Source organism: Ursus americanus, chromosome 14 (assembly GCF_024610735.1).
Source record: "Ursus americanus isolate L20-20 chromosome 14, mUrsAme1.1.p, whole genome shotgun sequence".
NCBI lineage: Eukaryota > Metazoa > Chordata > Mammalia > Carnivora > Ursidae > Ursus > Ursus americanus.
In genome coordinates, this window is record NC_142140.1 from 62,292,021 (window position 1) to 62,424,706 (window position 132,686).

The 132,686-nt window shown below is 57.1% G+C and overlaps 12 protein-coding genes across 34 annotated transcripts in view; 3 read left to right on the plus strand and 9 right to left on the minus strand.

Annotated features, from left to right (window-relative positions):
* Positions 1–356: 356 nt before the first annotated feature.
* On the minus strand, positions 357–11,584 carry ASGR2 (asialoglycoprotein receptor 2). Of its 6 annotated transcripts, none has more exons than XM_087867528.1 (9): positions 11,420–11,584; positions 10,929–11,130; positions 6,550–6,678; positions 6,244–6,339; positions 5,579–5,650; positions 5,370–5,456; positions 5,134–5,279; positions 1,667–1,773; positions 357–1,328 (listed from the first exon to the last, which is right to left on the minus strand). In XM_087867528.1, exons 2-9 carry the CDS (start codon positions 11,050–11,052, stop codon positions 1,304–1,306), a joined length of 786 nt encoding a protein of 261 aa, XP_087723654.1. In that variant the 5' UTR covers positions 11,053–11,130; positions 11,420–11,584; the 3' UTR covers positions 357–1,303. The 6 variants fall into 6 exon arrangements, with proteins under 6 accessions (XP_087723654.1, XP_087723652.1, XP_087723649.1 ...); XM_087867526.1 differs by having other exon boundaries at positions 357–1,440; positions 6,550–6,675; positions 11,420–11,582; XM_087867523.1 differs by having other exon boundaries at positions 357–1,440; positions 11,420–11,582.
* Positions 11,585–43,589: 32,005 nt separating this feature from the next.
* Positions 43,590–46,625, minus strand: LOC123792180 (asialoglycoprotein receptor 1-like). The gene is made up of 9 exons (XM_045797423.2): positions 46,443–46,625; positions 46,147–46,236; positions 45,091–45,207; positions 44,859–44,954; positions 44,710–44,781; positions 44,507–44,593; positions 44,269–44,420; positions 44,082–44,188; positions 43,590–43,998 (listed from the first exon to the last, which is right to left on the minus strand). The coding sequence occupies exons 2-9, from the start codon at positions 46,211–46,213 to the stop codon at positions 43,842–43,844; spliced, it is 855 nt and encodes a 284-aa protein (XP_045653379.1). The 5' UTR covers positions 46,214–46,236; positions 46,443–46,625; the 3' UTR covers positions 43,590–43,841.
* Positions 46,626–53,315: 6,690 nt separating this feature from the next.
* DLG4 (discs large MAGUK scaffold protein 4) lies at positions 53,316–75,564 on the minus strand. 11 transcript variants are annotated; one of them, XM_087867532.1, is made up of 21 exons: positions 75,342–75,563; positions 75,030–75,070; positions 66,146–66,211; positions 62,678–62,731; positions 62,490–62,540; positions 62,159–62,283; positions 61,891–62,060; positions 61,641–61,777; positions 61,350–61,494; positions 58,937–59,232; positions 58,722–58,824; positions 58,468–58,582; positions 57,300–57,476; positions 57,060–57,096; positions 56,946–56,973; positions 56,773–56,820; positions 56,590–56,691; positions 56,082–56,254; positions 55,036–55,145; positions 54,403–54,494; positions 53,316–54,274 (listed from the first exon to the last, which is right to left on the minus strand). In XM_087867532.1, exons 1-21 carry the CDS (start codon positions 75,505–75,507, stop codon positions 54,168–54,170), a joined length of 2,343 nt encoding a protein of 780 aa, XP_087723658.1. In that variant the 5' UTR covers positions 75,508–75,563; the 3' UTR covers positions 53,316–54,167. The 11 variants fall into 11 exon arrangements, 10 of the variants coding, with proteins under 10 accessions (XP_087723658.1, XP_087723657.1, XP_087723656.1 ...); XM_087867531.1 differs by having other exon boundaries at positions 62,490–62,548; positions 62,677–62,731; XM_087867530.1 differs by having other exon boundaries at positions 66,047–66,211.
* A 1,017-nt stretch (positions 75,565–76,581) lies between these two features.
* Positions 76,582–81,909, plus strand: ACADVL (acyl-CoA dehydrogenase very long chain). Of its 2 annotated transcripts, XM_045797413.2 has the most exons (20): positions 76,583–76,755; positions 76,841–76,916; positions 77,191–77,256; positions 77,345–77,417; positions 77,504–77,568; positions 77,663–77,797; positions 78,228–78,372; positions 78,626–78,755; positions 78,863–78,988; positions 79,360–79,558; positions 79,738–79,842; positions 80,273–80,359; positions 80,444–80,506; positions 80,607–80,708; positions 80,780–80,877; positions 80,988–81,060; positions 81,146–81,218; positions 81,320–81,392; positions 81,493–81,568; positions 81,642–81,909. In XM_045797413.2, the coding sequence occupies exons 1-20, from the start codon at positions 76,694–76,696 to the stop codon at positions 81,780–81,782; spliced, it is 1,968 nt and encodes a 655-aa protein (XP_045653369.2). In that variant the 5' UTR covers positions 76,583–76,693; the 3' UTR covers positions 81,783–81,909. The 2 variants fall into 2 exon arrangements, with proteins under 2 accessions (XP_087723663.1, XP_045653369.2); XM_087867537.1 differs by lacking the exon at positions 80,607–80,708 and having other exon boundaries at positions 76,582–76,755.
* A 70-nt stretch (positions 81,910–81,979) lies between these two features.
* DVL2 (dishevelled segment polarity protein 2) lies at positions 81,980–89,217 on the minus strand. Of its 4 annotated transcripts, none has more exons than XM_087867536.1 (15): positions 88,750–89,217; positions 86,664–86,733; positions 86,282–86,427; positions 86,053–86,132; positions 85,782–85,917; positions 85,605–85,695; positions 85,400–85,469; positions 85,174–85,313; positions 85,024–85,100; positions 84,426–84,493; positions 84,152–84,280; positions 83,914–84,045; positions 83,613–83,792; positions 83,072–83,290; positions 81,980–82,934 (listed from the first exon to the last, which is right to left on the minus strand). In XM_087867536.1, the coding sequence occupies exons 1-15, from the start codon at positions 88,941–88,943 to the stop codon at positions 82,489–82,491; spliced, it is 2,178 nt and encodes a 725-aa protein (XP_087723662.1). In that variant the 5' UTR covers positions 88,944–89,217; the 3' UTR covers positions 81,980–82,488. The 4 variants fall into 4 exon arrangements, with proteins under 4 accessions (XP_087723662.1, XP_045653366.2, XP_045653365.2 ...); XM_045797410.2 differs by having other exon boundaries at positions 86,041–86,132; XM_045797409.2 differs by having other exon boundaries at positions 86,053–86,150.
* Positions 89,218–89,718: 501 nt separating this feature from the next.
* PHF23 (PHD finger protein 23) lies at positions 89,719–94,045 on the minus strand. Of its 2 annotated transcripts, none has more exons than XM_045797400.1 (5): positions 93,816–94,045; positions 92,217–92,248; positions 91,979–92,071; positions 90,624–91,461; positions 89,719–90,521 (listed from the first exon to the last, which is right to left on the minus strand). In XM_045797400.1, the coding sequence occupies exons 1-5, from the start codon at positions 93,847–93,849 to the stop codon at positions 90,307–90,309; spliced, it is 1,212 nt and encodes a 403-aa protein (XP_045653356.1). In that variant the 5' UTR covers positions 93,850–94,045; the 3' UTR covers positions 89,719–90,306. The 2 variants fall into 2 exon arrangements, with proteins under 2 accessions (XP_045653356.1, XP_087723664.1); XM_087867538.1 differs by lacking the exon at positions 93,816–94,045 and adding an exon at positions 92,807–92,897.
* Positions 94,046–94,944: 899 nt separating this feature from the next.
* GABARAP (GABA type A receptor-associated protein) lies at positions 94,945–97,003 on the minus strand. Its single transcript, XM_045797399.2, has 4 exons — positions 96,790–97,003; positions 96,144–96,222; positions 95,903–96,021; positions 94,945–95,430 (listed from the first exon to the last, which is right to left on the minus strand). The coding sequence occupies exons 1-4, from the start codon at positions 96,877–96,879 to the stop codon at positions 95,365–95,367; spliced, it is 354 nt and encodes a 117-aa protein (XP_045653355.1). The 5' UTR covers positions 96,880–97,003; the 3' UTR covers positions 94,945–95,364.
* A 1,085-nt stretch (positions 97,004–98,088) lies between these two features.
* On the minus strand, positions 98,089–104,160 carry CTDNEP1 (CTD nuclear envelope phosphatase 1). The gene is made up of 8 exons (XM_045797397.2): positions 103,593–104,160; positions 100,913–100,979; positions 100,697–100,815; positions 100,407–100,478; positions 99,905–100,021; positions 99,569–99,680; positions 99,054–99,138; positions 98,089–98,750 (listed from the first exon to the last, which is right to left on the minus strand). Exons 1-8 carry the CDS (start codon positions 103,692–103,694, stop codon positions 98,690–98,692), a joined length of 735 nt encoding a protein of 244 aa, XP_045653353.1. The 5' UTR covers positions 103,695–104,160; the 3' UTR covers positions 98,089–98,689.
* Positions 104,161–104,566: 406 nt separating this feature from the next.
* On the plus strand, positions 104,567–110,628 carry ELP5 (elongator acetyltransferase complex subunit 5). Its single transcript, XM_045797396.2, has 8 exons — positions 104,567–104,978; positions 105,136–105,196; positions 105,293–105,373; positions 107,368–107,588; positions 108,692–108,873; positions 109,364–109,459; positions 109,552–109,652; positions 110,289–110,628. Exons 1-8 carry the CDS (start codon positions 104,936–104,938, stop codon positions 110,401–110,403), a joined length of 900 nt encoding a protein of 299 aa, XP_045653352.1. The 5' UTR covers positions 104,567–104,935; the 3' UTR covers positions 110,404–110,628.
* CLDN7 (claudin 7) lies at positions 105,372–113,356 on the minus strand. Of its 2 annotated transcripts, XM_087867540.1 has the most exons (4): positions 112,502–113,309; positions 111,555–111,719; positions 111,383–111,467; positions 110,980–111,287 (listed from the first exon to the last, which is right to left on the minus strand). In XM_087867540.1, exons 1-4 carry the CDS (start codon positions 112,722–112,724, stop codon positions 111,125–111,127), a joined length of 636 nt encoding a protein of 211 aa, XP_087723666.1. In that variant the 5' UTR covers positions 112,725–113,309; the 3' UTR covers positions 110,980–111,124. The 2 variants fall into 2 exon arrangements, with proteins under 2 accessions (XP_087723667.1, XP_087723666.1); XM_087867541.1 differs by lacking the exons at positions 110,980–111,287; positions 111,383–111,467 and adding an exon at positions 105,372–106,041 and having other exon boundaries at positions 112,502–113,356.
* A 10,053-nt stretch (positions 113,357–123,409) lies between these two features.
* SLC2A4 (solute carrier family 2 member 4) lies at positions 123,410–129,156 on the plus strand. 2 transcript variants are annotated; one of them, XM_087867539.1, is made up of 11 exons: positions 123,410–123,655; positions 124,970–125,086; positions 125,219–125,391; positions 125,481–125,605; positions 125,721–125,836; positions 125,934–126,096; positions 126,184–126,371; positions 126,531–126,635; positions 126,751–126,852; positions 127,269–127,472; positions 127,929–129,145. In XM_087867539.1, the coding sequence occupies exons 1-11, from the start codon at positions 123,623–123,625 to the stop codon at positions 128,130–128,132; spliced, it is 1,530 nt and encodes a 509-aa protein (XP_087723665.1). In that variant the 5' UTR covers positions 123,410–123,622; the 3' UTR covers positions 128,133–129,145. The 2 variants fall into 2 exon arrangements, with proteins under 2 accessions (XP_087723665.1, XP_045653349.1); XM_045797393.2 differs by lacking the exon at positions 123,410–123,655 and adding an exon at positions 124,343–124,568 and having other exon boundaries at positions 127,929–129,156.
* A 386-nt stretch (positions 129,157–129,542) lies between these two features.
* YBX2 (Y-box binding protein 2) overlaps positions 129,543–132,686 on the minus strand; it is a 5,631-nt gene continuing 2,487 nt past the window's right edge. The window contains 6 exon segments of the mRNA XM_045797395.2: positions 129,543–129,911; positions 130,009–130,093; positions 130,380–130,557; positions 130,792–130,892; positions 131,072–131,356; positions 131,822–131,911. Of these exon segments, the coding sequence (XP_045653351.1) occupies positions 130,043–130,093; positions 130,380–130,557; positions 130,792–130,892; positions 131,072–131,356; positions 131,822–131,911 (705 nt within the window). The 3' untranslated portion in view covers positions 129,543–129,911; positions 130,009–130,042.

Below are 132,686 nucleotides of genomic sequence, written 5' to 3' on the forward strand. Positions count from 1 at the left end.
GGGCGGGGGGTGTTTGGGGATGAGATGAGCTTTGGAACCGGTAGAGCAGGTGGGGTGGGTCGAGTCTGTTGGCTAAAGCTCTGATGGGAACAAGACTGACCCTCCGGGAGTAAGAGAGAGTCCTTCCCGCCTCACCCCTTCACGCTGGGACACGGGCTTCCTTCCTGGCTCAGGCTGCGATGGAAACACCCGCTCTTTCCAGGTCTTGAGCTTGCTGCTTTCACACCATCGGCTCTCCCGGGTCTCAGGCTTTGGACTCAGACTGTAATTGGGGTCACTGGCTCTCTGGGATCTCCAGCTCACCCGCGCACCCGCAGAATCTGGGACTTGCCACCCTCCGTAACCGCATGAGCCAATTCCTTGTAATACATCTCTTTAATAAATCACACATACACAGACATACTCAGCCTACTGGTTCTTTGGAGAGCCCTGACTAACCCAATGGCCACGAAATAGTTAACCGTGGGAGCCGTGGGAGCCGTGAGCAGCATCCCTGTGTATGTGTGTGTGTGTGTGTGTGTGTGTGTGTGTGTGTGTGTGCGAGAGAAGCATTTTTTTCTAATAGTATATATTACTTTCGCAGTAGAAATAACACAACTCTAATTGCTTAAAGGACCTCTTAATATCGGCTTCAGAATGATTTTGGAAGGTGACGCTTAGCCACAGCAGAGGCAGCTGGTGGCACTTGTGCTGGAGAAAGGTCTAGATCTCTTAGGGGTCCAGAGAGGTGGTCCCACTGCAGATACCACACAGCGTCTTACCGACCCCCCTTCCCTTATCGAGCATATTCTGCAGTCCCCGTGGGCCAGGCCACAGCTCCTGGAGTTGGGGGAGCCCCACTGTTCCCTGGAACCTCTTCTGCGGGAGATCCCATGGGGGTGGGGGGAGCCGCTTCCCCAGGCAGCCCCTCCGGCCCCCACCTCCTGCCTCCAGCTGAGCATCTCTAGTCCAAGCTCCCCTCCCCTCCTTGACCCCTGCTCCTTGGGATGGGGTCTCAAGGAGCAGCTGTCTAGGGCTGAGTCTGTCTCCTCTGGACGCCCCCTCTTCTCTGCTCCCCACACCTCCCACTTCCAAACGACCAGTCCACGCAATTTCAAGTACTCGCGTCTTCTTTCCCTACTCCACGGAGCGGCTGAAAATCATAATCATGACAGTGCCTTGCTGAAGAAGGCGGGACCTCAGTGTCTCCGGGGGTCTGTGATGCTTTCAGCACCCCCTCCATTTTTCCTTTCTTCGAAATCCCCCCCTTGCGGAGAGCTGGGGGCGGGGCAGGGGGCGGGCTCCTAAGCCGTGCCGTTCCTCCTCATCTCGCACACCCAGCGCTGCACCTGTTCGCAGAGATTGTCGTTCCAGCGGCCGTTGGCCCGGACTTCCGCACAGTCTTCGCCTCCACCCACCTCGTGCCCCTGCCAGTCATCTGGCTGAGTGGCCGCCCAGTTCCTAGGAAGGCAGGATGGCACTCAAGCTCCGGCCCCTACCCCTGCAAGCCGCACCCGCACCTCAGAAAAGCACAGCCGAGGAGGGTAGGGTTCAGGGAGCGGGCGCAGCAACCGGAGGGAGAGGGCCGGGGCTTTGGTCCCCAAGGGAAGGATGGGAGTGTGTAGGGGCGAAAGACCAGGGGGCTGGCCCCAGGCCAAGCCAACGAGTCAGAGGGGGGGCCACTTACTTGTAGCTCTGATGATAGTCTGTGCCGTCCACCCATTTCCAGGCGCCCTCGCTGTCCGTGAGACCTATCCAGGCATCATACGGGTTTGTGTGCTGGACGATGAACTTCTGGAAAACAGGTGGGAAGGGAGGTTCTAGTCCTTTGAACCTCTGAGCAGACAGGAGCTGCGGCTGCCTCTGTCTTGTCCGGCTCCCTCTGTCCCCAGGCTGAAATGTCAGCTCCCAACACAACTATTCTCGTATTTTCTTCTGGAACTGGAGCTACTGTTGGGAGGAACTTTGCGGGGCTACACCTTGTGCTAAGTGCTTCCCAAAGGTTACCTTATTTGATGCTTCAGAGGCTCTCTAAACCGGGCACCCTGGTGACTCACACGGGAGATTAAGGAACTCGAGGTAGCTGGTAGAGCCCAGGAATTCCAGCTTGTGGCCGCTGCCCCCTGGCCCAACGCCCCACCTCATTCCCAGCTCACAGCTGCTACCCCAACTCTCTTCCTCTGCTGTCTTCTGCCCACGACCTCAAACTCTTAGAATCCTGACTCCAGCCCCTGCTGCCCCCATGGACCCCAACACCCATTACGGATCCATTACAGATCTTGGTTTCATTTGCCTCTCAAGGGCATGTGTCCCTGTTCCTGCCTCTCTGTGTAGTTGTGGTTTCTGGAGTTTTCCAGGCTGGGGCTTCCAAGCTTGGACCCACTGCCCAGAGCCTCATTATAACTTGGCTACATGGGGTCCACAATCTGCTGGAAATGTGTGAGGGCAGGAGCCGGGGAGGAGGTGGTCTCTGAGACAGCTCCCCAGGACTCTTGCACATCCCTGAGACAACAGACCCCCCTGTGGCTTTCTCTTACAGGAGGGACTTAAGCCGCATGGTTTGAGAGGGTAGCAGTGGGAGGATATAGAGGGGATGGACGGATGGCTCCACTGACATCCATGCCTAGCCCTTCCCTTGGACAGCGTGGGGAGGGTCTGCAGCCCCGTTTGGAGGGAAAATTCCCAATTCCGTTCACTTCCTAGAGCCCTGATCACAATTGCAGACAACCTCACCTGGGCACAGGTGGGGGCAGCATCCCTGAATTCTAGAACCCTGCCAACAGGACTGTGTTCCGTGCAAGAGGAGCGACCCTCAGCAGCTGGTGGGCCTGCCCCACAAATTCAGAGGAGTCAACAGAGCTGGGGGGAACGTGCCGGAGACCAGATATTCTGTTTGCTGCCACCTGCTGCCCCTGCCCCCTCTTCCCACCGCCACCGGAAGCTGAACAACGGAACAAAATACAAATCACCGATATCCAGGCCTCTCTGTTGAAAACTGAGGGGAGGAATCAAATAGCATCAGGGGATCGGAGATGGTCCAGGAGAATTCATCTCCCCTATTCCTGGGTAAATAACAGGTGAGAAAGAATTGCGCCCATTCATAAACATGGCGGGGGGGGGGATGGTCATGGAATTTATGCAAAATTAAAGAGGAGACGAATGACATAAAATACCAAAGAAGACATCCAAGAAGAAAGAGAACACAATGATAAGTGAAGAGGAGAAACCCAAGGGAAAGATTTGAGCCATGGGGAAAAGCCCAGGAACTTAGCAGAAAGCCAAGCTTGGGCACGAAGGATGGCCTTGAGGACAGGACCGCAACACAGAGGGAAAGAGAAAGACAGAAGGACAGGGTGGGGACTGTGGACAGCAGACAGCAGAGCGACGTCTGGATGACCAATTCCAGAGAAAGAAGGAGAATGCACAAGAAAAACATATTCAAATATTTCAAGTCATATTTAAGAATTTAGGAAACCTAAGTTTATGAATTCGGAAGATGGTCCTGGCCCTGGGGGAACATTACAGAGAGAAGGGGCAACACCGAGATATACCTGGGCGAGGCTAATGAGATTCAGAGACAGAAAAGACTCCAGCGATTCAGGCAAAACGCTTACGGAATCTCGGAGAGAAAAGGAGGAGGCATTATAAACTTCGAAGTTGCTAAGAGACTAGACCTTCATTGCTCTCCGCGCAAAAAAGTGAGAATTGTGCGACGGGCTGCAGGTGCCAGCTGACGCTACTGGACCGATTCTCGCAACACGTTCATGCATCAAACCAACACATCGTGCGCCTCAAATTCACATCACGTTAAATGTCGATTGTATCTCGGTTTCTGAAAAAGAAGGCGGGGCGCCTGGCTGGCTCCTTCGCTAGAATATGCCACTCTTGACCTACCTCAGCGTCGTGAGTTCCAGCCCCATATTGGGCCTGGAGCCCACTCACAACCAAAAAAGAGGAGGCATGTGAAGAATATAAGTGGACTGGTTTCCTCGTCTTCCACACGGAAAGTTATATGAACTCCTTGATGTTTCTGAAGCCGATAAATTTCAGCCCATCGTTTCAAATGGTCAAACTAATCACGAGGCTAGCCAAAAATAAGCTACGTCGAGTTCAGAGTACCGTAGGGGAGAAAACAAAAAGAATACATCTCACACAGCAAATGTGAGAAAACAAAAGAAGAATATCGGCAGAAAAAAAAGACAGGCTTGAGATTAAGCATGTCTGTTAAAAACAAATGTAAATGACATACACATCTATTAAAAGAAGAGAAGATTCTTACTCGGTTTTTTAAAAATCGAAAACACGTATTCACAATCTGTAGGAGAAATTCTCTATTTATATATGTATAATTTATGTATCAAATATATGTTCCTATGTTTGATATATATATTCAATAAATATATTCTGGCAACATGGACTAGTTGAAAACGCTTGCTAAGGAGGCCAGCAAATCTGAATTCTGGCTCCATCCTGCATTACCGGCAAGTAACTTCACACACACACACACACACCCCGTTTCCTAGTTCCCTCATCTCTCCCTCCCTCGAAGGAGATAAGAGTGCCTGCCCCATGAGGTGGCGAGGACCACAGATGGATCTATGAAAGTGCGTGGCACAGAGCAAGGACTCGGTGACTGTTATGTCACATCCTCCTTTTTGAAAAAATGCCCCAGCTGTCCTCATGGCTTGGCTGTCCCCTGTGAACTCTGGTGTTTGGGGTTGTGGGCAGTGGTGGCAATGGGCAGGGGACACCTGGAACACTTCGGAGGGACCCAGTAATCCACGGGTCACGCGTCCCTGGGAATCCTGCCCACTCTGTCCCTTTCACCCAGTGACCACTCCTCCCATCTCCAGCAAGAAGGGACTGTGCATCCACACTGTGCCCCCCACCCAAGCCCATGGCCCTTTAGCTCCTTCTGTCTGGAATTCTGTCTCCCCACCTGCGGCTCATCCCCTGCCCACCTGGCTCCTGCCGCTTTGCCCCAGCTCCTGGCTGTTATAATGTCCCGCCCCTTAGAATCACTGGCTGCTTCACCACGAACTTCCCCGGGCTCTGCCAGACGTCTGCCTCTGGACTCCTGCTTTGGTTAGAAGCTAATAATACAGCAGCCGGACCCAGGCTCCCACCTGCACCCCGGGAGGGGCGCGGTCTCACCTGCTCCTCTCTGGAGTTGATGACCACCAGGTGCGCGTTCTCCAGCTGGCAGTACCTGTCGGCCTCAGCCCAGGTCTTCCCAGAGCGGGAGAACCAGTAGCAGCTGCCCTCGAACTCCAGCCAGTTGACGGGGCAGCACTGTGTGCCTGCGGGGCCGCAGATGGGGGCGTGGGGAGGTGAGCTCCCGCGGGGACGCGGGCACGCTGGGGCTGCCCCACCCCCACCCCCGTGCCTACCGTTGCTCTGGAAGAAGGCCATCTGACAGGTGAGGATGCGCAGGTCCATGGGGAAGTGCTTCAAATGCAGGAGCAAGGCGGCGTGATCTAGGGAACGGCATGCGGGCGGCATGTGGGCTTTGCGGGTTCCTGCCTGCCGGGACCCCACCCCACGCTGCGGTCACGCAACACGCACACACTCTGGGCGGGGTGGGGGGAGTGTCTCTGACCTGCTTTCAGATCACTCTGCTGTTTCTCCAGCTTGGCTTCCAGAGACGTCAGCTGATGATTGGCACTTCCCCCTGAGAAAGAGGAAGGCTCGACCTTTCTCCGTCCCTTCTGCCTCCTTAAGGTCCCTCCATCCTCGCCCACCCGAGCACCAGTGGAGGCCACTATTCCCTCTGCCCCTAGCCTCCTTGACTCCTCCCCGGTCCACACAGCGCCTTTCTAAGGCACAAACCCTCGCTGGCTTCTCTCCTGCTTCAAGCCCTTCAGCAGGTCCCCATGTTCTCAGCAGAACCTCACTTCATTAGCACGCCTGCCTGCCTGCGGCACCGGCCCCTACCCGCCCCTCTGCCCAGCCCTCACCATTTAGCCCCTGCCATACTGCAAGGGGTCACACTCCCAAAATGGACGGTGGTCTTCCTTACCTCCTGGCTTTGCAGATTCTGTTCCCTCTATCTGGCATGCACCCCCATCGTCTTCACCTGCCTGTTCAACCTTCAGGGTCCCTGGAAGCCTTGACCAGCTTCTCGGGCTGGGTTTCCTACCCCCAGTATGCGAAACATGCCCCTCCTGCAGACCCGGAACCGGGCGTCCAGCATGGAGCCCAGCAAACCCACGCACGCGTGCGCGGATAAGCCGCAGCCCCTGACGCACCGAAGCGCGCACGCACCATGGGAGAGGAGAGTGCCGATCTCCGACAGGACGCCGTCAGAGAAGTGGCTGAAGTTTTCCTTTAGGATCCGCAGCTCCTCTTGCAGCTGTGCTCCTGTCAGGAGACAGAACAGGACAAAATGGGGAGGACTGTGCCCCGCCTGACAGCCCCAGCCTGTCCACGTCCCTGCCCCGTCCCCATCACCACCCCACAGCTGTCCCAGCGCTGCCCCTTACTGCCCCCTCTCTGAGCTCTCCGAGCCCTCATGGCCCCGGCTCGCCCCCTCCAACCGCCCCTCCCCCCGCTGGCCCCTGCGACCCTCACTTTGGGTCCCAATCACGCCGGCGGCCACCAGCAGCAGGACATGGAAGCCCAGGACCAGCAGACTGAGGCGGAACGTGGAGCAGACACGCTGCAGCAGAAGGGGCGGGCGCAGAGGCGTCCCTGTCCCTGCTGAAGAAGGGGTGTCAGAAGGAGGGGCCTGGGCAGCGGGGGACCCAGAGAGTGGATATATGGAAGCATCCAGGGGAACGGACGTCCGAGGAAGCACAGCCCGGGTGGATGGGGGGAACGTAGATGGGAGTCAGTTGCGGAGGGAGTCGCTGGGCTTTGACCCCGGGGGTCAGGCACTACACACGTGCCTTTGCACACTTGCCACCCGTGAACACAGGCAGACACGCACACACGCCGGCACAGGTGCGTGCAGCACAAAGCCCACGGCCCACGATAGTCGCATCGTCTGTGTGCCCCGCTCTCCGACCTGGGGGCCCGGAGGCCAGGCCCTGCGTTCCTCTTGCAGTCCACGCGCGCCCCTTGGAAGAGTCCCAGACCGCAACCGCAACCGCAAGCCCGCCAGTCCTTCCGCGCGTGCCCGTCATTCCCCAGCAGCCGCTCCCCGTCTGCCCTCCCCCCCAACCCGGCCTGCCTCCTCCAGCATTTCCCTCCGCCCGGGGGCCCCCAAGACCACCGAGTCTCCCCTCTAGCCTCAGCCACCTCACAGAAGCCTCTCCGTGCCCTCGGCCACACGGAACCCCGACCCCCACACACAGGTGCACACTTCTCTCATTCCTCTGTCACACTCGGTGCTGTGCACACACTCACTGGGGTGCACATTCACACGTCTTCTCACACGCGGACGCACATGTTCTCACACACACACTCACACACCCGCTTCTGCACCACCCGCCTGCCAACAAGACACTTTCTCTCGGGCTCAGACCCCACCTTGCTCTGTCCTCACTGCCATGACGCCCAGGCACGTCGGAACCCTGGGTGGTCAGTCAGGGGCCCGGAGCCTTCCCCCCAAGTCCACCTCCTGCCGCCATCCAGAAGTGGACACTCCCTGTGAGTGCCCACCCAGAACCCCTGAGACCTTCACACCAATGACTGTCACCTTCCTCCCCTACAGACACACTGAGGACCCCACGTTGACTCAGAGACGCCATTTCTCTGACACCTCCCCTGCCCGCACCCCTCTCTGAGCACAGCCTCCCCTGTGCATGCCATTCCCCTCACGCCCTCCCCATCCCCTAGGCGTCTGTCATCCAGAAGTTCTCCCCGATCACCGTCTTCCCCACCCAGCCTACCCCATGGCTGAGTCCGACTGCTCTCTCCACCTGTGTCCACTGCCTCTGTCCTGCTTCCCAAACTGACCTATGATCCATAAGCCCCGGTTGTGGGCTGGCCCACGATCTGTGCCTGCACCTCCAAGCCGACGTCAGACTGCCTGTGGCTGAGTGCCGCCATGCCACCAGCCAGCTCTGACATCACGGACAAGTCACTACACCCTTGGTGCCTCAAATTTTCTCATATCCACTTCTAGACTCATAGACCTCAAGAGTAGAGGGGTGGTTCTGGGGTCTGGGGAAACGGTAGTTGCTGTTCAATGGGTCTAAAGTTTCAGTTATGCAAGACGAGTAAGTTCCAGGCATCTGCGGGCCATCCTTATGCCCGACTCGTCGCTAGCCACGTGCTCTGGCGCACGGAGACGCTGGTGAAGAGGGCAGAACTCATACTGAGTATTCTTATCACAATTTTTTTTAATGGGTAAGAAGAGTAGCGACCTGATTGGATTGTTCTGAGAACAAAATGAAATAAGATGTAAAAATGCTGCCCACGCAAGTTCGAAGGTAAAAGGGTCTGCCAGACATGGAAAGATGGGAGCTAGATTCACCCTCCCCGCCGGAAACAACCCACACAGAACAGACAACTATGAGAGGCCACCTTTTTCAAGACCCCTGAACCTCGGGCAATAAAGGGCAAGGATCCCTGAGAGACGGGGAACAACAAGATGAGCCCCATGGCCCCCCAGCTGCTGCTAGGGGAAAGTTTCCAGCCAGGCGGCAGGGAGGGAAATCCAAGCAGAGCCCAGCAGACTCCCCAAGATGAGGAAATGGAACTGAGAATCTGGGGTGACCGAGGTGGCAGAGGTCACAGAAACAGGGTGTCAGGAGAGAGCTGCCCACAGAATCCTGGAGGTCTGCAGAGGGCTCCCCCTCGAGCAACCTGCTGAGCCCTGACCAACACGTGCATGTCAGGGAAACTACCCCGGGCCAGGACAAAACCCACCTGGAAGCCCTGGGGAACAGTGCCTGTCACTCATTCAGGTCCGGGAACGGTGCTACAGGGGTGCTCCAGACCCGCCTCATGAATCATAAAAGCAGGGGTGCCTGGCTGGCTCAGTCAGAAGAGCGTGTGACTCTTGATCTCGGGGTCATGAGTTCAAGCCCCAGGTTGGGTGTGTAGATTACTAAAAAAGCTAAGTAAACTTAAAAAAAAAAAAAAGTGGGGCGCCTGGGTGGCACAGCGGTTAAGCGTCTGCCTTCGGCTCAGGGCGTGATCCCGGCGTTATGGGATCGAGCCCCACATCAGGCTCCTCCACTATGAGCCTGCTTCTTCTTCTCCCACTCCCCCTGCTTGTGTTCCCTCTCTCACTGGCTGTCTCTATCTCTTTCAAATAAATAAATAAAATCTTTAAAAAAAAAAAAGTAACAGATTTTCTTTAAAAAATCGTAAAATTAAAACCTGAAAGGATCAAATTGACTCCATATTGCTTATCTGCGCCCAGAGCAAAGCTGAAGGATATTTAGAGGAGTACAAAATACATCCAGCACATGCCATGGTAAAATTCACAATGTCTAGCCCGCAATCAAAGATTACCAGGCATGCGAAGAGACAGGAAAACACAGCTCGTAATGAAGAGGTTAATAAATGTATCAAAACTGACCCAGAACGGACACAGGTGTTAGAATTAGCAGACAGAGGACATTACAACAGATATTGTAACTGTATTCTGTTCAAAAACGTAAGTACACGTCAAGGAAAATACTTAAAAGCCCCAAGTTGAACTCCAAGGCGTGAAAACTACATTGTATGAAATGGAAAATACACTGGGGAGAATTAGTAGAAGATTAGAGGTCAATAAAGATTAGTGAACTTGGAGACACAGTAATAATAACTACATAAAAAGAAACACTGAAAGAGAAAAGAATTTAAAAAATGCAGAGAGCATCAGTGAACTGCGGGGGGGGGGGGGGGCATGAATACATGCATAATTACAGTCGTTGAAGGAGAAGGGAGCAGGGAGGGGGACAGAAAAAGGGGTTTGAGGAAACAGTGGCCGAAACATTTCCAAACTGGCTGAAAACTATAGGCTTCTAGAGCGCTGGGAAGAGGGGAAGCTGGTCCTGGAAAAGCAGGTGCTCGTCATCAGCTCACAGGAAGCAGCAGAAAGCTGCATGCCTCAGTCTCCTCCCTCGCTGTCCGTCAGGTCTTTCGGGGTGAGCTCCCCCCTCTGTGAAACCCAAAACCTCTCGACTCTGTCCAAGCCTCCTGCTTAAACTGTGAATCCTCTCGCCCTCAGAAGATCCGACGATATCCAGAATCATCCCGATTGTTCACTCCATACCGGGCGTCACAGGGACACTGAGGACGCACAGGGAGTGATTCACGTGGCCCTTGACCACGCCCCCCACTCCCCGGGAAGGGAGAAGCCGTGGGTGGGCACGTCTGTCCCTCCTGCTGCCCTTCCCCTGATCGACGCCCACCCTCCCCTGCAACAGCACCAGCCCTCCTGCTGTCTGCCAGCTTCGGGAATGAGGGCCCCCCCAACCCAGCTAACCAGCCCCCTCCCTGAGCTCTGAGCCCCCCAACCCTCCTGTCTCCATGGAGCTTCACCCCATCACCAGACACCCTCCCCAGCTCCTGGCTCCTGCCCTTCGGCTCAGCTCTCTCTTGCCTGAAAACATTTCCCAGACACTTGGGGCTTCCATCAGGAGGTCCTAGAGAAGGATCTTGGCAGGGCGCTTAGGGGAGCAGGGGTCTCCCAGGATGTCTCTGTGTCCATCCCCCATCCCCCCCACGTACACACTCTCCTGGCTGCATGTGCTTCCTCGCACACGCAGACGCGCTCACACACGGCACACACGTGCACACACGCACGTGCACACCTCTCAGGTTGGGAGGAAGGGGGACAAAGCCATCTCCAGTTTCCAGTTATTCCCTCATCCTCAGGGCAAACACCCTTCCCTGAGGTCCCTGGGGGTAGAGAGAAAGGTGAGGTCAGGGGACAAGCAGAGGAGAAGGGCATCCTACACCCTAGAGAAGCCCGGTCCCTGGTCTCAGGTGAATGTGACTGCAGAGAGACAGAGAGCCAGCAGCGGCTAGACGGAGGGGGAGTGAAGCCCCCGAAACTGAACACTCACCTACACAGAACCGGTCTCCTCTCCTGGGGTTGTGCCCACGAGGGCCCGGGCCCTCACCTCCACCCAGCTCGTGGTCATTGTCCTCGGAGTCCAGCTGCTGGATGTCCTGAAAATCCTTGGCCATGCCGGCTCCAGGCCTGGGCTGGGTTGGACTGAGGCTCCTCTTAGGGCTGGGGCTGAGCTCGGGGCTTGGGCTCAAATGCTACCTCGGGCAGAAGCCAATGACCCGGTTGGATGTAGGGTGGGAGCAGGTCAAGGCTGCCGCTTGGGTTGGGTCTAAGGTTGGAGGTGAGTTTGGGACTGAAATACAGCTGGGTCCTGTCCCTTCTCAGGAGATTGCTCGTGCCTTGACGTGGCCAGGAGCCTTCCTTCCACACTCTCATGGACCAAACCACCCCCTCCTCCATCCGGCCCCCACTGTCCCTGAACGAGGGTCTCCTCAGTATCGAATATCCCCAGCCCCACCTACCTCCCCAACCTTGGTTACCTACAAAAGGTATGGAGGGCTGACTCCCAGGTCCTGCGGGCAGCCCCGGCCCCAGGGCGAGGAGCGCCTAGAACCAGAAGTGGAGCGGGTGGTACCAGGAGGGGCTGGTCCAGGCGAGGCCCCTGAGCCCGTGTGTCCCCTCGTCCAAGTGGTTCTAACCTGGCATCTCCCGCTCCCAGGACTTTGGACAGTAAATAGAGATAGAACTGGGGTTGGGACTCGGGCAGAGCTTGGCGGGGGCGGGGGACACAACTGTCCCTGTTCTTCCCAAAGAAAGGGGTCTCCTGGCCTGTCCCCCCTTCACCCCCACACGCCGACCACCTTGCTCTTCACTGCCCCATTAGGAGGGGTCCAGGCCAGGAGGGGCTGGGGTGCAGTTCACAGTTTCCCCTCTGCCCCTCCCCCCTTTCACTCCCTGTCCCTGGATTTCCCAGAATTGCTGGTGTCTCCAAATATCCCCGGCAGGGATCAGAGGGGCCGGTTCTCTGCTCTTGCCCAACGTGTACGCTCAGCAGCCAGGCTCCCCAGCTCTGGGCCGGGTCGCGTCGCTCTCCTGGGAATAAAGTCCCTCAAGGACCAGGAGCACAAGGCGAGGAGGCAGGAGGTGGCAGAAGGCAGCCCTCCCTGGGCACAGGGATCCGACTTCACCAAGCCCCTCCCGTGGCCCTGGGAACACGAGCCTTGGTCCTCATGCCAGCCGCTGCGCTAAGGGATCCACGCGTAACTGTCCGGACGCAGCCCCCGCGGGGAGGGAATGGGCCCTCGCTGGGGAAGATGAAGCGACCTCCCCCGGGGGGCAAGAAGCAAAACAGGGGAAAGGGGGAAAGTCAGACCATTGGAGAGGGGCCTTCACAGTGCTGTGAGGAAGACCAGGTGGCAGGTGCTGGAGACCAGGAGTGGCCACCACGGACACTCGAGCTCACGTAGCTGGAGAGAAAACAAGTCTTGTCCCTGATGTCTGACCCTCGCCCAACAGGCCCCTGGCCAAGGGCCGATTCCCTCCTGTTCAACGAAGCCTTTGTGCTGAAAAGGGAATCAGAGGCCTGTGCGTTCTGGTGGCAGCTTTCTGACACACACACAGCGTGGCCACACGCAATAGTGTCCTGCCATTCCTGCGAAGCCACCAAGGAAGGCCGTGGTGGCTGCTTTGTGTCTTTTTTTATTTTTTTAAGATTTTATCCATTTATTTGACAGAGAGAGAGAAAGAGAGAGAGCCGGGGCAGAGGGAGCGGCAGAGGGAAAGAGAAGCAGACTTCTCGCTGAGCAGGGAGCCCGATGCAGGACTCGATCCCAGGACCCTGGGATCATGACCTGAGCCAAAGGCAGACGCTTAACCCACTGAGCCCCCAGGTGGCCCTGCTTTGTGTCTTTGACCGTATCCCTCTGTAAGGGACACACACAATTTGTGTGTTTTGCTTTCTTCTGAATCGCCGGCACCTGGCACACAGTAGGTGCTCAACAAGCATTTATTGAAGGAGTGAGCGAGTGAAGGAATGGGCTCTCACACACATGATTGACCTGGGAGTTTTGTCAATCAACATAACCTTGCTCCCTGCGCCCTCGTTCATGACCAGCTGAAGAGAGTTTTCCGGTCCACTAACGGGCGCTGCTCAGAGCCTGGAAAACTGCTGGCAGACCCCAGTCTCGGCCGGGATGTGGTTTTATCTCCAAGATTCAGGTAAGAGCTTAGCAAGGGGATTACCTACTGCAGGCCAAGGTTGGCTGACTGCCATCTGGGGGTGGGCGGTTTCTCCTGGCCACGCACCTCAAAGGAACTGATTCCAAGTTTCGGGGTTCAACCCCCATCCCCCACCCTCCTGGGGAGAGAGGGCGGGGACACGAGAGATGTCCACTGCCCCCTTCTCTTTCTCCCTGTTTGAAAGTCAGCATCTTAACTTTACCAAAAGTTGACGTACGCTTGGACTCTTCCTGAAGGTTTCATATGGTCTTGTCACTTTTTGGTTGGGTTTTTCAGAGTTGGGTTATGGAATCCTGTTTTATTTGGTTGGTTTTGGTTTGGGATTTTTTTTCTTTTGTTTTGTTTTGTGCCTCAGGCACAGAAAATTAGGTTAGATGTATTCCTGAGTTCATGATACGCCATCTTCCCCAATTGCCCCTCCTACTTTCCCTCCTCCGTCCGGTTCCCCCAAACCAATTCTACTCTCCACAGGCAGCCAAAATGGTTCGCTTGCCGTGTGCGACGGTCGCCAAAGATGGTGGCCATCAGCTTCTTCCCCGGCTGTATGGGCAAGTCACACCACCCATCCAGACCTAGAGTCTATTTCCCCTCCCCTTGAATCTGAGCGAACTGCGTGACTTGGCATGGCCTAGAGAAAGTGCTAGAAGGGACACTCAGCCAGTTCTGGGCCCAATCTTCAGAGACCTGGAAGGTTCAGTTTTCAGTCTTGGATGCCACCCACCATGCTCTAAGGAAGTCCAGCTACCCTGCTAGAGAGAGAGAGAGAGGCCCGTGTTGGGCTGGGGGTGGGGAAGTAAGACAAGATAGGGAGATTGAGAGACAGAGAGAGACGGCATAGGCAAGCGCGGAGGCTCAAGGACGTGTGAACAAATCCTTCTGGGAGCTTCCAGCCCTGCCCAGGCAACAGCCAAGTGTGTAACCCTAGCCAATACGACATGGGCCACCTGGTCTCGCCCTGCCCATATTTCTGGCCCCAGAGAATCTTAAGAAATTGGGGCACCTGGGTGGCTCGGGCGCCTGGGTGGCTCAGTCGTTAAGTGTCTGCCTTCAGCTCAGGGCGTGATCCCAGCGTTCTGGGTTCGAGCCCCACATCAGGCTCCTCCGCTGGGAGCCTGCATCTTCCTCTCCCACTCCCCCAGCTTGTGTTCCCTCTCTCGCTGGCTGTCTCTCTCTCTGTCAAATAAATAAATAAAATATTTAAAAAAAAAAAAAGAGTGGGCTTGGACACTCCCTCATCTACGTAGGAATCATTTGGGCTTCCCCTTGAGCGAGCTGCTTTCTCACAGCCTTCATCTATTTCCCTCTTGGGTTTCCTGAATCCATGTTGTGGATTAACAGAATTTCCGGTAGATTCTATTCTAGATACTTGTTCAGAAAGCAAGAAAAATCTTTTTGAAAAAAAAATTTTTTAATGATAATAATATTGCTGAAGTCAAAAAATTAATAGGAGCTTCGGAAGATAAATTTTAGGAAGGCTTCCAGGAAAAAGACAGGGAGAGAGCGACCAAAAGGACAAAGAGACAGAAAAATAATGTTAATGAGAAAACAACTCAGTTGGGAGACTTTTTTCCCTGGTCTCATGTTTCCGCAGATATTTCTCATCAGGGGAAGTCTCTGGGCCTCCCCCGCAGCCCCTCACTCCTGCCCAGCAGACAAGCCCGCCTCGCTGAGCTGCCTTCTGCCCCACCTTGTAACCCACCCTCTGCCGGGGAGGCCGCCGGGCCAGCCCTGCCTGCCACAGGCCAGATAGGTCTGCCTAATTCTTGGATGAAATCTTAAGTCCTTTTGATTTAAGGTTTGTTCTCTTTTGCTTTGTTGTTTTGTTGGTTTTGATTTAAGGTTTTAAGTCAAATCCAGCTTTCGCTGCTTGTCAGCAATAAAGCCAAGATCCCCATATCCACATACCTGTCTACTGTGTCCTCGTTCTGAACTGGTTTCAAACTTCAGAGGAGAACAGGCTCTTAATAGCCCCATAGACCCTCCACAGATAACACCAAAGATGAATGTGAAGAACCAACATCCCCCTTGTCGGAGTTCTAGTAGGAAAAGCAGGAAGTCCAAGGGAGAAAAGTTATCAAAGAAATAATGCAAAAAAAAATCATTAGAATTAAAGCGTCGAGGCTGCAAATTCAGATAACCTGCAAATTGCTCAGCTTTCCACTGAAGAATGACCCAGCACGCACCATGGCGAAATTCCAGGATACCGGGGACAGAGAGAAGGTTCTGGAAGCTCCTGGAAAGGTAGAAAAATCACCTACAAAGAAACAAGAATGAGAATGGATCCCAGTCATCAGCTGTTACATTCAACACGAGGGGAGCCCAGGGTGATATAGGTGCTCCGACTTCCAGGGGAAAGTTCCTTCGTCCCAGAACGGTAGCGTCAAATGGTCATCGGGGTAAGAGAGTGGGACAAAAGTCTTCCAGACGTGTCTGTGCTAGAACGTTAATCTGCTACGGCTACCGCGTTAGGCAATGCCATCGCAAGTGAGCGAATCATCCAGAGACATGCAGACTATCTCAGTATGAGCCTTTTTCATTCTGCTCAAGTAAAATCTTACACGACTCTTTCTGACTCTCCGCCTCTGGGGTGGCTTTTCTTCTTACACCACCAACGCGTGGAATTCGAGAGTCTGCCCTTGAAAATGCAGGTCGTCTAGGGGAACCTGGGGTCCGCGGTGGCGGAGTCCGTCAAGCTCCGCACGGGTGCATGGTCGGGCTGGGTCCCGCTCAGGCGGAATGAATGGGAAAGGACAGTCTTCACCCCGCAGTCACGTGAAGGAAGGTCTTCTCAACCCCAGCGTTGTGCATGATTCCATCCACTCAAATCTGACCAAATAAAACGTGGGACGGGTGACATGAAACCAGGGATGGGAGCTGTGACTTTAATCCCATCTCAGCAACTAGAGCAGGGGCTCGCAATTCCTCGCGGGGGCTGCAGGCCCCTTATCCCAGGCTCAGAGCTTGGAGGGTAAGGAGCCTCGACCCCGGGGGCACGGCGTCGCGAGGCTTTTCCTCCACGGGGAACATATTCAAACCCAGGAAGGTTTGCAACTAAGTGCGTAAATGACAGAGTAAGCCAAACACATGGTGGTGACACTTTTGTGTGAAATGGGACAGCAATCTGCATTTGGTATTCTAATGTGTGAGGAAATTTTGTATACTGAAGAATTTGAAGGGAGCCTTGTGATAGCAAAATGAAATATAAAAATCCAGTACTTGAGTTTGGACTTGTGGCTTCAGTTGAAAGGTGTAAAATAATTTGATGGCGCTTCTAACAGTTTGGGAATTGTTTAAGAGACCTGGAGACACATTATGAATATTTAATAGTTTAACTTCTTGGCTTAGGTTATGTTTGCTAGGTCAGGCACTTTTAAACACCTAAAATGAAATACATTGAGTGTGTAATTTAAAATGTTTTCGGGGGACACCTGGGTGGCTCAGTCAGTGAAGTGTCTGCCTTCGGCTCAGGTCATGACCCCGAGGCCCTGGGATCGAGTCCTGCAAGCCCTGGGCTCCCTGCTCAGTGGGGAGTCTGCTTCTCCCTCTCCCTCTGCCACTTCCCCTGCTTGTGGTCTGTCTCTGTCTCTCTCTCTCTCTGATAAACAAACAAATGAATAAATAAATAAAATCTTTTTTAAAAAAATTCACCTTGACATTAGGGTGCACGTGCCAAGGGCCTGGGGTCCAGGGCAAGCTGTCCAGGAGAACACATCAGCCGTGCCAACAACACCCACAGTAGAGCCCACCCTGCCCCCACTCTTGCCAAGCAGACAGGGCAGAAGCCCCCCCCCCACCCCCCTGCCAGGAGGCCTCGGACCTGCTGCTCCCACCCCGGCAGCCTGCCCTGTTCCCACAGCCAGAGGCTCTGTCTCCATCACCACCAACCCTCCCCTCCCCTCTTCCCTGCTCTGTCTTCCATAGCACTGGTCTCCCCGTAATGCATCATGCCTCTGGGGTACTTAGCGTATCACCTTTCTGCAGCACCCCAGTCCCCAGGCCTAGAGTGACGCCTGCATGCGATCTGCCCCCAGTGAGCCCGTGTCGCCTTTGTTTCGGCCTTTGTTTCCCACGATGTCCCACATGCTCTCCCCCTGCCCGCACTCCAGCTCTGGGGGATCAGGAGCTACCGTACTCACCACTCAGTCTCCCTTCCCAGCCCACGTAAAAGGGAGTCCTGCCTACACGCAGCTCGGGCAAGAAGGGCCTCTTGAGTCAAACAAACACCAGGCCGAACCAGCCCCGGCGAACGTGGACGGCCTACTTACCATCTCTGCACTTGGCTTTCTTTGGCCAGAAATGGAGGTTCTAACACCACCTGCCCCGTGCTGTGCTTGTGGAAACTGATGCCGGAAAGACATTAGGGTTCGAAGCCGACAGACGGCCAGGAAAGCCAGCTCTTGTCGGGAAAAGGTCATTCATTACCGTCTAATAAACCCTGAGTCATGAGACCCTGCAGATGTCGATCGGTGGCCAGATGCTGGGGCTGATCGCCAACACACATCTCCGGGGAGTAGAGATAAAGGAAGTTCCCAAAGGAATTTTTATGTTAAAGGAGACGTACAGGGTCCTGGGGGTCGGGCTAGGATTGCCTTTTGCCCTTAGCAAAGTGTCAACATCGAGGCGGCTGAGTCCCTAGAGGAAGGTCACTCTGCCTGTTTCAAGGACTCAGTGGGCGTAGGTAGTAAGGAAATTTAATGATTGTTCTTCTGCCTTTGTTTCCCCCGTCAATTTCACCTTGTGAAATTTCACCTTGCGCCAGGTGGGGGGGAATGGAGAGGGTGGGGGTGGGGGGATGGGGATGGAAGGGCTGGGGGGCGCTCAGTTGGGTAAAGAGCTAGAAGGCTGATGTTTGATAGGAGGAGGCTGGAGGAGCGGAAGGAGAGAGGAAGGCGGGGGCTAGATCCTGGGGGGCCATGGGGGTACGGAAGGGGTTCCTCCATGAGGTGGGACGAGGTTAAACCCGGAAGGGACGTGGTCTGTTTTTCAGTATAAAGGGCACCTTGATGATGGAGCTTCAGGGGCAAGAGTGGAGGCTGGGGTGGCGGGGGGGGGGGGGTTCCAAGTCCCAGGACGTATGTGATGGGGTAGGACTAGGAGGAGGCAGTGACAATGGAGAGAAGTGGACTGAAGGTAGAGCTCAGAGGAAGACCATGACTGAGGGCAGGAACAGGGGGGCTTCGGGTGTGGCCAAAAAATCAGGTAAATTGAGTGAGTCAGGAGACAGAGGGGGCGTGGGTTCACCAGCAGGGTGGAAAAAGGAACGGGAAATAGCCCAATCTGGGACACCGTGAGGTGCCTACTGGGCCCCGAGGTATAGATGTGGGGCAGCGTGACTCACACTCACCCTGGTCCCCGAGAGCTCCCGGGCCAGCGCCTCCCTGGCCACTGGCTCTGCTGGCCGGGGCTGTGTCTCCTTCCCAGGCCCCTGCATTTCTGGGGGTGAGAGGCCCTGGGAAAGGGGAGGGCAAGAATCCCCCTAAAACCTCCAAAACAGCCCCTCCCATGCCAGAGAGCCTCCAGTGGTTTGGGCTGTCCCCCGGGAGTCAGGACACCCCTGCCTGACTCATCACTTCCACCTGAGGGATGGGCGCAGAGGGGCCGGCAGGTTTTTAAACTCCGGGCTTTTTTCTCCCCCTCCACGGTCTGGGCTCCATCAGACCCGCGGACAGAAGCTCCTTCTCACTGCCTGGCTTGCGCAATGCCCTCAGGACCCGGGGGCTAAGCGGTGAGCGATGCTAAGGGGACACAGGGGCTCTCCCAAGGTCACAAGGGCGCCGGGAGCTGGAATGGTTGGAGTTGCCCACTTCCTTAGGGGTATCAAGGACGTCAGATATCAAAGAGGCTGTGAGGATGGCCATCATCGGGAACCTTCCTCGATTCTTCGAGCCACATTGCCTTCTGTCTTCTCGACGTGGCCACAAGATTCTGTGGGGCCAAATGCAATGAGAGGGTCCCAGTGATGACGTCGGATGCCCGCGGCGTGCAGCTCAGGGCTGGTGCTGGGGGTACAGGAACAAACGGGGACACCGCCCATGAGAGGCACACACGGGTGCCTGAGCCACGCACGCTCGCTCGCAATGAAGGAGGGTGCCCAGGGCCGGTTTTCTGGAGAAGCTGGTGGCTCAGCTGCCCTCAGGGACCCCTGTCTGAAACTTCAACCTCCCGACTTTTCCCTAACGTCAGAGGAGAGCAGACTCTAGACCCACTTGCCACACCATCTAGTGTCCGTTTTAATATATTTGTGTTTGTTTTAATATAAAAGTAATTTAAAAGTAAATATTACTGAGTCATACGGAGTCTCCAGGGGGAAAAAAAAGCACCTGATGCATTACCATGTAATAATATACTCGTAGCAGTTTAACATTTATCAGGAGCTTATAATTCTCTAGGCCACGGCTTCAGTTTACCCTAATAATGGCCTGGGAAGAAGGTCCTGCCTTTATCCCCGTTTTCCAGATGGGCAAACTAAGGTTCGGAGAAATCAAAACAACTTCCCTAAAGTCACCCACAAGTCAGGGGCAGAGTCAGGATGCAGGATGCAAGGCTCCCCTGTTACGCACCCCAGGGTGCGTCCCGAGGAGCACAGGAGAAGGAAGTTCGAAACTCCCTGGGGTCCATCTACCAGCTCCCCCGTGCTTTGGATTCTGTATGTATTCTGTAGCTCGCTCCACCCTGCGGGGACTTAGATAGAAATCCTGGGTGGAGAAGGGGAGGCAGAATTCCAGCCGGAGAGGCCCTCAGGAGATCACTCGAGCGGCATCTCCCGGCTCCCTCTTGTCCTGGGCACGCGCCCAACATGCCTTGTGGACCGGACCCCACAGGACCCCTGAGATCCTGGGACACAGACATGTAGAAACATCGATGGTCTAGCTCAGTGCTGTGTTTCCACCACTTTGAAGAGCACCGGGTACATAATAGGCTCTCGAGAAATGTTAATCGATCTAAGGACTTTGGTTACAGGAGGTCGTTTTAAATGACCGTCGTAGGAAGAGCCCCCGGAGTGCTCCCGCGCCGCTGGGGGGCCTGGAACGTGGCAATCTGTTTGGAACCATCTACTAAACCTGGACACGCGAGCCAGGAATGCCAGGCCAAGGGGTAAACCCAACAGAAATGCACCCCCATTCTCACCGAAATACGTGACTAAAAGGGGGACACTGCGGGGCCCTGGGGGGCTGATAATGATCTTTCCAGATCCACTTTCTGGTTGCACGTGTGTTCAATTTGTGCAATCGGACCTATGCACGCATGAGATCGTAGAAAAAAAATTTTTTTTTCTCTGCCCCTGGTTCCTGACACGGGCTCCTGAAACTCCTTGTAAACTCCTGGCCAGAACACGGGGAGCCTCATTGGTCTTGTCGGGGTGACTCCGGGTGGGCTCCCAGCTGGCTCCTGGCTAGGGTCTGATCCGCAGAAGAACGGAGCCAGGACTGGAAGTTGAAGTTTTCAGTCCCGACCCCGTTCCCCAGAGAGGGGAGAGGAGCCAGAAACCATTAATAATCGATCCTGCGCCTCCGTAAACCACAACAGTTGGGGGTTGGGACTCCCGGGCTGGTGAACACATCCGCCCCGGGGAGGGGCAGGTGACGCACCCCAATTCCACGGGGACAGGCGCTCCCCTGCTCCGGACCCTCCCAGACCTCGCCCCACGCTCCTCTTCCTCTGGCCCGCTCACCTGTGTCCTTTATCTCGTCCTTCAATAAACCGGTAACTGTGAGCAAGCTTTTCCCTGAGTCCTGAGAGCCGCAGTCACACCAACCAAACCCCAGTAGGGGGTGGTGGGAACCCCGATCTCGAGCGAGCGGGCAGGTCAGAATCACCCGTGATGACCCAGGCTCGCGTGCGGCTGGAGCTGGAGGAAGGAAGGGGCAGTCTTACGGGTCTGAGCCCCTAACCTGTGGGGTCTGACACCACCTCCAGGCAGACTCCCAGCAGGTGTCCCCGAATGGCTTGCTCCAGGGTGGGGGGAGAGACCTCCACACGCCCGGGGACCAGAAGTGTCAGAACTGGGGTTTCCCCTACACCAGAAGGAAAAAAAAAACAGTTTTTCTATTTTAGCACATTTCTGTAAAACTTCTTCCACCCCTGTGAGAGACATTACAGGTCCCTCGGTGTTTGGGAGCGGGACTCTCCCGGTGAAGAAGCGGGGTCTGTCTTTTCCGGCTCTCAGCTCCCCAGACGCGGGATGACAGCGCCACCGCATGGTCACCCGAGGGAGGCTCCTCCAGTCTTGGGGACCCAGACTCTCCTACTGCCCCCCTAGTTTGCAACACCAGCTTCTCTCCCAATAACTGAGGCGGAAAGGAGGTCATTCTTTTTTTTTTTTTTTCAGATCTTTTTATTTATTTATTTGACAGAGGTAGAGACAGCCAGCGAGAGAGGGAACACAAGCAGGGGGAGTGGGAGAGGAAGAAGCAGGCTCACAGCGGAGGAGCCTGATGTGGGGCTCAATCCCATAATGCCGGGATCACGCCCTGAGCCGAAGGTAGACGCTTAACCTCTGTGCCACCCGGGTGCCCCGGAAAGGAGGTCATTCTTAGCGACGAGGTTTCAAACGTGGGCAGTTTTCTTCCTCGGACCATTTTTTGTGTTTCCTAACATGCACGCATTTGTTCTCGCTGGAACCCTGTACACCTTCCAGTTTCTCTGAGACAGATCATCGATCAGTTAGAAGCTTGCAAAGACCCTGAAGGTGTCAGGTCGGCGTGGTACCAGAAGGTTCTAGCTTTGGGGCACCTGGGTGGCACAGCGGTTAAGCGTCTGCCTTCGGCTCAGGGCGTGATCCCGGCGTTACGGGATCGAGCCCCACATCAGGCTCCTCCACTGTGAGCCTGCTTCTTCCTCTCCCACTCCCCCTGCTTGTGTTCCCTCTCTCGCTGGCTGTCTCTATCTCTGTCGAATAAATAAATAAAATCTTTAAAAAAGAAAAAAAAAAGAAGGTTCTAGCTTCTCTCCCCCGTTCCGTCCGCAGATCTATGGAACTCAGGGTCCGAGGCCAGGACAGTTGAGTTTCTGAGTTCTGAGTTTGTACAAACTTGGCACAAAGAAGTCCCTTGCTCTTTACCTCCCACGAAAGGCCTTAATGGACCCTACAGCTCCTCCCAGACCTTTGCTTCCCTTCTCTGTCTTAGTAAAATTAGGAATGGGGGGTGCAAGGGGGTCCACACGGACCGAGCCACTCCACTGCCTCCCCACGGGGCTCTCCCGGGGCAGGACAGACCCCTTGGCTCCCAGTCTGGGGAGACAGCCCCTCCCACCGGCCAGGACCACCTGCCCCACCTGCTGTCCCTGCAGGCACGCCCCCCAGCACCGCCCTGGGGGGTCCTGGCGGCCGCCTCCTTGACAAACTGCGTCAGTGAAACCTCAGGGCTGTTTCCTTAAGGGTCAGGCGCAGGTGCAAGCCGATCTTCACCGGATCCCAATGTCATGGCCTCGCTCAGCAAGTTTTTCAGGCAAGCGCAAACCGGCTTTGTGGCTTGTAAACCGGCCGGAGCCAGACGCAGGGAAGACCTTGATCTGGGAAGGAAGCCGGACTCCGAGGCTTCAAGCCGCCTCAGGCCTCCTGCCCTTTCCCAGAGTCCATTGGTCGCAGGCAGGCCGAGGAGCGGGGTGCCCTTGTTGTACCCCCTGCCCAGAAGGTGTGCTGAAGGGCCTGGCTGCATGGCCTGTGGCCCGTTCCCTGACCCACGGCCCGCCTCCAGCCTTGGGGACTTCTGACCTCTGGGCAAGCCCCGCCCTGTCCAGACAGGGGCTCAGCCCTGCCGGAGTGCGGGCATCCCTGCCTCAGGGCCCCGGGGCAGGCGCCAGAGCGTCTTCCTCCAGCCCATCCTGAGTATGAGGCACCCCCAGATCCCACTCTGTTTGGTCCGAACTTGGTCCCCCAGGCCCTGGCCTCCACACACCTCTGGTCCCCAGTCCCAGCCTTCCTGCCTCTGGCCCCCTCTGCTGCCTGTGACCCAACCTGCCAGTAGCTTTGCTTCTAATTAACTTTTCATGATGAAATGTGGCCCCCGATTATAAGAGCATGAACTTATTTTGTTGACCCAAGCTGCCACGTAAAGTGTGCTCATAAATTCCTTCTAAGGGTGAGCTTGCAAAAGATTCTCTCTCTGCCAAAGCCCTGCCAGGCCGTGCTCCGCTGTGAAGTCAGAAGCCGCAGCCGTGGCGGGGCGGGGAGGCGGGACGGCCGGGCCAAGGGCCCCTGCACCGCCGGCTGCCGGGGGACAGGGCGCCTTTCACAGGGGCCACAGCACTTCTCGGGAATTGACGAGACCGATTTGTCAACCGTACCCCAATAAAGCCGACACAATTAAAGTTAAAACTGATGGCAACAAATGAGAGAGACCCCAGTCCCTTTCCTTTGCAGGCGTCACATCTTCCCCATCCGTCCCTTCGGGGAAGGTCTGCTGACAAGGCAGGGTGCCACGCAGCCCACGGGGACCCGTCACGAGCAGAAGAGGGGGCAGCACTCGTGACCCTGTGTCTTGGTCAGCTCAGGCTGCTATGACGAAATACACAGAGCGGGCTTCAGCCACACACATCTATCTCCCACAGTTCGGGGGGCTGGGGCGTCCAAGATCAAGGTCGGAGCCCACTTCCCAGTTTGCAGACACCCGCCTTCTCCCGAGTCCTCCCACGGCAGAGAGTGGGGGAGGCGCTGGTCCCCTCCTCTTCTCATAAGGGCCTCCATCTGCATGACCTCATCACCCACAGAGGCCTGGCCTCCCAACACGGTCCCGCTGGGGGTTCGGGTCTCGGTGCAGGAACCGGGGGCGGGGGGCAGGAACATTGAATCCACAGCGCCTCGTATCAGTGCCAGGCCTGGAGTGGATCGCGGGGGAGGCCGATTGTGCCAGAGCCGGGAGGTGATCTGGGAAACATAGCAGATCAAGGACTAGGAACTAAAGTGTCGTGCCTTAGCTCCCGAGGACCTGGCACTCCTCGTCAACCCCACTATGCGGGGGGAGCCCAGGCTGTGGGAGACCTGCTTCCAGCGGCAGCCGCCGCCTCTGGGGACAGAAATACAGCCTGCCGGCCTGACCGGGCCCTGGGCCTCTCTCTGTGAGGCATACGGAGCTGGGTCTGGCCCTTTTAATGGATTTATTTTTAATTTAATTTAATTTATTTCAGTACTCTCTTTGCACAACGTGAGGCTCTAACTCACAACCCCGAGATCAGGAGTCGTGTGCCCTACCAGGGGAGCCAGCCAGGGGCTCCCCGCTCATGGGGCCGCATGAGGTCTTGAATAACACCTTAGAAGAGGAAAATGACAGGTCACCTCCGGTGTCCTCCAAGCTGGTGAAGCTAGTCGCGTGGACAGCAGTACATGAGTTTTGTCTCCCCTCCTCGACAGCCGGATGCACAGGGGCCCTGAACGCATCCCAGAGGGAGAAGAGCCAGGCTTCCCATCTGGTTTCCAACGAGCTATGGCCAAATCACCTTGATCGAGCCATTGAACCTCTGAGACTGCGTTTCTACAGCCTACGAAATCACAGCTCACCAACCCAGCGGGGTCCTTGGGAGGATTGAGGGAGAGTGTGTATAAAATACCGAGCACCTGAGAGACCCTCCCTGGGTGGGTTATTGCCTTCCTTCAAGACGGGCACTGGGGCGCCTGGGTGGTTCAGTCGGTTGAGCGTCTGACTCTTGATTTCGGCTCAGGTCATGATCTCAGGGTCCTGGGATCGAGCCCCGCGTCGGGCTCCACTCTCAGCACGGAGCCTGCTTGTCCCTCTCCCGTACGCTCTCTCTCTCTCTCAAATAGATGATTAAAATCTTTAAAAAGAAAAAAAAAAGACAGGCACCATATTGTGCCGTAGAACGTCAACAGGACAGCGTATAATTTAGCAGACAGCAAGGCCTCGGCAAGGCCCATTGACCTGATACCTGGACCCCCCATATTTACACACCTTGGGATGCCCACGTCCCGCGGACTTGGGGCCGAGAGGCAGTGGAGCACTGACGGAACAAGAGGTGTAATCTGCCGTGCTGCAGATTGGTCCCCACCTGGGCCGTTCTGTGTTTCCTGCTCTGTCTTTGCTGCTTCTCCCTAACACTGATGCCACGTGGGGATCCGTGTCCCCAAGGTGTCCTGCATCCCCCTCGGGTCCTCCCTGGGGACCCCCAGTCTGCTGGCCATTTTGGCCCTGTCCTCGTCACCACCGGCTGAAGTGTCCAGAGTCTTTCCAAAGTCTTTTCTATAAAGCTTCAAAATAGGGGCGCCTGGGTGGCACAGCGGTTAAGCGTCTGCCTTCAGCTCAGGGCGTGATCCCGGTGTTAGGGAATCGAGCCCCACATCAGGCTCCTCCGCTATGAGCCTGCTTCTTCCTCTCCCACTCCCCCTGCTTGTGTTCCCTCTCTCGCTGGCTGTCTCTATCTCTGTCAAATAAATAAATAAAATCTTTAAAAAAAAAAAAAAAGCTTCAGAATAGATTTAGTTCCACTTCGGCGGTAGGACTGCATTGAATTCCCTCCCTGGACCTCCATCGTACCCTCCGCCTCGTCTCTGAAGCTTGTCCCATCCTGCCTTGGATTGGCTTTTTTGCGCACGTGTCTCCACCTTTCTTTTTATCGAGGTGTAACTGACATATGACGTTATATTCGTGTCAGGGGGACGACGTCAGGATTCGATATTTGCGGGTCTTGCAGAGCGACCACTGCCACCAATCTAGGTACCATCTGTCAGCACACGCAGCCACTAAACTGTTTTTCATGTGATGAGAACCTGTAAGTCCTGCTCTATTCGCCGCTTGGAAACATGCCATGCCGTGTCATTAACTATCGTCACCATGCTGCGCGTTGCATCTCGCCTTTTGACCCCTTTCGTGCATTTCACCGACCGCCCACCCCGCCTCCGGTGACCACGCGTGTGTCCTCTGTATCTAGGAGCTCGGGGGGTTCCCTTCTGCTCGTGTTTTAGATCCACAAATAAGGGACATCACACTGTATTTGTCTTTTTTTTTTTTTTCTTTTTTTGTGTTTGCCTTTCTCTGTCTGGCTCCTTCCACCAAGCGTAATGCCTTCAAGGTCCAGCCGTGTGTTTGCAAATGGCAAGATCGAAAGTCTTGCCCTGATTTGAGGAAATGACTTTTTTTTTTTTTTAAACACGCGGCTGCATAACTTACGAGAAATACAAACTTCCATGGTGGAAACCGTGGTAGGTCTGATTTTAATGTCTGTGTAGGTCGTGCTTCTGATCCGGACTTTCTGTTTTAAGTGTTTCCAACAGGTTGTAACAGGTTAATTGGGTTTTAAACGTGTTCCTCGCCACCCTCCCAACCCAGAAAGTGCTGATAAGGAAGAATTCATTTGTTCCTAAAACAAACCTAAGGTTTTATTCTACCAGTGGGAACATGACCCTCTGGTTTTGAGGTCCTTCAATGTTTGCAGTAAAAATACGATTCATCAGGGCCCCCTGAAATGGCCCGTTTGTTTAAGGGTTTAGCACCTCCCTTGAACAACAAACCATATTGTTTCATTGAGAACGTCCTCTTGTTAAGGACATTAGAATATCTTGATTTCATTCCTGAACGGGATCCAAGACAAAGAACACCAATTCTAAGATGAAAAAAAAAAAGTTATTGTCAATTGGACTGAATTTTAAAGAACTCATTTGGCGTTTTCTGTTTGTGAATTGTGCCCTTTACCTGCACAAAAGCAGAAATCTGCGGCCCTGCGGCTGAAGCTGGTGGGAGCCCCAGCATCACCCGTGGCAGGGAAGCCTTCGCCCCCCCCCCCCCGCCACCCCCACCCCACCCCCACCCCCGGCAGAGAAAGGCCTGGAAAAGAAGAAAAGGGGTGACAAAATCCAAACCAAAGTTGAAAGCCGCCTGGTGAACTTCTGCTCCTTTCACCCAAGCGTTTCAGGACAGAGACACAAACCGCTAAAAATATAACAAAAGCTCCTTTGATGGGGGAAGCCCCCCCCCCTTCTGGCTGAGGCAGAGGGGTCCCTGTGGGACAGGGGGCTTCAGCTGGAGAAAAGAAGGAATTTCTCGGCCCAGAAACTGCAGGGGTGGTCCTGAGGGGTCCTGAGAGGGGCAAGTTCATGGTCAACATTCAACGGGCGGGTGTCACCGTTCAAAGCAGTGTTCCCTTCGTACACCGGCCTGTCTGCCAAAGGGGACCTATTGTCCACCAAAAATGTAATCAGCTGGGATCCAACCCCGGAACCTGTTACTACCGCTCTTGCTGGATGCTGTCCTCACTTGTGGGGTGTAACGACGTCATCCTAATTTGTACGCACAGGAATTTGTGTTGGGGGATTTGGTTAATTTGTGGCAGATTTTTCGCGGTGACCGTGTATTTTATGGTCATCCACGCCCGAGGGGAGCAATCTTCGTTTGTGAGGGCTCTGTAAGCAAGCAGCACGGGCTGGGGGGCAGAAATATAAGTACTGAGCACCTGGGGGGCTGCCTTCAGTTCAGGTCATAATCCCAGGGTCCTGGGATGGATCCTGACCTTGGCCTCCCTGCTCAACGGGGAGCCTGCTTCTCCCTCTGCCCCTCCCCCTGCTCCTGCACGCTCTCTCTCTGACAAATAAATAAATTAAATTTAAAAAAAGAAAGAAAGAAGGAAATGTAATTCCTCGCAGTCCTGAAGGCTGGAAGTCCCAGATCAAGGCATCATCGGCAGGGCTGGCTTCTTCCAAGAGCCGAGGGCCGTGAGGAAGGCTCTGTTCCAGGCCTCTCTCCCTGGCTGGCAGGTGGCGGTCTCCTCCATGTCTTCCCATTGTCTTCACTCCTGTGTGTCTGGGTCCAAACTTCCCCCCACCTACCTACACATTAGCCAGGTGGGCAACAGGCAGGTAATTGTACTGCCTTAATTAAAATAATTTGGAGATTTTTCCTCGCTTTCTGTGCCCCGGAACACTACCCAAAAATCTCCTTTGTTACAATTTTTTGTGAATCGTCAGAGTCTGATCCTTTGGGGGAAGCTAGTGATTCTTTGAAAACTTTTTGTATTTCTTTTATAAAAGCCCCTGTTTGTATTTTCTCTCTTCTGGGATCTTTCTGGCAAATCACATTTTCCCAGAAAATTATCCAGCTTTTCAAATTTGTTTTTTTTAAATGAGTGATGAATTAATTAGCTTATATCCTTAACTTCCCTCCTTCTGTTTCCCAACACTACCACCAAACTTTCATGTTAGTTCTGTGACAAATATATTCGATATGCACTACCTTCCTTTTACTAAAATGTACCCAGTTATTCCTTAACTGACCCAAGTTCATCCTCTAGTGAGCTCTTCAAGGAGAGCTCGTGAGACTGTTTGCAAATCGCGCATGTCCAAAAGCGTCTATGGTTTAGAGAATTAAAAGACAAGTCACAACCTGGGGGGAAATATTTGCAAAACATATATCTAATAAACGACTCCTATTCAAAATTTACAAAGAGTTGGGGCACCCGGCTGGCTCAGCCAGTGGAGTGTGCAACTCTTGATCTCAGGGTTGTAAGAGCGAGCCCCACATTGGGTGTAGAGATTACTTAAAAATAAAGTCTTAAAAAAAATTTACAAAGAGCTCCTAAAATTCAACAATAAGAAAACAAACAACCCAATCGAAAAATGGGCGAAACATCTGAACAGTCACCTCAACAAAGACGTGCAAACGGCAGGTAAGCGAATGAAAAGATGCTCACATCCCATGTCACAAGGGCACTTAAAATTAAAACACCAGTGGGACACCGCCGCACACCTATTAGAATGGCTAAAATTCAGAACGCCGACGACAGAAGCTCTCATTCACTGCTGCTGGGAATGCAACATGGCCCCGCCACTTTGGAAGATAATTTGGCCATTTTTAACAAAGCTAAACATAGGCTTACCATACAATCCAGTAATCACACTCCTAGGTATTTAACCAAATGAGTTGAAAACTGACTGTCCACACAAAACCCTGCCCATGAATGTCTGCGGCAGCTTTGTTCATAATTGCCCCAAATCAGAAACAACCAAAATATCCCTCGAGAGGTGAATGGATAAGCAAACTGTGGTGCTTCCACACAATGGAATATTTTTTAAAAATGAGCTATTAAGCAACCAAAGACCATGGAGGAAATTTATGTACATATTGCTAAGAGAAAGAAGCCACTCTGGAAAAGCTACACACCATAGGGTTCCAACTATATGATATTTTGGAAAAAGCAGAACTATTTTGAGACAGTAAAAACATCAGTGGTTGCCAGGAAGAGGTGGGGGAAGGAAGACCGAAAACTGTGGCCTTTTCGTAAAATCCTGACTCCCCTCGTTTCCTTGACAATCTTGTACCACCTGTGCTGGCATTGGCTGTGGGTCTGTGGACATCCAAGGCTGGCCTGACCTTTATCCCCTTGAAAGTGGCTTGACCCCTTTATTCCTGGCTGCTCAAAAAAGTCTTGATTTTTTTTTTAAGATTTTATTTATTTATTCGACAGAGATAGAGACAGCCAGTGAGAGAGGGAACACAAGCAGGGGGAGTGGGAGAGAAAGAAGCAGGCTCCTAGCAGAAGAGCCTGATGTGGGGCTCGATCCCACAACGCCGGGATCACGCCCTGAGCCGAAGGCAGACGCTTAACCGCTGTGCCACCCAGGCGCCCCAAAAAAGTCTTGATTTTTAAAATTCAACATGCTCGATCAGTTTTCCCTGGCATATAGTTTTCTCTTTCAATATACAGATTCATCTGAGGAAGACTTTCTCGAATTGTTTATTGAAATGTATATATGTTCTATCAATTGGTTGGGGTTTCTTCTTCAGAGACTTCTTTACATGTCCTAGAATATAGGACTTGTCTATGTATAGTGCAGAGATGTATTACATATATATATATATAACTTCTGTCTCATTCTTGTCATATATACTCATGTCATATATAGAATATAGGGCATGTCTATGTATAATACAGAGATATAGTACACATATTACATGCATAGACTATATATTATATATTACATATTTAAGTTATAATATATATATTAGAACTTCTCTCTCATTTTAGCTCTACCTTCATTCCCACTTCATTTGCTCACTTTTATCCCCTCTATTCGTTATGTCCTATACAGTATATCCCACAGTGTCTGTCCCCCATCATCCCCCTTCCAACTGCATTTTTATTTCTCTACTCTTTGTGACGTTCGTCTCCCATTTCTTTCAGCGACTCAGCAACTCTCATGTCATGTCTCCTGTGGTCCCATAATCTCTTCTCTGAGCCCTTGCATTTCCGCCTTATGACCTCCCGTCGTCACGCTGCTTGCCTAACTAATGTTCCGAATTCAGAGCAAAGCGTCTAGTCACCGTCTTCAAGGCCACATTTTTTCTGGAGGGCATTCTTCATCTATTCGTGAGTCTTACAGCCATTTTCCACATTTGTCTCTCTGGGCGTCTCCTAGCAAGGCCGTGCGGTGACTTGCTTTGATGGAATGGGTTGGATTGTCCTGGGCCAACTCACGGCACAGAGGCCTCCCCAGCGTCACAGCCCAGAGGCGCTCTCCTCGGCTGTTTCCTCTGGATTAGACTCAACTGTGGGGTGTTTTTTTTTTTAACATTTTATTTATTTATTTTGAGAGAGAGAGAGTGTGTATGTGTGCAGGGGGAGGGGCAGAGGGAGAGGAAGAGGAAGAGAAGACGAGTCTCCAGTGAACGGGGAGCCCTACTCGGGGCTCGATCTGATGACCCTGACATCATGACCCGAGCTGAAATCAAGAGCTGTATGCTTAACCACCTGAGCCCCCCAGGTGCCCCTCAACTGTGGGATTTTTTGTGGGACCCCAAACCCCTCTGCTTAGTGAGCAGAGTGATGCCACCAGCCTTGCTCCCTGCAGCTCCTGTTTCTTGCTTTCTTCCCCAGAGACTCCAGTATGACCCCAGCCCCCTCCAGGAGGGGTTTCAGGCACCCCGAAAGCTGCAGCCCTTACCCCCTCTTGCCATGCCCCCATTTCCCTTCCTCCTAACCCCAGGTTCTGCCTTGTCCGATTTTGGACTCTGTGCATATGTCTAGTTTCCAGTTTCACTGAAAATGGAATTTCTTTTTTTTTTTTTCATTCTCTTTACTCCTTTTATACTCCTTTCGGGCGACGAGTTTAAAGCCGACTTACGCAGACGTGTTCCTGTTGGAGATGTGAAGATGTTCACAGGACTGCGGGCGCTGTGGCGAGTGGGCTCATGGAGGGCGCCTGGGGGACCCACGCCAACATGCAGAGGACAGGGAGGGTCCCAGCAGCCTGCACTTCCTGTCAGGGGTGTCAAAGATCAGCTCCCTCCCTACGTTGCCAGGGTTTGGTTTTATGAGTCAATAAATTCTTGTTGCTTCTGCCCCCCCCTCTCGCCCCCACCCTTGGGGGGTGGGGAGATCTGACTAATGCAGGAAGCAGCCACACTTCTGGTAAACTTGCCCTTGTGTGCCTGGCTTCCCCAGGTCCCGCTGCCCCAGCCTGGCACTAACACAAAGTGGCTCTTGTCCCACAACAGGGGTGGAAAGTAGGCTGGCATCACACAGGCAGGATATGAGGACCGGCCGCTGATCCTGTCCTCCCCACCATGTCCTCTCGGCCCTGTGCTCCCTCCCTGCGTGCGACATCATCTCCAGACCGGCTGCGGGCCCAAGGCTGCATCCCCACTCCTGGAGGGACGCCCTGGCCCCGGGGTGCTGGGCCTGCAGAAAAGGGACTTCAGAGATGGACGGTGTGGGGTCAGCTCTGACTCAAGGTTTGCCTCCCAAGTAACCCACTCCAAAGAAACATCCACTTCAAAGAGGGCTTTCTCCAACAAACACGTTGCCAGCCCCCCCCCCACGAGATAAAGAGCCAGGCCACCTCCCCCCACAGAGCTCCTGTTTTAGAGATCTTGGTTGGTTTCCGTAAGTGACCATTTGGGCCCCTTGTCTTCTGTCTACCCTGGGCTTTAAATTATCACGTTAATGTTTTACGTTCACCAGTAGGGGGCGCCTGGGTGGCTCAGTCGGTTGAGCGACCGCCTTCGGCTCAGGTCCTGATTCCAGGGTCCTGCGCCCATATTGAGGTCCCCGCTCAGTGGGGCGCCTGCTTCTCTCTCTCCAGCTCTGCCCCTCACCCCGCTCGTGCTCGCTCCTTCTCTCTCTCTCAAATAAATAAATATTTTTTTAAAAGAAAGAAAGAAATGTCTCCTTTGATCCAGACTTTTTGAGAAGTATCATTCTGGCCACTCGGAATCGAGAAAGATTGCACATCAGAAATTAACGATTTCCACCACCCAATATTTTTTTAATTTGACGAGTGAATGGGATAGCAACGGTCCCACCACCATTTATTACATCGGATTTGAAACTCCTCCTTCTTTATTAAAGGAAAACTCTTGGGCGCCTGGGTAGCGCAGTCATTAAGTGTCTGCCTTCGGCTCAGGGCGTGATCCTGGCGTTCCGGGATCGAGTCCCACATCGGGCTCCTCGGCTGGGAGCCTGCTTCTTCCTCTCCCACTCCCCCTGCTGTGTTCCCTCTCTCGCTGGCTGTCTCTCTGTCACATAAATAAAATAAAATCTTTAAAAAAAAAAAAATAAAGGAAAACTCTTGTTTCCTCTACACACAGCACTTTTGACACCAAATGTCGGGGGGGGGGGAGATTCCCCCACCAACCAACTTTCCAACTTCGCAGACCCCGACTTAGCACCTACAGTTCCATTATGACCCTAACTGCCCAGAGTTAGTGCAGGACCCCACGGGTTCAGTGCTCCGTCCCACAAGACTGCCTTCCCTCCACTTCGGATGCCATTTGCAGTCCCAGATTGTCACCTGCACTTGTGACCGACCAGCTCTAAATCAGGTGTGCCCACGACCCCGTCCTCAGATTTGATAGTTTGCTCTAATGGCTCGCAACAGTCAGGGAAACACTTACACGTACCACTTTCTCGTAAAGGATATGACTAAGGACGCAGGTGAACAGCTAGACGAAGGGTATATAAGGAAAAGTCCAGAAAAGCTGCAAGCACAAGGGTTTGGAGTGGTACCATTCTCCTGGCACGTGGATGTGTTCACCGACCCAGAAGCTCTCTGAACCCCATCCTGTAGAGATTTTTATGGAAGCATCATGACGTAGGCACGATCAATTATTAACTCAATCTTCAGCCCTTCTCCCCTCCATGGAGGACGGTGTTGAGCTGAAAGTCCCAAGCTTCTCAACATGGCTCGGTCTTGGGGGTGACCCCCAAACTCAAGCTCTCTAGGAGACCACCAAGGTCACCTCATTAGAACAAAAGATGGTCCTACTGCCCAAGAAATGCCAAAGGATTTAGGAGCTTGGTGTCAGGAACTGGGGACAGAGACCAAATATATGTTTCTGATTATGTCCCAACTAGCTACTAAAGCCTTATCTATATTTTTGATGTAATAGTTATCTGTTGTTTGTGGCCCACGCCCACCTCCAACCACGTCCTCCGGAGTCGCCGTATTCTATGACCTCTCCCTCTCCTTTCCATGCGGCCACTTAGCAGCCTCCATGACACGACCTTGCCCCTTGGCTCCAGTTAACTGGCCCCTTGTTAGCTGAGCCAGAGAGAGCCAATCAGTGTCTTCCACCCATGGGAGTTTGGAGAAGGGGAGAGAGGGAGAGAAAGGGGGAGAGAGAGAGAGGGAGAGGGAGAAGCTGTGAGGCCCAGGGTGTTGTAAGGCTGGGAACTGAAGCATGGAGAAGGCCATCTGTAATGAGAGAAAACAGTGAGGCTGGAGCTCCGGAAGGAGCAGAGCTGATACACAGAGAGAACTTCCGGGGTCAGCCTGCAGGGCACCAGCCCTGTGTGGACTCAGGAGGCCCAGCTGCACCCCTGCGCAGAGATCCCATGAGCTACTCTACCATCCCAAGATGCTCCTCTCTTTGCTTGAGCTGGTTCCCCCTGGATTTGTGTCGCTAACAAAACAGCCCCCGTTAACTCTCTGCATCGGTTCTGGTCTGTTCCATGTCACTGATCCTTCTGCTCATTCCTGGGCCACGAATGCTTCCATTACTCACTTTATATTTTAGTATGTGATAGGACAAGCTCCCCACCTCATTACTGTTCTTAAATTTTTCTGCTGGCTATTCTCACACATTTTCTCCTTCCAGATAGATTTTAGAATCCTGGTGTCCAATTCCAAAAAGGAAAAATAAATTGCATTAGACTTTTGATTCAGATACCCTTGAATTTGTAGATTAACCTAGGGAGAAGGGACATGGCCGCACTATTGGGTCTCGGTCGCCAGGAATAAGGCGGCTACCGGCTACGTTCAAGGCTCTTCACGGCCTTTATGAGGTTCACAGCTGTCTTCATACACATCTTGCATTGCTCCTAAGGTCGTTCCTCAGTGTTTCGTGTTTTGGCCGCTACTGCGTGTTCTCAACCTCCTTTCTGGAATTCGGGCGCAGGGCCTCCTGGCCGACTCCTCTGGGGCCGCACATCACGTCCCCCTTTCCAGCTCCTCCTGCGCCCCAGCCACCGGCTCGCCTTCTGCGCCTCAGGCCCGGGGTTGGCCAGAGCCAGCAGGGGCCCGGGGCCAGCACGGGCCCAGCCCGGAGACGCGGCGGAGCTCGCACGACGGGAACCCTGCTGGGGGAGAACCGCTCCCCGGGGGCTCGCGTCCACGGCTCCGCGCTTGGAGACGCCGGGCAGCCCCGTCTCCCCCTCGCGTCTCGCTGCCCCGCGCGCCTTCACCGGGAAAACCCCCTCCCTCCAGCCTTTCTCCCAGGCTCTGCTTTGGGGATACTCCAGCCGAGACAGGCCCCTATGGGATTTCTGACTCACGGCGAGACAGTCGCCGCGTAGGGGGGAATCACTTGAGCGGGGAGCTTGGTTTCCCTGCCGCCGGGGAGCAGTGCCTCCCCTCCACCTGCACGCGGCGTGGACCCGAGAGCTGGGCGCAGCGGGTCGTCCGTGCAGGCAGGAGGGAGTGAGCACCCCCTGGGGCAGGGGAGGCGAGCGCGGCCGAGAGCCTCGCTGGGGGAGTCAAAAGTCCTGGTGGCCGTGGAGCGCGTATGTGCGTGTGCGGGTGCGCGCGTGCCTGAGCCAGGCTGCCGGGTTCCCCAGCCTTTGGCGCTTGCCCCGCTCTGAAACACTCTGACAAGCATGTAACTCCCCCACAAAACCGCAGCCCTCCCGGGCCTGCCTCCCGCCGCCGATCCAGCCCCGGCCCCTCCCTTTATTCCCGAAAGCTGTTAGCTTGAGGCCGAAGAGAAGCATGAACAGTGGCTGGAGAGGGGCCAGGGGATCGAGCGGGGATTTTTTTTGATGGGAAAGTCTTTGAACATGGAAAAGATGCATGGGGGGGGGGGGGGGAGAGGCTGAATACACTAGAGAAAAGCAACAATCTCTGGGTGTGAGTTAAGGAAATATATAGCACTCGTGGGCGGTTTTTTGGGGGGGAGAGCTACATAGATGGGATTGTATTGTATATATTATGTTGCAGACTGAATCTTTTAAGCTTAGTTCCTTTAAGACCTTAAAAGCATGACCCTCCCCTCGCCACTCCAACTGTGACCACCCCACCCGTTGGCAGCATCCGCTCAAGTCTCCCCCAGGGGGAAAGGAGCCAGGGGACACAGTGAGGCTCACGCCACGCCCCCCCCCACCCGGAGGGGGGCAGGGAGGGAGGATGTGGGCCCTTTGGCTACTTGTGCCCCAAGTTTGCACATACTGAAGGATTCCCTAAAACAGAGACGACAAGTATTTACTATAATACCCTCTTTCTCTGTTGGATTGCTTTTTTCCTTGTTATTTTGTGGGAGTTCTTTATATTCGGGACATTAATTACTTGTTATAAATGTTGCAAATACTGCATCCAAGTCTTCTGCTTGTTTCTAACTTTAGTGAAGTCAGCCTCTTTAAAAATATATATATTTATTTACTTTAGAGAAAGAGCAAGCATGAGTGGGGGCAGGGGCAGAGGGAGAGAATCTCAAGCAGCCTCCCCGGTAAGTCCAGAGGTCAAAGGGGGCTCAATCTCACCACCCTGTGATCATGACCTGAGAGAAAACCAAGAGCCCGTCACTCAACGGACTAAGCCACCCAGGCACCCCGTCCCTCATTTTTTTTTTTAAGATTTATTTTTAAATAATGTCTACACCCAACATGGGGCTTGAACTCACAACCCCGAGATCAAGAGTCACATGCTCTACCCACTGAGCCAGCCACGTGCCCCCAAATCTGTCCCTCTTTTCTGTAGAAACAAAATCTGATTCCCCCGTACTGCACCTGTAACAAACCTATTATGTCCTATTTTTCAGTTAAGTCCTATCTTTAGGCCCTGCCATTTTTTATTCCGCTCTACTGAACAAAGTATGTCCGAAAGTTGAGAGACTAGTATGACGAACACCCACGTAGGCACCGCTGGCCTCAACAGTCACCAGCGTGTGGCCAGACGTGACTCCGGCGCCACCCCACCTCCTCGCCCCCACCCCGCTCAGTTAGTTCAGAGCGGATCCCGGGCTCCCCATTCCTCCTGGAAGCATTTCGGCATATGTCTTTCTAAAATGAGAGACTCTTGTTCCTAATGAGACAGAATACTCTTATCAGACCAGAAATCATTGACAGGAATGCCTTATCTAATTAGCAGGGCAATTCACCTGACTTTCCGCAATGCCTTTTTTGGTTTGTTCAAATCAGGAGCAAAGTCCCCGCACTGCATGCACCAGGTATGCCTCTTAAGGCCCCTTTAATCTAGAAGAATTCTCCCCCGCTCTCGTCTATTTTTTTTATTCTGCTCATTTATTTGTTGCATAAACCAGGCATGGGCTTGATAAAACCTTCCACCTTCTGGATTTGACGGAATGCACGCCTGTGTGCGATGTCCCCGCCCGCTGAATTTCCTCTAAAGCCCTAGTTAGCACTAGAAGGTCAATCAGCTTCAGGTTCAAGGTTCCCTGAGCAGAATGTCTCCCGGCCCCGACTGCATCACAATGGGAGATGCCTAATGTCTGCAAATGTTTTTTTAAAACACCGACCTTCTCCTTTCTAATATTTTTATTCTTACGGCTCACTCTGGACCCGCCTCCGGAAGTAGCCCAGGTGCTCTGGCTCCTCCTCTCTCCGCAGTCAGGATCCCGGCGGCGTGGCGGTTACGCGGGGCTTACACACTTTTCCTCTGGACCAGAGGTGAGGCTGGAGCTCCCCGCCCTCAGCTACGCCTCGCTCTCGGCTCCGGTCTGTACGAGGTGGTCCCCTCGTGCTGACGCTCCCATTCGCCCCCTTAGCAAACACCTGAATGGGCTTCACGTGTCCTTGAAAAGGTGTGGATCGTTGAGAGCCCTGTTGTGGGTGTAGGCTGTGGCCTTTTATCGACACAATTGTGTTCTAGACCGCGCTCTGGTTTTTTGCACTTGTTCCGTTCAGCGCTGATTTGGGGGCTCTCCACATTGCTGGGCGTACGCATAGTCCCTGCTGGTTTTTTCCGTGAAATGGACTTCTGTTATTTTTTTCCAGCTTTACTGAGGTATGATTGACAAATACAAATTATCCATACTTCGGCGGTACAGAGTGTCCTTTAAGCATGCAGTGTGATGATGTCAGACGCAGCTATGTCTCCCGGTGATGCCGGGATCAAGTCACTCAACGCATTCATGCCCTCACGTGGTACCATCCATGTGTGTGCGTGTTTGTGTGTGTGTGTGTGTGTGTGGTGAGAATACCTGAGATCTGCTCTCTCAGCAGATTACAAGCACACGGCACAGTGTTATTAACCATCATCAGCACGCTGAGCTTTAGGGAGCCAGAACCCCACCATCTCATACCTGAACTTTGTACCCTTCCGCGGGCCTTGCCCCCTTCCCCACCCCACCCCCAGCCCCGGGCAACCACCATTCTACTCTCTGCTGCTATTACTTTGACTTTCTAAATCTCAGCAGCATTTGTCCTTCCCTGTCTGACTTCTGTCCCCTTTTTTTTTTTAAAGATCTTATTTTATTTATTTATTTGACAGAGATAGAGACAGCCAGCGAGAGAGGGAACACAAGCAGGGGGAGTGGGAGAGGAAGAAGCAGGCTCCCAGCGGAGGAGCCTGATGTGGGGCTCGATCCCATAATGCCGGGATCATGCTCTGAGCCGAAGGCAGACGTTTAACCGCTGTGCCACGCAGGCGCCCCTGACTTCTGTCCCTTAACGCGATGTCGTCCAGGTGCACGCATGCTGTTGCAAATGGCAGGCGTGCCTTCGTTTCTGTGGCTGATACTATTCCGTGGGACGTGTGTGCCACATTCCCCTTCTCAGCTCACCCGCGGCGGACACCTAGGCTCTTTCCACGTCTTGGCCATTGTGATCCACGTTTCTGTTAATATGGGGCGCAGAGAGCTTCTCTCCAGATGCCTTGGCCTCTGTGCCCAGAAGTGCGTTGCTGAGCGCAGGGTAGCTCTGGGGTCAATGCCTGGGGCAGCTCCGCGCTCTTTTCCAGCCAGCAATCCATCACTCACTGTCTCCGAACGCTGGGCCTCACTCCGCCAGGCACGCTGCCCCGCATTAGGCTTTGGGTTCACACGCAGGGGCCTCCGGTCCCCGTGACCCAAGGCACTGCCGTGAGCATCTTCAGTGTCCGGGAGGGACCAGGGAGAGGACCTCTGGTGTGTTTGCCCAGAAGCAGATCGGGGCGGATAAGCCTTCCCAATTCCACTAAAGTCCTCGCCCAACGGCTAGACCGATGCTCCCAGCAGGAGCGCCCAAGTTTCTCACTTCCCCACCGCCTGCCAGCACTTGGCTTCGGCTCTAGTGTTTGTCGGTCGGATGGCTGTGACAGAGGGCTCATTGATGGTCTGTTACATTACATTAGACTCAGGAGTTCCTTCTCTGTGGGCTGCCTCTTTATATCCTTGCTCCCGCAGAAATAGGTTTCCATTTTTTCCCCTGTGGCCTCCGGGCCCCTTCTGTGCTGCATGTCTACCCTTCTCCACACTGTTGGCCTCGGAGGCCAAGCTGAATGGCTGCATCAAATCCCTCCCTTGCCACATGGCTTCCAGTGGCCGCAGGAAATCAGAGGGAGGAAGCGGAGGCAAGTGAGGGTATTGACTCCTCCAGCTCCTTCCCCGCCACCCAGCGGTGAGCTAGCTGCCTCAACGGACTGACAGACAGATGCAGCTCCCGCTGGGGGAAAGGGGGGCTCTCCGTGCAGCTTTCTCTCTTCTTGGGTTCCTGGAGGTGCTCACGACTGTCCTATTTCTGTGGCTTCCCTGATCCTGCTCATTCCTTTATGAAAAACATCCTCCAGGGGCCCCTGGCTGGCTCAGTCCTGGAGGGTGCAACTCCTGATCTCAGGGTTGTGGGTTCGAACCCCATGTTGGATGTAGAGATTAGAGACCACTTCAAAATAAAATCTTTTTAAAAAATCCTCCAATTACCCACTTCATGGATGCCGTCTGTTTCCTGCTGGGTACCTGTTACACCATCACTGAGCTGAAATTTTTCACTTTCAAGCAGTCAATTTCACTACATTTTGGGGGGGGCTTTTTTGGCATTTGCTTTAGAGGTCGTATTTATGAAGTCCTTCTGGAGCAGGGAGCCTGATGTGGGGCTCGATCCCAGGACTCTGGGATCACGCCCTGAGCCGAGGGCAGACGCTTAACGACTGAGCCACCCAGGCGCCCCTATCTTTTCTATTTAGGTCTCCAATCCATCCAGCATCCACCTGCATATGTATTGTTAGGTATGACATGGGAAACAAAGGCAGAACAATCATTAAATTTCCTTACTATCTACGCCCGCTGATGAGTCCTTGAAACAGGCAGAGTGACCTTCCTCTAGGGACTCAGCCCCCTCGATGTTGATACTTTGCTAAGGGCAAAAGGCAATCTTAGGTCCAACCCCCAGGATCCCATAAGTCTACTTTAACATGTAAAAATTCCTTTGGAAACTTCCTTTATCTCTACTCCCCGGAGATGCACGTTGGCGATCAGCCCCAGCATCTGGCCACCAATCCGACCCCGATCCCACATCTGCAGGGTCTCATGACTCGGGTTTTATTAGATGGTAATGAATGACCTTTTCCCGACAATAGCCAGCCCCCTCAGGGTCCTGGAAACCTTGTTTCCAAAATACCTGGCAGGCTTACTGTATTGCTAACCACCTCCCAACTTGAAAGTATATAATGGGCCACTCCTCATGACCCCAGTGTGGCTCTTTCTGCCCCCCCCCACCCCGTCCTGTCTCGGGCTTTAATAAAACCATCTTTTTGCACCAAAGCTGTCTGGAGAATTCTTTCTTGGGCCTTTACTTCGAACCCTAAAGTCTTTCCTACACCAAGGTATGGATTTTTTCCACTTCATCTGGAAAACCAGCTTTCCCAGCCTCCTTCCTCCACCCATTCGAGGTGTCCATTTATTGTATATTGACTTCTCATTGGTGCATACTCTGCCTCTGAGCTCCGTCTTCCATACCACTGGTCCGTTTTGGTAATATTACCGTATCGTTTCTATGAATATGTCTTTGTAATATGTTCTAATGTCTGGTCAGGCTGGTTTCCTTTTACCTGATTTTTGCTTCCTTTTTTTCCCCAAACTGACTTTTATCTTTCTCTTTATAAATATATATATATTTATTTATTTTTATTTTAAGTAATCTCTACACCCCCCCTTTCTATATTTTTGAAAAAGATTAAGTTGCTTCTAAAAACCCAACTGAGCTGTGTGTTACTGCACTGAATTTACAGATTAATTGGAAAGAATTTTATTTTTGTCTTGTATAGTCTTTGTAGATCGGAGTGTTGATAGCTGACCAGTGCACCTGCCAAAACTTCTTGTTAGGCCTAATTGTTTGTTGATGGTGTTGAATTTCCGGGTAAATGATGGTATTGTTTTATGTCTTCCTTTCCAGTTCTTACCTCTGATGCCTTTTCCTGCTTTCCGCAGTTTGGCCAGGATACCCCGGCGACGGTGTCAAACAGCAGCACTAATGGCAGTGGGCCAGAGACTTCTAACTGACCCCAATACCCATCTCCCCTTTACTGTATACCAGGAAGCAGCCAACGTCTTTTCTTTCTTTCTTTCTTTCTTTCTTTCTTTCTTTTTTTTTTTTTTTTAAGATTTTTCTTGTTTATTTGTCAGAGAGAGAGATTGAGAGCACAAGCAGGGGGAGCAGCAGAGGCAGAGGGAGAAGCAGACTCCCCGCAGAGCAGGGAGCCCAACGCAGGGCTCGATCCCAGGACCCTGAGATCATGACCCGAGCTGAAGGCAGACGCTTCGGGGACTGAGCCACCCAGGCATCCCGCAAACGTTTTCTGCAAAGAGTCAGACAGCAAATATTTTTGGTTTTGCTGGCTTTGTCCTAACTACTCAATTCTGCCTCTTGCATGAAAACAGTCACAAGCAGAATGTAAAGAAATGAGCATGGCCGATTCCAATAAAGCTTTATATACATTCGAGTCCCAGTGGGGATGCCAAAAACACATTTTATTGACAGGGTTGCCTGGTGGCTCCTTCGGCTCAGGTCATGATCTCAGGGTCCTGGGATCGAGTCCAAGCATCTGGGCTCCCTGCTCAGTGGGGAGTCTGCTTCTCCCTCTCCCTGTCTGCTCCCCCTGCTGTGCTCTTTCTCGCTCTCGCTGTGTCAAATAAATAAATAAAAATCTAAAAAAAAAAACAAAAAAACCCCAATATTTACAAAAACAGGTAAGGGCCACGGTTTGCTGACTCCCGCTCCACTTCAATAAAATCCCCTTGCTTTTAGCTGAAATCTGACCCCCTTAGAATATAGAGTTCACATCTCAGTCCCATTTGGGGCTGTTGCCCTGGGACCAGTTCTCATCAAACAGATGTAAGCTGACGTGCATACAGCTTCCAGAAGTGTCCTCACAGAGAGGTACTTTCCTCTGACTCTTTTCTCCTTTCTCTTGCCTGAAAGGCGTCATGGCTGGAGCGGGGCAGACATCATGGAAGACTGATGGAATCTACAGTGTGGGCTTGTAGAGCGACAAAAAGCAGCAGCTGAGGTCCTAAAAAAGGTTGCCAAGTGCTTTTTCCACATTGTGTAATTTTTTCCTTTGTACTCCCTGAGTCTATTTTATTAATAGATTTTCCTGATGCTAAACCATCTTTGAATTCTTTCTTCTTTTTCCAAGTTTTTTTTTTTATTTCCAGCTAGTTCACGTATAGTGTAATATTAGTCTCAGGTGCAGAATTTAGTGATTCCTCACTTCCATACACACCTGGTGCTCATCACAGGTGCGCTCCTTAATGTCCATCACCTGTTCCACCCATTCCCACCCCCCCCCACCCCGCCCCACGACCTTCAGTTTCTTCTCTAAAGTTCAGGGTCTGGTTCTTGGTTTGTCTCTCTTTTTTTCCCCTTTGCTCATTTGTTTCATTTCTAAATTCTACGTATGAAATATGTACAAATATTTCAAATACCATTTGGTATTTTTCTTTCTCTGGCAAATGTGTTATCTTTTAAGATTTGTTTTTTTAAGATTTTATTTATTTATCTTAGAGAGAGAGCACAAGCAGGGAGAGCTGCAGAGGGAGAGGGAGAAGCAGGCTCTCTGCTGAGCCGGGAGCCCGATGTGGGGCTCGATCCCAGGACGCCCAGATCCCTACCTGAGCCAAAGGCAGATGCTTAACCGACTGAGCCACCCAGGTGCCCCAACGTGTTATCTTTTTAAGATATCATTTGATTGGGTTTGCTAATGGTTTATATAGGAATTTAACCTTTCTGGTCATTATAGTGGAAATTCTCTATTAGAAATTTGTTAAAACTCGCTTGATGGCCCAGGATTTGCTCAATTTTTTAAAAATGTCCCAGTGTGCTTGAATAGAGTATATACCCTGTGGTTGACGATTTTGTACTAAATCCCTGCCTTCTATTTTGAGGGGTTTTATTCTTTTTCAAGTTCCTTGAGTTGAAACAGCTTATTTCCATTCAACCTCGTTTTTTAACAAACGTGCTTAAGTCTACACAGCTTTCCTCCCGAGAACCTCAGCGTGTAGGGCTCTCCTTGTTCATTTCTCAATTGCCTGTTTCACGGTTATTTTCTCTTATAGGCAATGTTATCTGGAAAGATGGTGAGGCCTTCATATGCCGGTAGATCTTTTTGTCTCTACTTTTGTGTTCATTCGATGTTTGCTGATAAGCCCATAAGTGTCTGCAAAGTCTTGGTCTGTTCGTTCCGTGAACTCCCATCCTGGCTTGCGGGTTCTGTTTATCTGGGGGCTTCTCCGCCGTGCTCCCGCCTTTCTGGCTTCCTTCGCAGGTTCGGTGGGTCTTGGCAGTGGGCTCGTCTTCACGTTCACCGTACTTGTTGCCTGTGTGTGGACACTGCCTCTGTCCACTATAACGCGGGCAACAGACACCAGCGAGCTTCATTCGAAGCCTTTGGACACATGGGGGTGATTCCGGTCCTAGGGGATTGCCGCAGGTGCAGCGGTCCCCAGCAACGGGACACCTTTACAGGGGAGACTCCCAACAGGAGCCCTAATTCCCACCCTTGTAAGTACCAAAGCCTGTGGGGTTCTCACCAGGCCCCGCGGCCTGCCCCAGGCTTCCCACCCACCAGCCCACTCCCAATTCCTAATGCCCAATAACCAGACAACGCATGGCACGTTTAAAATATTTCTGTTCTTTTTACTCTAAAAAAGGCTGACCATACCCTGCAGTCTGTGGCAGATGACAGGGGTGTCGATCTCCCTGTCCCTCAAAACGTGATTGTAGGTTCCTCAGCATTGTCTTTCCCCTTCCCTTAAAACCCTAGATCAGCCATCCCCGAGATGGTGGGGGATGCCCCCCTGACGGGAGTGACCCTCGGGGCAGGTGGAGGCATCGAGGAAATAAATTAGGGGAGAGGAGGCTCCTAGCTGGGGGGCTCGAGCGCTGTCTCGCACACCCAGCGGTAGGGCCTCTGGCACACGTCGTCGTTCCAGCGGCCATCGTCGGTGAAGTGCGCGCAGTCCTCGCCTCCCCCGAGCCCGTGCCCGTACCAGTCGTCCGGCTGCTCTGGCCTCCAGTTCCTGCGGAGACGAGCGGATGTGCGCCCCCACCCCTGCCCCTCTCCAGCCGAGCCCCGGGGACCCGCGGGGGCGCACACACTCACTTGAAGCCCGTCTCGTAGTCCGTCCCGTCCACCCACTTCCAGAGCCCACTCTGGTCGGTGAGGCCCATCCAGGTGTTCACAGGACCCATGTGGTGCTGGACGAACTTCTGGGGGGCGGGGAGCGGGTGGTGAGAGCTCCCCGGAGCCGCCAGCCCCGCCCCCCGCGCGCGAGCCCAGCGGCGCCCACCTGCTCGTCCCAGGAGCCCACCACCACCAGGTGCGCGCTCTCCAGCTGGCAGTACTTGTCGGCCTCCGCCCAGGACTTCCCGGAGCGGGAGAACCAGTAGCAGCTGCTCTCGTACTCCAGCCAGTTGACCGGGCAGCAGGTCCTCCCGGAGCCTGGGGGGCAGGGGAGGGTGGAGGCGCTGAGGCGCTGCCCGCGGGGTGGTGGGCGGCCGAGCGCGCGCGCGCCCCCGCCTCCTCACCGTTGCCGTGGAGCACGGCCATCTGACAGCTCAGGCTCCGCAGGTCCGACACGAACTGCTTCACGTGGAGCAGCAGGCCCGAGTGATCTGCGGGGCCGAGGGCGGGGGCCGGGAGATCCGTCACGCGCGCCGCGAGACCCCTGGGTTTGGCCCGGGGGACCCCCGTATCCTGCGCGCCCAGGCGCACACGCTCTGTGTCTGACCTTCACTCAGATCCTGCTGCTGCTTCTCCAGCTGGGACTCCAGCGACTTCATCTTTCTGCCCACACTTCCTCCTGGGAAGACACCTGCTCAGCGCCCCCGCATCCCTCGCGTTCCGCGGCCCCCCAGCCCCAGCCCCAGGCCCCCTCACCCTGGCTGCTCAGGGCCTTGACCTCGACCTCCGTGCTCTCCGTGAAGTTGCTGAAAGTCTCTCTCAGGGCCTGCAGCTCCTCCCGCAGCTTGGAGTCTGGGCGGGAGGGGGTGTGCAGAGCGCGAAATGAGGGGGCCGCGTCCGCCAGCACCGAAGCCAGCCCTCTCCCAGCCCTGTCACCCCCGCAGCCCCCAGCAGGTCTCCCCTCCCAGCCCACTCCCAGGGCACCCACTCTGGGATCCGATGACACAGACGACCACCAACAGCAGGAGGCCGAGGCCCAGCGAGAGCAGGAGGAGGCAGGGTCCGGAGCAGAGCCTCCGAAACAGCGGCTGCGGGGGAGGCGGCACTAGCGAGAGAGGGCATGGGGTCTCAGGGACACGGGGGCGCCCGGGCAGCTCTGGGGCCGCGGGAGGCGAGCGGGCTAAGGCCCCTCTCCGGGACTAGGAGGAACCGTATAGATTAAGAAATCTGGGAGGTCGGGGACCCTGAGGGGCCAGAGGCCGCTGGAGGGGGGCACCCAGCGTGGACCCGGCCCAGCCCGCCCGGGCCCTGAGCCTTTGCTGACACCTAGTGGCCGGACTGTGTCACTGACGCAGATGAACTTCATTCGTGCCTGGAGCTTGCCCGCAGGAGGGACAAGGAGGAGTGGGCGCCTGGCTGGGGTCACTGTCCCCACCCCCACCCCGGAAAGACGGGGAAAGAAGAGGAGGTTTCTTTCTCTCCCCATGAATCCCATTCCTCTGGCTGGGCGCAGGGAGAGAAGACAGAGCAGCCAGAGTCCCCCAAGTCGCCCCCACCTGCAGCCCTTCCCCCACCCCCATCCCTAAGCGCCCTCCTCCTTAGCCCAAACAGCACCCCTGCTCGCAGGAGAAAGAAGGGGGGCTTGTTCTTGTTGGACGGGGGCCTCCTCCTCCTCGGATACTGGGTCCCTCGGCCTCCTCACAGAAGTCTGACCCCTTGACCAAATGGTCCCTGGCAGCCGGTGCTCTCACACTCACACGCGCGTGGCCAAGGCTCACCAGGTGTTAGAGGGAAGAAGGGGGGCCCTAACTTTCCCGGTTACACCTGGGCCCCTGGATCCGCACCCTCCCCAAGCCTCTGAGCAGTGGGTGACCTGGCAAGACTCAGGAGTCGGCACAGAGAAAGGGCTGGCACCTCCCCCAAGGGAGGCAGCTCAGAGCCGGGGCCAGGGGTCAGGGGTCACAGAAGGAAGGGGGAGCTGAGGCAAGTGGGCAAGAGCCAGCTCATGCTCACCCTTCAGAACTGGAAGGGGGCGTCCCCTTACCTCGTCGGAGCTGGTGGTCATTGTCCTCGTTGTCCAGACGCTGAAGGTCCTGGTAGTCATTTGTCATGGTAGGGCTGGCTGGACCTGGGCCTAGCACAAGGCTGGGGTTAGGGCTGAGGTTGGGGCCGAGTGGAGCTGTGGGGTGCAGTCCGTTTCTAAGTGATTGGTGGCTGCAGGAGAACTTTCTTTCTCCCATTCCCTCCCAGGCCTGACATCCAAACTTAATCCTCTGAAGTCTTCCCTCGCAGCACCCGCCACCCCACCCATTGGTCCCCCTGCCTTTCTTCCCCTCTTACTTGCTGACGGTCTTGAGGTTGGTTCCTGGATCCCTCAATGCTGTGCAGATCCTAGGCTAAGAAGGGGGCTGAAGCCTGGAGACTTGGGGTGCACAGACAGCCCTGGACGATGGGAGGGGAGGGAGCAGGGTCCATATGAGGGCCCCTGAGCGCTGCTTGTCGTCTTCGTGTCTGTGTGTCTGTGTGTCCCAACAATCCGAACCTGGCATCCCCAGTGCCCAGGACTTTGGACAGTAAACAGAGGTGAAAAAGGATTTGGAACTCTGGAGATGTGTGGAGTGGGAGTGGGGGATGGGCCGCCCCTGCTTTCCTCCCCAGGGAGGGGGAATCTCCTGGTCTGTGCCCCTCCCCCTCACTCCCCTGCCAGTCACCTCACTAATCTCTTTATGGTTTGGGTTGGGGAGCCAGGCCAGGAGGTGCTAAGGGGTGCACCCTGCCATTTCCTTCTACCCCTCCCTCCTTTCACTTCCTGCTGCTAAATTTCCCAGAATTGTTGGTGTTTCCAAATATCACTGACCAGGATCAGGGGGCCCCACGCTCTGCTCTTGCCCAATCTGGGCCCTGACCCTGGCATTTGAGCCTGGGCCCCAGCCTCCTGGGGAGGCTCAGTGGCGGGGCTCTCCTGCTTGGGGCTCACTGGCTTCACTCTCCCAGGGAGCAAAGTCCAGGCAGCATGGGGGTGTTGGGGGGAGCTACAGGAGAGCAGGCTTTTCCCACCCCAGCTGGGACTGGGGCCAACAAGCTCCCCTTGGTTCCTACTGTGTGTCCGGGCTTCTCATCCGTGAGCTCCTCTCATGCACCCCAGAGCGCAGTCCCAGCAGGTAAGAGCTTACTCAGGGTTATGGAGTGCAAGGAGGCAGCAGACAACGACGACCAAGGAGGACTGGAATGTAAGCCTCCAACTCCAGGACCTGGGCTCTGTCCCCAAAACAAATCCAGAACCGGGATCCCATAGTGTCACAGCGGCTGGGCCCTGGGGTCCCCGAGAAGCTAAAGCACAGCCCCACGGGGGATTCAGGGAGGTGTGTGTGGATTCAAATTATGCTAAATTAGAAATTGGGCAATATTAAAGATGTTAATTAGTCTCGCTTTAGGTCCCAAATGAGAAGTTTTGTGCAAACCCTATGTTACAGTCATTTCAGTGACAGAACTAGACTTTATCATGAGAGTTTTACATTACATGCGACCTTCAGGAACGCGGTCCTTTCATGAAATATGAAAGGCCCGGGCACACCCTCATCTGTCTGCGTCCTGAGAAGCCCCTGTTGTTGGTACGCACTGGGACTGTGGCCAGTCATCTTGGGGACTATGGGGCTGTGAGTTTAGCATTCTCTGATATCATCACCCGCAACCTGGTTTATTCAGGCAAACAAACCTACGCAGCTTTGGGCACAATAGTGGTTACTCTTGCGGAAGCAAGGACTGCAAAGTAGCGCAAGAGGGCTTCTGGGTAACGGAAATGTTCAGCTTCTCGATCTGGACCCCGGTTGCATGGGCGTGTTCCATTTATGCAACCGAAGAAAAGCTGTATACTTAGGATTTGTGCATTCCTCTGTTTGCATATTACACTGGGATACGATGTCTCTGCAATCTGGTTTTTACCTATAACCGCGTTCCCCAAACCCACTGATTAGGGAGCAGGACGCAGATCGGTGCTGACAAATGTTCTCCGAAGCCAATAGCTTTAGAATGTGAGTCGTGGGTGATAAAACATGAAGAAAGCCAGACGAACAGCATAATACACTGACCACCGCTAATTTGCAAGGGAGCCTCCCGCAAAATACCAGAGACACTCCGAAGAAACTAAAAAGTAGCAAAAAGAAAACTATGCCACAATGATGGTGTGTTTATGCTGAGAACTCACCCACCTCTTACATTTATTCCTTTAATAATATATATCTTAGGAATGTCCGCTGGCTCAGTCGGTAGAGCCTGCAACTTTTTTTTTTTTTTTACGATTTTATTTATTTATTCGACAGAGATAGAGACAGCCAGCGAGAGAGGGAACACAAGCAGGGGGAGTGGGAGAGGAAGAAGCAAGCTCATAGCGGAGGAGCCTGATGTGGGGCTCGATCCCAGAACGCCGGGATCATGCCCTGAGCCGAAGGCAGACGCTCAACCGCTATGCCACCCAGGCGCCCCGAGCCTGCAACTCTTGATCTCAGGGTTGTGAGTTCGAACCCCACGTTGGGTGTGGAGCCTACTTTTAAATATATATATAATTAATATATTAATTATATATATAATTAATATATATAGTAATATATATAGTAATATATATATGAAAATAATATAATTTCATATATATATGAAATTATGCAAGCTCTTCAGGGACATAGGGCCTCGTGTGTTAGTTCTCTACTGCTGAGTAACTAAGTATCACAAACTTAGTGGCTTAAAATAAGACCCATTTATTAGCTCACAGTCCAGCTGGGTCCTCTGCTCTCCTCTCACAAAGCTGAGACCAAAGTGCTGGCAGGACTGTCTTCGTTAATGGAGGCAAAGGAGGAAAAGAACATGCTTCTAACATGTTCAGGAGGCTGAGAGAACCCAGTTCCTTGCAGCTGTAGGACTGAGGTCCCCCTTTCCTTGCTGGCTGTCAGCCAGGGGCCACCCACGCTCCTTGTCACGTGGCCCCCTCCATCTTCAAAGTCAGCAACAGCGCGTGGAATCTTTCTCCTGCTTCAGATCAGACTTCCTCTATGGTTTCAGAGGGGCCCGTGCGATTAGATTAGGTCCACTTGGAAAATCTTTGCTTAAGGCCATCTGTGCTTACAACATTACACGTGGTCGTATATAAGGTCAACTGCATAGAGCACAATCATCGTATCCGGGTTCCGGGGATGACAGCGTGGGATCTTGGGGGCTACCTTTAGAGCGCTGCCAACCACACTTCATGCAAAGTGACGCCTTCCCCTCTGAGGACACTTCCCGAGGGTTCTGGAGCTCATGCAGAGAGCGGTCCAGGGAGGCTGGGCCGGGAACCTGGCGCTCCCACCTCCTGGGCGATCAAGAAACATTTTACAGCTGGGGCACCTGAACAACAAAGTCGCAGACCCTGGCTACAGGCTCCGAGACCCATGAGAAGGTGCAGGCAAGGCAGATCTGTTAGTTAAACAGTGGCCCGGCCCCGGGGGTGGGTGGTGGGTCCGAGGTGGGCCGCTGAGAGGCGGGGAGCTGGGTCCCAGGGGGAATCTGTGAGACTGGAGGCCAGAGAGGGGAGGTCCCATGGGCAGGACTTGAGCAGAGGATGGGATTGGACCGTGTGGCTGAAATTTCATGAGGGAGGGAATTGGCGTGGGGTAGGGGGCATCGGTGCAGGTAAGTGGGTCCGGAAGGTTGCTGAAGACGGGTCTGGAGTCCACAGAGGTGTCTGGGCTGGAGACACTGACGGGAGCAGCTTGAGTGTTGCCCAGATGCGGCCTGCAATGAAGCGCGCCCCGGGAGATGGGGTGGGAAGGAAGCAGCCCGGACAGTCCCTGCTGGTGGAGGAAGCGGAAGAAAGATCCCCAGCACCGCAGGTCCTACAGGCCGAGAAGTGGGGCTGAGCCCAAGTGCCAGGTTCGGACTGCCAGGGAGAGAGGGCGAAGGGCCTCCGATCCGTGGGGTGAGTCAGGAAAAGCAAGTGCTTCCAGGCAGGGGGGGTGGCCCCAGAGAACAGAGGGAAGGGAGGGCACTGAAGGCTGGGGGATCCCCAGGAAGGGGTGTGGGGCAGGGAAGCCGAGGCAGAATGAGGCCCGCCCTCAGACAGATCTGAGCTCACCTTGCCCTTATCTGGAGAGTGGGTTTAATGCCCAGCTCAGAGAGTTATTGCCAAGGTTAAATGATTAGAGGATGAGTGAAAAGCGCTTAGCACGGGGCCTGGGACACCATAGGCGCTCAGCACGTGCTGGCTACTTGGATTCTCATCACTAGCAGCATGGCGAGAGAGCTGGGTTAGCCCCCCAGGGCCCATGAATGCCGGGAGGGGGGACAGCTGGAGTCAGGACAGCAGAGCACCTCTCTCCCCATGTCCCGGAGGGTGGTCAGCAACTCCCCTGGGACAGAACTGGGGGCCTGGTGTGTTGGCTGGGTGAAGACAGTCTCCCCTTCTGTGCAGAAGACCTGGGTGCTGAGCCCCCTCAGGCTTCGCCCAGACCCACCCAGAGCAGGCCCCCCTAGGGTCTCTCATCGTCTGGCTGCCAAGTCAGGCACCTGGAAAGCCTCTCCAAGAGGGGTGAACAGAAGGCTTTCCAAAGAGGGTGCCCTGGGCTCCCCAAATCTAGGAGAAGCTGAGCAAGGCCCGGGTGGAGATGAGGCAGGGGAGGCCAAGGGAGTGGTGCACAGCTGGGGGCCCAGTGCTGGGAACCCCCACGAAGGAAAAGGCTCCCCCCGTAGCCCCTGCTGCTGGGCGAGAACTTTCCGTCCTGGCTTCCGTGTTGGGCCAGCCAGGATTCCGGGACTCGGGACCAGTCCACTCCTCTTTCCCACTTTTATTTAGAGGTGTTCATTTAGAAAAAATGAAAACGCCACGTTTCCAGTTTTATTTAACTGAAGAACAGACCAAGAGGCCAACAGCAATCATGGCCACCGCTTCCCAGCCCGAGCGGGGCTGTGTGCCGAGGACCTACGTGCGCCGTGCCTTTGCTCCTCGCGGCAATCCAGCGAGGTCGGCGGTTACTGGTCCTGGAGAAGCTGAGGCTCACACAAGTTGCGCCCTGAGCCCCGGCCCCCTCTCGTCCTCCGGGCGCAGCGCCGCCCGCCTGGCTCTCTAGCGCCCCCTGCCGCGCCTTCGCGCCCCCCCACCCCCCGCCCCGCGTGGGGCAGCCCCGCCGCGCCCACCTGCCACGCGCCGCCGGCTTTGCAGGGCACTTTCTATCAAACCCACGAATCGCTCACTTCTCTGACTCCTCTCTGTCTCCTTCCCCCCAGCCCGCTCCACCCCAGTGACCTCTTTCTGTCCTCCCACCTCGCCCTTCCCCGCTCTCTCCACCTGGCACACCAGCCGCCCGACGCCTCCTCCCCCCGCGGGCCGCACCTCAAGTGATGCTCCAAGAAGACGCCTCCCTGAGCCCCGTCTACACCAGCAGAGACGCGCACCGCCAGGCCGCTGTCTTTGCTCGCTAGGACCATCGTCATTTCTGGATCTGCATTCCTTCACTTCCTATGGTCTGCGGTCCCCACTGCCAGGGCCCCAGGGTCCCCGAGGGCCAGGATATTGCACTCGCAGCATTTCCAACGCTGCTCGGCACCCAGGGAGAGCCAAATAAGCACTTGTCGGAAGAAATCGCGGGGGAGTGAAGAAGAGGAGTCAGGCTTTGAACCCCAGTCTGCTTGGGAATCCAGTGCGCCTATCCACTCAAACATACGGTCTCCTTAACCGGCCAGGGAAGAGCTCTTTATAGATTTGGAAGAACACACCACAAACTGCCAAAGCGCTTTTCTCTGAGGAGCGTGTGGAAGGAGATGGGGAGGGAGCTTCTTTTTTTTTAACCATATGCATGTCTATATTTATTTGAATTTTTATAAGGTACATGTATTCCTTTCATAATCGAAAAAGTGACACATGCAGAATTAGGGGATTCTGCCCCTGCTCAGTGAACTCTCCTTAACCCCCGAGATGCAGACGCGTTACCTGGCACACACCTTCCTCAGCTCACGGATTTCTCCCTCCGGCCGGTGGGAGAGAACATCAGCACAGCCTCAAACCGTCTGCTCCTACGCACAACCAAGCTAAAAGAAGGATTCTTTGAGAAACATCCTTGGAAGCCACGCTTCTGCGCCCAGCAAGACATCAGAGTCACCTGGGAGGTTTCCTGACACGCAGACCCCCGGGGCCTACCCCCAGGATTCTTGTTTAGAGCCGTGCGCACAAGTCTGCACCGGGCAGCCCATGGAGAGGACCACCGGTGTAAGGGACACCCCGCTCGAGATCTCTCCCGCAGTCCTTGGATCAGCTTAGGCCCGGGGTCGATCTTTGGCATCCGACTCTTAACTTCTGCACTGTTCCAGGCTTAACCATCTCAACTCTCAGTACCCTCCACCTCGGCCTTCCCCCCGGAGACCCCTGAATCACAGGGAGCAGCAATGGCTCACGTCTGCTGCAGCTGAGGACTTCCTGGCACGGGCCTATCAAGCATATGAACAGTGGCAGAAGAAAAGCCGAGAACCGACACCCTACACAACAGCATCTGAGAAGCTTCAGCGAGGCTTAGGGTAGGGAAATCTGACTCCCTAAAAGAACCAGAACTTTCTTGCTCCTTTATAAGAAAGAACTAGGTGATGGACCGTTTCCCTTTCTGCCCCGTCTACCAGGAAGCTCAGAGATTGCACTTCCCCTCACAGCTACTACATCTGTTTTTGCTTTTTTTTTCATCTTTGGTATCGAGGTTCCATTCTCCTACCCTGATTATTGGCAAAGCTGCTTCGAACTTTCTACAGATGGGACATAAAGAAATCCAATGAATAAATATTTTACAGGGCATTTCTTACCAACAAATCTCTGTAAACATCATTGCCAGAGCCCAGCTCTGTCCACAACTCTATGAACCTGAACCAAGAAAGTTTCCTCTATATTTTCCTTTCGAGAGCGTCATGCTGCCCGATAGGCCCCAGATGGCCCAGGGGAGTGATCAGGGATGGGCCAAGTTTGCAGGGACCCCATGCCCGTCTTTCTGGGTCTGTCAGTGATTTTGGACAGTGCCTCCAGCCCTTCCCAGGCCCAGACTTTACTACTGACTTGGGGTCCCTGGTTTCAGGGTCCCTCCAAGAACCCTTTCAGGCCACTCTCCCCTCTCTGGGCTAGCATGAAGAAAGATCTGACTACCAGACCCGTCCCTATGCCCCCACCATGTCTCCCTCCTCACCCGGGTCCCAAATAACCAGGCCACACACCAGGTTTCAAGTATCTGTCTCTTCCTTTCACTCTCTCAAAAGAAAAAAATAAATAAATTGCAGAAGGCGGCAGCATTTCCAGTCTTCCCCTGGCTCCCGGACGCCCGACCCCCAACCCCTGCCCCCCACCCTCCCTCCCACGCTCCCACTCCCTAGACCCATCCCTCCCCTTTCCCAAAAAAAAAAAGTAAAATAAAATAAAATAAAAAATAAATCCCAGGAAAAAAAAAAAAAGCCACAGTTAGACCTTCCACTCATGCAAACCGGCAAAGAAAAAAGGTGGGGGGCCTGTGGAAGGCAGGGGGCCCACAGTAGGGTCCCCCCACTTATCCCCCCAAAAAACCACCTTTGAGAAGAAAAAAAAATGGGAAAAAATAAATGGTAAACCAAGGGACCTGGGGAGTTCTGACGGGGGCAGGGGGGCCACAGGCCTTGCCTCAGGAGACAGAGGAGGCCTGTGGCCCTGCGTCCCTGCAGTGGGGTGCTCCTTGAGGGGGCCCTGACTTCTGGAATGTGTGTGGGAGAAGGGGGGGAGGGCAGGCGGCCCCCGCTGGGCTTGTGTGTGCGTTGGGGGCGGGCAGGGACTCGGGTCCTCAGGAGCACGGGCTCGGGACCAGGAGCCCGGCTCCCCCCCCAGACCCCAGGTTCCTGGGGTTCCGGAGCCCAGTTCTGGGGTGCGGGGATACATGCAGGGGAGTGTCCCCCCTCCAGGGCTGGATCCAGTTAGAAAGGAAATAAATAAGAAGGGACGGGAGGGAGGCTAGGGGGCGCAAAGGGCTCGGGCAATTCAGTCCAGACCAAGGGGCCCGCATGAGGGAGGCGGGGCAAGTCCAGGCCACGCCAGGGCAGGAGTCAGAGTCTCTCTCGGGCCGGGACCCAGATGTAGGGGCCTGAGAGGTCCTCGATGACACGCTTCACCTTGTGGTAGATCTCCTCAAAGCTGTCGCCCTCCACGATGGCTGGGGGCGGGAGGGAGCAGGCCGTGAGGCTGGTCGCCCCGCCCAGAGCAAGGGGCGCCTGTGCCGGCCGCACCCACCCCAAGAGGGCCCCTTGGCGGCACCCAAGCGGGGGGGCGGGGGGGGCTCACCTGAGAAGCATTCTGTGAATTCCTGCTCCAGCTTGGTGGCTCTGTCGAAGGCTTTGCGGGCTTGTTCCTCTGTGATCCGCTTATTGACCTCTCTGTGGACAGCAAGAGAGACATGCACCTGACCGTGCGTCCCGCCCCGCCTTTCACCTCCTCCGTCCAGGGACCTTACGTGGTCACCACTATTATCTCGTGTGAAGCTTGTAGCAAAAAAACACAATTCCCAATATCCTCTGGGGCCGCGATGACCGCCCCCTCCCCACCCCGCCCCGCCCCACCCCAGCCAGGTGTGGCCACTCGGGGGACCTCTCCAGAGCCTCATCCTTCCGGCCTTCAGCCCCAGTGAAGGCGCTCAGACTCTAACGCCCAACAGCCTGCAAGGCCTGGCTCGTCCCAGCAGGTGTATGCCCCAGGGGCTGCTGGGAGTCCCAGTCCTGCCCAGCCCGAGGCTGGAGAGGAAGGGAAAGGTCTAGGATTCCCCCACATCCTCTAGGCTCCAGCTCCCGGGGCAGATCCCCCTCGAGGGCTGCTGGAGCTGCTGTCCCAGGTTCTGAGGGGAGCGTTCGGCAGAAGCCCTCTGAGGCCTGGGGCCACGGGTGTGGGGGGCTGAGGGGAGGCCCCCGGGACCATACTCACAGCACATTCTCCAGGGAGCGGGGGCGGATGAAGATGGCGATAGGGTGCAGGTGGGCCGCCTGCAGCCGCCGCACGGCATTGGCCGAGACATCGAGGATGCAGTGCTTCCCCTGGGGGCAGGCAGGGTGGGCGGAGGGGGACCGGCAGGTGGCGGGCAAGGACAGACAGAGGTGCCGGGACAGGACACAGGACGTGGAAAGGTGGGGGACGGGAGGTTGCCCAAAGGGGCAGTGACATGGATGTGAAAAGACAGGTGGGCAGGGAGTCAAGGTGGGAAGGGGGTACGGACAGACAGCGTGAAAGACAGAGAGAAAAAGGAAGGGGCAGACGGAGAACAAGGGGAGAAGCCAGCACAGGAGGAGGGGGTCGGAGGGAACGAGGGAGGGGTGAGGGACAGGCAGGATGGGGACCCAGAAGATGGGGCAGAGAAAAGGCCAGAGGGGCAGCAGTGAGCAGGGTGGGGGTGTGGAGGGCAGGAGCAGTAGAAAGTAAGGGGAAAGGAGAGAGGAAGTAGGATGGGGGGAGTAGACAGAGGACAGACAGATGGAAGAAACAAGGAGACAGGTGGGAGGGAGGAGAGGCAGATGGAGAACGGAGCCATGGAGGGAGAGAGGGCAGGGTGGGGGGCAGCGGGGAGAAAAGGAGGAGGCAGAGGAGCCGGAGAGGGGGGTGTAGACCCCGGGAACAGGTGAGGGCAAAGGGCCACAGGGGAGAGGGACAGAAGGAGGGACCAAGTTGGGCAGGCCAAGCCACCAAGGGCAAGGCCGGAGGAAGAGAGGAGAAATGGGGCAAGGAGGAGAGGAGGGAAGGGGAGGAGAGGGGACAGATGGCGGTGAAGAGTTTGGGGTCAGGAAGCAAGTGAGGGAGGGAGGAGGCAGGGGAGCAGGCGGTCAGACAGAGTTACCCAAGAGGAGAAGGAGGCGGAGGAGGGAGTGGAGACCCAGCAGGGAAAGAGACAGAGAGAGAGAGAGAGTTAGAGAGAGCTGGGGAAGGCCATGGGGAGGGGAGAGGGGAGGAGGAAGAGGCTGGGTGCCCGCGGGTCCTACCTGCTCGGCCACCTCCCGCACGGATTGGACGCTCGTCCCGTAGAGGTGGCTGTTGTACTGGCCGGCCTCGATGAACTTGTGCGCCTGGATGTCCTTCTCCATTTTCTCCCGGGAGGACACGAAGTGGTAGTCCCGGCCATCTATCTCATACTCCCGCTTGGGCCGCGTCGTATCTGCCAGAAGCCACCCCACCCCCCCAAAGATCTAAGCACCGTCCCTCCAGCGTAAAGCCTGCCTGCAACACCGCCGCGGTGCCCGCTGTCCTGCGTGGAAGGGGGCTGGTGGGGAGACCAAGAATGGGAGGACAGCACCCCGGCTCCCAGGGCCCCTGCCCCCCTCACCGCCCCCGACCTCGAACGATGGCTGTGCAGCCTGACAGCAGCTGAGAAGCACCCCTGCTCTGAGAACCCCCATGTCCTCCTGCACCCCAACCCCTGCGGCCGCGCTGCCTGAGGCCCCCCGGGCCCCGCCCCCACCGCCCTTCCCGGCCCAGGGCCATGGCACTCACGGGGAACACAGGATCCGAACTTGTCGGGGAACTCGGAGAGCAGGTCATCGTTGGCTCGGTCCTTGGTGGGCCCAAGGATGATGATGGGGCGAGCGTAGTGCACTGAGGACAGAGAGCCAGCTCAGGCGGACCCCGGGGTGGAGCGGCGGGGCAGGGCCGGGGGACCTCCGGGCCGGGACTTACCTTCCATCTGCGTCACCGTCTCATAGCTCAGAACGGAGTCTTCTCGACCTAGTGGGAGGCAGGGCATCTGCGAGGGGCTCTGAGGGGACTCGGGGCCCCGCGTCGCCGTCCTGAGGATACCGAGAGCAGCTCAGGGCTCCCTCTCCCCAGGTGGCCAGGCTGATCCTACCTACCCTGTGATCCAGAGCCGGAACCCCAGTCCTGCGGAGAGAGAGCAGGCCACGTGCTTGGCGGAGTGCCACCCGGGAGGCCCCGCTCCGCCCCCCAAGCTCACTCCCCCCACCTACCTTGGCCTTTAACCTTGACCACTCCCGTCGTTCAACCCTGTGGGGGACATGGAAGGATGGGAGGGTAGGGAGATGGCCGGCGAAGGGCCCTGCTCCAAAGGCTCACGGGGGGGACGGTGCCCGGCAGACGGACCTCCAAGGAGTCAGAGGGCAGGCCCGTGCCCTCGAGGCTGCCCACCCGGGGACCTCTGGGACCTGAGCGTCTGCAGCAGGAAGGCTACAGGCCCCGGGGAGCCTCACCGCCGTTTGCTGGGGATGAAGCCGATGTCATCGGTCTCGCTGTCGGAGTGGACCCGCCGCGCCTGCCACCACTCCTCGTCGCTGGCATCGATCACATGCAGCACGTCCCCGAAACGGAAGCTCAGGGCCTGGCTCAGGAAGCCGCAGTCCTTGGTCTTGTCATAGTCAAACAGGGCCCTGGGGGGCGGGCGGCCGACGGTCAGCGACAGGTGGAGGCCCCTCACACCCCGAGACCCCGCCCGGGCCTCTGGACTAGAGCCCTGCAACGGAGCAGAGGGCTGACGACCCTCCCACGGGGGCCGCGGACTACGAGGAACCCACAAACTGTGTGGGGACGGTGGTCCGCAGCTCGCACGCACCGAACAGCCACAGAGGTAACCCAGAATCCACGCACTCCCATGAGAAAGATAAAGACCAAATCCCAGTCAGGCCGCCACGACCCCTGGGGTCAGGCTGAGGGAAGGAAGGACCACTGAGGCAGCCACGGGACTAAAGGGGAGACAGTCTGGATCTGCCTGGAGGCGCCCAGGAGCGCACTGGAGGCCAGCAGGGAGGGAAGGGCCAAGCCAGACCCGCCTGCAGGCAGGAGTCGGAGAGGACAGGGCGCCTGTTAGCAGGGCGTTAGCGAGCCAGGAACACGGACTGGTTCAGCAAGACCGAGAGCGTGGGGACACGGGAGAAAGTGGGGAGCCCAGGTCGGGACGTGCTGAGTGTGAGATGCCTGGGGGCCATCCCAGGGGACATGTCCAGAGAGCAGATGGCCAGAAATGCAGGTCTGGACCTGCGGGAAGAGGTCAGGCCAGAGCGGACGGCGCTGAGGACAGCTGCAGAGTTGGGGCGGGGGGGAGCGAGGAGCCACAGTGCCCACGACATTCCACACAGCCCCCAGGCCCCTGCTCGGCCAGCCAGTGACCTCTGCGCCCCCGAACCGTGTAGCCCGGCCCAAGCGCTGGGATGAGCAGGGGCCAGAAGGCAGGGGGGTACTCGGCACAGAGGCTACTTTCCAGTTGCTACGGGCTGTTTCAAACTGCTGACCTCCGCAGCGGGGCCCACGAGCCCCGGCGGGGTGTCAGGCCTGGGTGGGGAGCAGGGGGCAGGCAGGGGTGAGGGGAAGAGCTGGGGGCGGCGTGGGGGCACACAACCAAGAGAAAACCGGAAAGCATTCGACCTGATGTAGAAACCCCGTTTGGGGTTGCTCCGCAGGGAGGCAGTCCCTGAGCCCAGGCTGCTGTTCATGAGCTGTTCCCGAAGGTCGTGGATCTTGGCCTCGAATCGGCTGTACTCTGGGAAAGGACAAGCAGGTTCCTGACTCCGGCCCAGCCTACCGCTGCCCTCCGTAGTCCCCGCTGAAGCCCCCAGCTGACAAGACCACGTCCCAAGGCCCATCCTCGCCCGCGCGGTGGGGGAGCTCCAGGCCAGTACCTTCCGGTTTATACTGCGCGATGATGGTGACCGTCTGCCCCGCGTTCTTCAAGGCAATGGCAGCTTGCTCGTGGCTGGCGCTGCGCAGGTCAACACCGTTCACCTAGAGAGAGGGAGAGGCTGAGCGGCCGCAGAGGGGGCCAGGCGCCAGCCCCAGGGCTCTGCGCTCGGCCCCGAGGGGAGGGGGCGCGTGGGCAGCGGCCGGCGTCCCTCACCGAGAGGATCTGGTCCCCCTTCCGCAGCTCCCCGCTGAGGTCCGCAGGGCCGCCGGCCAGGATGAAGGAGATGAAGATGCCCTCGCCGTCCTCGCCACCCACAATGTTGAAGCCCAGGCCCGTGGAGCCTCTGTGGATGACGATTCGCCGCGGTTCCCGGGGGATGTCTTCCTCCCCCAGGAGGTCCTTGGCCACCGGGGAGTAGCGCCGAGGGGAAGTCGGGGTCATGGCTGTGGGGTAGTCGGTTCCCAGGTAACTGCTGTGGCTAATCTCGTTGTCCAGGTGCTGGGAGTAAGCTGGAAGGACACGTGGGGGGAGGGATGAGACGGAGCTTTGTGACAGGCCCGCCACCCCACCTTCTCCCTAGGGAACCAGGAGAGCAGAGGGTAGGGCAGGGGGAAGGGGGCGTCCCATCCCAGCGACGTGGCGGGGGGGGGGGGCAGGAATGCATAGGCCGTATCCAGGGCTGGCTCTCCCAGGGGGTCATCGATTGGAAGGTGACGTGTCCTGGATGTGCCTGGGGTGGTCAAGTCGAGGGGAATACGAATACCGGGCTTGGCGGGTTTTCTTTCGGGTTCTGTTTCTCAAATCTGTTAATCTATAAAATTCCTCTCTCTCTTTCTCTCTTCCTTTTTTCCCTTCTCTTGGCCGTCCATCGGTTGGGAAAACTAGGTCATTTGTCTAATAGAATTTCCCACTTTCTATTAGGCAGATGCTAATGGGGAAATCACTGCTGGCATCTTTGGTGGTGTTAACATATGTCTCTGTTTCTCCTGTAAACTGGTAATTCGTTCTAGAGACTTCGTCAGACTCAAGTTCAATCTTTTTTGGCAGAAATACTCGTAGGCGATGCGGCAGAAACACACAACTACGCGACGGGAGGCAAGACTATCTGGTCATCTTAGGTGAGACTAACCGGCAGGCTCAGGTGTGGTCAGCCCCCCATTACTATGCTCCCCACCAGCCTTTCAGCCAAGAGCTTTAGCGGCCACTGAGGACCACTGCCTGGTTCTGACGTTTCACAGGGGACTGCAAAATAGGATAATCTACTTTTTTTTCTGTTTTTGGAGGAAGGGGCACTTATCAGTAGGAATTATCCTACAAAAAAGAACCTTCCCTTGGGGCGCCTGCCTGGCTCAGTCGGCAGAGCATGCGACTCTTGATCTAGGTTGAGAGTTCGAGCCCCACATTGCATGTAGACCCTACTAAAAGATAAAAATTAAAAATGGGGCACCTGGGTGGCTCAGTCGGTTAAGCATCTGCCTTCGGCTCAGGTCATGATCCCAGGGTCCTGGGATCGAGTCCCACATCGGGCTCCCTGCTCAGCAGGGAGACTGCTTCTCTCTCTCTCTCTCTTTTTCTCTCTCAAATAAACAAATAAAAATCTAAAAAATACTATACTAAAAAATAAAAAATAAAAAGAACTTCGCTATATCCACCATTTCATCATTCTGAGGCGTGGCGGTTTTTACTGGAAAGCAAGCAGAAACATCTCACTGAGTCCCTCATTTGCCAGGTATCCTAATGACTGGGTCCCCCAGCGTCCTCCAAGGCTGCCCAATTATTTTTAAGCATCATTATGCTCTCACAGACTTTCACATATTTGATGAGTTTTGATCGACTAGCCAGTAGGAGCCCCTCCTGGGTCTTTAACACGACCTGGCAATCTTGGGTACCTTCATCACTTTCTGGCCCAAGAGTTAGAACTGGCCCCTTCTCCAAGGAGCCTAGGTCCCTCTTGGTAGGAAAACTACCTTTCATCAGGTCAAGGAAAACTTCTGTGTTCCTAGTTTACTAAGTTTTCACGTGAAAACAGAAGCTGAATGTCCTCAACATCTTTTCCCACGTCTAGCTGAAAGATCTTACAATTTTAGTCCCTCCACTATTTAATACAACGAATCGTATTAAAAAGTTTCCCAATACAAAACCACTTCTAGTTTTCCTGCAACAAACCCGACTCTGAGACAATGACAGGCCCCCCGATCTGCTGCTGTGTTTGGTTCACGACCGTGTCGTTATAAACTTCCACGTCTCTATTCAGAAGCAAACTGGGGCCTATGCTTTCCTCCTCTTATGTTACCTTTGTGACCATGTGAAATGCCCTCATACAACGAAACGTGAACTTTTTTTTATCCTTTCTCTTGCTCAGAAAGAGCCTAAGAATTATCTATTCCTTGAAGATTTGAAAACATGAGCCACGGAACCATCTGGGCCTTGTGCCTTCTGGGGAAGGGACTACTGACAATCTTTTCTAAATCTTCTGCGGTGACTGATTTTCTATCTATCCTCCAACCACAGAACAGAAGAGATGGTTTCAATTTCATGGCAAGTATTGGAAGAGGAACAGTCCCCGGGTGTCCCGGGGGTCACTGGGCTGGGTCATGGGGAGCTCTGAGGGCTGGAGGGCGCTCACAGGTCGTGATGTCTGGGGGAGCATAGCTGTCACTCAGGTAGGCATTGCTGGGCTTGGCCACCTTCAGGTAGACCACGTCATACGTGTTCTTCAGGGCTGCCACGGCATCCTCGTGCATGACGTCCTCCAGCCCCACGCTGTTGACCTGGGGCCAAGGAATCAGAGCTCAGACGGAGCCGGAAACAGCCCCAAGACAGACGCACCATGGGAACGGTGATACGGAAGGCGGGGCCTGCCCAGGGCCAGGAGGCGAGCCCAAGTGCGGGCTGGAAGAGGGATGGGGGTCCTCACCGCTAGAATCTTGTCCCCGATCTGCAGCCTCCCGTCCTTGTGGGCGGCACCCCCTTCGATGATCTTCGTCACGTAGATGCTGTTATCTCCGGGGATGTGCTGGTTCCCGACACCCCCAGCGATGCTGAAGCCAAGACCTGGATGGAGGCCAGGGCAGAGGTGGGCGCCCGGGCGCCAGGTGGCTGGGCAGCAGGCCTCGGGGCAGGGGGCCGGTCGGGACGGGGGACGGGGAGACAGGCCGGACTCCTACCTTTAGGGCCCTTGATGAGCTTGATCTCCATGAGCTTCTCAGCGGGGGGCTTCCGGCGCATGACGTAGAGGCGGACAATGGAGCCCGCCTCCTTGAGGGCCTCCACTGCAGCCGAGTGGGTCACCTCCCGCACGTCCACTTCATTTACAAACAAGATGCTATCGTTGACCCTGGGGGCAGCAAGGCGGGCCTGAGCCAGGAGCTTCCTGCTGCCCGGGCCCTCCCTTTCCAGGGAACCGGCACCCTAACCCCTGTCTCCTCTCCCCACCTGAGGCGGCCATCCTGGGCCGCAGCCCCGCCAGGAATGATCTTGGTGATGAAGATGGATGGGTCGTCTCCAATGTGCGGGTTGTCGGTGCCACCCGCAATACTGAAGCCCAGACCTGAGTTGCCCTGGGCAGAAGGTAGGGGAGGAGCGTCAGCCCTCCTCGCTACCCGCTCCGGGCAAGGTGACTGGGCAAGGGGGGGGCGGAATTGGGGAGCCGTGCCCAGAGCAGGAAGGACAAGGCTAAGAGACCGGACACCTACAACACAACGGGCACAGAGGGAAGCACCGACAGGGAGGCATGGGGGGGCCTCGGAGCGGGGAGTCTGCTCACCCTTTCCAACGTGATTTCCTCGTATTCCATCTCCCCCTCCGTCCCGTTCACCTGCAACTCCAGCACGGACCAGAAACACAGAAACAGTGAGACAGACATCCCTGCCGGAGACGCGGCCCCCACCCTGTGCTGGGGCCCAGGCCACCCCCCCTTCCCTCTGCAACGGCCCCAAAATCTAAACAACTCACATATCCCGGGGCTTCTAGGGTGTCTGTGTTGACAATCACAGGAGGAGAATTGGCCTGTGAGGGGAACAGGAAATGAAGAGCTGCCTAAGCCTTGGCTCAAGAGGAAGCCCGTCGTCCTCGGGGGTCCCACCAGCCTGGCTACCCTTTCAGCCTCTTCAGCAAGCCTGCTCTTGAACCCCTCAAGGCCCCAGCTCAGCCTCCATCCCAAACACACACGCACCTGTACCAGGCCCTACCTCTGCCTGGCCTAGGCCCCCCGCACGTGGAAGGAGGTGTGTGAGAAAGCGGGAAGGGAGGGAGAGACAGCCAGATGGGGGAGCAGCAGATGGTAAGGGGGGGCAGGCGAAGGGGGGAGCTTCTCACCGGATGTAACACCTCGGGGTGCCACTGCCTTATGTACTACACACATACACCCCATTGCTTCTATGTCCACCGAGTCCTGCCCCCCCACCCGGCCCCCATCCCTGTCCTTGCCCGCCTGTATACCCCCCGAAACCTCGAGAACCCTCCCTCAGATCTGCCCCTCACCTTCACACACATTTGCCCTAAACCCTGGGTCCCCGGAATCTGGGGTTCCCCCAGCTGCAGGCCCCTCCCTCCCTCTCCCCGACCCGCCATCCAATCCGCCCCTTCCTCTGAGGACTCTGTTGCCTAGCAACGGTCTCTAAGCCCAGCCAAGGCCTGGGGAGACCCACCTCCAGAAGGCCTTGTCGCCAGGACAACGGGAGGGGGGAGATGGGCGTGGCCTGGGGGCGATCAGACTCCCCAAGGCAGAAGGGATCCGCTAGCCCCGCCTTTCCTGCCCTGGGCCCCGCCCCCCGATAGTCCGGCAACTGCAGTCCAGGCTGAAGAGGTTTGTGGGCGCCGCGCATGCTGAGTAGCCCCTTTCGCCCTCCCCTACGCCCCTCACCCTACGCAGTGCACAGGACGTCAGGAAGGGGGAGTGGTGAAAGACATCCGGGTCCTATATTCTCATCTACTCCCCCCACCCCACTTCATTCAGGAAAGGGTTAAAGTGGGCTGTGCCCAGGTCCTGACGTCAGTCGCCTCCAGGCAGGAGGGTCTCCAGACTCCGGGGCGGGGCCAGCTCTAGGCCGGTCCTAGGGGCTTCCCCAATTGCCAGGGCAACCGGAGCCCCGTCTCCATGGCAACGGGGGAGCCGGCCAAGAGCTTCCTTCCGGGGTCCCCAACCTATCTCCTCCTTAAACAAATATTTATTTGGAGCCTACCAAGCGCAAGGCACTCATCCCGGATTCCCCAGACTCTTCGATCTCCCCCTCCAAGAGGGCCCCTCCTCTCTCCTGCTTTTTCTCGACACTACACATTACTTCTCGAGCTGTCACAGATTTTGTTTCATACCCATACATCTATTAACACCACCAACCTCCGACCCTTCAAATCTCAGCAAACGCTGTTATCCAACCAATGGCCACTGACTGCCAAAATCTCCATCCCACAGCCCCTCCACAATCCCCAGCCCATCCTTATCCGAGAGCCTCCTTCCCCAGGAGCCTCAACTACCTTCATCTGCTCCCCATCCCTCTCTCTACAGCATCCCCCACCCTCCACCCGTATCCTCGTCCCACCCTACGGGTTTCCGCCTTCCAACCCAGCCTCGCCTTCCAACCCAGCCTCGTCCTCCGCCCACTGCTAGGCCCTATCCCCCCTCCAGCCCCGTTCCCCCTCAGTGTCCATCCTAAGTCCTGACCCCCTGGACAGATGAGCACCACTCTCCCTTATCCCGGCTTCAAACCCTCCAGATTCTGGCCCCAACTCACAGTCGTTCGTTCTCAACCACGCCCCATCTCCTCTGCAAATTGAGGCTTCTCCTGCCCCCCAGCCCAGGCCAGGTCCCCAGACACTGCCCGGCTGGCCCAGGGCCTCCAGTGCTCTCCCCTCCGCTTCCCTTGCTTCCAGATCCCAACACTCACTAGCTGGAGCCCACTACCACATCACACGCCTCCCTCTCCCACGTCCCCTCCCCGAGGACTCCATGGCCCCATCCCACAAAGAGCACGTGCAGTCGGCCTTCCTCCGCTCCCTGGTTCACAGGATACTCTGAGCTATCTCCTCTTCTCCAGGGCCTTACTTCTGTTCCCCTCCAACAGCTCTTACTGGGCCCTGACTTCACAGCCTCATCCTGTCCATCCCTGGGCCTCTGACCCTTTTGTGGTCTCTCCATTTTGCTCCAGGCCAGAGAATGGTCTTCCCTTCCCTCAGAACTCCTCTTCCTCACCCCAGAACCTACCGCTGCCCCCTCCCTGCCTCCTCATCCCCAGGTTCAGAAACCTCTTCCCGGTCTCCTCTGGTGAAACGTCAGCAGCCTCCCCATTCCCAGGGCATCCCACAGGATTCTGGAATCCCACTCCTGCCCCTCATAGCCTGCCTGGTGTCTCCCTTCCTCCCCATCCTGTGCCCCCCAGGAAAGGAGACTGAAGGGGAAGAACCAGCAAAGTGGGCCAGAGAAGGGAAAGTCTCAGAAACAGGGTCTCCCTGGGGCCGGAGATGGAAAACAGTGTGAGCACAGAGGAGGAGGAGAAGGGGAAGGAAACAGGTGGTGGCGAGCAATAATTGGGGGACAGGAGGGACCCAGAGGAGAAAAGCGCAGCGGGGGAGAAGGAGAGAGAGGTGTGGCCCAAAAGGGGAGAAGGAAGGATGAGGGAAGGGTAAGTGCGAGAGGGAGAGCTGGAGGCCCGACCAGGAGGACTGAGCAGCTCAGAGGGCCTGAGCTGGGGCTCGGGGAGGGAGCAGGAGAGTGCGTGGGAGGGAGAGAGAGACAGCACCCAGAAGCAGCAGTCAGCCGGCCAGCGGGAGGGAAAGGCGGGGAGGAGGGGAGCAGAAGCTGGGGCCGGGGACCGAGGCAGAAAGGCCCCACGACTGGGAGTCTCCGATCAGACAGATGGAAAGGGCTGAGACGCGGGGACGCGGAGAGCCAGGCCCAGAGGCCGGAAGTGGGGGAGGGGGCGGACAAGGGACTAGAGCAAATGAGGGCAGCAGGAGCTCGGAACAGAGCTCAGGACACAGAAAACGGAAACGGAGGTGGGGGGTGTGAAGGAATGAAGAGGGCCCGGGGTGGGGAGCATCCTGGGGTGCACCCGTCTCAGCACACGCGCGTGCAGCTACGCACGCGCACAAACGCACGCACACCCTGGCTCTAAACTCTACACCCACTCCCACTTGTCTGGCCTCCGTTTCTCCTCTGTGGCAACGAGGTGTCTCCGGCCCCCCCAAGCGCCCCCTCTCCAGGCCCCAGGCGCCCGGTCCCAGCCTCCTCCCAGCTACAGCTCTCGCCCTACCGGCCCTTGGGGGTGGCTGCCGCTCCGAGGCTCCGAGGGCCGCACTGGGGAGGGGGCCGCCTGAGTCTCCTACCTTGAGGGGGGAGAGGTGGGCGTGGCCCACGACCCCGTGGACGGCCTCGAGGTGGGACAAGTTCCTCTCCGCCACGTGCACCAGCTCGGGGGCGTTTACCTGGTTGGGGAGGTGGGCCGGGCTGTGCTCCAGAGGGGGCGTGTCTTCATCTTGGTAGCGGTATTTCTGGGGATGGGGACGGAGGCGTCACTGGGGCCGGCCCAGGGCCTCGGGCTCCAGGCTGCCCGCCCGGCCGCCTCCTCTCCCCCCCCCCCCCCGCCCCCACCCGCCAGTGCAGTGCGGAAGGCCCCGGGGCCTGGCCAGTTCCTCCCCCTCCCTCTCCTCCAGCCCCATTGGTTCCCCACTATCCACCCTCCCCCAGCCCCTCTCGCTCCTAGACCGCCACCTCTCGGCTCTTCCCAAATCCCAGCCCCTCCCCCCAAAGTCCCCCCCCCCACTCCCCATCCCAGGCCCCCCCCCCCCCCCGGCCTTCCACCCGGCACACCCCCTCCTCCGGCCTCTGCTTCTCCCGCCCTGCCCAGGCCTTCAGCTTCAAGTCCCTGTCACATCCATCGCGGGCCCTCTGACACTCCGTTTGGCCATTCTTGAGGCGCATCCCCAACTTCTCTCCTTCTCTCGTCCTCTTCACCCCACTCCCCATGTTTGTAAGCTCCCGCCTCCATACTCCAGCTGCAGCACCCTCCCCCCATCCCATCTCACTCCCACCCCACCCTCCCGGCCTCAGTCTCCCCACTGCAGCCCCCACCCCTAGAGCACGTGGCTGTGCCGCGCTGGAATGCCCGAGGCAGGGAGTGCGGTCGCGCCCTTCCACTAGCAGGTACTTGGCATCAGCCCCCCAGGCAGGACAAAGCTAAACTCATCCAGCTCTCCTTCCACTGGCCCCGCTGGTCCCCAAGTAGTCTGCCAAGGGGCCCCCAGGCATCTCGCCCCATCCCTACAAATGCGCACAGCCCAGCCAGCTAATCGGATAGATGGGGAAGCAAGGGGGAGGAACGGAGGCAGTAGGGCTCAGGACGGGGGGCAGGGATGGATGTCGGTTCCAGGTTGGCTGCCTGGGGAGGGGGTAGAGTGCTGAGTCTCAGAGTCGATTCCCAGTCTCCCTCTGGCTTTTGGGGGTGCGAGACCCAACACGACCCCGGACTCCCTTCCCAATTAACCACCAGCCATCTCACGGGCCTCCCATGCTAGCTTAACAAGGACACCAGTAAATGAGATTAACTGGGGGCCAGAGAGAGAGGAAAAGGGTGGCTGGAGACAACAGGGAAGGGCGGCACCTCGGCCAGGGCCCTCCCACACTGGCCTCTGCCCTCACAGACTCCCCTCCTCAGGAGCCAGCCCCCACAGAAGCAGACCCTCCCTGAAAGCTCAGGGAAGGAGGAGGGGGGTACCATAGGCAGGGCTCCCTCAGAGACTGGAGAAGCCAGAAGACAACCCCCCACCCACACCCACCACCAGACTCATAGCCAAAACGAGAAGGCAGAAATCCCCTCTCAAAAAAAGCATCTGAGAAGCCGAGTACCCCAACACTTGGTGGGCAACGTTCCAAGATCCAACTGGAGGAAGCTTATCAAGGTCAACGCCTGATGCCAGAGGAGGATTCTGAAAATTCGGAGGATGGAACCCAAGTTTGGCTGTAGCTAAGGGGGCAGCAAGAGAACGGGGGCGGGGTGGGGGGGGGGGAATGGGGCTGGCGACAGGAAGCCTTTCCCACCCAGGACAGAGCGATGAGGAGCAAGAAGTGCCTCTAAGAAGGCAAATAGGGGCTCATCAAGATACACTCAGTTTTCTGGAACACAGACTTGGAAAGAGAATCCAGGTTTCAAGACCATGGGCACAAAAAGTAGAGAAGAAGGAAAAGTGGGCGGCGGGGAGGGGGAGAATAAGCTAAATAGCCCCCCCCCCAAGGCTGGGCCATCTTGGATAACAGAATTCGAGGACCTGAAAGAGGTTGTTCACTCCACACCCTAAAAAGGTGGTCTGCAGCCTGGACAGCGCCGCAGAACCAGGGGTCCAGGGGGAGGGGAGGAAGCAGCTCCCCTGTCTACTTCCCAAGAGTCCCAAACCCTGCGTCGTCACAAGGCAGGGCCCAGGGTGGCAGCTTCTCCAAGTCTGGGGGAGGGTTCGAACCCAGTGCCCCTCCATCTTCAGCCCACCTCACAGAGAAAAATCCCTGCATCTGATGAAGAAATGTCGGGGTGCACATAAAGAAAATGGAATCACAGAAATTCATCGTTTATTCTAGAGAGGAAAGGAAGGTAAATTTTTATCACAGTGAGACTGCAGACATCTCTCCCTGCCCCACCCCCATGGGGGGGGGCTGTCTAGGACTAAGACTAAGGAAAAGACTCCCCCACATTAGAAGACAATGTGAGGGAAATGGGGCACAAGGGAAGGGTACCAAAGTTCCCAGAATGTGGCTGAAGGAGGTTAGGGCCTATATTCAGTCCTGGGAAATTTTCAGGGTACTGCACATGTAGTAAGGGGAGGGGGGCTGTAGGAAACGTCTGGAGGGGTGGGGTGGGGGAGAGTAATTCCCAAACTTGGAACTGGGAGGTGGGGATCAGGGTCAGCACCTCCCCGTCCCAGATTACAGGACCACTAAAGCAGGACAGGCAGGAAAGGAGGATCCCCTCTTTTACCCTACTGGGGCTCTGGGCCCAAACGGTGACAGCTCAGATGCCATTGGGACCAAGTCTGAACCCCCAATACATTAGGGCATAGGCAAGTAAAAAACCTGGGGATCGCTGTTGTTCCTTCCCCCTTGGCCCTCTCATCACTGGAGCCCCAGCTGCACAGAATGACCTGGAACCGAGACTTGCACCCCCAAAATAGAGGGGTGTGAGTGAAAGTGGGGATGTTGATAAGAGGGGCGACCCACTGCGCCTGTCCGCGAGACACTGCAACCCAGAGACCCCGCGCCAAGCAGAAGGAAGAGCGACAGCACTTGAAGCTTGCACCCTGAGATTTGGGGGGTCCGGGAAGAGGGGAGCGGGGCCGGAGCCCGTACCGCGGCACGTACCACGCAGAGACACATGGAGGCGAATCTGTTCCGAGCCGACATGGAGAAGGGGAGGGGGACTGAGGGGAGGGGGCGGGTGGGAGAGCAAGGGTCCCAGGGTTGGGGGAGGGGGAGGGGCAGAGGGGCGGGGGCTGCGGCGGACGCGGCGACTGGAGGCTGCGGCCGGAGGGGGGGGAAGGCGCCTGCGCAGTGCGGGGAGAGCGTCACGATGGGAGCGAGGGGGTGAGGGGAGACCCTCTTAGCCATCAACTTCCCAGGTTCCAGCTGTTTCTCTGTGGACTTCACCTTCCACAGTCTATTCCTATTCCGACCCCTCTACAGATTTACCAGTTTACAGCTGTAGTTCTCACCTAATCTCCTGCCCCTAAAATCACCAGGCCCCTAACTACTCTGAAACCTCACTGGACCACTCATCTCTACCAGACTCCCAAGGTGCGGGAAGGAAGAAGCACTTCTCTCTCACTGCAGAGGGACCCCCAGAGGATCTAAAATGCCTCCCGCAAGCCCCTCCCGCAAGCCCGTCCCCGCTACCTCCCCAAAGATTGTTGATGCGGACAGCATCCCCTCAGATGCCGAGACATCTCCTATTCTAACCAGCGGTCCAGCCCTACCTGATAGCCAGGCAATGCTTTTCAAGCGTTGATGCCGGTCGTCCTCTCAAATTAAACTACCCTGTAAATCATCCCTTTTAAAATCATATCCCCTAATCCGCCCACAAAGACCTTGAAATTAATGCAAATATTACCCTTGCTCTAATGTAAACATCCAAATAAGCAGTCTTCAAATTCGTCTGGGATCCCCTGTCCAAATCCCTGCATCTAATGAGATCTTCCAGTATGCCCACCCCGGGGTACCAGCAGCAGGGCCCCTGGCTGGCTCAGTGGAAAGAGCATGCAACTCTTGATCTCAGAGTCCTGAGTTCAAGCCCCATGTTGGGAGCAGAAATTACATAAATAAATAAACTTAAAAAAAAAGAAAAACTTAAAACATATATATATATATATATATATATATATATATATATATATATATATACCAGACCCCAATTTCTGGGTGTACTTAATGTATCTTAAAGCTGACCCTTTGATTTTAGTTGCAGTCTCCAATTTATTCCCAAACCTTTAAATTAAGAAATACTTCCCTATGCCTTTCCTTCACGCCTCAAGTTCATACAGTACTCCTTTTTCTGGCTGCCCTTCCCACATCTCAACATCACCTTCATGATTCTGAATTCCAACTTTGTTAGAAGAGTGCTCCCAAATATATCTATCTCCCCCACATCCAAGCCTCAAAAAATATTCACCCAAAGGAAGATCTGGCCTGCAACTGGCAGTGACCCACAAATCTTGCAGAACACCTCAAAACGACTGCCTCTGAGGTTTCCATTTTCCCCCCAACAACTGACCCTGAAAGCATTTCTTCCAAATGTTCTCCCATTAAACGCCCACCTTTCCCAGCTCTTAGAGCCCAGTGAGCAGTCTCCTCAAATTTGCCTCTCGGGCTTCTCTATAATGCCCAAACAGGGCAGAGAGGATGGACTGTCCTAGAACCTCGCCAATGTCCCTCCCTTCCTGTTGATCGGAATCTGCTGGGTGCGCCCCCCCAAGATGACCCCCAATGCCCTAGTTTCATATCTGGATAGAATGCTCGGATCTTCAGAGGGAGCCCAGGCGAAAAGGAGCTGAACTCGAAATTCCTTCTAGAATAGAAAATGCACAGGCTCTAGTTCTCCACCAGTGGGCGCTGTGGCCCCTTAAGACCCTCCCCCATCCCCCATTTCCTTTTTCCCTCCATTTTCCGTTTCCCTGTTGCCTGGCAACGCAGCAATCATGGACTTTGCTGTCGCCTAGCAACCGTCTCCCTGGAACATAGAGCTGAGGTAGGAGGTTGTGCTCTGATGAAATTTGAACAGGCCTCCATCTTAGGAAAACTGAGACGTCAGATCGCCCAGCCCTCGGATTCTCCTTCCCAAAGACCCCTCGCACCCCGCCGTTCCTTAGACCACAGGCCCCTCAAACCCCGTCTCTTTTCGGCACTTGGGACCACGCCACGCCCCTGCCGGGTCAGCCCCGCCCTCACCGGTCAGGTTACCCGGCCCTCAGACCCCGCCCCTTCCCGAGGGTTGCAGCCCGCCTCCCTCGATAGAGTAAGCCAGACCCCACCCACCTGCCTCCGGGAGACCACGCCTCCGTCCACTTCCCGCCCATTCGCTCCCCCAGCCTCGCCCACACTGTCCCTCCGCCACGCCCCTGTCCGCCAATGAATGAGGCCGTTGGCCACCCTGCCCCGCCCCCGGCATCTCGGCTTGGCCCAATAAGGACCACCCGGAGGGTTTAACCGCTTCGCCTCCGGGGCTCTGGCCAAATACCCCCGGTCTTTCCCCGCTCTCCCCCCTCCCCCACCTGTTCTGCTCCGCCCTCCGACACCCTCGCCCGGCCCTCCAGCCGCCACGCAACTTCAGTCGTCGCCGGTTGCCATGGCAACGGCGGCAGCAGCGCGGGGAGAAGGGGGAGGGACGGGGGCGGAGTGGGAGAGAGATTCTCAGAGACAGACACCGGCAGAGACACCGGCGCGGAGTAAGACTCAGTGATCGCTAGGGAGGCAAGAGTTAGCGCAAAGCACAGGGCCTGGCGCAGGGTAGGCATTCCATAAATGTTCCCTAAATTACTGCGGCAGTAATCTAAATATAGGCAATGAAAGATGGAGGACTCCCAAACAGGGCTGGGAAGCTCAACGACCGCCAAGCCTGAGCATTCCCTACCCCACCCAGCATGTTGGGGGCAGGGGGGGCTGCGGGGGGGGGGAGGGGGAAACAAGTGCCTTGTGCCCCCTGCTGGCTCCTCCTGGGCTACCCTCCACTGCCCTGGATAGAGAGGAACCACAACTCCCAAAAGCCCCACGGACAGCAACCCTCTTACACCGAGGGCTCTTGTGCCTCAAGGCCTTATGGGAGTTGGAGTCCCGTCATCCCGAGACTGACAAGTTTTCCAGCCAAGGAATGTGGCAAGCCTGGGTCTCCTCCACGCCTCTGTAAAACCCCAAATGCATGATTGATCTTCTCTGCGCAAGGCTCCTTCCTTCGGGGATGCTCACCCTGGGCTCCATCGAAGAAGTAGGAGTCTGGATGAGAGATGAATAAGCTCCCCCTCCCAGAATAGCTTGCCGGTGCAGGCAAGCCCCTCACCCTCGCTCGCATATATGTGTTCACATGTTGGAAGCAGAGCCCACACATTCCAACTGGCCTTCTGGGTACACCTGAACACAGGTGACCACAGCCAGGGCAGGCTAAGGGCAGGAGACAGGAGAAGCAAAGGATCAGACAGACACTAAGGAGACCAGGCCAGAGTAAGTGAGGCGCAAAAAATCCACTGAAACTCCAGGGAATGGGGGAAGCAGCAGCATGGGAGAAAGCCTGGAACCCACAGAACTGGGGGAGGGACAAGCAAGTAGCTCTGGAGAGGGTGAGGGGACTCGGGACCTCAAGGTCCTCGGGCTCCAGTCTCTTCCATCCATTGCTCACACGTGCAGGATGCATGTGTACACACGTGTGTGAGTTTGTGGCAGGGAACATGTGTGTCCTCAGCTCCCTCCCCTGAGAAGCTGCAGTTCCCACTAAATATAACCCCCTCCCCAGCCTGTGACTCACCCGGACCCCGCCTCCCCGGCCCCCACTTCCTGTCCCACCCCCCAACCCCCAGCTGCCTGCCACCCGCCCAAGCCTCCCTCCACACACCAGGCATCCAGCTTGCCAGTCCCAGAGTCTCACAGCCAAGACCTAGGTATTCTGCATCCCACCAGGAGCTTGTCTGTGCTCCCCATCCAAGATCTGCGCCCTTTCCAGGCTCCAACCGCAGGGACACCCTTGTCCAGTCCTCACTGCTGCCAGCCCTGCTTTCCTCCAACTCCTTTTCACCCTGGTAACCTGAAATCCAGGTGTCCTCCCCCACCTTGATCCCAAGTGTCAGGGGTAAGAGGAACATTCCCCTCCATCTGCTCTTCTCCCTCTTTCTCAACCAGGAGTGGATACAGTGTGGGAGGAGACAGGGATATTGAGCACCTGCCCGGGCCACCCCCAAATTCTGCACCACCCACCTGATCCCCCTCCTCAAATCCCCTGGCTCCTAAAAGCTGTCCTCCTCCTCCTCAGGGTCTGGCAGCCTCAGCTCCTGCAAGCTTCTCCCTCCCATGGGAGTACCCCAAAGCCTCACCTCGCCTGGTCCATTCCCTCAGGTGATCCTATGTCAGGCCCTAGCCCTCTGACAACTCCCAACTATCCCCATTCTATAAGATCAAGCCCTAAATGACCAGTTCCCTGTAACTGAGCGTGCCCCCAAATGTGTCTACCACGAGATGCTTGTTCTATAGGTTGAAGGCCCACCCCTTCTCTGCCAGCTGACACCCCCAGACCAGTCAGGCACTCACAACCAATAACCATCTACCCCATGCCAAGAGCCCCCTGAAATTGGACAAGACACCTAGAAGCCAGTTTGTCCCCCAGGAGGGAAGATGACCCCCCTCACACAGTCCACCTTCCAATGTACAAAAGCAGGACTCCCCTGTGAGCCAGCCTTCTCCTTAAATAAGTCTCCCTCAAACATCGTTGGTGAACCCCAAAACCCATTAGCCCCCCCAAACCACAAAACAGCCTGAATTTTCCATTTCTCTACAGGTACAAAGGGATCACTCCAGGGGGCACCTGTGGCCAAACCCAGCATTATCTCAGATGTGAACCCCAAAACTAAATCATGACCCCCAAATACATCTTCTGATGCTGTCACTCCAGGGCCCCCAGCCCAAGATGAGGCCTGCCTAACCCCTCCCCACAAACTCATGCCCTCCTCCCAGTGTATAGCCCCCCCATCATGCTTACCTTGGTTGTCACTATACAGAGACAGTCCATGTTGGGGGGGATGGCCGCGGCGGCGGGTAAGGGGCTCTGACTTCATCGGAGTTTCGTTCCTCCCCTCCGTGGGTTCTCACCCCTCCCCCCTCCGCACCCCACTTTTGCAGGGGGAGCCAGGATGGGGGGAGGGGTGAGAGGGGAAGGAGGGGGTTGGAGAAGGAAAGGGGAGGGGAGCGTGGGAGGGAGGGGAAGGGGGCCCTAAAAGGGGGTCCCCAGTGGAGGGGAGGGGGCTTGGGGAGCACACCCCGATTCTCAGGAGGGGCGGGGGCACCACCGGGGGCTGGCAGCCCCGGAGTTCGGGGGCAGGGGCATGAGCTGGGGTGGGGGAGGGGAACTGGATTTCGGGGAGCCCCGGGGTAGGGGGGGGGTCTTGCCTAACGGCCAGGGGCTAGGGGCCGTGGCGGGGGAGTGGGGTGGGGGGGTCGGAGGCGGCAGCGGCCGAGGGAGCCGTGGAGCCGAGGAGGGAAGGGGAGAGAGGAGGAGAGAGGAAGCAGGGGGAGGGAGGGAGGGAGCGAGGAGCGAGGATGGGGGGGGTGCCTTGGCAGAGTTAACTGCTTCAGTGCTGGCAGGAACCCGGATAATGGGAGAGGAGAGAAGAGCAGTAGCAGAGAGGCCCTGAGGCAAAGATGGAGGCCTGGCCAGGCACCAACGCAGACAACAGAGATCAGGGGGATGACTTCTGTTTCTCAGGGGAGGAAGCACCCCGAAGCGGGGCTGGGAGCACCCATGCTCCTTTCAGTACTGGAGCTGGGCCGGGCAGGGGGCAGGGCCTGAGGGAGGGGCTGGCAGGAGGGAATCCCTGGGGGCCAAGTTCTCCCTCAGGGTGCACAGGAGGAAGCCTGAAAAGTAATGGTGTCCTGGACTCTTCAGTGCCTGAAACTGGGGCCAAGGAAAGGGGGGAAGCAGGAGGAAGAAGGGGCTCCAGGACGGGGGAGAGAGGGCGTCCTCTGCACCCCAGACTCAGGAGTTTGTCCGCAGGGCCCCCAAGTGGTCCGGTGAGTTCAGCGGTGCAGCCCTGCCTGCCCGCTCCCTGAGGAAGCAGCCCCTCCTCACCCCCTTACCTGGCTCTCCGAGATGGATGCCTCATAATAGTCCAGAATGTCTGTCACCAGAGCAGAGCTGAGTTACCCTCCCCCACCCCGGCCTCCCTGGCCACCCCTGCCACCATCTCGCCTCCTTGTGTCTGGTAAGGGAGGAGCTCCTCCAGCCTGGGCTGCTGGGGAGGACGGTCAGGACGACTGACCCCTGCTTGGACTCCTGCTTGCCCCAGATGACCTGCTTGCTCCCAACCAGCCCCCAAGTTTGGTCACTGCCCTGGCAGGCCCAGGCCAGCCCTTTCCACCACTGCCCCTCAGAAAATTGGGGCTACTCACCCAGCAAGGCCTGGAAGAGGTCACTGTGCAGCACGGTGAGGAGAGGGGGTGCCCATCGCAACAGTGGGGGGGCCAGGAGCCAGAGGGCTGAGCGGGGAGCTGGTGAAATGCAAGTGAGGGAGGAGTGGGACAAGGAAGAGACGGAGGGACCAACACACTCACTCATCTTCCGCAGCCTGTGCCCTCTGGCCCCAGATTCTATGGGAAGCTTCAGGAGAAGGGTCCCCGAATCCCAGCCCCCACCCCACCCCACCCTGCTCAGCCCCCAGGCCTTTCCTCCACAGGACTCTCGAGTTTCACCTCTGGGTCTCTCGGACATCTCTCCCCTCTGACTTTAATCTCCCTAATCCGAAGGGTTGGAGCTGAGCTGCCTCCCCACGGAGTTCTGCTAGCCTGTTAGCCCAAGTGGGCAGTCCCATCCTTCCCCAGGCACCTCACACACTGGCCTCTCTCCCCAAAGCCGGGGGTGAGTTTGCTACACTTCCCACAGGGACTGGGGACAGGGGTCACCCCCAAGGAGGTGTCCCCAGGAAGGATGGCAGGGCAGAGGCATAAATTACCTGGGATTCCTCGACCTAGGGCTAGGGAAGTAGGTGTGTGTGTGAGGGGTGGGGGCATGAGAATTCCTACAGTTCCGCTCAGGCTGGGAAGAATCCAGCGTGTCTACCCTGAGCACATGGTCTCAGGAAGGAACAAGGGCAGAGAGAGAGGTTCAGGAAGATCTCAGAGGCCCTAAAAGGGAGGCAGTGAATTTGCGGAAGCGAGGGGAGGGTCCTACTGTGAAAATTCAGGTGGTTCCAAAGTTAGTGACACCTCGTAGGTCTCAGGAAAATATGCTTGGGTCCCCCCACCCCACCATGTCCCTTTCGTGTTGATGGAGACGGATTTCACGAGAGAGCCCAAAGGGTCGTCTTTCCTTCCTCCTACCTATGGCATCTATCTTAACACTTCTTTCTTCCCACCTCTTCCATCCAACTCCACCTGGGAAGTCCTCCTTTTGGTCTACCTTCCATCTCTCTGGCTGCAGTCGCCTAAGCTCCTCCCTTTTCCGCCCCAGCCTATCCCATCACCCCTTCCGAGGGCTACACTCTAGTTCGGACGGGCGGGATGAAGGCGTTTGGGGGAGACGGGGACATTTGGAGATCGCCCTAGGTCAACCAGAATGCAGGGGCTGGGGGGGGCGCTCCGGAACTACACCTCCCAGCATCCCCGGCGACCGGAAGCCCCGCCCACCAACCTCCCGCCGCATTGTGGACGATGAGTCAAGACTGGAGGGGACACCCAGACTTCGGCGGACGGGACGACAGCGGTAGGTCCGAGGTCGAGTGAGCGGCGCCCGAAGCGGCTCGGAGATGCAGGCGGCACGGATAGCCCCGGGCGTGGGGCGGCAGCTGCGGAGGTTGGGGGTCGGAAGGTGCGTGTTGGGACAGGAGGGATGGGGCGGGGGGCTTGACAGCGGGTTTGGGGACCGCGCCAGGACTGAACCCCGCTCCCCACAGCTCGCGGACAAGTGCGCTCCTGGGGCACCCGCCGCCCGGCCTGGCCCGCCGACCCTATGCCAGTGGGGCCGCTCAGGTGAGTGACGGCGGCATGGGGCGCGCGGTGTGGGAGTGGGGGGTCGGCCTCGGCTCCCCTTCCCCGCCGCCGGCAGGGGTCTCCCTCTCTGTCCCGGGCACCTGCCGCCCGGCCTGGCGCCGAAAGTGGGGGAAAGGGCAGGCCAGGGTGCCCTGATGAACTGGCGGAAAGATCGGCGCACACGCCCTTCGCCGGCACCCAGATCTTCCCCCGGGGTCTCCTTGGCTCTTCGAACGCTAATTCCCCAGCCTCGCTAACTATCCCTTTCCCCCAGGCGGTTCTGGAGAAGTCAGATTCCCTACCCCCCGAGGCTTCGACCAGGGAGAAGGAGGCCAAGGCGGTATGTGGCCTCCAGGCCGGGAGGAGCTAGGCCAGGGGCTCACCCACCCCAGCAGACAGATCCCTGAAACCCCCTTCTCCCTGCGCAGGAATCGAAGTCTTTCGCTGTGGGGATGTTCAAAGGCCAGCTCACCACCGACCAGGTCTTCCCTTACCCATCTGGTAAGGGGTAGTCAGAGCTGGGTGGGGCAGGGCAACGTCCGTGACTGCAGGGGTGACCTGACCAGCCTGTTCCACATCCCCCACAGTGCTCAACGAGGAGCAGGCACAGTTCCTTAAAGAGCTGGTGGGGCCTGTGTCTCGTTTCTTCGAGGTGAGGAGTCACTGGGGTGGGGGAATACAGGACTTTGGCCCCCGAGGGCGCGGGAGAGGTGTCAAGCAGCTTCAAAGGAGCGTGCCTTCTCCAGGAGGTGAACGATGCTGCCAAGAATGACATGATGGAGAAGGTGGAGGAGACCACCATGCAGGGCCTCAAGGAGCTGGGGGCCTTCGGTCTGCAGGTGCCCAGTGAACTGGGTGGTGTGGGCCTCTGCAACACCCAGGTGAGGGACGGCTCCCCCCCACCCCCACCAGCATCCCAGTCTACTCCAACTTGGTGGATTAAGTTCTCACCTGACCCAGGGTTTGTTTGTGAAGTAACTGCCCTTGGGGCCTCTGGGACGGTGACTGTGCCAATCCATACAGTGATCCCAACAAAGCAACCACCTGTCTCTCCAGCCTTTCCAAAGTTAACTATATGCAGTCCCTTAGGGCCAAGGACCTCACCTAGGTTTACAAGTCCCAACGGAAGGGACTGACAGGAGGATACGAAGCCTCCCTACTAGTGTCCCTCTCTGCCATGGGGACATTTCCTCTCCCCAGTCACCGTGTGGGGATGCCCAGGTCAGCCCCTGCCCTGTTGCCCACACTTTCCTGCTAAGGCCCCCACGGGGCAGCCAGTAACAGCCCTGGAGGCCTGCTTTCCCCCCGCAGTACGCCCGCCTGGTGGAGATCGTGGGCACGCATGACCTTGGCGTGGGAATCACCCTGGGGGCCCATCAGAGCATCGGCTTCAAAGGCATCCTGCTCTTTGGCACAAAGGCCCAGAAAGAAAAATACCTCCCCAAACTGGCATCTGGTGAGGCAGCCCCAGGAGACCCAGGGACTGGGGGTGTCCTGGGCTTGGTACAAATCAGGCTCGTGGGACGGAGGTCACCGCATAGCGGGGCATGTCAGTTGGAGATACTGGGAAGCCATCAGTGTGCTGGTCGGGAAACACGAAGCTGACCGAGGCCAAAAGTGTTGAGGGAGCTGCCTGTGGCAGGGTAGGGACAGTGAGGGGCCTCTGATGCCCCTCGGGACCCAGTTTAAAGGCACTCTCTCTGCAACAGGGGAAACCATAGCTGCTTTCTGTCTAACCGAGCCCTCCAGTGGGTCCGATGCAGCCTCCATCCGAACTGCCGCTGTGCCCAGCCCCTGTGGAAAATATTATACCCTCAATGGAAGCAAGATCTGGATCAGGCAATCTTCCCCCTCCCCCCACTTTGTCTCCTCCTCTCCACCTCTTCCCAGTTTCAGGCCCCACTGCTCTGTCCCCCGCACCCTGACTGCCCCTCATTTTTCCATAGTAACGGGGGCCTGGCAGATGTATTCACCGTCTTTGCCAAGACACCAATTACAGACGCAGCCACGGGGGCCGTGAAGGAGAAGATCACAGCTTTCGTGGTGGAGCGGAGCTTTGGAGGGGTCACCCAGTGAGTGGGCTTGGGGAAAAGAAAGTCAGTTCAGGGCACAGCACTGACATCCGGGCAGACGGCGTTACGGGTCACCTTGGGGATGTGTATGAAACCCAAAGCCGTTGGACGGCATGTTCCCTTTGGGATTAAGCTGCACAGATGCACAGAGCTGAGAGAAAGCTCTGGCTCCTGCCACCAGTGAGCCCAGCATCTGGTAGGATAGAGAACCCAGGCGTCCTTACCCTCTGGGCAGGCAGGCACTGTTGCCTACACCCTCTCCCAGGCTGGCAGCTGTGATGCTTCCAGGGCTCCTACAAAATGACCCCACCCCCGTCATCCCACAGCAGTCTGTTGAGCACACCTCTGCTTCTCTCCCTGCCCTGTCACAGCGGGCCCCCCGAGAAGAAGATGGGCATCAAGGCCTCGAACACGGCAGAAGTGTACTTTGACGGAGTACGGGTGCCGTCGGAGAACGTGCTGGGCGAGGTGGGGGGCGGCTTCAAGGTGGCCATGCACATCCTCAACAATGGAAGGTTCGGCATGGCCGCGGCCCTTGCAGGCACCATGAGGAGCATCATTGCTAAGGCGGTGAGTGTCCTGCTTGAGTTCCAGCTAGCCGAAGCAGAGTCACGCTGTCCCCCTTCCCAGGCGGCCCTGGCCCCTTGCAGGTTCCCCCTCCCCTCCCAGCAGGCTATCCCTCCCAGCCCCGCCCCCCCCAGCGGAGGGAAACTATAGAATCACGCTGCGACACACATGCCCTCTTCCAGGTGGACCATGCTGCCAATCGTACCCAGTTTGGGGAGAAAATTCACAACTTTGGGCTGATCCAGGAGAAGCTGGCCCGGATGGCTATGCTGCAGTACGTGACCGAGGTGAGGGTCCTCCCACACCCCTTCCCCAGAGCGCCGTGGCCTTCCTCCCAGTCGGGTCAGACTACAACTCCCAGCAGCACCTGGGGCAGTGGGTCTCCAGCTTTACACCAATGCCCTAGGGGATGCGGGGAGGCATAGTCAGCTCAGCTGTCGAAGGGGGAGAGCGGTGCCCTTCGTTCTTCCAAGTCCCTGAAGGTGATTCCACCTGCACCCCTACCCTTCTTCACCCCTTTCAAAGAAGTCCAGTGCCTAGAGGCCCCTGATGCACTGGCTCAGGGGACCAAGTTCCTCCCCGGGGCCTGACAGGTGGAGCTAGGTGAAGGCAAGGGCCGCGAGGAGCTAGGGCCGATCTGGTCTTGGGAGCTTCGGGCGATCGGGGGGAGTCTGACGCCATCCTTTTCCTTCCCGCCTCCCAACCACGCAACCTCAGTCCATGGCTTACATGGTGAGTGCCAACATGGACCAGGGAGCCACGGACTTCCAGATCGAGGCCGCCATCAGTAAAATCTTTGGCTCGGTGAGGCCCCCGGCCTACAGGGCGGGAGAGCCCAGGGTAGGAGCTTGGCTCCAAGACCAATCTTACGTGATTCTCGGTCCCCAGGAGGCGGCCTGGAAGGTGACGGATGAGTGCATCCAGATCATGGGCGGCATGGGTTTCATGAAGGTACGGAATGGTGCTCTGCCTGGGGTGGCCGCCACGGCCACAGCAGGGACGGGTGGGCGCCGCTTAGCAAGGCCGTGTGGTCTGGCTTCCCCTGTGGCAGGAGCCTGGAGTGGAACGCGTTCTCCGAGATCTTCGCATTTTCCGGATCTTTGAGGGGACGAACGACATTCTCCGGCTGTTTGTGGCTCTGCAGGGCTGTATGGTAAGAGGGAATTGGGGGGAAGAAGTGGGGAGAAGAGCACGTCCTGACTGTTGGACCCTCTTCCCACACAGGACAAAGGAAAGGAACTTTCTGGACTTGGCAATGCTCTAAAGAATCCCTTTGGGAATGCTGGTCTCTTGCTAGGAGAGGCGGGCAAGCAGTTGAGGAGGTAAGCCTCGGGCAGGCCGGGTCAGGGCAGGCCAGGTCAGGGCAGGCCGGGTCAGGGCAGGCCGGCCCGGGCCGAGGCGACTAACCAGTCACTCTCCCCCTTTCTTGAAGGCGGGCAGGGCTGGGCAGTGGCCTGAGTCTCAGTGGCGTCATCCACCAGGAGCTGAATCGGAGCGGAGAGCTGGTGAGCAGTCGGGTGGAGGGGGGACGGCAGCCGGTGTCAGGAGGCTGGTGCGGCTGGGCCCCCTGAGTGCCTTCCCTCTGTTCAGACAGTGAAGGCTCTGGAGCAGTTTGCCAGCGTGGTGGAGGCCAAGCTGATAAAACACAAGAAGGGGATCGTCAGTGAGTGAACCCCCCTCCGCCCCGTTCCCACTCCCTCCTGCTCCTCCCCCCGCTGCCCACCCCCAGCATTCACCAACCGGCCCCGACCATCTACCTGACAGATGAACAGTTCGTGCTGCAGCGTCTGGCAGACAGTGCCATTGACCTCTACGCCATGGTGGTAGTTCTGTCCAGGTGAGGCGGCGGAGGGGGAGGCAGCCCGGCGGCGGGGGTGGCGGGGGTCCCGGGCCAGGCTCACGGCCCAGGTTGGTTTTCCCTCCCTGCCTGGTGCCAGGGCCTCAAGATCCCTGAGCGAGGGCCACCCTACAGCCCAGCACGAGAAGATGCTCTGTGACAGCTGGTGTATCGAGGTGAGATTCAGGGTTACCAAGGGCAGGCGGGGGCATGAGGCACAGGCCTGAACCCCTCCTCGTCTGTCCACAGGCGGCAGCCCGGGTCCGGGAGAGCATGGCTGCCCTGCAGTCCGACCCGCAGCAACAGGAGCTCTTCCGGAACTTCAAAAGCATCTCCAAGGCCTTGGTGGAGCGTGGCGGCATGGTCACCAGCAACCCCCTCGGCTTCTGACTGCTCCCCACCAGGGCCTGGCCTGACAAGTGCCTTCTCTCAAGCCCAGCCCCCCTCCTGCAGGCCCTGGTTCTGCCTTAAAGAGGGGCCGGCCCTGGGGCCTTTCAATAAAGGTTCTCGCAAGCCACGCTCCGCTGCGGTCTCGTCTTTCCCTCGCTGCCTGCCTCCCTCCCAAAGAAAGGAGCCAGAAGCGTGGGGAGTTTGCCCCTTTTGCTTTATTTCGTTTTATACAAGTGACTAAATAAATAGAGTAACAAAAGCAGCTACGTGGGCCCCCAATACCAAACACCCCAGCTGCCTCTGACTGCTGGCTAGGTGCCCACCCCCTTCCTCCTCCCAGGGTACCACTGCCCGCCTCCCACCCTACACAGGACACAGCGGATGGGGCGGGCAGAGCAGAAGGTCACATTTTGGGGTTAGAAGAAGGGACCCAGGAGACAGGGATTCTTCATATAAAAAGGGAAGTGTCTACTAAAAAAATAATCAAAAAACGTACGAAAGTCTATTTCAATCCCCCCCCCAAAGGCTTACAAAAACAGTAAAGCTAAAAATAACCAAAGGTCCCTTGTACACCCCCCGAGGGAAGGGGAGGGACCAGGCACTGCTGGTGAGAGTCACAGTGGCAAGCCCCTCGGAGGGCACAGGACGCACAGAAGCACCAAGCACAGGCCAAGGGAAGAGATCGACACGGCCCCTGCTGTGCACTCTACATAACGTCCACAAAGAACTCACTGGGGTTGCCCATGGCCATGTGGAAGCTTTGGCGGCTCGCCGTCAGTTCTGGGGGCACAGAGCCCAGGTCTCTGACCGGAGGGGCCCCGGGGGGCTGCACGGCTGGAGGGACAGGGGGTGGAGGTGGCGGCATCATGACCACCATCATGGGATTGTAGGGGAGGGCCATCCCGGGGGGCGGTCCATAGGGATGGAGGCCAGGGTGGGCTCGGAGATTGGGAGCACCCCCTGACGAGCCTCTGGAAGGGGGAGGGCCCCCATCAGCCCCGCCTGGATCCCCGCCCCGCCGGAGGCTGCCCCCGCGGCTGGAGGGCTCGGACTCACTGCCGCTGCCGGACTTGGACTCTGGGGCCCGCTCCTCAGGCCTCCCTGTACGCCCTGCCCCCCCATCGCTGCGCGTTGACCCACTGCTCCGGCTCCCTGTGGGGGTGGAGGGGATGGGGCCACCTGAGCCCTGGCCCAGCCTCCCTTGGCCTCCCCAGCCCCTGCCCCCGCCTCTCCTCCCTGGTGTCCCCCTCCCCAGCCTCCGGCAGCACTGACGTTGGACAGTGACTTACCCTCGCTGTGCTGGCTACTGGCACTGCCGGCCCCGTAGGTGTAGGACGAGAGCTCGTGGTAGGGTGGCGGCTGGGGGCTGTATGGGTGCGGGGCCGGGTACTGGTATGAGAAGGTGGGCAGCAGGGGCCAGGGGGTCGCCCCAGGCAGAGGAGCCAAGGTGTCCTGGTCCGACGCCCCGCTGGAGCCATCATTGTCATTCAGAGACAGGTTGACGAGGTCTGGAAAGCAGGAGAGGAGACCAAGAGTCCCTGCTTCAAGAGGTGCCATTTCCCCAGAGCCATCCCCGCAGGGCGGGGGGGAGGCCGAAGACAAGCTCCTCTGACAGCAAACTCCCCTGGGCCACTGCCGTGAGGGCAGAGCTCACCCAGGGCCACAAGTCCCACGCACTCCCGTGAGACTCGGGAGACAGCCCGTCCCCAGCTCCGCACCCAGCGCAAGTTCGCCCACAGAACACGGCTGGGAGTCGCCAGCCAGGGCAGGGGGGTGCGGCTGGAGGGGCAGGGTGGGAGCCGCCCTCTGGGGGCCAGGACAGAAACTCACAGCTCTCACAGCCGCCGCTGAGGTCCCCGAAGACGTAATAGCACTGCTCGGAGAAGGTGATCTTGTTCACGGTGTGTCGGATGAGACCTGCCTTGAGCAGCCCGCTGGCATACTTGCGGGCCTCCCGCCGCTCAGGAAAGCCTTCCACATGATGGTAGAGCCAGTCCACCACGTCCGAGCCTGCGAGCACCCGGAGCAGAGAGGCGCTCAGGTTCTCGGCCCCCACACCGGCCTCACCCCCGCCCAGCCGTTCCCAGCTGGGGCCTCCGTCCCAGGCCGCCTGTCCAGGACCCAGCCATACCCAGAAAGGCGTTAGGGATAGTGATCTTGAGCCACATGCGGTCCCGAACTTCCAGCCCGGACTCGGGGGCCGCCATGGCCTTGGTCACAGACGCCATGTCCGTGTGGATGGAGAGACCCCGGCCCTCACAGCCTGTCCGAGAAAAAACAAGGGGTCAGAGTTAGGGCCCACTGCCAAGGAGCGGCGGGCCACAGCACAGGTGAGAGGGAGGGGAGGGTAAGGTGGGCTGGGGGCTCACCCTCAGGCAGAGAGGACCCCGATGTCATGGTGCTCATGGACGAGGAGCCGGGATAGGCCGGGAAGGTGCCAGTCAGCGCAGCGGAGTGAGACACCCAGGCAGCGGGGTCGATGGGCTGGATGGGCTCATCTGGGACAGAGAAGGCCCCCGTGATCGTTTCCCTGCCGCTCCCCGACTCAGACTCCCAGCCCCCTGCCCTGACCCTCCTCCACCGCTTCCTGTCACCTGGAGCCCCAACCCCAGCTCCCCAGTCTCCTGCCCCTGCTGCACTCACTTCGAGGAAGAGTGAAATAGGCCTGAGGAGAGGGATCCCAGCACTTAGCCACCGTCAGCACTATGGGGCTGTGGGGAAGGGAGCAGTAGTCACACAGGGGTGGCGGGGCCGCGTCTTGGGAAGCCGGATGGAGGGGACAGAGAACAGACCACACACGGGGCTGGGCTACAGGGCCGAGGCGGGGAGGGTCCGGGGCAGGGAACCCGCTGACATGGACAACTCCAGAAACGATGCTGACAGACACGAAGGAGCACATGCGCTACGGGTCCATTTGGAGCCGGTCCAGGAACAGGGAAGCCACGCCACGCCGTTCAAGGACAGGGACGGACACACGCACACGCATGCACACCACACACGGGGAAAGACCGTGTCAAGTGGATGTCAGAGGCATCTGCGGCCCCCCAGCTCCCAATCCAGGTGGGGGTCACGCAGGCACTCCCTCGCCCCACGCTGATTTGTCATGCTAAGCGGTTCTGCCCTGCACACTCCCTGGACCCTCGACGTCATGCGGCATCCGCCCCCCCCCGCCCCACGCGCCGCCCAAGCCGGAGGCACTGGGAGAGCAGACCAGAGGGCCCCGGCCGGCCCAGCGGCTCACCCCGGCTTGTGCACGATGTCCCGCAGCACCCGCACTGCATCGTCGTTGCTCATGTTCTCGAAGTTCATGTCGTTCACCTGGAAGCCGGGCCAGCGGGTCAGAGGAAGGCAAGGCGGACAGCCCCCCGCCCGCAGCCCCAGCGCAGCCCACCTGCAGCAGCATGTCGCCCGGCTCGATGCGCCCGTCGGCCGCCACGGCACCCCCCTTCATGATGGAGCCGATGTAGATGCCGCCATCGCCCCGCTCGTTGCTCTGGCCCACGATGGAGATGCCCAGGAAGTTGTACTTCTCTGCGGAGGGAGCGCACGTGACGAGGGGAAGCCCGCCCGGCACTGGATCCCCCGCCCCGGAGGCCTGGCCCCGTGCCCCCGCATACCCATGTTCAGCGTGACCGTGATGATGTTGAGCGACATGGTGGAGTCGGTGACGCTGCTGAAGGACGAGGCCTGTGGGGGACACGGGAAGGAGCTGGGCTGCCTCCAATGACCCGGGGACAAGCCCCGGAGTCGCACTTCCTGTGCCCCCTAAATCAGGGCCCCCAGCTTCTCCAAGGTCCAGCTGTCCCGCCAGAACCCCCTCACCCTCTCCAGGCGGGGTGGCCGCTGTTTCCTCCGCCGCCGGTGGCGCTTGAGAAGACGGGAGGCGCTGCTCTGCTCTGTGGAGCTGCTGAACCTGTCAGGAGGTCAGGAAGGGGAGCTCGCAGGCAGAGCGAGGGGAGGCGCTGCTGGACGCGGGAAGAGAAGGGGCGGGTGCCATACCTGCTCATGGTGTCATCCTCGTCTGAGTCCCCCAGGCTGGTGCTCTCCAGCTCGCTGGTCATGAGGGTGGAGGAGCTCTCGTACCCAGCCAGGTGGCGCTCCAGCCTGGAGGGGCCACTGGGCCTGTGGCCCCCCGCTGCGTGTCAACAGGAACCTCAGAACCCAGACCTCTCGCTGCTCACCTTTAGCATAGCTCGGGCCTGACCCAAGCCCTCCCCAGCTCCCGGCATACCCGGCCCTCGGGGCCTGCCCCCCTCACCGCCATGCTCACTGCTGTCTCTCCTGCGAGGCCGCTCCCGCCGCAGAGACACAACCGACTCCGTTTCTGTCTCAGGCTCCAGGTTTTCCCGGCTGCTGGACACATTAGGGCTGGGAGGGGGGCAGGGACACATCAGGGGGACAGGGCTTCACCTCCTCAACTTCTCCCCCCCCCCCCCGCCAAGGGGCTTGAGTCCCCTCCTCACCTCCCTCCCCTAGACTCAAGAACCTCAAAGACTCACTGGAAGGATGGAGGCCTGGAGTCCCCAATGCCGCTGGTCCTCTCCGGGGGCAAAGGGGGTAATGGTGGGGGGGGTGGCGCCAGTTCTGTCCGAGGCTCGTGGGCTGGGGGAGCCATCTCGGGTTGGGGGTTATCTGATGACACTAGCTGAAAGATGCGTCCAAGGTGAGAGTAAGGGAAGGGACTTGGGGAGAGGACAGGGTCTGAGCGAGCACATGGCCGGTGAAATGCACAGAAAAAGCAGGAGCGAGCAGCAGAGGCTGAGGAGCTCCACTGGCTCTCTGAACAGGTGAGGCAGCAAGGAGCCAGGGCGTCCAGCTCCTGGACAGGTGGCAGACTGAAGCTCAGCGCAGCCTGGGACACAGGAGGGATGGGGCACTCACCCAGGACACCACCCTTCCGTTGAAGCAGGGAAGGCGGGCGTTGTCATCCGAAATCTCCTCCTTCACCACCCTGCCGAGAGACGGCATAAAGGCCGGTGAGAATGGCCTAGCGCCACCCCCCAACGCACCCCCATTCAAGGCTTCTCCCGATCTTTGTCCGGTCAAGGACGCGGACTTTCCCACACCCTGACCAAGTCCTCGTCCCTGTGCTGAACCGCTTCTTTGCTCTCACACCTAAAATGTCTCCAAATTCACCCCTTTCCTTCCTTCTCCTCCTCTCCTCAATTCATCCTCAGGTTTTCATGCTGCTCCAAAGATTTCCTTGAGTCTAATTCAAACTTCTCACTTCAACCTCAAAGGCCGTCCCATCGCCTCCAGTGACCCCAGCTGCCCTCAATGTCTGTCTGACCTTAGGACCCTTGATGGCACCTCCCCCAACCTCCATCCCGCTCCTCACACGCCAGCCCCAAAGCCTTTCGTCCAAAGTCTCTAATTTCATGCTTTCCTTAGTTTTCTCTATCTCACTCCCAGAGAGCTACCCCAATGTGCTTCCTTTCCCCTCGTAAAAATACCCATTACACTGAAGAATGGTACTTTCTCAGGACGCTGAGCACGAAGTGAAGCCCAGCTTCCCATTCTCCTGTGGCTCATCTGGCACAGAATTCTACACTAAGCACCCCGGCCTTGGGGTCGGTCATCCCTCCCACGGGATCCTTGGGATGGACGGGACTTGCCCCTTCTTCTCAACCACCACGGGAAATCATAGGTGCCTATTCTGTCCAACACTGTATCCTGGTCACACAGCAATGAACCTGATGCTTGGTGAGCGTGAAAGTATCTACTGAATAAACATGTGAACTAGGAGACTCTCTGTCCTGAACAGATTGTCTCTCTCACAGACACACATCCTTGCCTCCAAATTAGGACAGCCTGTCTGATTAACCCTTTAGCCTAATATGGTTCTAGCAGCCTGAATACATAATGACTTAGTCCCATTTGTTATCAATGGGGCAACTCAGCCCAATCACTACCATCCCGCTGTCTCGATATAACACAGTACTCCTCACGATGTAACCCAGTCTCGCCATAGTCTAGTCTGGCAAATTATTCCACTCCGTGTGACCTCATTTACAGACTAATCAGACTTAATACTAGTTGCAATTACAATTCACCAAAACGTTATCTCCTGTCACTTACCTACACTAAACTCTTTCTGTTAATTGTGTCCATTTCACAGATAATGCCGCTAACAAAAAGAACCTTAATCTGACTCCCAAGTAACTCCCAAGACAGTCCCGCTGTCCCACTGTCCAACAGTCTTTCTCAGTTGAGGCCAGTCCATTCCGAGATCCTAGGCCCAGGACTGTCCCAGTCTAATCCAGCCTGCCTTCAAGGGCTGAGGCTGGCTACCTGGAGGGATCAGCCTCGAAAACTATAAACACATTTGTTATTTAAAGTCCTAGTCTAGCCCAGAATGACCCAGATTATTCCAGAATAGCCCGACATGTTTTAGCGACAGCCTAGAACATCCCTTCCTGCAGCTATCTGCACTGGCATAGCCCCCCAAAGCCCCGTCTGCCCCTCTACAGTGTCTCTATAAAAACTAGGCCCCAACAGAAGCTAAAATCAACCAATCCAACCCAGTAGAGACCAGAACTGCCGAAGTTTTTCCAGAACAGTCTAATCTACTCCAAGGCAGCCTAGAACATCCTAATACACCATTCTCTACGTCAGTACGGACCAGAATGCCTCCAGACAATCCCGTCTGCGGTAGTATGGTCCAGAAAAACCACCCAGAATACCCCCAAATTAACCAGTGTGTCCCACTCTATTCCAGTATAGCCTAATCTTTCCTAATCTGGTTTAGCAGAGCCCGGTGCGTCGTCCTACAGCTCCGTGCGCCTCAATCTGTCCAAGCATAACCTTGCCCGTCCTGGGATACCCAATCTAACGCCAGCATTCTACAGTCGGCTGCACTGGAGCCCAGAAAACCCCAGCACGGTCCAGAGCAGACCTGTGGCCCCCCACGGTGCCCAATCCACCCCAGCACAGCCCCCATCAGTTCCAACCTAGGCCTCGCGCTCACCCGAAATCCTGATCCATAGACTTGAAAAAGTACTTAGCGCCCGCGGGCCGCTGCAGGACGCTCTTGAAATCGCCGAGGGTGATGCGCTCGGCGGGAACGGGGATCTTCACCAGGTAGGGAGTCTCTTCTTCATCCAGGTGGTAAATCACCTTCGTCTCCCCGACACCACCGCCCCCCGCGCCGCTGCCCGCCATGGTCTCGCCCGCGCGCTCCCGGGCTCTGCCGCCCACCCAAAGGGGCGAAGCGCCCCCGCCGCGCCTGCGCACACCCGCACCCCACCGCGCGAGCGCGGACAGAGCCGGCCGGGCACAGGAGAGGTGCAAAGGGGAAGGGGGCGGGGGTCAGCGGGGTGGCGGCCGACGGAAGGGGGGGCGGGCCGTGGGGCTTGACCCGAAGCCGCGGACCCGGCCGCCACCACCTCCGTCACCGCCGCCGCGCGCCACCGCCGCCGACGTCGCGGGCGCCCTTCAGCACCCCGCCCACCTCGCCTCATGTCACGTGGCCCGAGTCGGCCCGCCCCGTCACGTGACTCCTCCAGGTCACGTGACCACATCAGCCCCTCCCAGCGCCCCCGCCACGTGATCGTTGCTTTCAGCAACGGTCTCCCAACCCTCAACGGCCCCGCCCCCAAATGTATCCCCACCCGCGTCCTCCGAGTACCCGGGCGAATCTGGCCCCAGCTCTAGGGGGGCTGGCCGCCGGCTCCCACCCTGCTCTGCCCAGCTCGGGCGGGGAGCTCCAAGCAACGCTGATCCTCTGGAGCGTGCGTGTTGGGGGACTGGATGGGGACGGTGGAGGTCCTGGGCCGGGGCACGGTGGGGGCAAGCCAACTGAGGCCGCGAGGCTCGGGAGGGGGAGTGGGGGGGGCGCAGAGCCGGGTCGGGCTCTGGAGGTGGGCTTCAAGTCTTCCTGCCGGCCTGTCCACCGCCTCCCTCCTAAGCAGGACAGTCAGTGAGGGCTATAAACACAAAAGAGCCCACTCTGCTTTATTTACAACGCGCAGGCTGTCTGTACAAACAGCTGGCCAATATTATTAAAAACAAAAGAGGTGAGTGAGCGGATCGTCACCTTTCTGTTTTCCTTCTTCCCTTGGCCAGACCCTGGTACTCCACCTCTGAGCTGCCCTGCCCGAAAGGGGAAGTCCAAAATTAAAAATACAACAGGTGTAGAATAAATGGGGAGATAAAAGAAAAGATGAGGAAGGGGAGTGCTCTATTTACACTAGAGTTTTATAGACAACTGTCCCATTCCACCCCAGCTCCAACCCTGGCCCAGAAAGTGAGGGGGCGGCAGGTCTAAGGGACAGAAATTAAGTGTCTAGGGACCCAGACAGCCTCCCACTCCCAACTGTAATGGGTCCATGTTCAAGTCCACAAGGTGGGAAGGAAAGGTTAAGGTTGGAACGTGAGACACTCATTTCCAAACCAGCCTCCCTTGGGAATTCCTGCCTGGAAGTGGGACAATATCCAAGCTCCAGGGGTAAGCTGAGGACCCTGAGGCTCAGTTCCCAAGTCACACACGTTGTCATTTGGAAATCCCAGCCTGGAGATGGCGATGTCAGGGCTCTCCAGATTTGGGAGGCCCCCCTAACCGCCGGGCCTCTGGCCGCAGTTCCTTGCATTTCTGGCAGTAAAAGAAGTCAGGGACATTGGTCTTCTTGATCTTAGCACAGGACAGATGGATCCAGGTCCCACACAGGCTGCACTCAATCATGGGCCGCCCTGCAAAGGGCTTTCGGCAGTAACATGTGATCAGGTCCCATGAGTCATCACCTGGGGAAAGAAGGTTTGGTTGGTGTTCTGCCTGAACTCTTGGGTCCACAACAGCCCCAGCCCATCCTCCCAGCTAACCGCGGACAGCCCCAGACCCCTCACCTGATTCTACCATGATGTCCTCATCCATGACCCGCATCTCGCCCTCGCTGGAGCTGGCATCTCCATCTTGGCTCGTTTCAGTGCTGCCCACCTCCTTGCTCTCGCTGTCAGTGGGAGGGGCTCCTTCAGGGTGCACTGTGGCAGGGGGCCTAGGAGCCTCGGGGGGTGTTGGCAGCACAGGGGCTGGGGCTTCACCTCCTACCATTGCTGCCATGTCTTCCTCCTCCTCCTCTTCCTCTTCCTCCTCCTCCTCTTCAGAGTCTGTATCACTGGGGGGTGCCCGGGGAGGCCCAGGAGGTGGGAGCCTATCCCCCCGATCTGCCTTTTTCAACTTCCGTTTCTTGCTCTTCTTAATTCGAGACCTCTTTTCCCCATCCCCAGGAGCTGGCCGAGGCCTCCGAAGCACCCCAAAGCCAGCCCCCCCTCCCGGCCCCAACTTTCGGTTCTTTCGGTCCTTCTTTCGAGGAGGCTGGGAAAGGTCCCCCTGGGAAAGGGGTCCGGGGGTGAGAGCAGCAGGGGGCCGGGAGGCATGTGTCAGGGATGTGGGAGACAGTGGAGACGCCATTTTGGGCCCATCTAGATCAAAGAGAGAGTCCTTGAGCTTCATCTTCTCAAGCAGGGTTGCGCTGTCAGGGGCCTGCAGACGAGAGAAAGTGGACCTCGGGGGTCCTGGCTGAGTGGGACCTGCTTGAGCCGCCCTTCTCTTGGATGATTTTGCTTTCTTAACAAAGGTCTGGATGGTTCGGAGGTCTGAGGGGGCCGAGTCCCAGCCGTCACTGTCTGCCGCACTCTCACCTCGCAATGGAGAGCTGGAGCCAGAGGCCGGCCAGTCACTTTCCTTGAAAGGGGGGAGAGACCAGGGTCAGCAGGCAGCCCGGTGGCATCTCAGCCCCTCTACGACCCAGCTTAAACGCCAGGGACAAGATCTACCCGGAAATATCCTGCCCAGACCACCCAAAATCACTATACTCAGAACTGTCCTCTCCCCAATTCCCCTCAGCACTTCCTCTTGAAAACTTCCATGTTGCCTCTGCCCTCACACTCTGGCCATCTCCCCAGTCCCCCTTGCCTTACAGCACTGCCTCCCCCGGCCCAGAGCCCTATTTCTTTATCTCTGTTTCCTCGAATGCATTGAGAAGCACCTTCCATGAACACCCCCAGGCCATTCACTGCTGCTCCAGCCACCCCAAGGGACTAATTTTCCCACCAGTTTCCAATTTCCCTGCTCTTACCCATCACATCTGCTAGGTTTCTCCTATAAAGTAACGCAGTCCCCTCAGCTCCACACCCCTCTGCTCCTCACCCCTCTATGGCCTAGGACATCACCCTCAGGCTAGCCGTTCTCCAGTCCCTACCTCTTTGCTGGGGGGGATGTAACCGGCATAGGCCAAGACAAAACTGCAGAATTTGTTGAAATCCTCAATTGTTCTCCGACGCTTCTCTGGCGGCTGAAAAGAAGGAAACATGTATCGCAAGGAATTGAAGAGGGGCATTCCCGAAGGCACAGTCCCTGAAGTGAGGATCTAGAAAAAGCCGGAGGGGTGGGGGGCTTCCGGCAGTAATACTAGGCTGCAAAGGTAAGGGAAAGCTCACCTGAGTTTCTGGCTTCAGGGTCGGAGGTGGATCTGTGAAAGCAATAAAAGCTGAGTCAAGGCACCAGGAAAGAGTCTGTGCGAAACCCCACCTCTAAATCTCGGAGGTCCCAAGCGAACCCCCTCTTCCCTCAGGTCCCTCAGCCAGGCCAGCAGGTCCCCAGCTGTGCTAGACCCGCCCCTGCTCCCCCTTCCGCCCTGCGAGGGGCGGAGCCAGGGCGCGGCGCCCTCTCAGGCCTCGCTATAGCGCTCCCCTTCCCCCCACCGGAGGCCTGGCGCCCCGCCCCCCCAACTCACGGTTTCTCTAGACTCCAGTCTACTCGATCTCTTGGCGCCCCACCCCGCCATACCGCTCCCCCGACCGCGCTCGGGCGGCCGCCTGCCCCTGTCCTTCACACGCGCCCAGTGCCCCGAGTTCCTACCCGGCCGCGATCTACCGCCTGGGGCCCTCCGAGACCGCACACGCAGCCCGCCGGCCCCCAAGGTCCAGGATGACCACGCTGAACCGCTCCCCGCCCTCCGGCCCCTTCTGCTCGAGCACGAGGCCCGGCGCGCCCCTCACCCCCACCCTAAACACACACAGGCACACACATCCAACGCCACTTCGCGGCCGGGACAGACCAGAGAGCTCTAACCCGGACGCGGCCCCACCTGCCCCCCCCATACCGCGCTCCCCACAATTTCGCCGTCCCTCCGCCCCCATCCGGGGCTTTGGCCCCTCCCCGTCTCGAGCTCCTCGGGCTCCCCGCCGGGCCCCCGGGCCCAGTTCCGAGCCCTCCGGCCGCCGCCCCCCCCCCCCGCCCCCGTACTCACCACCAAGTGACTAGGCTGCGGACCCCTAAACTCTAGCCCCCCCCCCTCTCCCGGCTACTCTCTCCCTCTACGGCAACCCCCGCTGCTGCCGCCGCTGCCCCCTCACCCTCCGCAACTCCCAGGCTCTAGCCCTCGCCGACCAACAACCCCCCCCCGCAACTCGCCGGTCTCAACCCCCCACACCCCGCCCCACCACCCTTACAACTACCCGGCTCTCCTCGCTTCCCAGCTCTCTCTCCCCACAACTGCCCGCCCTGTACAGGTCTCTCTGCCGCAGACAATACCCAGACCCCCTCTTCTCCCCACAACTATCTGCCCACCCCTCCAACAATCACCGGGGTATCTCCGGCGGCAACTACCCGGAGCTCCACCGCCACAAACTCCCCCACCTCGGCGAACTACCCGGCTCTTCACTCAGTCCTCTTGTACATCCTCCCTCCTCAACAACTCTCCGGCTCCCACATTCCCCCAGCCTCCCAGCCTCAGGGCCCCAACGTGCTGGAGGCCCTTTCGGCCCCTAACCCCGGAGCTCCGGGGCTCCAGCTCCCACTCCCCACCCCCCCACACACACATTCACAGTGTCTCATCTCCAACTACCCCCAGCCCAGTCTCCCACTCCTCTTTCACCAAGGTCTCTCAACTCGTCGCTCTCCCACCTCCAGGGGCAGGCCCCCGACCCCCTCCCCGCGCTCCCCCGCTGGGCTCCGGGGCTCGACCTCCAAGTTTGCCAATTGATTCCTCGCCCGCCCCCCACCGGCTCAGCGCTCCGTGCCGGTCGAGAGCTCACCTTCGGGACTGGGCTCCGCCATGGCTTCCAGCATCGCCCCCTCCCCTCCTCCCGGTCCGGCGCCCCCCTCCCCTGAGCCGGGGATCCCGGTGCCGCCTCCGGTGCTCGGTGCTCCTACTGCCTCGCTCCACAGAGGTGTCTGCCTCGGCCCGGTTATGACTCGAGTCCGCTAGCCGCTACCGCCACCTCCCTCTACCCCTGCCTCCCGCACTCCCGGACCGGGCCCCCTCCCCCCGCGCCGCCGGCCGCCTGCTCCCTCCTCCTCCTCTCTCCTCCCTCCTCCCTCCCTCCTTCTCTCTGCCCCCTCCCTTCGCGGGCGCCGATGCGCAATGCATTAAGGGGCTTGTAGTCCGTCCGAGGGCAGCGGAAAAGAGACTGTATAGGCCTCCGGAACTTCAGTTCCCAGCAAGCCGAGGAAGAGCGCAGGCGCACTAAGCCGCTCCCCTCCCCCGGGGAGTGGCGGGGAGATTGGGAGCAGAGGGTAGAGCGGAAGAGCGCGCGCAGGCTCCTGGGAAATGTAGGCTGGGCGGGACTAAGAACGAAGGAAAAGAAGGGATTAGAACTCTCGGCCACCATACTGCCTCTTTCTGCGGCTTCTTTCTCCCCCCGGGGGACCGCCCCACTTCCGGCCAGAAGGAGAAGTGGCTGCTGGGGAATGAAGTTCTCCTGATGATAATGGCTCCCTCCTCCCCGTCTTCTCCCTCCCTTGAATTCCACCCACCGGCCACAGGCACAAAGTCTGGCCAAGTGAGATGCAACCGACGACAGAGTCCTCTGGCCAGTTCCCACGCACTAAAATCTCTTTCTTAATCTAAAGGCTATAACGAACTTGGATGCATTTCTCTAAAGCAGATACTTTCAAACTTTCTCCCCAGGAACCCAAAGGAAAAGACAAAACAAACCACTGTGTTTTTTACAGCGGGACTCAATACACACGTCTATAAAACTGAAGTTTCACAAAACGACATTCGGAGTATTCCGTCACAACAAAAACTTTTTTTTTTCGTAAGTTAAAACCCAACAACAGAATAAACCAAAATATATTACTATCCCTCCAACCTCCACTTTCCCCACCAGAAGACAACTAAAAAGACAAAGGGGGCAGGAAGCAACACAAAGCAAAATCCAGTTCAGCTTGGTGGTTTCCTCTTTATTGATGTGCCTCCTACCTTTCCCCCACAATTTCAGTCCCTTCCATCTACCCCCAAAAAAGAAGGTAGTGAAAGAAAGGGAATGTTGGGGTTCTGAGCCCCTTGGGCAGTTAGAAAGGGAACAGAAACCAAAACCATCACTGGGTGTGACAGATTGACAGTCGAGAAGTCTACAGCAGAGTGGGAAAGGTGGTAAGAGGGGAGAAAGGAGAGGTCCAAGAGGCCACCTCCCCCAGGAGCCCTCCTGCTAAGAGGGGCTGGAGGAGAGCCTCAAACATTAGGAAGTGCAGGTCCTGAAGAAGGGAGGTGGTGGTTGAGCCCGAAGGAGAAGTAGATCAAGGAAGGGGGGCCACCTCTCTCTTTGTAGAATGGGACCCCCCACCTCAGGGGGAACAGCTTCACAGACCGTAGACACTTTCATCACTGTAGGCGATGTATAGAAAGAAGTCTTCTTCGTGGTGTTCCTGGGCGGAGGCAGAAAACGATGGTACTCCGACATCTGGTCTGTAGTTACTTGAACCACCCACTGCCCAGACCCATTCTTTGAAAGCCCCTTCTTTCTGAAGAGCCCCCAAACACTCCGGCCCTGATTCACTCCCTCACTTCTCCAGGCCTTAGCAGCCAAGCAGTATTAGCCCTAGCACCAGTCCTGAGCAAAAAGATCTCAACCTGTTCCCTGCTGCCCTGGAAGCGGGAGAAACTGGAGAAGAGTGAGGGTCAGAACCATCGCTCCAGCTCACTGTTCCTTCCCTTGCCTCTACTCCTACTGCCTCCTCCAAACCTTCAACAGAGGACTACCCCCAGAATTTTGATATCAAAGATAAAACTGAGAGCTAAGCAAGCCAGCTAGTCCAAGAACTGCTAACCTGAAACTCTCTTCCCCTCAAGCTCTTCCAACACCCCGCCAAAGCCTCGACCCCTCTCCAGTCACCATACCTGGTATAGCTGACCCATTGTGGCACTGGTGGGTGGAATGACGTTGTTGACAAAGAAAAACAAGGCATCCTCAGCTCGGAGATGAATTCGCTTCCGGATCAAGAAGTAGAACTGACCAACTGCCAGAGAGACAAGGTATGATAAAGCCCCAGAGGGTCACAAATGGCCTGTGGAGCCTCTTCCCGCAGAGACTGCACTCCCACCCGCAGGAAGCAAACCTGGGTACCGGTCAGGTCCCCACCTGTGAGATCAGAAGGCACCAGGTATTTCTTTTTGTCCAGGTCTCCTATCCGAGCTTTGGGAGCCTTTTCTACTATCACCTGATAAAGAGAAGATGAAAATTAGGAAATACTGGGTAGACAGCCCCACAGTTACACCTGTCAAGAACTCAAGTAACAAAATTCCTAGCACCCAAACCCATCCGACTCATTTTTCTTTGTCTCAGAACACGCGGTGCAGCCTCGAGTAGAGATCCTGACCCCACTGCGTCGGACTCACCTAAACATCCAGGATCGCTCGGTAGAGAGTCATAATAAACAACTCTCGTAATCAGGCAGGGATGACTCGTCTGGGCCGACTAGAGCGTCCACCTCAAACACCCAGCTAGCTGGGGGGGGGGATGGCCATGTGAGGCTCAGACTGTCAAACTCCCTGCAGCCTCCCACACCACTCCCCACGTCTCCCTCTGCCATCCACGTCCCCTCACCCCCCAGCTCTCCCGCTGCCCGCTCCGTTCAACCTCGGGTCCCAGCAACAGCAGCTTCGGGCCGTTCCCGACCCCGCCACGGCCGGCAGCCAGATGCCCGCGCTGCGCGGCCGGACCCCAACCCCGGGCTGTGGCGTCAGAGCCAGCGCCCCGCGCCCTCGGCCCTGGCTACTGTCCTCACCGGAACCCGGTCCGGGTATTTCTTTCGGATCTTCTCGCCCTCAGAGCGGCGTTTCTCGAACGGATGCTCCTCTTTATACACGAACTTCATCCTCCCGGGAACCGGGCTGGACCGGGCTGGGCTGAGGGAACCCGGGGGGGCCGGGACGGGGGGCGGCGGCGACGGCGGCGACGCGCGGGCGGACTCAGCGGAGCGATCCCGGGACTTGCGCCACTTCCCTATTCACCAACCCCGCCCCCGACCGTCCGGGGCCGCCCCGCCTGCTAGGTTACGCCACTAGCGCAGCGGCCCGGACGCCGCCAGCGTAGCACCACCTACTGACCGCCCCCCTCACGCCGTCTGCGTAATCGCTTTGGAATCAACTTGTGGGCTACGCAGGCGACGTAGCAAAGGTGGTTGGCTTGTGCTATGGTCGAAAATAACTGAAAACCCACGTTCCGACCTTCCCCCACCAAGCTGGAGACCAAAAGGGCTAGGAGCTGCTAATTATAATTTGAGGCTCGGTTCTCCGAAAGTTCTTTTCGGAAACGAGGTGAAAGGGGGAGGGGAGTGAAGGCAGAGATAATTATAAGGATAGCTATTCATGAAACGCGTTGGTACGCCGAAGGCGGCAGCTGACACCAAAACAAAGTAGTACCCAAACGGAGAAGCTGGGTCTCCGGAAAGAAAGCAGGGCAGAAACGAAATACATATTCGGAGAAACGCACAGAACGCTTAGGTTCCAAGAAGGAGTGGACCAATAGGGACCGGAGAGGAGGTCCGAAAGGTAGGGACTACGTCAGCGCGGAGGAACACTTTCAGTGTCCGTCCCCGCGAAAAATCATGTGATCTCGGAGAAGGGCGGAGCGTCACGTGGCGGCCGCGGGAAGTAGAGCCGGCCGCGGGGAGGGGGAGGGGCGGGGCGGAGCCGGCAGGGTGGCTGCCGACCCGGGGCCGAGGGCTGGGGCGCCCGCCGCCTGCGGGCAGCGGCTGCCTGCCCTGTCCACGTCGGTCCCCCGGCGAAGTCCCGCCTCTCTGGTTTCTGATCCAGCTTTCTCCTCCCTTGGTACCGCTGTGTCCTACTGCCCTGCCGCTCAGGTTCCCTCGGGACACACAGCTGTCCTTTCTCTCCCCGGCAGGGCACCATCCTGTGGCTAAGGCCCTTCCCGCCAAACCGTCTGATGTCGAGGTTCCCTGCTCCTTCCCCCAAAGCCAACAGCACCTCCTCGATCCTCGTCCCTCCTGCTTAAGGGACAGGGTGGGTGTGAACAAAGGCTCCTCCCCTCATTTCCCAGCCCCGAGAGAAGGACCTAGGGCAGCTTTGGTTTCAAAGTTATAATGCATGGTTTAAAAGAGAGGAAAGGAAAAAAAAAAAAAAAGAGAGAGAGAGAGAAAGCTGGTTACAGATCTGAGGGAATCTAGGAAGAAGGGAAAATAGAGGAAAAAGGCGGGGGGGACAAGTTGGGGAAAATCCAGTGGCCCAAAAATCCCAGTTTCCCACCCGCAGCCCAGCCCTTGGAGTGAAGAATTAGATCAGTTTTGTACAAGAGTTTTTAAAAAATCAAATCACAACAAAGCTGGCTTGGCTTTTCTTTGAGCCTCCCGGATTACCGAATGTCTGTCATTCTGCCCAGTCCTGTCTCTCCACCAGACAGTGTTGGCTCTCCTAGGCCTCCGCGCATGTCCCAGTCTGGGGTTTCCAGGGAGTGCGAACACGAAGTTAGAGTGAGGCTGCTTCAGAGTCTGGCCCATGTGTCCATCCGGACTCCATCTGGAGTGCAGGGCTTCCAGGGCAGAGAGGGGCTGGAGGGGCAGACCCTGCCCACACAGTCCTCACCACTGGACAGGGCAGCAGACGGCATCCTGAGGGCTCACCCTCCCTTTCCCCCCCACCCCGACTCAGGTGGAGGGGGAGCAGCTGTCACCAGAGCCTGTGTTGGTGAAGGTTTCGGCTCAGCACAGAACGGACATCAGCGGTGAACCTGGGACAACAAGAACTTGAATTGGTAGAGTCCTTATAGCTGATAGCCTCACAACATGAGGGTTAGGCAGCCTCACTGGAGATGTGGGGTGGAAGTGATCACCATTTTCACAAGAAACTGAGGTCCAGTTTGCCCAAAAACCCACTGGCTAAAAGTGATGAGCTTTACTGTAAGAAGGCTTGGGTTCAAATGCTAAGTTCTTAAGGGAAAAGAGAAAAGTCAGTCAAGCAGGACACATTTTTATTTCCTCTTGGGAGCCCCCACCTCCTTTCCTCAGAAATCTAAGTATCTAATGTCTCTTACCTGAGCGCATCCAGCATCGGAAGCAGGTTGAGAAGGGCCGTGTCACTGGGGTCACTGAACCACGATTTGATGGGGATGGCATTGTCTGGGGCGGGTAAAAATAAATGTGCATGAGAAAAAAAAAAAGAGTTCAAGAGACAGGCTGATTTTTCTTTTATTTGGGAATGGGGATTGTTACTTTAAAATATGTTCCTCTCCCCGACCCACCCAAACCCAGCAACCTAAGTAAAACCTTCTGGATTCATCCTCCTAAATAAAATCAACTTTTAATCACTCTGTCTCACGTTAGCGTAAAGCCTCTACGCAGAGTCATTACCACTATGTCTGTGAAGCAAATCTGGTCTGAGCAACACGGTCTATGAAATGGACGTGTGGGGGAAGGGAAATGTCTCACATAAAAGAGAAACACCTTGCATCCTGACCTACAGTAAACCAGGAATCCCAGCTCCAGGCTTTCAGAATACCTTCTCAGAACCACTTCCTGGTCCTGCCAGATTCGCCGCCTTCTCCCATACCTGGATGGCTCCTGTAAGCCCCTGGGGAGTTATCCAGGATCACGATGCTGGAGAGGTCGCTGTGGACCACAGAGAGGTCCTTGATGTAGCTGCCCAGTTCCAAAGTGCAGTGCTGGAAGGTAGGGCGAGCTGGGAATCAAGAGGAGACTCGCCCCCTGTGACCGCAGCGCGGTCCCAACGACACCCATGGGCAGCTAACTCCCACAAAGGGGGTTATGCGGTCCACCTCCCCTCACCCCCCAGAGGGTCCCATTCTGGGCAGCTGCCTCAAACTCAGATCCCCCCGGTTGGCCTGCTTCCCAAGCCCCCTCTTCGTTCTGGAGGGCAGCCCCTTACCTGTCTGTAGTATCTCCTCTTGAGAATGCTCCTGCTATTGTCCAGTTTATCTGCCACAGCAGAGCCGTAAATCTCCATGCTTGCTGTGAACACCACCAGCTCGTACCACTGACTCACCTGAAATCGCGTGGGGGAGAGGGAGATGTCACAAGGGGTGACCAGGACTCCAGCCTAGTCCTGCGGGCCTCTCAACATCAAAGGTCTCTGAGGACACGAACTCTGAAAGCCCCAAACTCAGTCTTGGGCACCACACACCCTTTAGATTCAGAACTACAAGAACAAACGAGCAGGCAGCCCGTGGAAGAACAGAATCGCATCAGCACAGCACATGAACCCAAACTACTGAAAGCCATCCAAGCTCTGACTGTCCCACAGCCTCCCCTCTCCAAAACCGCCCATACCCATTTCTCCTCAGCCCCTACTTCCTCCAAGTCGTCTAAATTCCCAGAGCCCTAAAACCATTCCTTCCTCACAGAGCTGCCCTTGGTCTCTATGAACTCACCACTTCTAAGAAGAAATCCACATGGGGCCTCTTATGTACAAAAAACCGGACGGGATGTTTGTCTATTACCACCTGTAAAGCAACAGGGAAGGGCTCGGGGGTGTCCTAAGCAGCAGAGCACAGGCCGAAAGGACACCCCCACCCTCCCACTGCCCGCTTCCCTCCTTGAGGCTGCCACTGGGGCCAGAGGATGGGGACAGGGACGAGACGCTCTGGGATTAGGAAAGGAGGTCCAGGTCGGAGCACAGTAACAGACATGACCGTCCAATCACTGCCCATCCCCCCCACACCTTGAGGATGAAGTCAGGAGGCGTTCCAGGCCGGACTGTGGGCCTCAGGACCCCATCGTGATGGGAATGGATAAGCGTCTCATCCAGATCCAGCACCAGGATCTTCCTCTTCACCTGACCTGAACCACAACACAAAGGGATAACACCCATCAACCTCCAGCCCACACCCTGAAGCCTACCTCACCTTAAAGGAATCTTCCCAGCCAGCACGCTCACCTAGCCGATTCCGGGACACAGGAGATAGGGGGAGGATATCATATCGAACGGTCTGGTACTGAATTACCTACAAACAGCAAGAGAGGGGATTAGAACCCTTGACAAGGAGATCTTGACTAGAACCACTTATTGTATGCTGGGCATCGTGGTAGCGACTGAGGATTACTTAATTTAACTCTCAAAACCCTAGTAATAAGAAGAATACCGACAACAATATCATCGCCTCTAAACAACGAAAGGCCCAAGGCTTAGGCAGGACCACATAAGACCACACAGCCAGAATTATCTTATTTGGTCACCTGTCCACCTAGTTAGAATGAAAACTCGGCGACAGCATACACGTTGTCTCAATCATGGCCGTACTTTGAGAACCCTGTCCCTGGACGGTCAGTTAATATCAGGGTCGATGCGGTGGTGGCGCCAGGATGGTACCCACGCCATCCGACCCGAGCACCTGCCCTTGTGACCATCATATGGTTGCGCTGTGCCACAACAAAGAAATGCATGGCCCTCCGCACTTCCACCCCAAGGGTCCTTTGTGACAACTCCCATCACCTCCCTTTGGGAACTGAGAGCCTCAGATTCCTTCGTGGGCTGAGAGGAGGAGTCAGGAGGAGGTCCTTGGGTACCTAAGGGGAAGGGAGGATGAGGGAAACCAGGGGTTGTCAGGTCAGCTAAGTTCCTCTGGCTGGGGGCCACCAGGCCTATTTTAACCAGCCACCTGTCCGCTTCTGTCTCTACCAGCCAAGTCACAAGTGGCAGAGAACCTCAGCCCTCTGACCTGCCTCCTTATTCCGGTACCCAGGGCAGGGCACACAGCACTGGAAAGCCCCACCCACCAGGATGACAGATAGGGTGTTGGGAAGGCCAGGGTGAAATAAGGGCCGTGAGGGAGGTGAGGAAGGGACAAGGACGTCACCACCTCAACCCTCCAGCTTCTCCAGGTCTCCTCTAGAGGCTCCTGTTTCTAGCACCCAGATGTCTCCCATGCAAGCCTGGCGATCCCTTCCCTGCTCTTTTCTTCTCAGCACAGACAAATGCTCTTCAGTCCATCCCTAGGCCCCAGCCTCACCAGAACCAGACTCCCCCCTTGCAAAACACAGGGCCCTCTCCCCATAATGCCAAGGCATCTGCCCTTCTTTTCTCCCTGGGCTGGGATGAGGGCCGGGATGAGGGCAGTGACAGCTCGGGTGTCCTGCCCTGCTATCTCGGGTTGCACATGCTGGGCATGTAGGGAATGCTCCGAGCATCTGCCAGAAAGGGGGTGGGGGGAGAAACCAGATTGGAAGGGAAGGAAGGGAAGACAAAAGGCTGTGGGTTCAGTGCTGCCCTGAGGAGAGCAATTTTGCAAGTAACTAGCATCTGGAAGGGCTGGAGCACTACTCCTTGCACCCAGAACAGAAATGGGGCGGGGGGGGGCTCAGAGCAAGGCCAGGCAGAGAGGACAGTAGTTAACGTGTAAAGAAAAACCCAGGAGCTAGCCCACACACATCGCAGCATCTCTGACCCCAAATTCTTCTTGGCTGCCAAGGTGTTTCAGGGAAATAGCCCTGCCTACAATTATGACCACCCAGCACAACTCTCACCCTAAATCAGGAAGTGGTGGAGGAGACACCGGATCCCGGCCGGGCCCACTCCCCCAAGTCAGTAAGTCAACCAGGACCCCCACCTCCACCCGGGGCTCTCTGGAAATTCTCTGGCCAAGCAGGCCCTAGCTGCTTTTACTCTTCCAAGTTGTATTGAGGGACGCCAAAGAGGGCAGACCAGAGAACTTCTGCACCTCGGGGTACTGAATTCTCCCCAGACTCCTTTCAGAGGACTCTCCCCAGTGGTGAGGAGAACACAAGAGCACATTCATTAAATGATGCTAGCCTACAGAACTTTGACCTTGGAGAAAAGCTCTGGGGGAGGGAACCCAGAGATACTTGGGTACTTCACTGCCCACAGTGTCCCTCACCATGCTGGGGTCTCCTGGAGGCAAGTGTGCTCTCTGGTTCAAGCCCACAACTCACAAGCACCCGTCTTCCCACAGAAACACCCAAACTTTAATGTGCTCCCTTCCCTCAAGCCCAACGTAGAAGCATCCTTCTCAGTCCCGGGGTCTTAATAAGTCCAGACAGCCAAACTCTGAAATAAGTTTCCAGGGCCTTTTTGGAGGAGTCCCCTTACTGCGAACCGCAGGGGTTTCTCCTTCACACCCAAGGCTTTTCCCAAGTGCCCATCCTTGTCTGTTACATATGCTCTCCCACCCACCTCTACCCTTGACACATAAGCCCGGCTCTTCCTTGTTACAAGACCCAGCACACGCGGAGGGTCTTCCACAAGCCCACCTCGGCAGAGCTAGTGGCATCAAACAGGTGTTCCCTCCTCTTCGTTTCTGTAACAACAACTCCGGCTTTCTTAAACGGCGCCCCACCCACCACACTAGCCCCCAGGAGTTGCCAAATCCTGTTCCCGACTAGCCCCCCCACCTCGATTCTACTACAAGGGTCTCCCCAGTCCCCATTCCGAAACCCCATGCCCAGCTAAGGATGCCCCAATTCTCTAACGGGAAAAGCCGCCGCCAGGACTCCGTTCCGAAGCCTAAACAGAGGCCCGACACTTTCCGAAAACCCGTGAGCACCGCTGACATGGGTTCCCACCACCACCACCACCACCACCAGCGCCCACCCCGGCTCACCGTGCGGATCTGCCTCCGCAAAAGGTAAATGAAGAAGCTCCAGAGCTTGGCGGCGAAGGCCACGAACGTGCGCAGCCCCAGCAGACACTGCGTCCGCATCATCCCGATGACCCCGGCACCGCCGGCCCCGGGGCCCCCGCGGCCCAGCTCCGCCAGCCCCCCGGGGGCAGCCCCCCGCCGCCGGGAGGGGGAACGGGGGCCCCGAGTGGCAGGAAAGGCTGCAGAGAGGGGCGCGGAGCGGGCGGCTCAGAAAGCCACCCCCGGCGAGGGGAAAGCCCAGCGGAACCGGGAGCTGGGGGACAGGCGTGGGCAGCCCGCGGGGGCCCACATGGGCGGGGAGTGGCACCGACGGCTTCGCGGAGGTTGCGGGCCGAGACGGGTCGGGGTAGGACGGGGTCCTCCGAGACCAGGAGGGAAGGGGATGGAGAATTGGGGGAGGGGGTAGTGGGGGAGGGGGCCAGGGAGAAGGGAGGGAGGGAGAAGGGAGGGGGAGGGGAAGGGGGAAGCGGAGGGTGGCCCGCTGCGCAGGCGCGCTAGGGGGCTGCCCGCGGGAAAGGGCGGGCGGGGGCCGGAGCGCGCGAAGGGCTGGGGCGGCGGCGAACGGGCCAGCTGAGCGGAGGAGCGGGGAAGGAGGGGGAGGGGGAGCCGAAGGGCGCGGACGGCTGGACCGGAGCGGCCTCCCCCTCCCCGAAGTCGGGGGTGTCTTAGCCGCTGGGGAGCGGGGCTGCAGCCTCTGCAGCTGGATTTCCCACTCTGACAGGCGCCATTTTACTGCCCTAAGGGCTCCCTCCTCCTTTCTTCCCCCCTCCTCTTCCCCTCTGACACTGCTTCCGGTGGTGACGTGTATTCGCTTCACCGGGACTAAAGTTCCCCCTCTTCGGTCTGTGGGGGCGGGTAAGAAAAGCGGACTGAGCGCCCAACAAGGCCGCAGTATCGCGCAAGCGCGGAAGGTGGCGGCGGGGCGGGGCCTGGGACCGAAGCGGGCCTCGCCTTGAGCGGCGGGGGCGGGGCGGAGTGACGTCACTTGCCGCCGAGGTTCGGGCGGTCGGACGAGCTCGTGCGGCCTCCTCCCCCTCCCACCGACAACTGCCCCAACGGCTCTTCCAGCCCTAGTCATGGAAAAAATGTCCGGCGTCTGTGCTCCAGAGCTCGGGAGGGGCCCCTCCGCGTGAGCACTCCCGCCCTGGGATGTTGAACACAATCACCTCTCATTCCAGACTAGGCCGGGTGTCAGTGGTGGAAGGATTCATGGGTGCCCCGCCCCTTTCCCCTGGAGGGGGGCGGGGCAGCGGGTCGTGACGCCATCAGACGGCGCCGGAGGAGGGACCGGACGCGAATTGGAGATGGAGTCGGTGTTGGCTCTGGGCGGCTTGGTGCTGCTGCGGGGTGAGGGCCAGCGGCACAGGGGGTTCCGTGCCGGGCTCCCGGGGCGGAAGCAGAGAGGAAGAGCCATGTGTCCCATGCTAGGGGTGGCCTCCAGGGGTTCGTGAGGACGGAAGCCTCCGCGTTCTCACGCTGTTTATCCGTCCCTCGCTCTCCCCAGACTCCGTGGAGTGGGAGGGGCGCAGTCTCTTGAAGGCGCTTATCAAGAAATCTGCACTGTGGTGAGTATCCCCCAGCTTCTCCCAGAGGTTCCCGGGGCGGGGGGGGGGGGAGGAAGCCCGGTCCCGACTCTGTGACACGCTCCATCTCTGCCTTAGTGGGGAGCAGGTCCACATCCTGGGCTGCGAAGTGAGCGAGGACGAGTTCCGTGAAGGCTTTGACTCCAGTATCAACAGCCGGTAAGTTGGGAGAGAGTGCGTTGGCTGTGGGGCCTCTAAGGAAATTCGTCTGCAGCAGCAAGCGCAGAACCTGGTGTGCGGTAGCAGCTACTCAGGTATTCATTCATTGAATGGATAGGGAGTCTTTCTAGAGGCGCAGATGCGTAAGAGATGAGCAGTGGTGAGTATCTGGAGAATCTAAAGCATAGACCGTAGAAGTTGAGAGAGAAATAGAGCGTGATAAAAGGCCAATGGTGTAGTTTTGCATCAGAGGCTGTACTGGAGGGTAAGAATAAATACGTTCTGGGGCGCCTGGCTGGCTCAGTGGGCAGAGCCTGCAACTCTCAATCTCAGGGTTGTGAGTTCCAGCACCACGTTGGGTGTAGAGATTACTTACAAATAAGATCTTAAAAAAAAAAAAGAAAACAATAAACACATTTTGCCTTTTTGAGTTAATTATTCAGAATTTCATGATGCTTCATCCAGACATGGATTCCAAAGTTGTATCAGCCCTGGGGCGCCTGGGTGGCTCAGTCGTTAAGCGTCTGCCTTCGGCTCAGGGCGTGATCCTGGTGTTCTGGGATCGAGCCCCGCATCAGGCTCCTCTGCTGAGAGCCTGCTTCTTCCTCTCCCACTCCCCCTGCTTGTGTTCCCTCTCTCGCTGGCTGTCTCTGTCAAATAAATAAAATCTTTAAAAAAAAAAAAAAAGAAAGAAAACAACAAAGTTGTATCAGGCCTAGCTGCAAACAACTGAGTGATCTGTTCTAGAGGCAGAGGGAACAGCCTATGCAAAATTAGGCACATAGGTGAAAGCATACTGTTCTTGGGAGGCAGAAGAGTTTCCTTCGTCCAGAAAGATAAAAAGGTGCCTCATAGTAAAAGGTCTTACAGAGGACGGAAAGGATCCTAGACGTTATTCTAAAAGTAGTGAGAGTCATTTCAAAATTTGGGAGGACAGTGATAACATCATAGCTGTTAGACTACTCCAGTGGCCAGTGTGAAGAAGGGGGTTCGAAGGAGGCAGCCTGGAGATAGACCAGGAGGGAAGGCTGTTGGCAGTTTTCCAGGTACACTGGGGTGCATATGCACTGCGCACTGGTTATGAAACAGGTGCCGTGGTAGGCACAGGAATGAGACAGAAGGGGTCACTACCCTAATGAATGCCAGGGAATGATGTTAGGAGATGACAGGGGTCTGCTACTTAAGACAGTAGCAGTAAGGATAGAGAGTTTAGAACAAATGTAAAAGGACTCTAGCAGGTAGAATTTCCAGGAGTAATAGACTGATGTGGGGAAGAGGTCAGGAGGCTCCTGAACCCACCTGTGTGCCTTTTTTGAAAAAGACTACTCTTTGGTCTGGATAGCTCAGTAGATCACATCTGTCTGCTCAGCCCTAACTTTGTATCAGAGTTTGTGATAGGTTATGTTAAGATAGTATTTATAAGAGAAGCAAAAGATAGAAAGGAGGTGTCTAGGAACAAGCTTGGCCACCATGAATCCTGTCCCATGCTAGACTCCTTTGCTTATACTGCTATTTTATTAGTAGTTAGTGTCACGTGATTTAATTCTCGATCTTTTCTAAGCTCTTCTACTCTCGGGAACCACATGTCATGTCCTCTTTTCTCCATCCGTCCAGGGAATGACACGTATTAGGCACCACTTGGGAAATATCTGATGATGATGATGATAGCTAATGTTTATCGAGCATTTACTATGTGTCAGGCATCGTTCTAAGAATCAAGCAGTTGGTATCCCTATTCTACAACTGAGGAGACTGAGTCTTAGATTAAGTAATTTATCAGGTGACCTTGGGTAAGTAGTAAAGCCAAGCTTGGAGCTCAGGGCTGTCTGACACCAAAGTCTGTGCTGTCAATCACTATCTTCTATCTCTCAATATTACTTTTCACTACTATTAGAATATTAAGTCAGAAAAATAGAACCCCAAAGATCACAGGGTGAAGGTCAAGATTGAGGGGAGGGGGCAGTGTTAAGTTGTCTCCCATTTTCCCTTTGTAGGCTGATTTACCATGACCTCTTCAGGGACCCTCTCAACTGGTCACAGACTGGGGAAGCCCTTCCAGGGGGACCCCTGGGAGCCTTGCAAGCCATGTGCAGGAGGACACATCCTGGTCCTGTCACCATTGCTCTCGATTCACTCAGCTGGCTGCTGCTGCACATTCCCTGTACTGCCCTCTGCCAGGCCCTCGGTGCCTTGAGCCGTCAGCACGCCCACCCTGGTGAGACTCCCCTTCGTCCTTCTCATATACCTTCCGCTGTCAAGGAACAAGCCCCTTTCCATCCTAAGAAAAAAAAACACGCTACAGAGCTCCAGTTGGGCCTTACTCCATCTCTTTACCGTTTATTCTCAATCTCGACTTTTTCGTGATGCCATCTATCAATCACTTTATTGTTTCTTTTCCAAGTTCTTTCTTAGTCATTGGTTTCATTCGTTCACTCAAAAGATAAGAATTACGCAACGTGTCAGGTACAATTCTAGATGATGAGAAGGTAAAGACTAGTCAGATTTTTGCTCAAAGTCCCATAAAGAACACAAACAGATAAATAAGCGATTACAAGATAGTCTGATAACAGCTGTGACGATAAAGGAACAGGCACAGAGTGCCTTAGGCAAAGAGCTGTCTGGAGAACAAGGAGTTCCCTAGGCAAATTTGGGCAGACAGGGGCCCTGGGACTAGCCTTGAAGCGTGCTCTGGGTTCTACAGTGGACTCTCGAGTCAGGTACCTAGCTTAGTTTTAAGGTGTTTGATTGCTCAGTGTTTCAGTTTACTCTTTAAAGGGGGGGGGATGAACGGATAGTATTAGGGTGAACCATTTGGAGTCCTGGTTTGGTAGGTCAGATACACACACGTGTCAAGTAATAGCAATTTCATGTGGTTCAGCCTAAAAATGCCGGCCTTCCTAAGGATTGAAACGTGAAAGTATTTGGCACAGCGCCTAATGTTTTGTCAACGCGCCCAGAAAGGGAGAGAGAAAGGGAGGGAACCAAAGGCACTGACTGGGACCATAAGCTAAAGTTCCCAAACCTGCAAGGAGTTCAGCGTGTAAGACGAAGCTGGAAAGTAGGCAGAGAGCAGGTGAGGAAGGGCTGTGAGGAAGGAGCTCCTGGGGACTGAAGTCGGAGTGGACCGCATTCAGATTCGCAGTGAGGGTGGAAGCCGAAGCAGGCTCCAGAGCCCCGAGACCAGCCGAGGGAAGTCCGGCCTGAGCCGTGATGGAACGTGGCCTCACCTTGCGTGCTCCTCCTTTACTCTTCCATCCCAGGCCTCCCTCCTGAATGTTCCATCCTGCCCTTCGTGCCCCACCCTCCCTGTCCCTCCAGGTGGCGGCTCCCCGGCAGAGCCCGTGCGGGTGCTCGGCCTGTTCCATGAAGAGCTCCATGGCCCGGGCCCCCTGGGAGCACTGAGCATCCTGGCCCAGACTGAAGTGACCCTGAGTGGGACAATGGGCCAGGCTTCGGCCCACATCCTCTCTCGGAGGCCCCGACAGCGCCCAGCCCATCAGGTCAGGAGAACCCCAGGGAAGCCCGGGAGGGAGGTCGGGGTCACACAGAAGGGGAGTAAGAGAGCGGAGGTGAGGGAGCGCTTCCCCATGTGTCATCGTCCCATCATTACCCTTCCTGAATCTTCACCGCGGCTACCCCGTGAGGTGGATGCTTTCATTCTCCCCATCGAGCAGCGTGGGGGGGCTTACCCAGGGTTCCAGACAGTAAGCGGTAGAGTCGGGATTTGAACTCAAGGTTGTCTGACTCGGGTCCCCTGAGCTTAGCTGGTCCCCTGAGCTTAGCTGGGAGGAGGTGTCATCTTCTAAAAAATGGCAAAGGACAAAAGCCTGGGAGTGGTTCCTGGGGGAGAAGGAACGAACCCCAAGGGAGAGGTTTGAAGGAGGGCTGAGGAGGGATGCTCAGGGGCCGGGGCTTTTAGGTCCAAGTTCTCCCTGGTTTGCTCCGTAAGATGGGAAACGCCTTTTTGTTCATACTCTTTCTTCTCCGCAGACCCAACGGTTCTCCATCCTGCCTGACTTCAGCCTGGATCTCCAAGGGGGACCCCCACGAGAGTCCCAGCCCCACGCACATCCTCACACAGCCCCGGTATCTAAGGGTGCCAGGGCCAGAACAAGGGAGGGGGCGGGGTCAAGGCCTCCAGCCATGAGGCGAAGTGGCAGCATCCTTTGTATCTCCAGGTGGACCCCACAGCTCATGTGACCTTTAACCTTCACCTGTCCAAGAAAGAGCGAGAAGCCAAAGACAGCCTGACACTGCCCTTCCAGTTCAGCTCTGAAAAGTACGGCTGGGGGCTAACTGCCTGGGTTCCTGAGTAGAACCCAGCGTCTGGGGCTGGGACGGGAGTGATAGCGGGTTATTGGTTAACCTCCCAGACTTTATAGGGGCTGAAGTCCACCTCCAGAGACAAGTCTGGGGAGTGGTTCTCTATCCACTCATACTCCCAACAAGGCAAAAGGGCCTTTATGTCTCTTTTCTCTCCAGTAGAACCTTGGGTCACAGAGCAATCTGGCTCTGAGATGAACCAGCCCAGACCCTGGGGAAGTGGCCCTGCCGACCTCCAGCAACAGCGCTGGGAGGACAGGAAGCGAGATGGGTGTGGCAGGTTAATAACAGCTTCAGCATATGTCTGTTGTTGTCTGCGCAGTGTGTGGGTGGGTGAAGCAAGACTGTGGCAGGATCCTTGCCCTCGAGCTGTTAAAAATGTGAGGTGTCATCAGGAGAGCAGTTTAAAAGTTCTATCCCAGGACCAAGTGGTGCGTCAGAACCAAATAAACAGGGAGGCCAGAGAAAGAGACTCGGACCAAGAAGACCTGGAGGGGCAAAGACGAGGGAGTCCGTCACCAGGAAGAGAGTATGCAGATATGACCCCTTACCCCCCTTCACCAGCACCAACTCTCCCCTTCTCCCTCCTCAGACAGCAGGCTCTACTGCGTGCTGGGCCCAGCCAGGCCACCAGCCACATCTTCTATGAGCCCGACGCATATGATGACCTGGACCAGGAAGACCCAGATGATGACCTGGATGTTTGACTGGCCCGGAATTGGAAGGGAGGAGAAAGACCTTGGACCCATAACCGTCCTCTCATTGTTTGCATTGGCCTTGCCCTGTCCCTGCCCCCATCTTTGTTGTCACCCCCAGGTCGTGAGTCAGAGAGTAACTTCCATCTGGACAAAAAATGGGCAAGGGGCATTAGGGGAAGTTGAAAAGAACAGGAACCTCTCCCCTCTCTGCCTAATAAAGTCTTTATTTTTCTACTGAAAGGAACTTTGGTAGCTATTTAAGCAAGAGTTGGAGTGGAAGGGACTGAAGAATGGGAAGAGGTGAGGGAAACCAAGCACCGGAGTCTTTCAGAGTCAGTAGTCGGTGTTGGGGCCTGAATGACAAGGAATGGTGGTGCCACAGGGAGAGCCTTGCACACCACTGGTGCTCAGTGTCCTGTTTTAAGCTGGAGCAGGTGCATTTAAAGGTTCCAGGTTTCCTGCGAGGATTTGGGTTGGAAGAAAGCAGAGGCCCAGAAGGGAAAAAAAAAAAGCCTACTTTCCAAAACATACTTTTTTATTACTGTACAAAAAGCACACCCAACCCCCCTCTTTTTGTCCCCCCCCCCCCCCCGTGGAACTGTACATGTTGCACTGGCTGGGGTGACAAGGCTTCTGCTCTGTACCCCGCCCACGGGCTGAGATCTGCCCCGGGTCATTTCCGGTACCTGGGCACACCAGAGGCTGCCAGGCTGGGGCAAGGGGTTCCAGCTCACACGTACTCCTTGGCGGAGTTGGGCTTAGGGTAGGAGCGGGGTGCGCGGTACCCAGTTTTGCCCTCACTCCCAGGACAGGAGCAAGAGAGCAGGGCACCTCCCAGGATGACCAGAGCAGACCCTGCCCAGCCAATGAAGATGGCAGGACCAAACTCGTACCTACGAAGAGAGGGGGTTAGGATCAGAAATCCTCCTTCCTGACACCAGAAATTCAGACCTGTCGTCCCCTCAGGAGGCAGGGCTCCCATACTTACTTAAGATTCATGGGGACCAGCGCGCTATAGAAATCTGTGACAATCTGGTGGCCGTACCAAGAACAAGCTACCAAGGCAGCAAGACCTGGAGAGAGGATGGCTCGGCTGTATTAGGAGACCCCAAACCAGCACCTTGCACACCTTCACTCCCGGATGCAGGGGGAGAGCTCACCTGACACGATGAAAATGATACCTCCGGTCATGGCTATCCGGGCCTTTTTCACTTTGTCGTCTCCCCCACAGTTCGTGCACTTCATGCCCATGGTGGCCACGAACATGGCCAGGAAGCCCAGCACCAGGGATACCACCATCAGGGCTCGGGTGGCCTGCAGGGCCGCTGCGGGGAAGCGGGAAGGACGCCCTCATTGCTGGACGTGCGGACGGCTCGGGCCTTGGGATCGCCGCCGGCCTCTGGCCTGGGGCCCCTTCTGTGTCCGAGCCCCGGATGGAGCGGGTGGATCCTGCCCCTCCCGGCTTCCCGGCCTTCCCGCCCCGCCCCGCCCTCTCTCGGCCCTGGGACCCGCCCGGGGCGCAAGGGTTTCGATGAAACTGCCCCGGGGGGGGGGGGGGGGGAGGGAACGGGGCCCGCGGAGGGGAGCGGAGGCGGCGGCCGGAGTCCCCGCGCGGGCCGCACGGTCCGGCCCGCGGCCGAGCGCTGACCCCGCTATCGTGGCCACCGGGTTTGTGGCTTCGGCTAATCGGCCGATAAGATTACAGGCCGCAGGCGGCGGCCCACGTCTGACGGAGCGCACAGCTCCTCGGCCGACCCCGCGCCCTCCGCCCCGGGCCGCCTTTTGTCCGGGAGAAAAGGGCGGGAGACCGAGGCCGCCACCTGCGCGGGCCCGCGCGGGAGGAGATCTGGAGGGGGTTGGGCCGCCGGGCGCCGGGGCGGGGAGGGGGGGCAGCTGGCCGGGGCACGGGCCGACGTACAGCCGCTGGAACCCGGGCCTGCGGCCCTCCCCGCACCCCTGCCCGGCCGCTTCCGCTTCCTCCTCCCCGCCTGCTCCCCGGCAACCCCGAGCGTCGGGCCCTGGGGCCTGGCGCCCTGCCCCGCTCCCCGCCCCGCGCCCCGCGCGCACAGCCCCGGGCGCGTCCGCCCCGTCGACCCCGCGGCCTTACCCGACAGGGCGAGCACCGAGTCGTACGATTTGCAGCTCATCAGGCCCGTGCTCTGCGTGATGCATTCCATCCACAGCCCCTTGTACATGGCCTGGGCCGTGATGATGTTGTCGCCCGCGTACGAGCTCATTTGCCACTGCGGGATGGCGGTGCACGCCACCAGGCCCACCCAGCCCAGCAGAGCCAGGGCGAAGCCCAGGAGCTGCAGGCCCGAATTGGCCATGTCTGCGCTCAGAGAAGGCTGGGGACGCCGGGCGGGCGACCCTGCGGCAAAACAAAGCTTGGGGGGTCAGCCCCACAAAAACACAATTTGCAGTGGCGTCTTAAGTCACCCAAAGATAAGTTTTTGGGTCAGGTGATTCCAAATCTTTTTATCACCCAAGAAAACACAAATCGATCCTTCCGGCGGGGCGAGGGTCTTCACAGCTCAAGGAACAGGCTCCGCCCGAGCACTGATGGTCGAAAAAGCGATCGACGAAGTCCAGGCGGTCCCCTCCGGCGCTCCCGGCGACCCGACCCAAACAAAAGGCGGAGGGGCAGTGTGCGCGCGGTCCTGGCGCTTCGAGGTCCCCAAAGTACCCCGGGCTGTCGGCCCAAGGCTGCTGTGCGAGGGAGAGGCTGCACAGCCGTGAGCGGGCAGGTGCGGGCGGACAGGTGCGTCGCTCCTGGGTATATGTAGGGCGTCAGGGGCGCGCCCCCGCGGGCACCGGGAGCGCGGGGCGGGACGGACCGGAGGGGCGGCCGAGAGTGACCTGACGTCACCGAAGGGACACTCACCTGAGCCGGAAGTCCTGGCCCTCACCCCTCCTGCCCCAGGTGAAGAGGAAGAAACCTGAGCGCCAGGGTCACGCCCCTTCTCTTGCCGGGCTGGGACTGCGGGGGGGGGGGAGGGGCGGGAAGAGGTGGAGGCTTCTCCAGAGTTCCAAGCTCAGAGTCAGCCCCTCTAGACTGGACTTCCCTCGGGCACCAGGATGCCCCTCACCTGTCCCCAGCAGGTGCGCCGCCCATACTGCGGAACCAGAGCTGGGGGACGCCCGGGGCCCCTTTTCTCCGCCTTCTCACCCCTCCCCCCCGCAAGGACTCTTGGTTTCTCCTCCAGGCGCTCTTTGTCCCGCCCTACTTTCGCCCCCACCCTCTGCCCTTTTTTTTTCAGTTAGCTATCCTAACCGTCCCCAGCTTCAGGAACCCTAGCTCCAGTCCCTCAGAACTCCCGCACTTAGGCAGTGTCCTCGGAGTCTCCATTCCCAGAGCCACTGCCCTGAAGCCACTGTCCGCCCCCTCCTATACTGCCCTCCAACTGACACCTGGCTTCCAGGCATCGTGCCCCAAACACCCCCATCTTCCTGGCTCCCCATTCCAGTCCCTATCCCTGACATAACTTAGTGCCTGGGCCCTTCGCACCCCACCTCCCGGCCATCACCTATCCCCCCCACCCGCCTCAAGCCTCCTTCCTAGCAAAGGGGCAAAAACACTGAGGCCAGAAGTCAGCAGAAGGTGGGGAGCAAGGTAAAGCCTCTCTCGATTCCTGGACACACCTGTCATTCCCCTCCCTTGGAATCTTTCCAGACCTGTCCTCTACTTTCTCACTTCCCGGTCCCTGCAGCCATGCACACATTTCCTTTTCCTTCCTTCTGAGCCCGAACCTGACCCTGTGCGCCTTCCCCTTCTGGCGGCGCCGTCCTCCTTCATGTCCAGCTCCCCGGTGGCCTTGGGGTCAGTCCTCAGACTCCCACGTGGCCCTCGGGCTTCTGCTCTCACTCTTCCGAGACTGTTGGCCCTGGGCCTCCCTGCAGACATCTCTTCAAGCGTCTCCGTTCACTCATCCCCCCCCTCACCTCGCGTCTTCTCCCCTTCCTGCCTTTTCCACGTCCCAGTCCGCGCCCCTCCCTCCGAGTCTACCTTCGAGCCCCTTCTCTGCCCAGGAGCCCAGCGCTGCCGCCTCCCTGTCCCCTCGCCCAGAGTCCTTCCGACCCCCCCCCCCCGCCCCTGGTCTCCTACTCACACCTTCCCATCTTCCTCTCCATTTCTCTCCCCTTTCCCCTCAACTCTCTCCCATTTCCCGTTTTTCTTCCCCCTCTCAACCATTTCTCTGTAACGCTCTCCTTTTATGCAGTAGAAATATTAAAGGGCTCCGGCACTAAGCTAATTACCCTGCTCTTCTATAAAATGCAGACTTTAATGAATTATTTGTTATTCGTTTTTATTTTTCTACTTTTTTTATTAATGGTGAGCTGTTTTTTTGTTTGTTCGTTTTTTTAAGGAGCTTTCCAGCTTCAGAATGTTATGTTCCTCGTTACTCCAGCTTGTCTCCAGGCTCACTGCCGCTACCTCAGGCCGACTGACCCCCCTGCCTGCACACCACGACTGCCCCCAAACGCACGGCTCTGCTTGCCCGCTTGTCCCTCTAAAACCCATTCTCCGGAAGTGAACTTTTGCTTGTTCGTTTCAAGCTTAGGTCTTGTTAGTTTCTGTTTAAAATCCTTAAAATCTTCCAGGGGCGCCTGGGTGGCTCAGTCGGTGAAGCGTCTGCCTTTGGCTCAGGTCATGATCTCAGGGTCCTGGGATTCAGTCCCAGCATCGGGCTCCCTGCTCAGCGGGGGAGTCTGCTTCTCCCTCTGTCTCTGCTGCTCCCCCTGTTTGCGCTCTCTCTCTCTCTCTGGCAAATAGATGCCCTATCCTGGCTTACGGGGCGACCCCTCAGTCACACTGGCCTTCTCTCTGCTCCTGACGTGCACCACTTCCCTTCCCACCACAGTGCCCTTCACACACTCTGTTCCCTATGCCTGGATGCTGTCCTCCGTGCACCCCCACCCGCCTTCCTCTACCCAACTAACCAAATGGTCCCTCAGCCATCAGCTCAAATAGCACCTCTCCCGGGGAAGCCTGACCTGACCCCCCCGCCCCATATCGCCAGCTGGAAGCTCTCTCACTCATGGCTGCTTGAGGTTTCACTTACAAAGTTCTTATCACGGTGTCAAACTATTTACTCTGCATGGTTATTTATTCAATGTCAGGCTCCCACTGTAGACGGTCCGGGTTTATCGCTAATAAATATTTGAGGAACGCATGAAGAAACTACAAATGAACGATATTTTTCATCCACGTGTTCAACAGATATTTCCTGCGTGCCTGTATAACGCACCAGGCCCCACGCTCGACGCCGGAGACACAGCTGTAACGGGACAGATGAGGACACTGCGGTCTTGTCACTCAGCTTCTAGAGGGAGGACGCAGACCACAGAGACAAAAGCAAAATGGTGCGTGTTGTAAAGGCAATAAAATGGGGCAATGCGATGAGCACCCTTAGCGCCGTTGACCTTTGGGGCCAGATAATTCTTCGTCGGAGTTGACTGCCCTGTGCTTTATAGGACGGTTGGCAGTATCGTTGACTTCCATCGGTGAGATGCCAGTAGAACCCTCTTCTGAGCCCCAGTGTGACCGTCCAAAATGGCTCCAGACATGAGGGGAGGGGCAAAATGGGTCCCAGGTAAGAGCCTCTAATTTCAAGTGTGACCAGTCAACATCAGTGTGGATGTTTTGGTCTATTAGCCTTCAAGTGAACAGTTGGGTACGAGGAGCAAGGGGATGGATCGTTGGACTTAACCGGGATTGGGATTTTGCTACAGAGAGAGAAGGATTTTAAGGTTATTTGCATGAGAGTGTTTCATATGTTGGATGGCAGATAAAAATTGGGTAAGAAGGAAAGTAAACATAAGAAGGGTTGGTGGAGGTGTGCCTCGGGGGCTCAGTTGGTCAAGCCTCTGTCTCTAGCTCAGGTCATGATCCCAGGGTCCTGGGATCAAGTCCCACGTCAGGCTCCCTGCTCAGTGGCAGCCTGTTTCTCCCTCTCTCTCTGCCTCTTCTCCTGCTTCTGCTCTCTCTCTCTGTCAAATAAATGAATTAAATCTTTAAAAAAGGGGGGGGGGTGGCGGGTAGTGAGAAACAGAGAGGGTTGATGGTTTAGAGGTCTCCATGAAGCGAAGGGAGTGGGATACATGAGACCATGAGCTGGCAGGCTGGGCGGTGATTGTCAGAGGAGGGAGGCTTGAATTCAGTAAACTGGGGGAGTCTGCTTTGGAAACGACAATGCCTAGCGTAGGGGCCTGAGGACGGGCCGAAGAGAAAGCTCACCAGAGATGAGGGTTGAGAGGACACGTCCAGGTGGAGCCTGACTGATGTTGACGTTGACAACAGTGAGGATGGGAAGAGAAGATGGGGAAGATGATGAGCCGGGGCGGGGGCGGGGGGCGGGGGGGGACGTTCAGGGCCTGCGGCGAGAGGCCAGGCGGGAAGACCCTAGCAACCATGAGAAGTGGTGGGTGATGCACTTCCAGACGTGAATTTCCAAGGAGCACAGGATTTTGAAGGACAAGGGAAGAATCGTGGTCTAGCCTGGGGAGCGGGGGATACCCCCAGTTCCGGACCCTGAAGCATGTGAAATGAGACCAAAAATCAGCCTCTATTAAGAAACCTGCTGGGGAAGGATGTCCTCCAAGGAAGGTCCAGGAAAGGAGCCTTCAGAGAAGAGGCTTGTCATATAGAGATGATGATAGATGTCTGGTTCAGAGTTTGAAAGACCAGGTCTGGCTGGAAGCCTGGGTTCGTTGAGGGGATATACACCACAGCATGGGGGGTGAGGGGCGAAGGGACAAGGGAAGCAATCAGGCATGGAAAACCAGCCTACTTGTTTGTTTCTATGGAAAAATGCGTTCCAGCTCCGAAAAACTGATGAGTAAGTGAACTTCGGAAACTTGCGATATTATTTTAATAGTATCCATCGTTAATGCATAACTAACTGTTATACTGGTCGCTGATGATTATTTTACTGATTTGACCTAGAAGCTGTAGACCCAAGGCAGACAAAATATCACAGGTTTCAACTCCATCTCACCCAGGAATTTATTCTTGGCTCTCAGTCGTCTCATCTACAAAACAAGAGTGCTAATATTTTGCCTGTTTAGGAAAGAGGAAGCTGGGGCAGATCATTCGCCATGGCTCAGCCCAGAGTGCATGTTTGAGATCCAGATCGGGAGAAGGAGTGAAAAGGTGAGCAGCTCACCTTATAAGGCCAGGGTACTCTTGGCTCCGCAATCAATGAAGAATAATATAAGAGAAATACTGGGGCACCTGGCTGGCTCAGTCAATAGAGCATGTCACTCTTGATCTCAGGGTTGTGAGTTCGAGTCCCCTGTTGGGTGCAGAGATTACTTAAATAAATAAAACTTGAAAACATAATAATAAAGAGTCATCACAAACAAGGACAGGTTCTCGCAGGAATCCAAGAGCTCCAATATTAGAAAATCCATCCCTTTAATCCAGCACATTAATTGACCAAAGAGATAAAACTCTGTGGTTACGTCGATGGATAATTTTCAAAAATATTTGATAAGTTTCAACACCTACTTATGATAAGAACTTATGATAAGCAAGCGAAGATTAGAAAGGAAATTCTTATACCTAATGAAGAAGTATTAGGCTCATCTCTTTTATTTTTGGGAAAAGGACAAAGAAGCTCACTGTTATCCCTTTTGTTTGGACAAAGTCCCGGAAGTCTGATCAATAATACAAGGAAATAAATAAGTAGTACAATGACTCAACGGGACAAAATAACACTGATTTGCAGATGATATCTTTGTCTACTTGGAAAAGCGAATAGAATTAAGAGACACTATGAGGACAGGCAAGGCGTTCAGCAAGGCTGCTGTGTACAACATCCAGAAATAATAATAATAATTACTATACCAGTAATAACCAATTAGAAAAATGCAATATAAACAAAGGAAAAAGAAAATGTAATATAAAATAATGTTCAATTTGCCTCAGTGACAAAAACTAGAAAGTATCTAGGAATTAAGTACTCACAAGACCTCAGTAGGAAAAAAAGTTTATTTTTAATAAAGGACGTAGATGACTTGGATAAATAGAGAAACAGTCCATGCTCTTTTTTTTTTTTTTTTAAGATTTTATTTATTTGACAGAGAGAGACAGAGAGTACAAGCAGGGAAGCAAGAGAGGCAGAAGCAGGCTACGCCCTGAGCAGAGAGCCCAACACGGGGCTTGAACTCACGACCGTGAGATCAAGACCTGAACGCTTAACCAACGGAGCCACCCAGGTGCCACATTCCAGAGTTTAAAGGGCTGACCATCCTAATTGTTGTGACGGTGTGGAGAGACTGAAGTCTCACACATTGCTGATGGGAACGTAAAATGGTACAACCAAGCAGGAAAAGAGTTTCATCCGAAGTTACAGATCCATCTGTAATATAATCCAGCTGTTCTGCTCCTAGGTGTTTTCCAAGAGAAATGCAAGAACAGCGTCCATAGAAAGACTTGTACATGAATGTTCCCGGAAGTTTTATTCCTAATACCCTAGAACTGGCAATAGTCCAAATGCCCATCAACAGGTGAATAGATAATGAAACTGATCAGCTCCGATAATCGAATCAATATTTTTCAACAATAAAAAGGAATGAACTCTTGATGCATACAGCAACATAGACGAATTATGTAAAGTGAAAGAAGCCCAACAAAAAGAGCTCCTTCCGGGGGCGCCCGGATGGCTCAGTGGGTTGAGCAGCTCCCTCTTGGTATCGGCTTGGGTCATGATCTGAGGTTCATGGGATTGAGTCCCCCGTCGGCCTCCACCTTCAGCGGGGGCTCTGCTTGGGTTTCTCTCTTTCCCTCTGCCCCTCCCCCTGCTCACGCTCGCAGGTGTGCGCGCTCTGGCGCACTCTCAATCTCTCTCTCTAAAATAAATAAATAAATCTTAAAAAAAAAAAAAAAAGAGAGAGAGAGTACATTCTGTATGTTTCCATTTGCATAAAATTCCAGAAAATGCAAACTGCTCTCCAATGACAGCACGGGTTGCTCAGGGCGTGGGTGGAAGGGCGGTAGGGAGGGGTGACAAACAGGTACAAGGACACTTCGGGGGGTGATGGATATGTTCATTGTCTTGATGACGGAGACGGTTTCATGGGTGTATACATCTATCAAAACTTAACAAATCGTACATTTGAAATATGCCCAGTATATTGTGTGTCAGTTATACCCCAATAAAGCTGTTTTTAAAGGCAAAAAACCTTCTTTGGTTGGCTGTCCTCTCAGCAGTGTCTGAATGTTCAATTATTCAACTTCTCATTTTACGGGCAAGGTAAAGAAGGCACAGAGAGTTGAGGTAACTTTCCCAAGGCCCCAGTGTTAGTAAGCGTCAGAGCCAGGGCTCACGCTTTGGCAGCGTGAGCCTAGAGTCCAGACCCTCTGGACTGGCAGGGGAACAGTGTCGTGCTGCTGATGGATGTGGAGACGGGGACAGCCATTCTTCAGAGCAAGCTGGTAGTACGGAGTCAAACTGGGTGTAAGTGTGCCCCGTGACTCTGAAATCCCGCTTGTGGGGATAGATGGAAATAATTGTAGACATACGCAGAAGCAGAAATCTATCTGCCAAAGAACCGCTCATAGGAGCCCAGGACAAACCTCGGAGGAAATGTGCATTGCCGCATTCTGCGTCGCGGCTGGGGACTGCAGACGACCTGGGTGCTCACCCAGTGGGATTGCAACTAAAACGCGGTGTGAGTGATACTGTGGGGTACCGTGCAACGAATCTGGTCATTACAAAGCACGGATGAGGTTTAAAAACACAGTGCTTACAGTAAGTAGGACCAGAATAAAATATATGACGCTATTTACATGAATTAGAAATGTTTGCACACAAGACAACTGATTTTTTTAAAGATTTGTTTATTTAAGAGGGGGGAGGGGCAGAGAGAGAGAGGGAGAGAGCATGGGGGGGGGCAGGTGACAGAAGGAGAGAGATTCCCAAGCAGACTCCCTGCTGAGCGAGGAGCCTGACATGGGGCTTGATCTCACGACCCTGAGATCATGACCTGAGCTGAAATCAAGAGTCGGACCCTTTACCGACGGAACAACCCAGGTGCCCAAAAGCGACTGATGTTTTACAAGAGCCCACGAAGTGCATTGAAATGGCTGCCTTTTGAGGGAGGTTAAGTGGGATGGGTAGAGAAATGAAAAATAGGTTCCCCCCCTTTTTTTAATTTTTTATTTTATTTATTTAATTTTTTTAAAAGATTGTATTTATTTATTTATTTGGCAGAGATAGAGACAGCCAGCGAGAGAGGGAACACAAGCAGGGGAAGTGAGAGAGGAAGAAGCAGGCTCCTAGCGGAGGAGCCTGATGTGGGGGGCTCGATCCCAGAACACCGGGATCACGACCTGAGCCTCACGCCCTGAGCGGCAGGCAGACTGAGCCACCCAGGCACCCCTCCCCCTCCTTTTTAAACGAAAAGTAAGCTCTATGCCCAGCGTGGGGTTTGAACTCACAACCCTGAGATCAAGACAGGCACACTCACCAACTGAGCCAGCCAGACACCCAAAAAAAAGAATCCTTTTTACAATAAAAATAAGACACAGATCAACGAACACAATGAACACATGTCATTAATTCAATCCTCTGCACCCAGACCCTGATCTATAGACAAAATGCAGAGAAGGCACAGAGAGGGGCCCCGTCATTGCTGGAACTAGGGAGCAGGGTTGCCTTCCAGAAACTGGAGGCAAAGTGGGCCTGTGGAGTAGGAGCTGGAAGCAGTGTTTGTGGGCGTCCCCTGGCTTTCTCGCCCACCCCCCCCCCCCCGTCAATCTCTTACCTACCATGGGCTGAACCCAGCCAGAAGGCGGTGGTCACAGGCGCTTGGAAAACAAGCCTGCAGGGATTAATGCCCCATGGTAGAGGGCAGAGTTGAGGAAAGGCTGCAACTGGTTTGATCAAATGGGCCAAGCATCACTCAGCAAGATCTGCACACACACACCCTTGGCTATAAGGACCAGACCCTCATTTCATTCACGCCACATTTGCTGAGTGCCCGCCACGAGGCTGGGTGCTGGGGACACAGAGGGAAACAAGGTGACCTTCTACTCTCAAGGTTGAAGTACAGAGAAATGAAGATAATCTGCATCGGGGACACGTGGCTCTCTTTTTTTCCTGGAGGAAGCCAACAAAATTTCACGGGGCGGGGGGCATTTTTTGAAGGGTGACTGGGAGTTTCCTGGCGATCCAGAATGAGGGATTGGTACAGCAGAGCAGCCAGGAAAGAGATGGCGTGGTGTGTCCCGGGTACAAGGAGTTAGGTACTGACTAGAACACGAGGATAAAGTCTAGAAGGTGAGGCAGAGATGGAAGGAGAAAGGCAGGAGGTTTTGCTTGCCCTGGAAAGGGATTCGAACTTGAAAATGGGGGCAAAAAAGAACCACTCACTTTTGGGGAGGGAGCGATGAGACTGAACTTTTTTTAATTTGAACTCGGCCCTCCACGTAGGGGAAAGTAGGGAAGCAGGAGGCAACGGTGGTCTGGACCAATGCGGCAGCAGCACAAGGAGAAAACCAGATGACTGTGAGTTAGGGAAGTCAGCACACCCATGCTGGTAACTAACTGGATAAAGGCGGGGAGGAGCGGGTTGGTGGAGGCGGGAGGAATCCTGACCTCCAAGATTCCCAGGGTGGCTAACGGGATGAAGAAGTTAGGAGGAAGAGGGGCGCCTGGGTGGCTCAGTCGTTGGGTGTTTGCCTTCAGCTCAGGGCGTGATCCCAGGGTCCTGGGATCCAGCCCCGCATCGAGCCCCCGCATCCGTCTCCCTGCTCCGCTGGGAGCCTGCTTCTTCCTCTCCCACTACCCCTGCTCGTGTTCCCTCTCTCTCTGGCTGTCTCTCTCTGTCAAATAAATAAATAAAATCTTAAAAAACAAACAAAAAAAGAAGGCAAGAGGACGAGCAGGTTTGGACATGCGGATCACGTGAGCTGCCCCGCGCGGGCGGTAGCTGAATCCTCGGATCCGGGGCTCCAGAACGCGGCCTAGGGTTGGATGTAAGGAAGGCTTGCAGAGGTGGACCTGCGGGGGTCAGTGGGCCTTAGGCGACGCTGCCCGGATCCGCTGCGGATCCTCGCTCTCCCTGCAGGTGGCACTACAGCCCCGCGCTTCGGAGGCCGGTTTGCAGCGCCGCGCGTTGCGCTCGGATCCGACGCGCCAACTCTCAGGTCGCGCCCTCCTCGCTGGGGGTTCAGACCCGGAGCGGCCTCTGGAGAGCGTGTCCAAGTTGTCCACGCGGCCAGCACATTCGTGGCAGCTCAGGGACCTCAGGCTGGTGGCGTGGTTGGTGTGACCAGCAGTCCCTCGGGCCGCCTCCAGGAACCAGTGCGGGGAACGGGTGTAGGGGAAGGGCCAGACAGGCAGTGCCCGGAGCACGGACGCACGGAAGGAGGACCACCAAGCCCAGACACGCAACGCGCTCGGAACGGAACTTCCTGTGTCCCAGGGCCGTCCCCGCGTGGGAAGCGTGTCTCGGACCCTTTAAGGCTCCATCTCCCTGCCCTCCCCCGCCCGGGACAGGCCGGGACACCCGGGACCTGACATTTGGCGTCTCCCAACGTGGGAGCTAAAAATAGCCGCGGTGGGTTACTCCAGGCCATTGCTCCCCAGCCACCCTGCGCGCCCGCTCGCGCGCGGTCTCAGGCCGCCCGAGTTTTCTCCGGGGCCAGCGTACCTGCTGCATCCCCTACTCCCCGACCCCCGGTCCCAACCCGCCGCGCCCGACTTTCCAGCGCTTCCCCAGCCCCAAGCCCGGCTGCTGGACCGACTCTCCACACGAGGTGGGGCGGGGCCTCCTGGGTTCCGGGACCCTTTTCCCCAAACTTCGCGGCCGCAGGCGCGCAGGCACCCACGGGGCGTGTCTCGCCGGGCTCGCTGGGGAGGCGTGGCCTCGCCCGCCAACCCGCTCCCGGGTCCCAGATTCTAAACCCCAAGCTTAGGGAGGGGCGTGGCCTTCTGGGGTGTGCGGGCTCCTGGCCAATGGGTGCTGCGAAGGGCGTGGCCGTGGGCGCTGCGGGGGCTCTTCGGATCTCTCCCCCCAGCCGGGCTCCGCCAGATCCCCGGGAGCCCTGCCGCTCTCTGGATCCTTGGCTCACGGCAGTGGGTCCCGCCAGGCTCGCCCTCTACACTTCGCTCCGGGACGCCCGTCGCCCTCGGGCCCTCTGCTCGCCAGGCCGGGGCCGCCGACCCGCAGTCGCCTCCCTGTTAACTGCAGCTCCTGCGCCTCCTGTTCCTAAGACAAGATGCCGTCGGGCTTCCAACAGATCGGCTCGGAAGTAGGGTTCAGCATGTGGGGGCGGGACGGGGGCACAGGGCCCGCTTCTCTCGGGCCGGGGTCGCGGTTGGGGTCAGCTAGGGGGCGGACCCTGCGCAGGCGCAGGGGGTGGGGGAGCAGGGGGCCTGGCTATTTATACCCGGGCTGGACAACCCGTGACTGTGGGATTCCAATCCTTCCAAGAGGCTGAGTGGGTCTGGGGGGACCGTTCGGGGGCACGGGCCACCCCGGGATTTCTCGAGTCCAGGGTTCGCCCCTTTCTCCAGGGCGCGGCGGGGCGCGCCCGGATCTGGGGGACATCCTGCCCCCGATCCAGCCCAAGAAAGCAGATCCAGGCGAGTCTTGCCCCCCTGGAACTGTCCGTGTGTCCCGGCTCGCGGGAAGTTTTTCGAGGAGCGGAGGCTCTCGTGGGCCCCCCACCCCCACTTCTGGCCGTCCTCCAGGACGCTGAACTTTCCTTTGGCCGCACGGTTGGTGGAGGGGCTGAGGGGAGTGTCAGCCCCCCCTCCCCCAGCTCAGGTTTCCGCTTGGAGACAGTCTGTGCCGCCAGCAAGCGGCCGCCACCGCCCCTCGCACCACCTTCCCGCCCCCATCCCCTGGGCAGGGCTCTCCTAGGCAGAAGCCGGGCACGGCCCCCCGCCGCCCTGCGGGGGAGCCTAGAGGGGGAGGGAAGGCCGGGGCGGAGACAGAGAAGGCCACCCCAAGGGCCATATGCGGGGAGGAATGACCGCGATGTCCTTTTTGGAATCGTCCTTCTAGAGCGTGTTGGGGGCCTCCAGGAACCCGCTGAGAGCACCCCCAGAGGGGAGGAAAGAGGACAGAGGCCGATGATAAGACACTTGGCGGTTTATAAATCCAGCACTGTCAGGAATCCCCTTAGCATTTGATTTTGATTTTCTCGCTTTCAGGGACAGGTAGGCAAAGGAGGCAACATCACTCCTATCGCCCCTACCCCAGAGGAAACCTAGCTTCAGAGCTGGGAAGTGACTTGCCCAAGGTCACACAAATCTGAATCAAGTCTTAAGGCCTAAGCCTGTCCCAAGGTCACCAAGAAATGGTGAGGCTGAGATCCTCAAACATTTCTCAGCTTGCTGGACTCAAACACCCAGTTTCTCCTCTGTGCCCGGTTACTGTGGCTTCTTCCTGCTCCTGTTTACACTGAGATCTTCGCTCGATTCCTAATATGGCCCAGTTTCCCTCACCCAACATGTTGGATGGAACCCAGCATCTTCAGGCTCCGGCTGGGCCCAGGCCCCTGGCCGAAGGAAAGAAATCATGATTCCATGTGACCTCCTCTCTGCTTCTGCCTCCCCAGGACGGGGAACTCCCTCAGCAGCGAGTCACTGGGACCCTGGTCCTCGCTGTCTTCTCTGCTGTGCTTGGCTCCCTGCAGTTTGGCTACAACATTGGGGTCATCAATGCCCCGCAGAAGGTGAGGGGCCTGCTGCGGGCAGAGTGGGCCGTCCGAACAAGGAGGGCAAGGGACAGGGACAGCAGAGGAGAGCGGAGGGGGAAGTCTCTGCAGGCGGTCACTCCTCCACTGTCTCCCCCACCCCCCACCCAGGTGATCGAACGGAGCTACAATGAGACGTGGCTGGGGAGGCAGGGGCCTGAGGGACCCGGCTCCATCCCACCAGGCACCCTCACCACCCTCTGGGCCCTCTCTGTGGCCATCTTTTCTGTGGGCGGCATGATCTCCTCCTTCCTCATTGGCATCATCTCTCAGTGGCTGGGAAGGTATGGGGCTGGCTGGCCAGCGTGGGGGGGGGCAGGAAGGCGGCCCCCGCATGGCACCCTAACTCTCGGCCCCACTCTTTGCCTGCCAGGAAGAGGGCAATGCTGGTCAACAACATCCTGGCGGTGCTGGGGGGCGCCCTCATGGGCCTGGCCAACGCTGCTGCGTCCTACGAAATGCTCATTCTGGGACGGTTCCTCATAGGCGCCTACTCAGGTACCAGCGACGGGCACCACGGCCCTGCCCAGCGCCCTGCTCTCCTCCACCAGCCCTGAGTTTGGGGGTGGGAGGGGCCCTGTGCCCTCAGCCCTCTCTTCTTCCCTCCGCCCAGGGCTCACGTCGGGGCTGGTGCCCATGTACGTGGGGGAGATCGCCCCCACTCACCTGCGGGGCGCCTTGGGGACACTCAACCAACTGGCCATCGTCACTGGCATTCTGATCGCCCAGGTGACTGGGCCTGGCCTTACGGGTGGCTAGGCAGGGGGTTGAGTGGGGCTCTGCGCTGAACGGCCTGCCCCCCTTCCTTCCCGCCCTGCTCCCGCAGGTGCTGGGCTTGGAGTCCATGCTGGGCACGGCCACCCTCTGGCCCCTGCTCCTGGGCATCACCGTCCTGCCCGCTCTCCTGCAGCTGATCCTGCTGCCCTTCTGCCCAGAAAGCCCCCGCTACCTCTACATCATCCGGAACCTGGAGGGGCCCGCCAGAAAGAGTAAGCTTCCCCCGCCCCCACCTTGCTAGCACCTGTCCTGCCGGCCCCCCTCCCCCGCCTCTCCGGCCTGACCCAAGTCACCTCCAGGTCTGAAGCGCCTGACTGGCTGGGCTGATGTGTCTGGCGCGCTGGCCGAGCTGAAGGAGGAGAAGCGGAATCTGGAGCGGGAGCGGCCGCTGTCCCTGCTGCAGCTCCTGGGCAGCCGCACGTACCGGCAGCCCCTGGTCGTCGCCGTCGTGCTGCAGCTGAGCCAGCAGCTGTCCGGCATCAACGCTGTACGTGCGTGGCGGCCTCGGGTGGGGCAGGGCCGAGGGAGCCGCTAGCCCCCGCCCCCCCCGCCCCCGTGTTCAGACGTGGGGTCAGTCCAGCGGGCTGTGGCTGCCAGGGAGGGAGGGACGTGCCTGCCAGCCCCTTTCCTGCTCCTCCTGTTGTAGGTTTTCTATTATTCAACCAGCATCTTCGAGACAGCGGGGGTAGGGCAGCCGGCCTACGCCACCATAGGAGCTGGAGTGGTCAACACGGTCTTCACCTTGGTCTCGGTAACTGCTGGCGCCCACCGTTGGCTTCGCGTCCCCCCCCCCCGCCCCAGCCCCCCAGTGCCTCCCCCGTCCTGTGCCGCAGGCGCCCCCCGCCAAGCCCTGACTCTCGCGGCAGGTGTTCCTGGTCGAGCGGGCTGGGCGCCGGACGCTGCACCTCCTGGGCCTGGCGGGAATGTGTGGCTGTGCCATCTTGATGACCATAGCTCTGCTTCTGCTGGTGAGGCCTGGGGACTGGGAAGGGAGCCGCGGCCCGGCCCGTGGGAGCCCCCCCCCGGCCCGGAGGCTCTGTGCCCACGCAGGACCACTCCTCGACATGATCCCCGGGGCCACCCGTGTGCTCCCAAGGGACCCCTCCCTTCCTCTGGGAGGAAGCTCAAGCCCAAGGCTGGCGGCCAGGAAGGAGAGCCCCTGTCCAGCCTCAGGCACAATCATTCCTCGGGACCCGCTTTAGGACCAAGAGAGAGTGGGCCGCTTACCAGCCGAGAGGGCATTCACCTCCCCTGTGCCCCGAGCAGGGCAGGAATAGGGCAGCCAGCCTGACCTGGGCTGCCAGGCTCCTCCGTGAGCTGCTGGGAGGGGCGCGTTTCAGTTCTCTGCACGACCTGAACTCCCGTCTCTCCTCGCCGGCCACAGGAGCGCGTCCCCGCCATGAGCTACGTCTCCATCGTGGCCATCTTCGGCTTCGTGGCGTTCTTTGAGATTGGCCCTGGCCCCATCCCCTGGTTCATCGTGGCCGAGCTGTTCGGCCAGGGCCCCCGCCCAGCGGCCATGGCCGTGGCTGGCTTCTCCAACTGGACGTGCAACTTCATCATCGGCATGGGTTTCCAGTATGTCGCGGTAGGTGCCCGCGTCTCGTCCCCGGCTCCCACCCTGTAGGCCAGAGGGGGGCACGTCACAGCCAGCCCACTTGGCTGTCTGGGGATCACTTTGGTGGACCACGTGGGCCCTGAAAACCGCCTGCTCGGCCACAATCGAAGGAATGAAGGGAGCCCAAGTACGTGGGCTAACAGCAGAGGTGCCTTTGAAACCAGCTGTGGCCTGGCTTTCTTAGAGTGAAACGACGAACTTCGCGTCCCTACTGCGGGTGGTTGGGAATCCGCTCTGAGCAGCGCGACTGCACTGCGGACGGGCAAGGGGGAGACGGAGGACGGGAGGTGGGACCCAGACGATCCTTTCTTGGCTCATTCCCAGTCGCTTCCCTTGCCCGGCCAAGGAGCACCTGCCAGGGCCGTTAGTGCCCGGCTGCCCGAGACCACCCAGCCCCCCCAACACCTCTTTCTCCATCTGTCCCAGGAGGCTATGGGGCCCTACGTCTTCCTTCTGTTCGCCGTCCTCCTGCTGGGCTTTTTCATCTTCACCTTCTTAAGAGTGCCTGAAACCCGAGGCCGGACGTTCGACCAGATCTCGGCCGACTTCCGCCGGACGCCCTCTCTCTTAGAGCAGGAGGTGAAACCCAGCACAGAACTCGAGTACTTGGGGCCCGACGAGAACGACTGAGGGGCCGGGCAGGGGCGGGAGGGCCGTGCTCTCGCCCCCCTGGAGACCCCTCGTCTCCTCTGTAGCACTTTGGCCCTCTCTTCCCCGTTGCTTCCAGGGTGAAGCCCCTGCGTCCTGGCAGAATCGGGAAGCTGGAGGGAAGGGTGCTCCGAGCACCCCTCATTCCCCTCGTGTGACTCTTGGATTATTTATGTGTCGTGGTTAGGCTGTGGCCATCAGGGTGGGCCATTCTCCCAGCTCATCCCCTCCCTCCTCCGGAGCCCGCCCCACCCCCACCCAGCCTCCGTTCCAAATACTCTCCCTCCTTGCTAGAGAAGGGGGGGTGCAGGGAGGAGAGGCCCTGGGGCTGACTTCTTAGTGGGTGGAAGGAAGCAGGGAGCAGGATTGAAGAAGAAAAGTAGCTCCTGCCACCTCGGACTCCTCCCACTTGCTGGCACTTTCTGTGAATTCTTGCCACACAGACTCTGGGTGAAGGGGGTCCTGTCTTGACCCCTCCCAGACAGAGGACGCACCCTCCCAAGGCCTAAGCTCACCTCTGCTGGCAGGCTCAGCTCTCTCGCTCAAACTTCCAGGGCAAGAGAGCCACGTGCCCATGCGTGGTGAGAGGGACTGCTCCCCGAGGCTGCCGGCGGGGGGGGGGGGGGGGTGCTGCTCTTGCCTCCTCTCTCTTCCTCAAGGCTGTTCTACCCACAAGCTTTTGACCAACTAAGGGAAAGAGGAGTTTGAAAGGCTGCCTGTAAACACGGGGTGGGAGGAGCCTTCAGATATTTTTGTATATGTTTGCAAAAGGGATAGGGACAAGAAACCAAAGGTCTCTTGTACTAAATGTATATATATATATAGATAGATAGATCCGTACATAAAGTTACCATATGCAACACGCGTCCTGTCATGGAGGCACCCGGGCATGGGCTGCACAGGGACTGCAGCTCCCTGTCCCCCTCTGCGTCCCTGTGTCCACCCTGTCTTAGCTCGAGGCCCAAGGATCCTCTGGGTGTGGTCATTCTGCCCCCACTTAAGCTCCTAGTCATTGCCCTTTTTTTTTTTTTTTAACTAAGCCCTACACTGAACGTGGGGCCTGAACGCACGACCCCAAGATCAAGAATGGCACGTTCTACCCACTGAGCCAGCCAGGCGCCCCTGGTCATTGCTTTCACGATCAGTAAATGCTCAGTGAGTTGTAGCCGCAATGGCAGCCGCTGCCCTCAGCACTTCCAGAACATTCCTGCAGGGGAGAGGTCAGCCCGGTTACAGATGGGAAGGGTGAGTCTCACAGGGGGAAGCACCTCCAGAGGCGCAGGAGGGCTCAGGACCCCGCCCTGCCCCACATGCCCCGCCGCCCCCTTTGGCAGGGAGTTCCCAGCCATTCTCCACAAAAAAGAGGCCGAGACCAAGACCAAGACCATGGGGAAAGCCTGTTTTTGTTTTTACTGGAGGCTCAGGTGGTACATGACGGTTCATAAAATGGCTTCAGAGGTAGGGGCTAGAGGGGAGACAAAAAATAAACTGGGGTGGGAAAGAAAAACAACCAGGAGGAGGTAAGAGCTGGCTGGTTCCTTCTCAGCCTGATTTAGGGGAGGGAGGTGGTGCCTCTGAACAGTAGGATGGAGCCCTTCCTTCAGCCCTTGGTAAGGGAGAGGGAGAGCAAAAGGCTGTTCCTTCGGGCCTCCTGAGTCTCAAGGAAAAGGGGAAAGCCGGTGTTTTGATGTCATGAATTATGGGAAGGGGGGAGGGGGTGCTGGGTGGGGTACAGGGCAGTTGGAAAAACTGGCAGATAACCTGTGTGAGAGAAAGACAGGGACAAATCGTGACCGGCGACCCGTCCTCAGGCCCCAGCGCTCCCCCTCCCGGACTGCCCACGGGCGCAGCCGCTCACCAGATGGTAGCTCTGGGGGTCCTTCGTGTTGGAGTCACTCCAGTATGGTGGTGGGGGGGTCCCCACTGTTGATGGGGGCCGAGGTCTGGAGAGAACAGGGGTGGTCATATGAAACCCTCTCATTCTTGAGAGCCCCCCAACTCTAACGTTCTTATACCTTTTTCCTTCCCATTCCTCCCACCAGCGGGGGCTGAGGCTCCAAGCAGAGCTAGAGAGGAGTCTGGGGTGGGGGGGCACCTGCTGGAGGTCGTGGACCCAGCAGCCCAAGCTCCCTGGTGTTGGGTGGGGGGCGAGCAGGGAAGGAAAGGGAAACAGGCTGGGGCCTTTTCTCTTACCCCCCTTGCCCCCCACCAAGCAGCCCATGTCCTCACCTCCGGGGCTGTGAGCTGCCTGGGTCCGGGGGGCTGCTGCCGCCGCCGCTGGAAGTACGGGCGGTTTCGTGGGCGCTGGGGCTCAGGCCGGGAACCATCAGTGGGGCCTTGGCTGGGCTTGGTCTCTCCATCCCCACCTTCTGTGGTAGGCTGCTGGGGTGGCCTGGGGCGGAAAGGCCTGGGGAGACAAGTGGGGGACCCTGGAGGGGGCAGGGAGCCTGTGTGTTCCGTCTCCCTCCCTCCCAGGGCTCCCCCAGCAGAGAGGGTCCAGCCTGTTTCCCACCGCTCTGGGCATCACTCAGCTGCCCTGCCCTCCTTGTCACTAGCCTCAGGCTCCTCTTAGACTCACTCTTCCCCCCCCCCCCCCATACTGGACAGCAAGGGGAAGACAGCCCCAGAAAGGGAGTTTTACCTTCGGTACCGAGGCCGGAATCTGGGAGGGGGGACGCGCTCGTCTCCCTGTTGGTCCCCCTCCAATGGGGCTGTCTCTTTGGGCTCTACCCCGTCGGTGCCCTAGGAACACACAAAGGCCTGGGGGAGCAGGGGGACCACCTGCCGCCCAGGACCCCAGCATTGGGGGCCCTTCCCAGCCTTCCTCCACTTCCTCCGGAGACTTGGAGAACTCTGTCCTCACCGGCGCCCCCTCCCTTCCCAGGATGTGGCAGCAGCTTCCACGAGCCTAGGACCCCCACCTCTATAGGCTGCTGCTGGTTGGGCGGCCTTGGGCCTCGCACAAAGCGCCGTCGGTAGAAGAAGGGAGGTGGGCGCCGCCGCCTGGGCCTCTGCCCAGAGTCCTCGGCTCGCTCCCCTTCGCTGCCCGCTTCCGTCCCGCCTGATGGCGCCTGTGCCACCATGGGTGGCGGGGCAGCTGGACGAGGCCGGGGGGTGAACCTACGGAACCTGCGTCGGTTGGGGGCGTAGCGGCTGCCCTTCACCGGCACGCCGCCGGGCCCGGTTACGTTAGCGGCTTCCGCACCCTGGAGGGGAGGGGGGCAGTGAGCTCACTCCGCCTGCATGCCCCACGTTCCCAAACCTGCTTCCCCTTCTGCCAGCTAACCCCCCCCCCCCCCCAGCTTGCTGCAGCTCCTCCACTGCTGCGTTTCCTGCCCTCCCCCAGGGGCCTGGGCCTGCGTGTGGACCCTTCTGGGAGGGCCCCCTCTGTAACTTGCCCTTCCAGAGTAGCTGCTACTGGAGCCTCTTGCGGGGGGAGAAGGTGGGGGAGGAGGAGGGTGGACTGGGGACACGTGGAGTACAGACTGGAAGGGCCCGGATGTTGTCAAGGGACGAGAGGGACGCCGTCTGTAGGACGCCAGAGTGGCGAAGGCCGAGCAGTGCTCCTCGGGAGAGCGTGGCCCCGTTCCCCTGGCCTGGGCTAACTGGCCCGCAGAAATGGGGACCTCCCTCCCCCAGCCCAGCCGCCCCTGCCCCGCAGCAGCGCGAACCTTCTCTCCCTCCACGACATCGAACTCCACTGTCTCCCCGTCTCCGACGCTGCGCAAGAACTTCCTGGGGTTGTTCCTTTTAATGGCCGTCTGGCAGGGGAAAGGCCACGAGAAAGGTGAGGGCGGCAAGCCCGGGGTCTCCCTCACCCCTGCTGGGTGCGCCACCCCCATTTCGTTGTGTTCACCGTCAGTCATCCGTGTGGCCCGGCCGGAGGGCGGAGCGCGGCCGCAGGCCAAGTTCAGTGGGGGAGAAGCCGCAAAGCAGCCCAAAGCAGCCGTCTCCCCGCGCCTGTGCCCTCGGCCTGTCCCTGGGACGCTCTCCCTCCTCCCTTTACCCCTCAGGGGCTTCCCAAGGGGAGGCCGCAAGCAGGCCTGCAAGCAGACCCAAGCGCAGAGGCGCGCTAAGCGGCAGCGTGGGCGGACGGCTCTGCGGGGCTGGCCTGGAAGCTCCTGCCCGAGGCAGCGGCATCACCTGCGAGGCTCGCTCGAGGCCCGGGCCTCCCCCAGCCTCACTGCCTCAGCAGCTCTGGGGTGGGGCCGGAGTGGGCAGGGCAGGGGATGCTGCTGCTGCGGGGACCACGCTTTGAGAACCATGCACCCACGCGTCCCTAGCCTGCGCCCTCTCCCTCAGAACACGGCCTAGGCCTCGTTCTCGTGTTAGCAGGTCCTGACGGAGGGCGTGAGCACTCCAGGGCCGGGGGGCAACAAGCTCACTTCTCACGCAGACAGCGTGGCACACGTGCGGCCAATGCGGCTGATATGGGCACCTGAGGCGAGGGGGAGGCGGGACCATCGCCCGGCGGACACGCGGTTGTGGGGGGGGGAAGCGGGGGAAAGGCTGCATGTCGCTGCTGCGAGGCTGATG

Bases quoted from the DNA above. Each gene is read 5' to 3' on its own strand.
- PHF23 (XM_087867538.1), bottom strand. From the start codon at position 92,879: ATGGGGGGGGCAGGTGGGGCCGCGTCCGGGTTAGAGCTCTCTGGTCTG. The intron at 92,072-92,216 runs GTGAGCTTTCCC...CCTTCTTTTCAG, and splicing joins CCCTGAAGCCAGAAACTCAG to CCGCCAGAGAAGCGTCGGAG. The intron at 90,522-90,623 runs GTGAGGGGTCTG...TTCTTTCCCCAG, and splicing joins GGACATCATGGTAGAATCAG to GTGATGACTCATGGGACCTG.
- LOC123792180 (XM_045797423.2), bottom strand. From the start codon at position 46,213: ATGACAAATGACTACCAGGACCTTCAGCGTCTGGACAACGAGGACAAT. The intron at 45,208-46,146 runs GTAAGGGGACGC...CTCTCTCGCTAG, and splicing joins TGACCACCAGCTCCGACGAG to TGCCGCCTCCCCCGCAGCCG. The intron at 44,782-44,858 runs GTGAGGGGGCCT...GTGTCTTCCCAG, and splicing joins CAAGGCCCTGAGCAGCCAGG to GAGGAAGTGTGGGCAGAAAG.
- DLG4 (XM_087867529.1), bottom strand. From the start codon at position 75,507: ATGAGTGAGTGTGTTGGTCCCTCCGTCTCTTCCTTGTCCCACTCCTCC. The intron at 61,495-61,640 runs GTGAGGACCCCC...CCTTGGCCCCAG, and splicing joins TCGGGGACAAGATTCTAGCG to GTCAACAGCGTGGGGCTGGA. The intron at 58,583-58,721 runs GTACTGGCCTGG...GTCCTTTCCCAG, and splicing joins CGCGCAGTATAAACCGGAAG to AGTACAGCCGATTCGAGGCC.
- ELP5 (XM_045797396.2), top strand. From the start codon at position 104,936: ATGGAGTCGGTGTTGGCTCTGGGCGGCTTGGTGCTGCTGCGGG. The intron at 105,197-105,292 runs GTGAGTATCCCC...TCTCTGCCTTAG, and splicing joins ATCAAGAAATCTGCACTGTG to TGGGGAGCAGGTCCACATCC. The intron at 108,874-109,363 runs GTCAGGAGAACC...TCTTCTCCGCAG, and splicing joins GACAGCGCCCAGCCCATCAG to ACCCAACGGTTCTCCATCCT.
- ACADVL (XM_045797413.2), top strand. From the start codon at position 76,694: ATGCAGGCGGCACGGATAGCCCCGGGCGTGGGGCGGCAGCTGCGGAGG. The intron at 77,257-77,344 runs GTATGTGGCCTC...CTCCCTGCGCAG, and splicing joins GGGAGAAGGAGGCCAAGGCG to GAATCGAAGTCTTTCGCTGT. The intron at 77,569-77,662 runs GTGAGGAGTCAC...TGCCTTCTCCAG, and splicing joins CTGTGTCTCGTTTCTTCGAG to GAGGTGAACGATGCTGCCAA.
- SLC2A4 (XM_087867539.1), top strand. From the start codon at position 123,623: ATGCCGTCGGGCTTCCAACAGATCGGCTCGGAA. The intron at 125,392-125,480 runs GTATGGGGCTGG...TTTGCCTGCCAG, and splicing joins ATCTCTCAGTGGCTGGGAAG to GAAGAGGGCAATGCTGGTCA. The intron at 126,636-126,750 runs GTAACTGCTGGC...CTCTCGCGGCAG, and splicing joins CGGTCTTCACCTTGGTCTCG to GTGTTCCTGGTCGAGCGGGC.
- ASGR2 (XM_087867523.1), bottom strand. From the start codon at position 11,052: ATGGCCAAGGATTTTCAGGACATCCAGCAGCTGGACTCCGAGGACAAT. The intron at 6,340-6,549 runs GTGAGGGTCGCA...GTCTCCTGACAG, and splicing joins CGGCGTGATTGGGACCCAAA to GAGCACAGCTGCAAGAGGAG. The intron at 1,441-1,666 runs GTAAGTGGCCCC...CTGCCTTCCTAG, and splicing joins GACTATCATCAGAGCTACAA to GAACTGGGCGGCCACTCAGC.
- CTDNEP1 (XM_045797397.2), bottom strand. From the start codon at position 103,694: ATGATGCGGACGCAGTGTCTGCTGGGGCTGCGCACGTTCGTGGCCTTC. The intron at 100,980-103,592 runs GTGAGCCGGGGT...TGCTGTTTGTAG, and splicing joins TGCGGAGGCAGATCCGCACG to GTAATTCAGTACCAGACCGT. The intron at 99,139-99,568 runs GTATGGGAGAAG...TACCCGCCCCAG, and splicing joins GGCTTACAGGAGCCATCCAG to ACAATGCCATCCCCATCAAA.
- CLDN7 (XM_087867540.1), bottom strand. From the start codon at position 112,724: ATGGCCAATTCGGGCCTGCAGCTCCTGGGCTTCGCCCTGGCTCTGCTG. The intron at 111,720-112,501 runs GTAAGGCCGCGG...GCTTCCCCGCAG, and splicing joins CTCGGTGCTCGCCCTGTCGG to CGGCCCTGCAGGCCACCCGA. The intron at 111,468-111,554 runs GTGAGCTCTCCC...TCCTCTCTCCAG, and splicing joins TATCATTTTCATCGTGTCAG to GTCTTGCTGCCTTGGTAGCT.
- GABARAP (XM_045797399.2), bottom strand. From the start codon at position 96,879: ATGAAGTTCGTGTATAAAGAGGAGCATCCGTTCGAGAAACGCCGCTCT. The intron at 96,223-96,789 runs GTGAGGACAGTA...TCTCTTTATCAG, and splicing joins AATACCCGGACCGGGTTCCG to GTGATAGTAGAAAAGGCTCC. The intron at 95,431-95,902 runs GTATGGTGACTG...GCCTCCGCCCAG, and splicing joins CAATGGGTCAGCTATACCAG to GAACACCACGAAGAAGACTT.
- DVL2 (XM_045797408.2), bottom strand. From the start codon at position 88,943: ATGGCGGGCAGCGGCGCGGGGGGCGGTGGTGTCGGGGAGACGAAGGTG. The intron at 86,151-86,281 runs GTGAGTCTTTGA...CCCCCCTCCCAG, and splicing joins TCCAGGCCTCCATCCTTCCA to CCCTAATGTGTCCAGCAGCC. The intron at 85,696-85,781 runs GTATGGCACCCG...ACCTCCTGACAG, and splicing joins GAGGATGACACCATGAGCAG to GTTCAGCAGCTCCACAGAGC.